General features: G+C 43.4%; 3 protein-coding genes across 3 annotated transcripts; 1 reads left to right on the top strand and 2 right to left on the bottom strand.

Annotated features, from left to right (window-relative positions):
* Nucleotides 1-5,794: 5,794 nt before the first annotated feature.
* rassf9 (Ras association domain family member 9) lies at nt 5,795-15,252 on the bottom strand. Its single transcript, XM_079270170.1, has 2 exons — nt 15,121-15,252; nt 5,795-8,207 (listed from the first exon to the last, which is right to left on the bottom strand). The coding sequence occupies exons 1-2, from the start codon at nt 15,165-15,167 to the stop codon at nt 6,941-6,943; spliced, it is 1,314 nt and encodes a 437-aa protein (XP_079126296.1). The 5' UTR covers nt 15,168-15,252; the 3' UTR covers nt 5,795-6,940.
* A 2,289-nt stretch (nt 15,253-17,541) lies between these two features.
* nts (neurotensin) lies at nt 17,542-22,468 on the top strand (the record flags this gene model as incomplete). Its single annotated transcript, XM_079279032.1, has 4 exons — nt 17,542-17,602; nt 18,584-18,645; nt 20,980-21,174; nt 22,325-22,468. 4 exons carry the CDS (start codon nt 17,542-17,544, stop codon nt 22,466-22,468), a joined length of 462 nt encoding a protein of 153 aa, XP_079135158.1.
* A 22,635-nt stretch (nt 22,469-45,103) lies between these two features.
* mgat4c (mgat4 family member C) lies at nt 45,104-140,923 on the bottom strand (the record flags this gene model as incomplete). Its single annotated transcript, XM_079271674.1, has 5 exons — nt 140,813-140,923; nt 97,073-97,143; nt 48,404-48,555; nt 47,638-47,785; nt 45,104-46,260 (listed from the first exon to the last, which is right to left on the bottom strand). Exons 2-5 carry the CDS (start codon nt 97,095-97,097, stop codon nt 45,104-45,106), a joined length of 1,482 nt encoding a protein of 493 aa, XP_079127800.1. The 5' UTR covers nt 97,098-97,143; nt 140,813-140,923.
* Nucleotides 140,924-144,179: the final 3,256 nt, after the last annotated feature.

Here is a 144,179-nt window from a genome sequence, read left to right as displayed (position 1 = left end):
TACTTGTTGGCCCGGGTCTGCAGCCAACTTACTTGGCATCTTTCACATTCCTCCCACAGGGCTGTAACCGCTGCCCTGAACGCCCCTTTTTGACAGGAAACATGGCAGGAAGCCACGACCCATGAGTGCACAGGAGCGACTGGAAAGAGACCCCAGCCCACCAGGCAAGGGCCGGGCCCTGCTCACTCATACAGTACGTCCAGGGCCACAGGAATGCAGCTCCCTTTGTGTCAGAGTCAACAAAACCTCAATCGCTGCTGTAAATCCAATGCAGCCTCCCTGCCTGTCAAGATAAAGAGACAGAGAAGCAGAGAGTCTGCAAAACAAAACAGATTATCTGCACTGGAACGCGCTTTGAAATTTAGATGAATTCGAGCACATTGAATCTCTGAGAAATTAACTTCAGACAATATTGCATCTTTATGATAAACAGGACTATGTTAAAAATACATACCAGCTTATGATTGACAGTGGAGAAACTTTGGCTGCAGTCAGAGTAACAGGAAACAAGGTTGCTGAGCTTTTTCTGTGCGGACTTTTACGCCTTTTTAGAATACAGAGAAGGTGACAACTGAGCCGAGTGTGCTTTCAGTTAACATGGCAACGCGCAATGAAAGACACAGCGGCTGCGGCTTGCAAAAAGGTACGTGTGTGTGTGTGTGTGTATATTTCCACTTGTGCATGCACTGGACTGCCTGTGTGTGTGTGTGTGTGTGTGTGTGTGTGTACACTACGATACAGTAGGGGCAGGATCGTTGGGTGCGACAATGACAGGACCCCTCCAAGGAAATTAGCTCAGAATCATATTAATCTCACAAACAGACCGGGGTCTTCAAAGTGCCAGCTCTGGAGGGGAAGTGTGTCTAGATTAGTGCTTTCATCTGGCCTCGACATGGCACCGGAAACAAAAGAGCCTCTTGCCCACCATCAAAGGCACAACAGATCCAAGAACAGAGGCGGTTGGCCGTCAGTAGTCTGCCACTTCAAACCGCCTGCGAGCCGAGCTTTTTCTTCAAAGTCTCCTTTCTCCTGAGAGATGCCATGACGGAAATATCCCAATGTCGCTGCGCTCAAGATGTTTTTCATGACCGAGTTGCTGTTGAGATGTTTTCTTTTACTGCATCGTATTCCTACAATATGAAAAGTGTGTTTCGGAGGAACATAGCAGATATGCAGGAGAAGACCAAAAACTCCAACAGGGCTGAAATGTGCAGAAAACAGTCAATTCTGCCTTAAATATCCCTCAACACATGCTGAACTCTCCTGAAGAACATTTGGTTTGGAGACAAATGTTGACGTAAAATCAGAATTGAAAAAATATAATTTTCTTTAAAGTTTGTTCACCATCAATTTCCCATATTCGATGCAATGCACATCGTTTACTTCATCCTTCATCCCAGATGCATCTGGAAGGCAATTCATGATTTTATTTGCCTTTTATAGGATCTGGTTTTAAATGTTCGTCCAGCAGACAGACCAGACTTAATGCATTGATTCTATGAGTTCAAATTACCAAATGATGCTATGATATAAAACCAACGCTAATTGGATGAAAACTAGAGTGGACTCCTCACAGCAGCTTTCATACGAGGAATTCATTTGAGAGGAGAAGAGGCAGTTCATTCGTTTGTATTCCCTGTTGAGATGAAAATCACATTTCCACCAGAATTTACATCATGGAAGCAGCCAGGCACCACGGACAACACAAAATCATTCATTTCATTTATGACCATGGCTTTTATGATGCATGTAAGGCAGCTCAATGTCTGCCTTAAATAGTGAGAGTGACCTTTAAAGGGCAACGAGGCTAAATAGTGAACCTATAAACTCTGAGGGGACGGTGCCATCGATTGGAATTTAGTATGAGACGAGTCCATATGACTGAAGTTTTACGATGGTCTTTAAGATAGTTCACATCATAACATTTTTATGAATCTGAGCTCATGGAGATGGCCTTTATTAATTCAGTGTGACGTTTTTTTTATTAAAAAAACTTCCATTTAAAGGTAGCATCAAAACATGTGGTGGAGCGAGGGCTTCATTGTAAAGTATTCTTCTCTATTATTTTAGCAATCATGAATGATGATAATAACATTTAATATAATATTATCTAGCCAGGGGAACGAAGGCTCTGCCCAGGCTTTCCGATGAAATGACGATCCCATACAACTCTTGATTACGGCTTCTCAGCACGTGATTAACGTTAAAAACGCTACAAAACGACTTTATGTTAAGACAACAAAACTCTTGGGTTAGTTTCAGTAAAACATAAATCATCAATGTTTGGCTTGAAATGAACTAGTTTTCTGACCGTCCACCACCATGACCGTGGCCTGCTTGGACCTCTGCTATCTTATTTGTGATACTTCAAAAGCAAACGTAATCCACGACAAAACACGTTTCCCTCAAAGCAAAATTCCCGATGAAGTTTTGTGGTATGGAACCATCACTTTCTGTTCGGTTCTGTTTGTCTCAAACTGATGATTTTATGGATTTATACATATAAAAAGATATTCAGCCTGTGCATGAGTATCTTTCCTTGCTTTGTTCCCAGTCCGTCTGTCTTTGTCTGAGCGGCGACACGCGTCTCCACCTCTCGTAATGAAAGGCTGCATCAGAGAACACCTGCAGCAAAGCAAACAGCCACAGCTCTTAATGAAGAGGACGATGAACATCCATGCCAAAATAAAGTGTTCGTCAGGGGGAGAGGTGGGGCGAGGATTTGAAGTGTGTGTGTGTGTGTGCGTGTGTGTGTGTGCGTGCACAGAAAGCATTTCTGAATTAATTTGATTTGGTGAACACATAATATGTACAATAATGTAAGAAACCACACAACCCAGATCATATTTCCAAAATGTCCCGTCTTTAAAAGAGCAGTCAGCTGGTTTCCCACCATCTGCAGTACAACACACACACCTACACACACCGACACACACACACACCTACACACCTACACACACACACACACACCTACACACACACCTACACACACACACACACACACACACACACACACACTCCTCTGTTTGCTCTCTTGTCGCTGCCTGGCAGCAGGGACAGTTTGTTGCTCTTGGGCTCTTTTATCAGATGATTCATGCCTCTTGGATGGGATGCCACTCTAACTGTACTTTGATTGAGGCAATTCAACCTGAGGCCCTTGAACTACTTTGACAAGTCCTGATTCGTCCAAGTTGAACGCAAATGTGACTGAGATTTGGCTGCAGAGCCTCTGCAGGAACATCATTTCATGTCACTTCATGCTTTTTATTTTTGGCCCTCAATGCACAGTCAACTAATTAATTCTGAGTTTCGTAAATGTGGAGAGATGAAGGCGGCATGGATTGATGCAGCAAGGATTGGAAAGATTGATTTATGCTTCTGGCATGAATCGCACAGAATCAAATAAAGTTTAGTGAGAGGCGTGTTTTGGGAACAGATGCAGAGCAGGATTTTGGCACATGCAAGACGTGATGTATGTTTCTCATAAAAAAACAGAAACGGTGAAGACAGAAAAGTGTTTGCTTCTTGGGAAGCGCCTGACTCCTCCGCAAGCCGCTGAAACTGTTTGGAAACAGTCTGGACGACAGCAGCACAGTCGCTGTCCTGTCTCACCGGCAACCATGAACTCAAACACTTTCACCAGACGCTCTGCAGCTGTTATGAATCCTATCAATGTCTTCAATAAATAATGGATCTTTCTTCACTGATCGTAGCTTGCAAATTGTTTTTCAAATGTTATTTGTTGATCTAAATATTTATAGTATTGAAATACTGGAGACTTTATTCAGAGTGAAGGTTTCTAGTCACTGATGGTGAGAGACGGCTGAAGGTCTGATGGGACGTGGACATGAGCAGATTATGAGACAATGGGCCTCTGGGCATCATTTAATTCACTTTTATTTTGCAAAAGGCCCCCCCCCCCAAATATGAGCCATACGCACAGACTTTAGAATTGTTTAGCCTCTTCTGTTGTTGTTTTGTGTCACTTTGTAATAGTTTTGCCCTTTGTTGTAGTCATTTTGAGTCTCTTTGTCGTTGCTTTATATCGCCTTGTAGCCATTTAGTGTCTCTTTGAGGTTGTTTTGCCCCTTTTCATAGTTGTTGAGTCTCCTTGTGGTCTCATTTTGTCTCTTTGCAGTCGTTTTGAATATCTTCCTGGTTGGTTCATGTCTCTTTCTACCTATATACGTTTTGCACATACACTTGGGCATCGGGAGTGCCTACCAACCTGCAAAACATGAAATAAGACCCAGATAGTTTATTGAGAAATACATTTGCAAAGGTGCACCATATATTTCTTGCAAGCCAATCACAGCAATTTGGGCTTTTTCTTTGAGGGGTGCTTAAAGAGACAGACGCTAAAACGGAGCGTGTCAGACAGAGAGTGAATCAGGTCTATTCAGACAGACGGCATGAGAAAATGAATGTGTTTTGAACTTTAAAGCATGTGAACATGGTCTGATGGGAACCCGAAATACAAGTATGAACCTGAACATGAGCACGATGAGTCCCCTTTAAAAACTCAGCTTTTCATCGTCAGCACTGAAACCGCAGCTGATAACAAATGATGGTTTACTCAAGCTGGCCAGTCATCGTAGCTGGGAGGGCTGAGCACAGACAGGTTCACAGTCATCCTAATTGCCATTTTGGTCAGTGTAATTATTGTTGTCGGCAAACGCGCGTGCGAGTTGGAAAGTCTTTGAGTTGCTGAACTGCGGCAGAGAGAGGAGGTAAACATTACCTGAACCTGCAGGAAGTGAAGTCACACTGCAGCGGGGCAACACCAGTATGAACCGTTCATCAATTTGGACACGAAGCATGTTTGAAAAAAGTTTTCATTTAAAAGCCAGACTAACACTGTACTGGTGGAGAACGTTATTCTCCTGTTGTAGCGTGAGTAGTTTCTGAAGCGTTTACATTCTACCAAGGACGGGAACGATACACCGTGTGCTTTGTTGAACTTCTTTTGGTGCCTTGCCAGCAACTAATATGAGAAACAGTGCAGGGAGGTCCTGCATCGGTTCATTATGTATTTATGTATGTATGCTGTTTGAGAACGGCAGGTGCCTCAACATGTCTGTCAATAAAATAATGAGGTGAGCCGAGTGTGTTACTGGGTTTGAAGGCCTCCCTTGAACAACAGACTCAAGTTATTCAACATTCCTTTCCTTTAACATTTCCACCAACTCAAGACGGGTTGGATTTGCATGAGAATAACATCCAACATAATGCCTTTTTTATTCCAGCTTGGTGCGTACCTGTTGGCGAAACATGCTAGAAGTACCATTTAAAAAACCCTGTTCCATCAACAAGTGAGGCACCGGTGCAAGAGTGTTCACATTGTAAGATCTCCGGCCTTTCATGCTTGGTGGAGTCACTTAGTGGCTTGAAGCGGTGAAGGGTGATGGGGGGGGGTTGTGTGAAATAGATATCCTCTGCTTCTCCAGCAGCCAGCCCCGCTCTGCCCCGAGTACAAAGTGTTGGTCTGTCAGCAGGGCCTGGACGAGAGGAGAGTGCTCGCTGTTGTCTGTGCTTGCCTGCATGGCGACCATCTCTGACTGATTATATGCTGCAGTGACGGGGAGGGCGCTCTGCGCTAGCTGTGTCATTGCTCTCTGGTGACTCTGTGCTTTGAGGAATCTATCAGATTCAGCCACTTTCTCCTTGTGGTTTTACCATTAACACCTTCTGATGTCGCAGCACTATTTGCTACGATGTGTTCGCCGTTAAATCATCACTGCTTTGCACAAACTGACTGATTGCTCTCAGTGGCATTTACAGTGTTAGTGTTTATTATGAAAGTTCAAATGTACATTTTATTTGATCACAGTTTTTGTTTTGAAGCATGATTCACACATATGGAGCTCAGATTGTTTTGTGTTGTTTTGGCCCCGAACATGATGTGTTGGATGGAGATTATTGCATCAGAGAGAAAACAGTCATGATAAAATCTCATCCGTAAAATACGATTACATGATAAATAAATGTTTTTTTTAAAGTTATTTTATCAAATTGTTTTTACAAATTGTGCCTGTGTCATAAGAACAATCACTTACAGAGGAGTGCAGCAGCATATTTACAGTGTAGAGGAATGTTACATTTTGAACAAATCTTAAACTTTACATCCAAAACAGTTAACTATCTGTTTTAATATAAAACAACTTTGTTAATAGATTTAAGTGCAGCTTCATAAATAGCTTGAGAACTTAGAAGGGAAGAGAAGCATACATTCACCATGATTAATAAATCAAACAAACAAAAACACTTTGAAGTAACTAAGCCTGGTACACCTTAGACATGGTTGTGCTGAGGAAATAGTCTTTAGGAAAAAATGTGCACTTAAAAGTGTCCGTACACAGTGATGGCCGAGTTGATGTACACATAGCTCCAGCTCTGCGCCTTGTATGTATTCGCATTACAGCTGAGTCACAGACCTCAGCGTCTGTTTACATTTTCAGAACATTTGCAGCTTTTTTTGAAGGTATTCAAAATATTCCTCAAATATTTTTTGGTCCATCTGGATAAAAAAAATGTACTTGTTCACAGACCAACTCATTATTCATATTACAAAACCAATCATTTCTGTTATTGGTGTGCTGATTATTTATATTTCAGAGTCTTTGGTGACATCCTTTTATTGTTTTCTACCAGTATAACATCTTAAGATATTCACTAACATATTCTATATCATATTTGGATAAAGAAGCTGAAACCACAGAATTTTTTTTTTGTGCTTTAAAAAAATCCTGAAATAAGTTTTGCATTATCACATTCATTGCTGTCAATAAACGTATCGTTTCAGTTCTAATAAATGACCTTCGTCTGTGGTAGAATATTGCCAGGATTCAGGTCTGTGACTCGGCTGTAATGACGGCACTTCACGGGCACAAACTGGGTCTCGTGCACCCAGAACAATAAATTGCAGGGTCATCCGGGTTGTTCAAACGTCTGTGTCCAGCGGGGGAGGGAAGTCGAGACACGGTGACAGCGAGTCCTGACTGTGTGTGGAGCTAATGCCGGTGTCTGAGTCTGTGTCTGTCACGTCTAGAGGCGACAGGCTGTGTTTGAGTTTCACTGTCTGTGAGACGCTGCACTGAGTGTCGCTCTGCGGATGGACAGTACTGGACTCCTCTTCTTGTCCTCCGTCCCCGATTTGCAGTGAGCTCAGCTGGGCAGCCAGCTGCCAGCACTCCTGATCCTTGGAGACCAGCGTAGCTTCGTAGTGCTTCAGCTGCTTGTCTATTTCTGCGGCTTGGTTGTGAAGGGACACGCCAGTGAAGAGGCTGTGTTTCACCTCATCCTGCAGCCTCTCCAGTTCAGCGGCGCAGAGCGATTTGTCCGTCTCCGATGGGATCCAGGAAGCAGCCGCGGCTACTTCCTGTTCGCCATCCTTATATTGGCTCTGAGGGAAGTTGTCCCTCCTCAGCTCAGCGTCAATGTCCCGGGACAGCTTGAGGATGAGCTCCTGGTGCCTCTGAACCTGCAGCTCGAGCTGTTCGACTCCGTCGCTGGTGTAGAGGTACTCCTGCAGCTGCTCGTCGCTGTGCGCCCCCAAACTCTGACCACAAGCCTGAGCCAGTGAACTCTCACGCTCCGCTTCTCTCTGCACTTGCAGCTCAAACTGCTCGATGTCCAAATCCAGCTCCCTCGTGCGTTGGATCTGCTCCCGGATGGTGTGGTCCTGGTTGAGGATAAGTTGCACCATCCGGTCGATCTCGTCGGCACTGAGGGAGCTCTTGCTCTCCTTGTGGAGCTTTTCAAGCTTCCGGAAAGCTTTCTTTACCATGCGCTTTTGCCTCTCCACCGGCAGAGGCTGGGAGTACTGAGCACGACCGTGCTCCCATCGCTTTGGCTTGACCCCCATGGACTTTCCACCCTTCTTGGCGGACTGAGGCACAAAATCGCAGGTTTTGACCAGAGTAAACTGGATAGAGGGCCTCTGGTCACCCCAGGCATGCCAGAGTCTCAGGATTCTGGTGAGAGGAGGCAAGGCTCTCTCAAAACCCTTCCACCGCTCAACGAGACAGAAGTCTTTGGCCTTCCCGTGCAAGAGGCGCTTGCTCTCTGGGATTGACTTGTGGTCATCCAGTAACGCCTGAATCATATCTGCACATGTTGTGTGCTTCGTTACTCCACAGACAACCTTGTCCTCGTTGCAGACCGCAACCTGAATCTCCTTTCCTTCCACAGGCTCGGCATCTTTTGTCCTAGGAAAGGGAGAGAAACACAAAGCTCATACAGCAATTGTGGCTTGGGGATGAAACATTGGAAGTCCTAACACCTCAACAGATAGTCACAACACACAGAAGTCATCAACTTAAACAATGAAAATGTTTTAAAGTACTTTTAAAAAATATATTTCGTTGGTTTTTTAAAATCACGTTGGCGACGTGGGTCCCCGAGTGGTGGTGCTGGTTTATGTGGAAGATGGACTCTGCCACTCATGCTTTAAAAGTCCTTTCACTTTTCTTTCTGTTCTTAAATAGACCCTATGTTGGTGGTTTTCCATTAGGTCCATGAAGAAAACTACATTTGCTCATTTGGTGCTCCCTGGCTTGATTCTATTAGACTGTTAGTCATTGTCTTTCTCATCACTGATGATCACTTAATGGTTCAGGAGCTATTTAACCCCAAGGCCCTCATTACCTTTTTGTCTGGACCGTAAAGCTTGCTCAAAAATGGACCTCTGACGGGCCGATGATATCAATTTTTTACATGCTTAATGGCCCACCGGTAATATCCAGGACCTAATATCCAGTCGATAAGTGATAAGCACCGGCAATGCAGACATCCACAACGCGAACATGTAATCAAATAAGAAGTACGTAGATAACTTTGCCAGACATTTCAATTTGATTTCAAGATAAAGAACGATGCATCATGTTATTGTTAATATGAAAGAAACGTTTGCTATATTCTGCAATTCATTTGATGTATTAGACGTACTGTAGCTGACTCTGTCAAAGCCTACTCTGAAGGCAAGAAAAGAAGCGACATATACCGTAATACTCCTGTAATTGCGTACCGTTCAATCTCAAAGAAACCGGAGAAGGATGATCTATATAATATCACGAGGAGACAAAAACTGGAGCTCCTCCTCTGACAGGGAACTTTAAACTGGTTGCAAAACCGCAGGCCAACATTCCTCCACCTCCCAAAATCAAACGTGCAACACTTTAAACCTTCTAACCCTAACAGCAATAAATCTGAATCACGTGCTTGTAATTCTGGTTAATGTCACGTTTCATCTGCAGTCCACAAAAGGGATTTCAGACAGCAAACTGACATCAGTGAGGGAGTTGAGCTGCAGCGCATCAAGACGCTGTTTATGTTATCTGACAGAAGCCAGAATTTTGTTTCAGTAACAGTTTTTTCAAAAGTCAATGTGAGGAATTTTAACTGGTTATGAAACACTCTAACACGATCTAAGACTGATGCCTGTGCATGAACTACACAAGCGAGAGAATTGGCTCTTGCAAAACTGAAATGAACTGAAGTTATTCATTCTCACAATAATTGCTGATAGTTTTCTGTCAATCAGCTAATTGTTTGCGCTCCAGTGAAATGACCTCCACGGGGCGTCCAGCAGCCATCAGTCCGCCACAGACGCCATCGCTTTTGTCCACAAGGGCCGCAACACAAAACTAAAGTTCCTCGTGGCAGCTTTAACCTCTTCAAGCTGTTTTTTATTTAAGCTTGCATTCAAGGATTCGTGCACACAATAGCCTTATCTGTGGAACATTTACAAAACATGAACACTATAGGAGGTGTTCCGCCTGGCTATCAAATGTTTGGTGTTATTCTTCACCTCGGTATGTAGACGTGATTTCACATCTGACCCTTGCATCATGTAACGGCTGTGTGTTTATCTGAAGAGAGAACCGTGGCTCACTGCAGCCTCCATTAACCACTGATCGTCACGAGGGAGGGTGGCCAAAAATACACATCCTCTGAAGATGCTACAGATACAACCCGCCTGCACGCCAACACAAGCAAGTGAGATGTATTAAGAAATACTCAAGCGGGAGAAGTTGAATGCTGCATTATCTCACAGTTTGCTGATTTCACTGTCTGATACCACTGTGTTTTGGTTCCCACACGGCACGAAAACACACAACTGGGGCATTGTGTAAACCGGCGGTGAATAAGGTCTCAGGAATGCGATGCGTACGCGACAATGCAACAGGCTGGTTAATGGTTACGGAGACCCTTGGAGAAAAACGAGGCAAAGCAAATACCTGAGCTGTGCGCAAGCCAAACAAATTCAACATGCCTCAAGCAATCAAAGACAACCACCACGGCGACTTTGACCTCAGAGCTTCAAACCACCACCAAGAAACCCGGCAAACGCTACTGCAGATCACTGAAGGCCACACCTGTACAATATAATGCAACACATAATGTTTGACTGCACAAATATGGAATATTATAAGCTGAGCAGTCTCAGAAATTCAAAACATATTGAAACTATGGTCATATCTGAGCTCATGTACAACGTGTTTTGATGTTTTACTGCAAAACCTCCTGAAAAAGTCACAAGATAAAACTGAGGGGTCGAATGATGATGAACAGGGTAAGAAAAGAGGAAAAGCAAAATGCTAGTTTAGGTATAATAAAGTAAAAAGAATTCTTTATAAATCATGGTGAATAATAGATTAAACTGCACAGTGATGTACAGTCTGAAGTATTTAGACTTAGTACCACCTTTACCGATACGCAACATCCCACACAGAAGCTGTGATGGGGGGTCGGATGTAGAAAGATTTGTCTTAAGGTGTCAAAAAGTTTTTGCGACTGTGCTGCACTGCAATACATGGATGGGAGGATGGATCAAAGAATGAAAGAGACAAAAGGGAGGGAAGACGGGAGAGAGAAGGAAAACCAGTGAAACGTACAAACATCTTTACATCCCCGGAGAAGTACAAACACCAACACTGTCCCACACATGTGTCTGTATAGTCATATCTGAACATACAGCTGAATAAACGCGCTCCACGGACAATTAGGATATTTCAGAGAGGGTGACCCAAGCCCTCAGCTGTGCAGGAAGAGGGTACAGCAAGGCGGGGAAACACCTGTATTTGTCCTGGGCCACAATCACCAACGCTCACACAACATCCTGCCACCACAGTTCAATGGACAGAGGGAGAAATGGACTCAACTCCACGCTAATGGGACGAAAGTGTTGACATATCTGCAAATCCAGTCCTGGAATAATACTTTTCATGGATAGCAGTGTTAAAAAAATCAACTTCATGTCCAAGTAGAAATATTTAAACATTTCTGAGAGGCTGAGCTGCTTTGGAGCTATAATGTCAAAGATTGGAATAATCTTCAATGGTAAGAACAAGTAAGCTAAGTGGCTAACTGCTAAGTGGCACGAATAAACTTCAATGGAACAAACGGACGTACATTTTCACCAACAGATTTCTGATCATTGACGTTTTGCAGCTTTTTCTGGAAAATGTAATTTTCAGTAGTAACTGAAGGATGGGGCAAGCGACAACAGCTGCCTGTGATAGACTGAGACACACTCCGGTCAAGAATACCCAACCTGTTGCTCATTTGTCTGTTAAGAACCTCGACACCTCCTTAACGGAGCAATGATTCACAGAACTGGCACCAAGACAGGAGTTTCTAAAGAGTCACCGGAATATTTTGTCCCTTTTGAGCTGTTTGTAGGTTGAAAGTCAGACTACAAAACTTTATCAGTCAAGAATCAAATCATTGTCAAACCTTTTGATGAGATTGGCGTAATAAGTCTCTGAGCTTGCCCTAACCAGCATTAGCGTCTGCTCTCCCTAATCAACATTAGGGAGCTCCCTAACCCGCCCTGGTCAACTCCCTGCCAGGACAAACACCAATACCACACGCACCATTGGGCTGATCGCATCGCAGCTAATACGTTCATCAGGGCTGTCACTTTGATATTCATAGTTTGGGATTAGAATGTGGTTCCAGATGCCACACAGGAGGGTGGCCATCACAGGTCACAGCTTTGGGGGGATAACTCACAAAGCTAACACGGATGTTGTGACGAACTTGTGATTGGAAATACGTCAATAGATGTTGGACTCATGATGATTAATATAAATATTTCATTGTAAAATACTGTCATGCGGATGGATGCTGTGAAGTGAATAACACGACGGGTTAAACCTCAACATTTCACACTCGAGTGAACCCAAGAAACCTGAGCAGACCTGCTTAACCTCAGTTTGAACTTACAAGCTGAGAGACTGAGTGAGACATCAGAGGTGCGGGAGAAAACCACATTTCAATTCTATGAATTTGTTTTAGCGCTCCGTCATGGTGGCAGGGCTCTCTCTCTTCCATTGTCATGCTCATAATGACAACGTTGTAGAGATGAACAATTCTCTCTGTGTAATAAATTAGCAAGCTACAAGTTACCACAGAGGACTGCATGCTGCTCGAACAAGTCACAACAAATGACAGAATTATAGCTTTCCAGTGTCTTCTCAGATCAATGGTAATGTGATACGGTGAGGCATTTATTTCCAGTAGAGCTAAGCTGTTGTAGCATATTTACCCTGTAGCCATTGCTGTCAACAGGTTCTGACTTTCTTGCAATGGAATAAACATTTCAATTAGTCTGGTGTTGGTGAATTTATAGGTTTGCTCCGACTGAAATAGTAAATTATAAGTGAAGTAAAACCTGTTAATCTTAAATAATTATTCTGGAAACTCTATTACGAGAGCTCACCATGGAGCCCACTGTCACTAACTGCACTTCCTGCACTTGGGATAAAGAAAAAAGCGATTTTAGAGGGAAGCTCTACAATATGTGTTCGAAGGATAAAGGAGCTCAAATTGATTCAGCAGTGAAAACAGGTTAAAAAGATTAAGACAGAAGCTCAAAGACGAGTGTAAGAGTGAACCACCTGGAGACCGAGACAGAAGAGATGCAATTAAGGAACAACACTGCTCCTGTTTTTTACATCATTATTCTCTTTTCAATGAAAAACATGTTCAAATGTTTGATCATTTTTGTGCAGGAATCCGTGTCAAACAAAGACATTTCCTTCAGTCTGTAGAATATGATGTACAGGTCGGAACGTATCTTTTTGTATTTTGTAACACACGTCGCCTTAAACAAATGTTGCACCTCCTGCCAGTTGAAAATTGTCATATTGCCATAGTGATAAAACTTTGATATCTCGGATAGCGAAGGTGTTTTCTGTGTCTGTTTATTATAACGGAGAACACGAAACACAGTCAGATAACGGACGAGAGACGCTTCCGCTCTCTCTTATCTGAAAGAGGATGAGGGATCGGCGAGGAAATAACATCATTTTTCTATCTGCATATGTTGATCTCTGGGATGACTCCCACTCTGATAGGCATCTGTGCGCAGAGACACAACACACCCTTCGCTTCCCTTCCTCTGTGACACCACCCACCCTCTCTAAGCACCACATTTATTCTGAAGATAGAACCGACTGCGACTCCACGTGCAATTCTTCTGCAAACATCCAGCCCAGAGCGAGTAAAAGCGAGTCTCTGAATTCAAGCGTTTGACATATCTATAGATCTGAACACTTGAGGTAATTATAGGTGCTGTGGTGGTAATTACTACACAACATGAAGAACATAAGACGACCACTGTATCCACAGGAGACGGCCTCAGTCAGACTGTTGTGAAGTTATCAAAGCTCTGTGATGTGAAAATGCATCCACTCTGCTGCGGCTGCCACAAGATTTATTTCCCAGTAATTTAGCATAAAAGCCTGTTTTTATTTCTGAACTCAATCCAAAGCCTTTTCCTGCTGAGTTCGGTGGTAATGAGTCTTATTAAGTAAAGCTAATGAAAGCAGTTCTTTACACACAGTTAAAAGCCTTCCTGATCCTGGTCTTGGCAACATGAATCCCGTCTGATTGGCTCGTGACCTATACCTCAAAAAGAGAAACTCTTGTTCACCAACTCTGCACCATAAAACGTCTGCAGTCAAGAGTCCAAATAGAATTTGTGCACCAATAACGGCGGGCAGCTTGTGGCTCAGAAAATCTCATTTTCCCACCTTCTTGAAAAGCTGAGGCTGGAGCTCAGCTGCAGCCATGGGGCACATCAAAAGGCCACGATAGCCACTCGGGCCAATTGCTGAAAGAAATGATACGAGCGCTGATGACAGGATCTCCCTCGACCTGAAGTTAGGATGTTCTTTGACTCTGGTGTCCCGGATGAAACGCGTATTAAATTTAAAAAAAAATCTTTGAGAACAATGTTATTTATTGTGGTGGCGTTCTGTTGGGGATGCACCTATTTGACTTTGTCGGTCCCGATACAGATACCTAGGTTTTGGGTATCAGCCAATACAGCGTACCGATCAGATAGATATAAATATTATCTTAAAATAAACTTGGTAAAAAATCTTCAAAATTAACATTAATTACAATTCAAGCGTAAACCTTCTAAATACAGCAACAAATTGTTCAAAACTTAAACGTGAATTACATTTCCAGTATTTAATGTGTATAGTAAAGACACATAGAATTGGACTGAATTGAATAGATTGGTCACCAGTGCTCCATCCAGCTGGTGGAGTCAGTATTGGTCTGATATTGGTATTTCTGCATCCTACAAACTGAATCATGCTCAATCCCACTGAGGTCATTCTTCAATGAACACACTGTTGGCGGGCCTGCTCTGTCTACACCCCCTCCCACCACCACATGGGCCCCAGTGCAACTGTCCTGCCTGCACCGGTCCTATTCACACCCCTGGTTAGAAAACAAATAAAGAGCCCGATAACCTAACATCCCTTTAGATCGTGTCCCTGTGGTTGTTTGTTGTGTTTTAATGGTGCATTGGTTTTACTCTGAGGTGTATTGTATGCCCTACAGTCTCACCATGTTGCTCTAATACTTGATTGCATTTGGACTGTAGCCAGCGGTATCCGGCTCAAATAACTTGGATGTAAAAAGAAAACTGCTTTCTAAAACTTGAGTCTACTTTGCCCCTCGTGCAGCTCACCCATATATCCGGTGCGTAATTCTCCCTTCATAATGATCGAACTCGGAGAAAACAAAACACACACACACACACGCGCGCGCGCGCAATAGCTTTCCCGTCAAGAAACGTCCCTCTCCTCATCAAATTACCTGTTTTTCTGTCGAGCTTTCAGGAAGTTTTTTCCAAACGGAGCCATGAGTCGGGAGCGCGAGGGGGAAATAAAGACCAGCAATTCCGAAATGCGTTACAGCCCCAGCATGGCAGGACGGCAGACACTTTGCGGAGTGTTTGGGGAAAAGTTGAAGGGTGTTCCGACTGCAGCGACTCTGTCCGCCCCATCCGAGACGCGGAGGGAGGTGTTTCCCACACTGCGCTGACACGCACTGGCGTATGTCTGCGCACTTCCCTTATGCAGAAAGTGCAGAAAATCCATCGGAATATGATGCACATTTTGGACACTCTTACAACTAAAAATGCTCTTGAAAGGACCATATGCACAAATATTCGAATAAAAAACACAGATTTTACATATTATTCATTACAGTGAACCCACTTCTGCACTTTTATTGTTTTGGTTTGTTAGGTTGATCTACATATCTTTCTAAAAGTCGAATGAAGAGGCAAAAGCAAGTCATGTGGAACATGATGCGTCTCAGTGAGCTGCAGGACAGCAGAGGGCTGAGAGTAAGTGGCTCTCTCTGGTGGATTCAAACGATAAAAGATGAAATTCAGACATGAGAGGAATGCAGCCTGCTTTTACTCCAGTCTGGCTGTTCTCTGTGCTCGAAATATCTTTGGTACAACACGCATGTTTTGAAGCAGCTCCAACTGGGATATTTTCTCCACATTTAAAGGACTCCCTGTGGGACCAATGAGTGTGAAACGTTTGATTTGAGAGAATGTGCTGACATGCCTACACTTACTTGGTGGCTTTAAATCAAAGTGGATTTGTTTTTGTGATAGTGTACCACATTAATAATACAGTGTGACAGCCAAAAACTGTTGTTTAATAAATAAACAGTAAAGCGAGGAACTGACTTATGTCCTGGCAAAGTATACTGCTAGTATTTAATGTATAACATTTATGTGATTTATTTTGTGTGCATATGAAGTCCACACTAAAGCACCGGGAACCTGACAGAAGATAGAGTAGCATGTGGGGAAGTCTCTGATGTGATATTACTGTATGTAGACATTGCATGAACTTAGTCTCTTATAACATTTATATATAAACAAATCCAATCCTGTAACAGGAGAGGATCTAAAATCGATCCTTGTGGGACTCCGTAGTAAGTTCCTAAACATATTACGATATTTGTAAACTGATGATTCAGGGATGAAGCCAGCATTGCATGGACGGCAGTTTTACTTTTATTCGTTTGTGTTTTTGTTCAGGAGCTGCCCACATTCCTCTTCTTTCTTTATTTGCAATATTTAAGAGTGAAATCCTCCCATGTGGTGCATGGAGCAGATCAAATTATGCAAATTCAATATCTAGCAATGTTGAATTGGAACAATAAAAAAAACACTTGAAATTATTATTTTTTGAACTGCTGTTTCAGCTCAAATATTTACTTTGAACTTCTTAACAACATGGACGTTAACAACATGGAAGGTGTCCTTTATTTTAAAGTCCTCAGAAAAAAAACATCTCCTATTTTATGACCACTAAGCAAAATCATAAGCTGTGATCAAATATTATTGTGGTGAGATTTCTCAAATGAAGGTGTATTTCAAAAGAAACTTTATTTAAGAGGGCCACTAACATATTACGTCTGTCAAGGATCATTGTCATAAAAACGTGTTAAAGAAGTATAGGCAGTGCATTATTTCTACTGAGAGGGTTTCATATGGACAATTCAACTTTCAAATCACAATATATTTCCAGATATATATAACTGGCTACTTATTGCTCTGATATATGTCTTAGGTTGGCTCTCATTTGCTTTGGAAGTCTAGACAATCCCCTGCTGCTTTGAAATGACACATGATTTGTAAAATAGAAAAAGATGTGGTGGAGCCAGGCTTCTCCAAATGGACACAAAAGAGTGAATCTTTGTCGCGCATCCTCCCACATCGCCCCTGCATCCCGTCCCTGGGAGACGAGAGCAAAACAAACCTCAGACTGTGTGCACACATCAGCTGAAACAACCAAATCCCTCAAAGCTTGACGCAAAATAAAACCCAACGCAACAACATTCGCCTTGTGATGCCAAAGTGACGTCTGATGAAACAATGACACAGGAGAGGAGAGACTGATGGGTGGATGAAGGGGGCGGAGATGAGGAGAGAGAGGACCGATCCTCTGACATCACATGTGGCTCTTATAAACTGGGGGGGAATGGAGCCCACTGCACTTCACAACCAAACAGAAAACGGCGAGGGAAGCCTGTTGGGAGCTGGAAGAGAAGAAGAGGAAGCAGCAGCATCACTACAACATCCCCTCTCCAGCCTCTTTAGCCATCTGTGTCTGACCTTTAACCTTATGGACTAGATTCCTCAGGTGAATTCTTCAGTGTGGGATCCCTTTTTTTTTTCTTCGTTTAGTTCTTGTTTGTTTTCTCATCAAGATGCAGGCACACTTGGCGTGCATGCTCCTCCTCTGTTTCACGTGTGGTGGACTTTGTACAGGTGAGCACCCCATCCTGTTATGATTTCATGATGAATCATTGACTTCTTCCATGAATAGGGGAGAAAACGACGACACTCAAGCAAAGTGTAAACGAGTCTTTGCCTCTTGCATAACTTCCTGTGTGCAACAGGTGCAGTATTGAAAAACTGCATTCTCTAAATCATGGAAATATTTATATTTCTTTTCACGTGAAAGCTTGTTCATAGCATTAGGGCTGTCTGACTTTGGGTTTTCTGGATTAAATGCTGAAATACTCCGGCTGCTCAATGATTCATTCTGAAGGTCGTTACTCCTTATTTCTGGTCCCACAATTTATTTAAAAAAATGACTTCAGGAGGCTAATAACTTTGAAACCTTAGTAAATTGATTGCAGTAGAAATGTTTATTTTATTTGTCTCATTCTCTTCACAAGTTGTGATTTATTGATTCTGAATTTTTATAAAACCATTTAGAACCCATTTCAACCCACGTTTATACACAAAAGAAGCTCCAAATGAACCACAGCAGAGCAAACCGTTCATTGGATGACATTTAAAAAAAATGTATTTCATGTTGGAAAAAAAAAAGATATATATAGTTTATTAAATTAAATACAGGCTATTAAGAATCACTGTTGGAAGATGGAAACACTTCAATTGAATCATCAAAGTCAATAACAGATGTTGGATGAACAAAGCTTCATTAATGTGGGTTTAAGGCTTCACTCAGCGCAAACTGGGGGCTCCGTAAATCAACAGGCGTCAATCAAACGAGAAGAATGTGGTTCGTCTTCACATTGTGCTTGAGATGCAAATGTTGCAAACTCCTCCAGCTCACGAGGAAGACGAAACAGTCTGAATGATAATCGACAAATTGATAACGAGCACGCTATACTCCCGTGTCTCCTCGACATTCACGAGTCAGCAGTCACACGGGCTTCATTACACTCTTGATTAGATTTGGTTGAAGGTTATGTTACAGTTTCTCTTTGTGACCGACAGACGTCGACCAGGATCAGCGAGCGCTGGAAGAGGAGCTACTCGGCAGTCTCTTCACTTCTCAGGTACAGGGGTCCCTCTTTGTCTTTCTAAGCTACAACCCACCAGGTCAGCTAGTGACCCAACACACAGGCTGCCCAGGTGGTCTTGGTGCTTCAGCCTCACCTGTTGGCTGTGCTCATGGGAGATAAATCATTTACTGTAAGAGGCTTCAGGGACTAACTTGGCTTTTAGACCGACCTTGTTTTGATTGGAAATTAAAAGACATATAATCAACGCACTCCAACTGCTGCACTTGTTGGGCATGTCCTTTGAGATGAACAGATGAGCTGGGGGGAGTTGTTGAGTTGGAACTTAATGCTGTTTAACACACACATCTGGTGGCGTGAACTCGTCGATGGAGAGAGTGGAACCAGTGGAGACGGATGGCGAGAGCGTAATGAGATTCAGATGGAGCTGACGGCATCCGCCACCATAAGGACACACAACCGCGGTGCTCGTATACGCTGACGTGACGGTGACAAATCAGCCGCGTGATTCATTGCTGCTGGAGGTTGCTCAGAGAGAGGGCGATGATTGAAATAATAACCAGCCGGGTGACGGAGTGCTCAAGGAGCTGGAGAGTGCACACTCTCCATCTTAACTGTAGCCTTCACATTAGGGCTGGGCGGTGTGGGGAAAATCAATAAGCGCGATATTTTGGACCAAATACCTCGATATAGCGACGATATTAGAGTTGACTCTTGGTGCCTTCAAGGACTATTTAAACACGGATGTGGATATAATGACGAAAAGCAAATCCTAGAACAGCTAGAACACCTGTGCCAAATTAAGATACCCAAAATGTAAGACAATATCTGGCCTCATAACGCGATATCGATGTGATCATTTCTTCAGCCGAGAGCTAAATTGATCGATGCCCACTGTCATTTTGATCTGATTCAATGCAGGAGATAGACTTCCTCTCTTATTCCACAGCCAGGGCTCATCTATCAGTCTGGCCCATTTTGACATTGGCCCTTGTGCTCCCTACTCACTCACAACATTTGAATGTAGATAGAGCTTTTCAGGTGCATTTAAAGTGTCAGAAGAGTGAAGTATGTCACTGACAGAAAATCCAGCCGTGACAATTGAGAGAAAAGGCTGATTTGTTGATAATAATTGGTCTGCTGGGGATTGTTAGGATATTAGATCCCTGCATTCGCTTGTAATCCCAAATCCCAAAGTTATTAATTACATCAAGGGAGAAGATCCTGATCAGCTCCACCAGAAACCTTCCTCCATGTGACCTTTCATTTCAAACCACCGCTGAGCCCACTCATGTAGCTCATTCAAAGCGAAGTGAAAATGCATGAATGATTTGTAAATGTCAGTGGCAGCTTATGTGCCGTCCCTGGTGCGTTGTTCATTCAACGTCTCTCTAAAGCGTTGATTGCATGTCTTCCCCCGCCGGGCAAAAAACACAGACACCTGCGTTTCATCTCTTGGCTCCTGTCTTTACAACATCAGAGGGGACTCTGTTCCTCGGGATGTTCATGAACAACGCAAAGTCTCAGAGGGCTTGTGGCCATCTAAACAATTTCCCCTCGCGCCTTTAATCTCTCCATCATCCTGAGTGACACCCAGGGGGTCTCTGGCCCTCGACACGCATACGAGGCCCCGGGAGCCTCCACCGCCTTAAAGCACTAAAGCTGGATCACAACAGAACAGGCTGCAGCTGGACGAGGTTAGACGTGACTGGCGTACCACTCTGGGTGTCTGGCGCCTGAGAATGTTTGAGAAACAGCACACGCATATATCTTAACATGTGGCAGACATCGTCAGCGAGAAGTAAGAGCCTCGCATGCGTCCTCGGCGCCTCTTAAAGGGAACTGCCAAAGCGTTTACTGCTTCAAGTGTAAAAATACAGCCGTGGAAATTGCTTGCGTGTGGGAAAAAACCTCCCAAACAGCAATCAGACGACAGCACTTCAGTGGAACAAATGGAATGCATCGAGGTGGTTTAGCAGCTCACTAAGGAAGGCTGACAAAATAAATCTTCAGTCGTATCATTTCTATCTATTTGTTACCAAACATGACGACAACAATAAGATGTTAACAGATCATAGCGGGGCTGTTGGATTCGATTCAATTTAATTGTATAAGTGTTGTCGTTATTGTGTTCACCCCATTTTTGCCTGGATCTAATGGTCAATATAGCACATTCATGACAGAAAGAGTTGAATATTGAATAGAAAAAGGCAAATAGATGCTGAAATAATAATAAAACATCATCATGGTGTAATATCAGGTTGTTTAGCAACGACGATCGAATTAATTACCATGATTTGAATTTGGAAAAAAACAACAATCACTTCCTGTATTCAATTCGAAACCTCCTCCCGTGTTCCTTCTTTGCAGATGAAACAGAATAAGCAGAGTGCCCCCTACTGGCGTGTGTCGCTGGTCAACCTGTGCAGGATGGTGAACAGCCTGCGGCAGCAGGAGGAGGAGGAGGAGGAGGAGGGCGAGCTGAGGGAGGGGAGCCTCCAGCTGCACGAGGAGCTGTTCAACCTGCAAATCATCTGCCGAGCGCTGCAGAGCCGGGGGGAGAGGGTGAGACACACACACACACACACACACACACACACACACACACACACACACACACACACACACTGGTGGAAGTACTCGTCCATTACTTTGAAGATGTGTGTATGATTGTGTTTTTTTGTAAGTCGTATTGTCCTGCTGCCGTACAAAGACCTTCAATACTACGGTGGAAATAAGTTGTCTTCTGACCAACCTCATTATTTTTGATACTACTACTTGAGCAAAAGTACAGATTTTAGCAGTTCAATATCATAAAGTACAATAAGTTGAAGTTCCGAGGTTTGTGTCATATATTGGGGATGACACACATCTTTGATCTGATTGGTTTGATAATTAATTAAGTGCTGCTCTATCAATAACCACCATATGGTATTCATAACTGTTTTGAAAGTGTATTATCTCCTTCAACCTTTAATCGTATGTAAAGTTTTAAATGTTAAGCATTCTTAGCCGCTAGTCAGCTGTTTCCTTCAGCGCAATGCTCTGAGTGAATATGAGTTCTCTCTGGTAAAGAAGTAGCAGTGTGTATAATTATCGAGGCCTTTTATTGTGAAAGGTAGAAACAGAGGAATCCAGCGAGCGCTGCTTTTGTCAAGGTTGGAAGGAGTCGGGAAGTTCTGCAGACGAGATGCAGTGCAAAGAGTTTTCACTTCCACCCAATTGGTTGATGCCAATTCATGTCGTTTTTTTTTGCAGCGTAATATTTTCATTCTGTTGTCATCTGAAAGTATTCACAACAAAAACAACAGTTCGGAAAAAATGTATTGACCATGAATTAATCATACAGAAAAAACTCTCCCCCGCTGTGTAAAGGAAAGGCCTTCACTCTAAACACCTCAAACACATGCACACAAAGGCCCATCCACCCTCACTCCCAGTAAACACTCAATCACCCTCCCTCCCACTCTCTCACCCTCCCTCCCTGTCCGACATCATTTTCCTCACACAACAGCCTCTCTCGCCCTTGTTTTTCAAATCTTAACACGGCGACTGCAGATTAGCAGCTGCTTTGCCATGCATGGACGCCCAGAGGAGCAGGCCTCGTCTAATCACAGCTACGCCGGCGTAGCCTCCCATTATGCTGCCACTCGGCAACAAAACATGTGTTCGCCTGACACTCACCCTCGTCTTTCTCTCTCTGCCCCTTAAACAGCTACTCCGTGACTCTCAAGAATATTTAGAGGAGACCAGAGACACTCCGCTGAAACGAAAATCACCCTACATCCTGAAGAGGCAAGCGGCGCGCACCACCAAGTCCCGGAGGCCGTACATCTTGAAACGGAGTACAATCTACTGACAACCATCCCAGAGGTGACGTCTAAGAGGACCAGACAACGTACTCTCTGTGAAGATGTGATTGTGGGCTTTTTTCTCTCTTCTTGTAGCCGCAATGTTTGTTTTTCCTTCTTTTCCCGTTGTTGTTTTGAACCACTCAGACCCTTCGGTTGTACGTCCAGCATTGAGGCCCGCCTGTATTCTGCTCCTGTCAAGTATAAGTCCTGAAAATAAAATCCTGAGCATCAAGCAAAACGTGTATTTCTGAGAAACTATATTTCTTTACTCTATTTCTTCACTGCACTCTGAGTCTATTTAGTTTCAAGACAAACGATTAAAGGATTCATGATACAAAACCAGTGTGATGTGACTGTCTTTTCTTTTATATGACAGTTCACCACTTTGGCCTAAACCAACCTGCTACGAGAAACATTTAGCTCGGTCTCCTAAAAAGGAACTGCATTGTCAGGAATACATGCAATCAAAGTCCCAGGAAGTCTTAGCAGGGAGGGGCTCGGGACGGATAGACGTGTCAAACATGCAACTTTCATCCAGGACACCAATGTGTGAAACTGAAAGTCACGTGCTTATTTAAACCCAAAACATATTTTACTAAACCTAACCAGCTAGTTGTGTTTCCTCAACCTAAACGTAGTTGAAAATGCAGTTCCGAAAGCGGCAAAAAGCGCCCAGAGCGGTTAAAACACTGTAATGTTGATACACACATATGCAGATATGCGGATATGAAACTTATTGGTTCAGAAACGTCCAGACTCTGTGGTTTGCTGATACGTGCAATGCCACCATTTTATTCGGGCGAGTAGGTTGAATATTTCTAGAGCGCCATATGCGTATTCATCCGCTGCTGGAAATAGTCCCCAATAAATGCTGTATTTTCATAAAAGATTGCTAAAGACTTTCTATATGAACGAGATTATTGAAGAGCAGACAGATGCTCTCAATCTGTTCATGCAAATTAATGCAAAAAACATTTCTGATGTTGAAATTCAGCACGTGCCACCTTTTAATTTCAGCACAGTACGCGTTGGATCGGCGTGTGCTCTTATTAGCATCTGATGTGCTGAACATTTTTCAAACGAGGCACTTGGACTTCAGCAGATAAAACAGACTTTGACTGTGGCGAGTCTTGGCCTTGATAAATGTCAGTTTCATCTTCAGTTTCTGAATCAAAGCGCTTGGGTGTCCTTTGAAACTCGGCTCCTAACCCTGACAGTTAAGAGTTATATCAATTATAGAATTGATCACGATGAAATATCACTTTTATTATCACTCAAATTGCTTTGACACTACATGTCATTATTCACCCATTCATACACTGATGGGAGGGGCCACCTGCCCATCAGGACGAGCTAATCATTCACACACCACAGGCACAGCTTGTGGGAGCAAATTGGGGTTCAGTGTCTTGCCCAAGGACACATCGACATGGACGAGCAGAGCCGGGGATCGAACCACCGAACAGAGTTAAATTTCCTCTCAACAAATACTGCCACGGTTCCTCATAGTCAGACACTTGTGACTGAACGCTACAGCTTCAGTTGGCTCGGGTTGAACTCGCATGTGTCAAGTTGTTCCTGTGTAGCAGGAAAAAGGCAGATTTTCCACAAGTAAAATAAATGGCGGATGCAGCCTTTCATGTCAGTGACCACCAACAGTGTACGTGCCCATCACAGGCAGCGGATGGCAGTGTTGTTCAACTAGTCAGCCTGGTTTACAGCGAGAATATGTCAGATACACAAGCATCCCTTCAGCCAGAAGAACGGCTTATTGAAAAGAACAGAATCTCCTCAAATAACAGCAGTAAAGCAGAAGTCTGTTGTTTTCATCGGTCCAATGCCATTACAAATAATCTGGTAATGACACTGTGACAAGACTGAAAAAACATCCAAATGCTCTCTGTCGTTTTCTTCTTCAGCAGATATCCAAAAAAATAGAATTTTGAACCTTTCTTGAGCCAATATTCAGATTGCTAGTATTGAAATGTATGTAAATTAGCACATATATGATGATCTTTAGAAAAACATATTTGTCTTAATGTCAGTAATCAACTTGGGAAGTTTCATGGTGATATCTCGTTAAAGTTCAATACATTTTGACCCTATTCATCTGTTGATTACATGAGTTCTGGGAACATTACGCATCCACATAAGATCATGCAGCAAAACACGAATTCACAAAGATTACAACGACAGCAATGATCTGTCTGCTCAAAGATTTCCCCTTCACAGCTCACAGTTAATTACCCAGAGGCACCACAGTGAATTTAGTAATATTTAATAAAATAACTTAAAAAGCCTTCAAAAGTCTAAAATTCTCCCCTAAATACAATGAAACTTGGCAGACTCTGATTGCACAATTTCACTCTCTGTCCAGGGAGTGACTTTGCCTTTTCTCACCTTCAAATGAAAACCAACACTGCGCCTCCAATAAAAGCACTGAATCGCAGTCGGGACCCCAGATCCCCACGGCCCCAGAATGCTCCTGCATGTCTCCTGAATGCTCATAAAGGTGTGTTTGTGTTTAAACGATCAATTGTCCTGCCATGTGGTGAAATACGACTTCAATAACAGTTCAACATTAGAGAAGGGGACATTTTCTGAGAACCCTGACTTCTCCTTTCGCTTCCTTTTCTTTAACGCGTGTGAGCTGTGCACCAGCAGGTGGCAGTGCAGTGCAACAACAGACTTGGGTATAATTACAAGAATATGTTCTGACCTTAACTCTGACAGACGATGCAGGATTCCTATTGTTATCTACAACTGCTTCATTTCAATCACATTCTGCACCCATATTTCCTGCTAAAAAGTGACAGTGTGAGGCCTCAGGCTATCTCGGATGAGTTACAATGTCAAGGAGAGGTGCAGTAACTTTGCTTTGGATCGGGCCCAGAGCTTAGAGCTGAGAAACGGAGCTCCAGACACTTAAATGTGATTGTAGCAGGCAGAAACACGGTTATAATGACAAACTCTACCTGGAAACTATAGGCTGGACCCACACGGCAGCTTGTGCTCATGAATTACCACAGTTCTGTTTACAGCTATGCTTGTCAATGCAGTTGAAGTCTGTTCGTTAATGAATTAATTAACTTGGAGTCTTCAGCTGTCACAATACTGAACCCTGATTGGACAGCAGCTGCTCTAATTCTGAAACAAATCTACAGAGTTTCTGATGAAATACACTCTGAAAGGGTTCAAATTGTGAGACGAAAAAAACACGGATGTCACGGTGGTACTGACCTGTCAATCACTGTGTAGCCCCGCCCTAAAGCATCCCCTGCTTTATGGTCCGTTTGACTCTAAATGGACCACAATGTACTAAATGAACATCATGCTGTATTGAAGAAGACTTGAAACTAGAGATTGAGACATAAACTCATGTTTACAATGTTTACTGAGGGAATAAATCAAGAGAGAAGTAGAGTCATTTTCTCATAGACTTCTATACAACCAGACTTCTTTTTGCGACCAGGAGAGTCACCCCCTGCTGGCCATTAGAAAGAATGCAAGTTTAAGGCACAACCGCATTGCCTTCGCTTTTCAGAACCGGAGGTTGCCGCCGGGCTCGGAGATATATAGGCAAGAAATAGGCCATGGAGTTCCTTATAAGTGATAATATGTAAGAAAATACGGATTGGATGTTTGGCTTCCTTTTTCTCCATCGTTAAATAGTCTAAGATTTAAATACACTGTCTACATTGAGTTCCAATAACTAATTATTCATATAAAATGAACTAGAAGAGTGTATTCGTAGCTATTTACTTGTTGAGCACTTTAACACTTTACCTTTGCAGAATATCTACCAAACATAAACAACGTAAACAACTCGCAGGAATGCAATTCATCATTATCTCCGCATCACAGCAGATCTGTCAGTTTTTTGCAAATTTGCATGCCGCCTCAGCAGATGTCTATCAGCATAACGATGCTTGTGACCCTGAAAACATTCCGGCTTAGCACGCCTCCCACACCCACAGGACAAACTGCACCCTGCGTGAATTAATTCAACTCCATTAAAAACCTCCATCGACATCTGCCGCCGCAGCGATGCTCGGGCCTGCTTGTCTTGGCCTTTCTCCAGCCGGACGCCTCTTCAATTTAACTCCAATTTGGAGTTGGTGGATGTTGGCTGACAGTTTGGAACTTTACGGTGGGATACTGATGAGCGTCTTCACTCCTGCGAAGGGAAAGTCATTCTCTCATCTGGACAGCATTGCAAATTGCGCAAAAAAAGTCAGTCGGATCAAGATAATGGCTTGTGAAGGAATGAGATTCGCTCCCTTTTGTGAGAAATCTGATTGCGTGGGTGGGACGGTGGCATAATAAGTGCGACCTTGTGGCAGACCCCAGCTGAAAAAGTAATTAGGCCTCACATATGGGCAGAATTTCTGAAGCCTTCAGCGATGGCGGTGAAGGGAAAAAGCCATGTCGGAGCTGTTTATTGTCACAGGTATGGCTGCCAAAGTCAGTTGTGGATCGTGGTCCTCTGGTTACGAAGAGTTTAGATAGCAGAGACAAATCACAACAAAAAAGACTGTTCACTCAAAGTGCTTTCATTCCAAAATGAGTCAGAGCCAGTGTTTGCCATCTGAACAACTGATTTTCAATCTGAGATACCTCTGAATCTAACACCGTCTCCTCAAAATGACTTCCTTTCCTGCATTCTCCAAAACGATTTGGTTAACTTCAGTGAAATAACGTGACACCACTTGGCCCCAAAATTGCTACGCAGTCATGTTATCAGACATTAAAGTCCCAGTGAAGCGTCTTTAGCGTCCTTACTGCGAGCATCCCACGTGAAACGGATATTTGAGCGGCGTACAGTTACAAGAGGGATTTAAGTCAAATCTGAAAACTGGGCCCTGTCATAATGTAGCATGACACGGAGCTACAGGCCTGTGGCTCCTTCACACACCTCCTGTAACAGCTGCGCATTGATTGATAGATGGATGTCACAAAGTTATTGGTTTAAATTGGTTTGCTTACATAAGCACAAGTCATATTCTGTAGAAAAGGTGATTGGATTTTGATATAGAAATACAAAGAAATTGATCTTTTGGTCATTTTTTTTGCATATATTGTTAGATAAGTGCATAATACGACCAGGGATGTGATCCAAAAGGCATTTCATTGTGACTTTAATATTGGACCATGCACAACAGAAGCCCTGTGAAAAGGTTGCCTTTCTCCCTCCTCCCTCCGCCCTGTTCTTCAAAACATTCATTTGGTATCTGAGTAATTATGAATCAGTTCATTTGATACATTAAGAATGAAGGTGTATAAATGACCCAGGCTTGTTTCATTTGTTTGTTTTACAGGTTTGTTGCCTGGAGCGCTCAGCGGCTCAGCGGCTCGATGGAGGAGAATGTGAACAGGTTTGCCTCGTTCTGTCATTTTAGCAGTGAGGGTCTGGACACCGCTAAGGTGGAGGGAGATGTGGTTCTGCAGTAAAACACATTTTATAATACTTGCTGTGCTCATTGGTGGATCGGCCCATCCATCGGTCGAGATGCAGCAGTAACGTAGATATCTTGTATTAATGGTATGTTCTGTGTGATTTGCATGCTTGCTCGGTTTAGCTCCCCCTACACTGACCTGGACAGTTGGTGTGTTCCAGTTAGTTGAGGCTAAGAAAGTCGAATGCCAAGAGAGGGTGAAAAGGCAGCTTGGTGTAAGGCTGCTGCTTACACACTACCGTTGTCAGGCATTCACAGTCGTCAATACATCTTCTTGATTATTTGTCTTGAGTTAATTGAACAAAATGTCTGCTTTGTTTCTTTGGTAATGGTCAATATTGAAACACTGATGATGCCGTCTGAAGACAAAAGACTTGGTCGAGGAAACACATTAAGCTTTGTGTAAATCATCGACTCCTCTTCTTCTTCTAGTTTCACACCATGACACCTTGTCATATATTATTTTTCATTTATTCTCGTATATACTTTTACTGGCGGAAGTTATGCATGCTGTGCACGGTCAAACACACACATTTAAATAAAATCAATCCCCAGAACAGAAATGTGTTTTTGTTTCATTTTATGACATTTTAGAGTCCAATGTTTTTGCAGAGGGAATTTGAGATATCTCTTCTTTTTATCACTCCATAAATCAGAAAATACTGTCAACAGCCTTAAAAGAATCGATTTTCGCCTCGTTTTTCAGATAAAATGTTTTCTAAATCAGGCTAGGAATGAAATATGAACAAACCCCTCTGAAAAAAACCTTCGGAATATAAATGGAAATTAAACTGTAAAGTTTGGTGGATGCAAGTGCTGCTGAAGTGGAGGTTTCAGGCTCAGAGTCTGAGGAAAGGCTTTATCGACAGGTAGTTGTGTGTCGTCGGCGTATAGAAATGGAACTGAATTTTAATTCACGTCCGTAACTTAAATAACTAAGAAAACAGTTTTTTTCAAGCCAAGCCATGATGCTGTACGTAACCTAACCAAGTAGTTTTATTGCGGTTTTGTTTGGTTTCAGTTTACAACGTAAAACGGTCAGTGAGAACGCAGTGAAGCTGTCTGGAGCGTTGTTTTGTGAGAGACAGGGTTGGGCCTTTCATCAAAGTACCCTCCTTCACCCCTCTGCAATGCTTTCACTGAGAACCCAATGGTATTGATTGGAAACACAACTGATGCGTCGATGGTTAACGTGTCACAGACATAATTCAGAAACAGCCTTGAGATGCTGGAGGAACGAACCGGCATTATGTGACAGAGGGAACAACAAGCCCTGTTATGGAACTGCTGGCTCTCCAGTGCAGTTGGTCAGATCTCATCTGCGTCTATTTGAAGCTGCTGACAAAACATGAACACACACGCGAAACACATGATTGAATGGCTCTGCCTGTACAAGCAAGCTGTGCATCCACGCCTCCGTTGTTCGTGGAGAGAGGCATATAGAGCGAGGCTGATTCCCACGGACGGATCTCTCGGTGGCATTCCCTGATATTATAAACAGGCTTCATGAAGAAGACGAGCATCAGTCATTGTTGCGAGGGGTGGAGAGACAAGCAGTCGGTGCGGCGGGCTGATTGTGTCTCTTCGCCTGCCTCTGATAATTAAAATGACTCAACCTCCCCCTGTTCCAGTCACAGTGGTGGCATCGCAAAGGCAGCAGCAGAGCTGTTATTACTTGTCCTTCAGCTGAAAGGATCGTGTTGGCCAGTGAGCTGAGGGCTTTTGTTCTGACAGCTGAAAAATCTGGTGCCCAGCCTGGGTAGTTTTCAGCAATGCACCCTGGGAAATGAGTTATCTAAGCAGCGTATGCAAGAAACCCTGACATTAATCTTTAATTAAGGCCTTTACAATTTTGGACGACATGCCCGGCAGTATGAGAGTTACTGTAGAGGATAGATACGAGCAGCGGGGAGGGCTAGGCAACACATTATATCTCGTGGTGAGCTCATTTTGTCTCCTCAAAGTCAAGGAACCATTGATCTGCAAAGACGTTGCCTCGCTTTTCCTTTCAGCCGTTTGGATCAGGAGACACACTGTGAGGTAAGCTTGGCATGGAGATGCTCCTGTGTTTGTCTTTTCCTGTCCCTCGAGGTGTTGAGGCTAAAATCTCCTCACAATGAAAATGTAGCCGGCTAGCCCACGTGGAATGATAGCTTTTCAGACACACGGCGCTAAAAACATTACCGAAACTGATTCACAATTATAAGGAATTTAATTCCACTGATGTAAGTACACTTACAGTAATACATTGGAGTACACACTCCTATGACATATTAAAACAATAAAACCCCATTTGCAAAAAACTCTACTCAGCTCCTCAGGGTTTAACACGTCTGTCCTCTGCGAGCATCCAGGTGAGAGAGAAAAAGGCTTCAAATTAAACCTCCCACATTTGTTCGAAACCCCTCCTCCTCCGTTTATCCCGATTCCTATTGGCTAACTTCCAGGAGTGTATTCTACTGTCTGCCCCTGTGTTTACTATCACATTCAATGACTGTCAGTTACGTTTTAATCCCATCTATAATAATCCTTCAAAATGAAAGTTTATACTTCTGCAACTTGGCAGAAGTTTCATGCTTCTGCATGTTTGTTTATCTTAATTATGCATCCTCGAAACCCTTATGATTATGACTAACTATGAATTATTAATTATGAATTATTAAACACTTTTATTATATCTACTAACTACAGTTTTTTACTCAAATTTCTTACAATTCCCCCCTAACTCACAGTTCACTGTGAGTTAGCTACTCAAATGTAGTTAGTTATGCAAATGTCCCTGGAGACCTTACCCCTACTCAATCCAGGGAGAGGCTCCCTATCTATCTAAACAGAGGCAAACAATTCATGCACACAGATATCATTTCAAGTATTTCTGTTCAGTTCGTTTCAAAATTGAGTCCGTAAAAAGAAGACAAAAAAAAGGAAAATTTAATCCGTAAAAAAGGGAAAAATTGAGTCCGTAAAAGGAAGACAAAAAAGGAAAATTTAAAAAGGGAAAGATAGAATCCGTAACAAAGGAAAAGATCGACTGCGTTGAAAATCACTGCCTTCTATGTCTTGGGGCTGGCAGGATCAGGATACAGCCTGTAGGCTAGAGAACACATACTGAGAAGCCTTGACTGTTCTTTTACACCTGTCAAAATTACATTTCTTAATCTTTACACCCTAAAATCCCATTATAACCCATTAAACAAAAATAAAATCTCAAATTACTCATCCAGAACAATCAGTCTATTTCCCAAATTTCCAATATCTCACCGGATGTGTTAGAAGTCCATCTGGGCCTTTATCAGGTCCTTCAGGATCTCCGAGAGGATGGTCAGGAACCGCTTGTGAAGTTCCGCTATGGCACCGCTGGTGGCCTCATCTAGACTGTGGCCATCAGAAGCGCCAATTCGTCCTCATCCTCGTCACATAACTGGTTGCCTGGACTGGTGTCTGGCTCATCGGTGAAGCAATAAACCCCTGTAGAGGTCCACGGATGCAAGGGAACCCCCATCCACAGACAACTAGGCGGTCTATGATGACAGCACACAGAATAATTACGATTGCCAAAAATGTATGTTTTCACTGGCCAAGCATACTTCCCAACCAGTCGGTGAACGGATTCGTGACACCAGAGTTGTCTGCTAGCTCTTGGCTGAGTGCTGTCAGTCCCTCCAGAGCCCTGGTCACCGATCCATCAGGAGCTGTGTTATTTGGAATGAAAGTACAGCACGCAGACCCAAACATCTGGCACACGCCACTTTTCTCTGCTAAATCATATCTAATGCCATTCTGTTCTGCAAGGTCATAAAACTAGTCTTCGCCAGCTGTGCATGCAGTCCTGATATGGCGTCACTGGTGAAGTTTACTAAACGCTGTAGGTTATAGTAAATGTAGTTGATCCAATCGACATTTTTATTAATCATCACCCTCTGAGAGAAAACAGATTCTAAATCTGCTGCTATTTGATTTCTGGCTTGAAAGTCATTAGACACCCCCCTTGGCAGTCTTATGACATCTTATGTACACTTGGTCATCAAAGGCTCCCTTCGGGCCACCGGCATCTCTTTTGGATCTTCTGTTAGCATGTGGGCGTGGAGAGATGAGTTCTCCATAAGTTGCATCAGTGACAGGCAAGATATGGAATGACAATATAAGTTGCACCAACGCACCTGTCCAATCTTTAGGCAGGATTGGATGTATGGTTCTTCCTCCACACCATCACCATAAATCAGCTCTAGGTGCTGTCTGTCTTAACACACTGTTATATAGATAGTCGCTAGCATTGTGACTGTTGCTACAATTTGCAATAATTTGCAATACTACTACCTACATTGGGCCCCATAGCTGTATCTGAGACTATACAATCAAATGGACCCTCTGTAACCTCGAACAGAGGTGGGGTATTATATTCTACAGGTGGGTGATCCCAGTGCAGCCTCTGACAAGTGTGATGGAGGGGCAAAGTGTCATCAGTAAACAGAGTTAAAATACAACTAAATTCAGGACTTATGAGTCTGAATCTTGAAGGAACTGGTGTTGCTAGGGGTTGCTCGGTCCTGAACACACAATACAATCTGTACTACTGACTCTTAAAGGATTACATCTACCCACCCCCTTTGTACACATCACAGGCATAATATGATAACAGCTTCCCATACTTATGTGTGGCAGGCCCACACTCGTCAGTTATGATGCACAAGGTTTTGGACATCCATCCGTAGGTGTGTTCATACTTGGGACTGGAAACTACTTCACAGAAGTCGAACTGGACCGTTGATGTTGTACCTTCTTTGAACATAAGAGTGAGAGTTACATTTTCATGAGTGTCGTCAGAGAAGCCTCTCTACGTGGTCTAAGATCGGTTTGATTAGCTACTGAGGCTAAATGTCGAATCCTGATGTAGTCATGCATGTGTTCTGGTTCCTGTCTGTGGTTAATTCCACATACTAAGAGGTAAACTACTGAACTCAGGAATAAAATAATTACAGACTTCCATAACCCACTGAACCTAGAGTCTCCTACTGGACGCCCTCGCTTAAACTGTGGGGAAAACGTCATCTTCAGTACTGTCTAACCCCTCTTTTGAGGTGTCTTTGGCTTCAAATTTTCCTGTCTGATGTTCACTCCTGTCTCTGCGAGTGTCACACTCGTTACCTTCGCTGCTGCACAGTGAGTGAGGTGGTGTCAAGTAGCTCCAGTTTTACCTTTCACCTTTACTGCATGTGAGGTTGCCAATACTACCTCCCATGGACCGGTCCACCTTGGTTCACTCCACTTGCGTTTGTGGACTTTTATCCACACCAGACTGCCTGGTGACACGTCAGCCTGCTTCCTTTCGTCAGCTGCTGCTTCTGCGTTTGTCACCTGAGGAAACAACACTCGGCTCATGTTAGTTAGAGCTCCCGTATATTTCTCAATTTCTAGAGTTAGCAAGTCTAGTTGTGGTTTATCATGACGTTATTAAATCTCAAAAATTGTGAGTAGCACCTTTACTGAAAACTATTCTAAATGTGGATCTACAAAAAATGTTTGACACCTTACCATAAATGTTTGACACCTTACCATATCCCCCCTTCACCTCGATATCTCTGCTGTAAGGGATCACATGGCAACCATCTATGTACCTTGGCTATACATTGAACCTCCCCATGGTCCTGGTGACAGCATGGGCATCTGTTGATGTCTCATGGGAGGAGGTCCAGCTGGACCTGGTCGTAGGTACTGCTGATGTTGTGGTGGGAACGGAGCATGTTGTGGTGCTGCACTGATCTGTCTTCCTCTCCTTTTATGTGGGCAATCCCTCACCCAATGACCCTCTCTCCCACATACGTAGCACTTCCCTCTACCTACAGGTCTTTCATAACCTCCTCTGTAGTTACCTCTCCCTCTGTTAGATGCGCGTGCACGTCCTCTGCCTCTGTAATGTGGTGGAGGTTGGTAGTACACCACTGTGTGGGCTGGTACTGCTGGATTTGGTTGGTATGAGGTCGGGGGTGCAGCTGGATATTGGGGCTGTTGTGGGGCCTGAGCCTTGGCTACGGCCATCTGTTTCTTGGCCAGATGTTTTCTAGTTATTTCTCTGTCGGCCGCCGCTATTTGAAGTTTCAGCAGCCGCCGCGTCATTCTCTCCAGATCTTCCTGTCCTCTTGTCTCCTCAGTTAGATGTCTCTGGTTGTAGTGAGTTAGGTGTTCCCTCCACATGGCATCTTCCATGTTGCTCAAGCCTACCACTCCTCCCAGCGCTGTCTGTACTGGTAGGGGCAGGCCCTTCTGCACAGTGTCTCGCCATACTACAGTGGTGGCTTCATTGCCGTCATGTCTCCCCCCTGTGGCCTCATGCCACTCTTCTTCAGCTCTTTTTAGATACCGATGCAGCTCTTCTTCTGGTTTTAGCTTCAATCCACTGAGGGAAGTCATGTTTGGCTTCGTGGGCCAGATGCTTCTCATAGTTTCCCAGTAGATTCCTCGGAAGTTGTCGAATGGGGTCTGGTCCACTCTGCGGGCCGTTCCCGTTCCTGCTTCTAGGGCATTTAACTTTATTGTCCCCTCTGTGCGGATAATCATGGCCCGTATGTCTCCCAGTGCCAATTTATCCGCTGCCGTGAGTTTTTCAAAGAGACGGATCCAAGGGCTGGCTCCTCCTCCCAGCGGTGGCAGTGTCTTCTCCAGTGTGTCCATGTCTCGATGTCCCCATGGCACATACTCCGCTTGTCCGTTGTATTTCACCAGCAAGGGGTACTGTTGGGTCTGGGCTAATGGTGGCATCTCACCTTTTACAGGATAAAGACGTTCTCGACAGCGTTCTGGTGCCTTCCTTTTCCTGTTGAACCGTCTGGGAAGTGGACAACCTCCGGCTGCTCCACTTACCTCTTCTCTTCTGTCCTCATCAGTGTCGTCAAGGGTGTCATCATCACTTGTGGCTGCTCTCTGTCTGTTTCTGGGTTTTGGGAACACATAACCGTCTGTCTTATACTCACCACTCCCCATCTTCCACTCCCGTTTTATCTTTTTTCCTCTGCACCCCATTTGACCTGCTTCGTCCTGGCAGCCCCCTGGAGTCTCCACGTCCATGTCCCCCCTTTATTCTGTACACAGGTGCCCGGAACTGCGTTGTTCCTGTAGTCAGTAAAGTGAGTCCGAGTGTGGAATCTCCCCCCTTGACAACTCAGATTGTGGGGGAACAGAGAAACAGAGACAGCAGCAGTATATTTTGTCCAATAAATGCTCTAAATGTGCTGTGCAGTGAATCAGCCTGCATGTGACATTCTAAACACTTTAGCATAATAGTTAACGTAACTTGCTGTAACTTTCTAAATCCTTCAATCGCATGTGTTATGTGGGTGTGCGTGGTGTTTGTCTAGTTTCTAATGTGTGTGTTAAATGTACACACTTGTCATTGAAGTCAAAGTCAACTCACCCTCTGTGCTGTATGGTGTGTGGCCGCTGACTCCAAAACTGGGATCCGCTGCTCCACTTCCCAGATCTGGACCCACTCAACCACGCACCTTGACTAAAACCAACACAAAACTGCCAAAAGTTCAGCAGTAAATGTTAGCATACGTCTGTAGTGTAAGAGAGGTCAACGATCTCTCAAATATGTTGCGCCGTCCGTGTCAAAATTGATTCTTAGGAACTATGTAAAATAGTAAGTGTACCAAAATTAGTCAATACTGGATATGTGAAGGAATCTCGAATCCAAAATTGAAGCTAGAATTCCGAAATCAAACTCAACATCTAAATCAGAATCACAATCCAGTTCCAAATCAGAATTCGAAAGGTTTAAAATTGGAAGTAAAATGAAATTAAAAAACAATGAATAATTAATCAATTAAATATTAAATTCAACTTTAAAATCAATAACTGTGTTCAAAGATATTCAATCAGAAATACCAATGCAAGTCAAACTGTTGAACTGCACTTACACTCTGGTCTGCACAATAATGAGTCACAATTAAGTTCAAGAATTGAAGAACAACTGAAACCATTAATCTTTGTTAAAATGCTGAATTAAAACCAAAGTCAACGACTAAAGTTATAATGCTTAATTAAAACTAAGGTCAGGATATAAGCTCACAGCTCTTAGACAATGAATCTCTGAAAAATTCAGATTCTAAACACTTCTTTACGGTTACCTGCAGTTACTCCTTCTTCTGTTTAATTGTTTTTAAATCTCCTTTTCTTTTGCCTTATGTTTTGATGCTTTTAATGGTTTTATGTGAAGCACTTTGAAATGTGCTTATACAAATAAACTTGCCTTGCCGTCTGCGCCAAACCGGAAGTTGTTCTGCGCCGAACCGGAAGTTGTCCTGAAACCGGCTTTTTGTAACAGATATGCTAACGACAAAAACGGAGCTTCTAATAAAGCATACGCACACACAAGTATCACCAAAATCCCACACTTTAATTCCACTCATACGCCTTCTGTCTCCTCTCTCAATCCACCGGTTATTTTCTTTTATAAATACTTTTATTTTACATACAGAGTACCGCAAAACCGGAGCTACACGTAGCTAGCGTTAGCTCCTCACGGCGGCTACAGATCATGTAATGTTATACCTCATTTTAAACGTATTTCCACGCTGCTAAAACACAGACTAGACACACGTATTATTGGACTTAATGTCCGTTTTTTTAGTAACCTTAAATCCTCTGGTTTAACCAGACCCTACGATCGTCGTATAACGCTACAACCTTTCACCCAGTGTGTTCTCACAATCGTATCTCCCCACAACGCTATCGCCAACACGGCAACCACGCACATGACAAGACACAATTGTTACCGGACTTATTTATCTTTTACCCACCCGAACGTCCTTTAATATCTTGCATTCAAAAGCCTCCCAGCACCCCGCGGCAATCTTACCTTTTGCAGACTCGATTCCCGGCAGCAGTGCCTGGCTGCTTCCAAAGCTACCGAAGCTGTCCTGGCTCACCAGCTCCTTCTTGTCAGTGTCTTTATTCCATTTTGAACCACACCATCCAAAACTCAAACTCTAGGTAAGGCCGGCGAGGTAATCCGCGGACATCGGGCTCTTACCTATACCGAGCAGTGTTGGTCCGCCACTCCCAAAGAACACGCAGTTCGGCCTATCAGGGCTGCCGCCCATCAACGCTTATCGATTCAACGCTCCCAGTCCTCGCAGCTTACCAAACGCTCTGAATCTCAGTATTCACTGAACTAGTCCTCTCTGCTCACCATGCTAGTATACTTCAGACTGCAAATCATAGCTTACCTCAGTGGAACGAGGCCTCCTCCGGGGAACGTCCTCACCGGCACCTCAGAGCTAGCTGTTAGCAACGCTAGCCAAAGACACTTCCTCTAAAGTTCCTACAAAACTAACTCACAGATTTCATGAAACGGCTCTGCCTACCGATATGATGGGCCCAGGAAGTGTGTTTGACCAGTGCAGCCTTCAGCCCACGCAGCGAGGCCGGTAAGGAAGTCTCCATCTGGGGTGCCAAATTTGTTGAGGCTAAAATCTCCTCACAATGAAAATGTAGCCGGCTAGCCCACGTGGAATGATAGCTTTTCAGACACACGGCGCTAAAAACATTACCGAAACTGATTCACAATTATAAGGAATTTAATTCCACTGATGTAAGTACACTTACAGTAATACATTGGAGTACACACTCCTATGACATATTAAAACAATAAAACCCCATTTGCAAAAAACTCTACTCAGCTCCTCAGGGTTTAACACGTCTGTCCTCTGCGAGCATCCAGGTGAGAGAGAAAAAGGCTTCAAATTAAACCTCCCACATTTGTTCGAAACCCCTCCTCCTCCGTTTATCCCGATTCCTATTGGCTAACTTCCAGGAGTGTATTCTACTGTCTGCCCCTGTGTTTACTATCACATTCAATGACTGTCAGTTACGTTTTAAACCCATCTATAATAATCCTTCAAAATGAAAGTTTATACTTCTGCAACTTGGCAGAAGTTTCATGCTTCTGCATGTTTGTTTATCTTAATTATGCATCCTCGAAACCCTTATGATTATGACTAACTATGAATTATTAATTATGAATTATTAAACACTTTTATTATATCTACTAACTACAGTTTTTTACTCAAATTTCTTACAGAGGTAACGGCACTGAAACATGTGCGGCGAGGCCGCTCTGCTTCCTACGCGATGATCCAGATTGCTATACATCCCACGGGTTCTGATGGGAGGATGTCTTCTGACAACTGTTTGCTTGAATACATCAAGGTGACAGCTTTTGTTTCACACATTGTTCGGTAATTGGTTGTGGATCTGTTGTCGAAAGAGCCAAGTGATACACCTGCTGGTAGAAGCAGCGTGAAGCTGAAGCTTCTCTTGTGTCGAGACGGCTGCTGCCTTTGTGATGTTCCACAAAAAAAAACCCAAGACACAACCTGTTTCATTCAAGCTGAAGATTTCACATGAAAAAAGACAAGTCTCCTATGAAACAAAATGGGACTCGGGTAATTGTTTTGATGACTCCTTTCCCCTGTTCCCAGTGAGAGGAAGGCTTCGCAAAGCTGAGGGTGGAGGTTTAGGGAAGAAGGGACTGAGCAAAAGTGGAAGCACGTCTCCCTGTGGCAAGATTTGTTCGCTGGCAAGAATGAGAGACAGATGGGAGGCTGGTGGTGGGGTAGCAGGAGGGGTTGGGAGGGGGGGGGGGTGTTGGGGTCACACCTTTTTGAGGCAAAGCAATTGGGAGCGATTAAACCCTGATTCGCCGTAGGGACTATCCACGACGAGGAAGGAGCTGGCTCCAGCAGCGCCTGCAGCACTGTTCCTTTTATCTCCAGTCCTCGTGAAGACCCTGTAAATGCCATGGGAGCAGTTAAAGTACAGCACGCCGTGTTCTGCTGGGCCGGTTCACTGTTAATGTTCAGCATCGCCACAGCAGATGAAAGGAATTTCTTAGATTGTCTGCACCACTGGAACGGATCATCTGGGCCACATGAGCGCGGCTTAACCCGCGTGATTAAAGTCGTGACCTACGCAGTTATACCTCGCCCCTCGTACCCCGTGGAGCGGCTCAATCCTCCGTTCTGCACATGTGCAGATGACACTTTTACATACCTCTGATTTTCCACCGCCCGATAAAACAAATAATGATTGAACGCTAACGTGCTTTCATCCTCACCCTTGGACGTTTTCATTCCAGATTTGGCAGATAAGAATATATCATTTTCCTCGGCCACCATGAAGCTGCTTCAATAGCCAGCGGCACCGGTTGGCTCGGGCCCTCGTGGTATCCTCTGTAACTGGCTGATCATCAGCCCGAGAGCACCTGGACCCCGAGAGGCCCCTCCATCACCGGAAGACACACAATCATCAGTTCCTTGCGAGGTTATTAGGAGTCATTCATCACCTGCTTCATGTTTCCCTGCCCTCAGCTTCAATACTTTAAAATCCCTGTTTACGTCTGTTCATTGCACTTCTTTTCAGCTCTTTTTTAATCTCCCCACGTCCATTTCCCCAGCTTTGCCTCACCTCAGCGGATGCACCTAGCTCATGTTCGTCTGTGCTGCCGGGGAAATGAACCGTGTAGCACACAAAATACGCGAATTAAAAGCTGTTGACCGGCTTTGATGCTACACTGGTGTGTCATTGTTCTTTTGCTGCACACGTTGCCGCTGCGTCCTTCCAGACGGACAGCAAATGTGAGGCGGAATAGAAATCCCACCACAGAGGCGGATTCCCAGAGGCACGAGGGCAGGACGGATCCACACAACCCACATCAGCCTGGTGATCATGTGGCGTTTGGCCCCTGTGTAGGTACATGCTGGCAGCACCATGGCAACCACAGCAATTGATTGGCTGACGTCCCCCACTGTGCACAGTGCAGGTCTTATTATGTAGGATATTGGTTTTTATACCTGCTACCCAAGCCTCTCCATAGCCTGCATTAGCTGTGGTTTCTCAGGTGCCCGGCCGTCGTGTACGCTTACCTTCTATTTGGTTCTGGATGACTTTGAAGGACGGGGAGACGGGGAGACGGGGAGACGGGGAGAGGTGGGGACGACTGTGACAAAGCGCTCAAGGTCTCTTAAATGGTGTGGCAACTGTGAAAGCCTGAAGGTGTTGAATTTGACTCCAAAAGTAGTTTTTATCAAACCTGTCATAAAACCTTTGATAACTGTGACTCTGTTTACAGATCCTATTATCCATCTGAACCTTTACTCAGTGTTTACAAATTCATTTCTCGTCCTGTTTTTTTTGTGTTTCTTTAATACACTCACATTGTTGTGAATTGCAAATGTGCCAAATGCTCTTTATTTAACACCCAGTTTGTAATTAGCACAGCACTCTGAACGGCCGATCTGTTCAATGAACAATTATAATACGCTCCTCTACGAGTTGAAAGATTCTCTAAATATCCTGGCTCCCCGAGACGTCTAACAGCAAGAATTAAATTGTTTATTTTAGTTTGGGGAAATGTTAAAGGTTAGAATAACTAAAGTACCATTGGGAGTGACTGTTGTCAGCGTGTTTCCATTTAATTCTTTGCAAATAAAACTAATAAATATAACATTTTAAGCCAAGTTTTCACCCCTATACCCTTTTGACTGGCTTCTTCTGTGGTCAGTACTAGCTCCGTGTGACATTTATGTATTTGGTAGTTTATTCTTGACACTTGTGAATCTAACACAGTACATTAAATGGCCAGAGAGTGATCGTGGATGCGATTTATATTGATCAATAAAGTTTCACTGGGCGTGTTGGAGGTGGGGGAGGATGAATCAAAGAAACACAGGACTTTCACCCAGGAGAGCGCTGCCTATGTCTCTTGTGAAACCAAAAGGAACCTTGTTACGATTGTTACTTAAGGGCAGTAGTTTCACCCACAGGACTGCTGTTGGTGTTCCACGTGAAGCCAAGTTAAACTCCTAAAACTGACGCTAGAAGCTGACTTGGACCGTCACAGTGTGGAGCGTATCACGGACCAAGTGGCGGTATTTGACGAGTAAAAATGTGTTGGTCTATTTAAACAGGCAATACAAAATACAGTCATTTGCATTGGTTTAAACTACTCGATCAACTGCACTCCTCCAGAATGATCGTTTGGCTGTTGTCCTCGTCAGCCATGTTCCCAGGTGTCTGACAGGCTTTATAGAAGGAAATGTATCGACAAATACACAAAGAACATGTTGCTATAAACAGTACAGTATCCCCCCCAAGCACCATCCCCACACCTTCATTAAGTAGTAAAAAAAAAGAAGCAAAAAGCATATGAATATTGAAATGAATAATGTATGGCTTTTGCTTTTGGCTATAGCAAGATGTGAAGGACGACATTCTCGATTCAGGGTCATGTAAGGTCATGTCCTCGAGGTATTCAAACCGATATTCAGGTTACACTGCGCACACGTATCCAATGCTCAGCGCCCTGTGGAGCTCTCTCCTACACAGCTCTGTCTTAGCAGTCAATGCACCACAAACTTGGCATCCATTTGTTTAATCTAATTTCAATACAGTACAACATTTGAAATGATACGTGTAAAAAAATATATGTCATCTTACAATACAGTACCATTTAGAGAACGATGGAAAGTTAAAACGGACACAGAAACAACATCTTAACACACTCGCTCCACTTAACAATATACAGCACATGGGAGCCCCGGACCTGTTGTAAGGTGGTGCCGGGAGGCATCTACGTACAAACCCAGGACAATTTCATTAGCAGAAGCTGAACAATAATTCATAGATCCCGACGTATAAAAGGAGTTTCTTTATCCACTGAAAAATTCTTTAGTTCATGCACTTTGTACATGCTCCACTGGAAGACAGCTCACATCTGAAATAACTCAGGACCCACACATCGTATTCACATTCATCACTTGCTCGGAGCTTTGGGGGATCGGACCCTCACAAGCAATATAATGAAACAAACTTAGACAGTTACCTTCCTGCAAGTGATTCACAAACGTCTGCCCCTTTTTTCCATCACAGAGATTGTAATTCTTGACAAATGGACATGGAAAATGGCCATTTATTTGCTGTAAGTACTAAACAAGAGGAACAAAAACCATCCTTTAGTATTCAGTGAAATGTACAGTGTAACTGATCCTGCGCACGCTGTTCACTCGAGGCGCCAGTATGGATTGTGGTTTGCCAAACAGGCTGCCAATAGCAAAGAATGCTGTGCTCAGTAGTTTGTCTGACATCCAGTTGAGGAATTTATGCGGCTTTTGTTGTTATCCCCAAGATGTAAATCTGTTCATAAATCTGCAGCCAGCAGCTCGTTTTGGCCGGCGTCTTATTTCAAATATAGATCAGACAGCAATCTCTCCCCCAGAAATAACAGCCACACAACACGATTGGTCTACTTGGGAGCGCGAGGCGTACCAAAGCCGTCCATTACACTTGTAAAACAGCTAACTGCCCTGCGGTGATGTGTTTGTACGGTCATGTGTTTGTAGCTCATCAGCGGGTATAATACCGGGCTGAATTGGCACCGCGGCGTGCGTCTCAAAGAATGGATGCACGGCACAATTGTAGATTGTGTTTCCGAGGATCATCCATTCAAACGAGAGCCCCACCCCGCCGCCCGATCCATGCAGGTCACGGAATCATTCACCAAAATGAATAGCGACTTTCCAAGGGAAATGCTGAGGAAAAACAATGAGCTACATTGTGGTGGTGGTGGGGCATTCTAATTTCATTTCAGATAGCACATGGGGGATTTGCTGAGGAAGGATTTCGAGGTGCCGGTACAAGCCAATCTGCGAAAGGCCTTGATCTGCGACACTGAACAAGACCTTGAGGGAAAACACGGAACAGGTGGCTATCGCAACAGCTGAACAAAGCGTTACGGAACTGTCGCAGCATGCTTCATGACAATCTGCTTCAACCTCGTGTTCCCAAAGAACGTGGGCGTTATGTAAACATTTACCTCTTCATTGCATTGTTGAGGGATTCCTTGACGCCGTTTCGATGTAGAAACTAATCGGTCACTGAACATTGCCCACCGACAGGTCAGAATTACACCAACATAGAAAGTGACAAGGTTGTTTTCAAAGCACGGCTCTGAATTGCTCCGAGCAGCACGGCGATCATCAGTTAATGTGTGCAGTGTTATTTCTCGCAAATGTTTGCTGTTCAACAACACGAGGCAAGGTGGGGAATTTGAAAAGGGATACATCAAAGGAAAAGCCGAGCAAGTTTCCCCAAAGCAGCGGCAGACTGCATGAAGCGAGAGCAAAGATCACAGGGAGGCAACCATGTAGGAGCAGAAACATCGGAGTTGTGTGAGAGCGCGATATTGGGGGAGAAAGAGCGAATTGAGATTCTACAGCTTCAGGGGAGATGTTGTTTTGCTGGTGTAGAGCGTGAGGCAAACACAGACCAATTTACGGGGGGAAAATTGTGCTGTGGTGGAAAAAAAGAAAGAGAGACCTCAGAGCAGACCTGGCCCATTCTTCACTGTGCAATCTAATCTCAGCTCCTAGAGAAGATGGGTGAAAACAAACATTGTTCTCCTGACGGAACATACTGTAACGGCGGCAGTCGAGGAGCTCAGCCCAGTCACACGCTTGCCTCAAACGGGGAGATGATTAAATCGGGAAAGACAATTTGAGACTGCCAAAAGTTAGCAGTGACACGATGAATATTCACGGCAACGATGCCCTCTGACACTCTCCTGCTGAGTCTTCAATGAGGGAAATAGTTAAGAGAGAAATCCCAGTGCTAAGCTTTTGTTAGATAGCTTTAAATGGACGGTATTTTCAAGGAGAACCTGTTTCTAAAAAAATATTTACGACACCTCTTAATAACTATCCTTTTCCCACATTCATCGATTATAAATGGTTCATAATATTTAGAGGAGCAACGGTGGTCAATTATAATAAAATTAACAAATCAGTAATGGTACTGCACGGCGGATACTGATGTTCAATCTACCCAGTCGCCAGAAAAAATAGTTGCCATTGTACATTTCTGCAAAGCACGGGAAGTGTTGAATGTCAAAGTTTTTGAGCCAAAAATATGTTTCATTAATACGTTTCATATCAACCTCGAACACACCTGCAGAAACGCACAACGACACATTGTTGACGTTGTGAAACGATTGGTTAAGAATCGAAAGATATGTCAGAATAATAGCCTAACAACATAACTTAACAACTGCTACAACTTAACTGGCATAAATAAATAAATCTTTGGCGGACATTCTTACGTAACAACAAGCGTAAAGTCAACGGTTACCTTTGGTTTCACATAAGACACGAACAGCGGTGTCCTGGGTGAAAGTCCAGTGTTTCTTTAAACTATCTTTGTTGCTTGTTATAACTTTCAATAACGGCTCGATTTGTTACGTCACTTCCTCTGACTGAATGCAAAAAAACGTCCACGCTCAACGCATCCATTGTTTGCAGGAACTCACCATGCAATATACTTTTCCTGGCAACTGTGCTGGTTTAATGCAATGAAACGTGGTTCATGGTTACACTCTACACCGGCCAAAACTCTCTAAATGCATCACTTCAATTATATTTAGCTTGGAACCATTTAAGTATAAGGCTGGTGTGATTCTATGTTTGTTAAAGTCAACAAATCCCATGAAAAGACACAAACCCTAAAATGTGTTGTTCCCTCTCTGAGTAGTGTTTGACTTCACCTGTCTGTGGATCTCAGCCCCGAGCCCATTCACTTCTTCTGAAACGTAAATTTAATGAAGTAGCATGTCACCCAATGAATTTGAATGGCTCACTGACTGCAACAGTTTTTGGACAACAACGGAGGTCTCTGGCAAAAAGGACGAAAACATATCGGACTTTGGATACAATACTTGTAAGTGGGATCAATTCATTGTTGGTTTTGGTCTTTTCGTAGGATTTGAACATCGATAATGTTGTAAAACAACACCATAACATGATTACATCTGTACAATATCACTAAAGGTTGGTCAAACACAACACTGCGATATCACCCAGCTATCAAGATCTGAAATAAATAAAGGAACATTGAAGAAAACATACCTTCATGAATAGTTTGAGGTCAGCTGAACAGTCCTTAACGATGACTGTGAAGATGCTCCACTAAGTTTACAACTTGCAGGTATAAAAAACTATAGACTGATTTGGCAATCAAAATGAGCATCAATAAATACATATAAAATGAATAAATAAACCGACAAATACATAGATTATTAAATAATAACAATAAAAACCTTTGCCTCTGAGACATACTAAGAGTCTTTGTGCGTAGTCCTTATTGGCTGGGGGGTTGTGTAGTCCATAAACTTATACTTCTAATGATGAGCCACTCTTTCTGACTGGCTGTTACCACAATGCGAACACACTCAATGTCAAAGGCAATTTTGTGGTCTACATCTTGCACCTCAATGTTGCCATTTTTAAACTCCCCTAATGTGATATAAGAGGAACACTGTTTCCCTTTTTTAGTCCCAACTAGTTTCTCTCCGACCTCCAGAGCTCCGTGGTGAAGAATGTCATTCTGTCGGTCGTCGGAACCAGTAGCAATCTTAATTTTACTAATTTTGGTAGATTTGTTAAATACTATGACAAAGAAGTCTCCTGTTGAAGGAGGCTTCCCCCAGAAATACTCATCGACGGTGCTGTACGCCTTGGTGGCGTCGTAGTTTTCAAAGACGTTGATGTTTGTGTACATGCTGGCGGGAGGGTTGTCAGGAATGTCGATGGAGTCTTCCTCGAAGTCGTCGTCCTTCAGCTTGTTCTCGGCTCCTTTGTAAGAGGAGTAGTAGCCCATGTGCTGGAACAGCGAGGGCTTGAAGCGGATCACGTCCTTCTGGGCCAGCAGACCCCTGAAGTGGATGAGGAGCCAGTCGCAGGGCATTTCCTGGTAGAACATGAGGAGGAAATGAGCCAGACGCGGCAGGTCCCTGGAGTGGTACAGCTTCCCGATGTAGCCCAGTTTGGAGAACTCCAGCATCACCCAGTAGGAACCTTCCCTGGAGGTGATCACCTTCTTCAGCGCCGTCAGGAAGTTCCTGGAGCAGCGCACGTCGTCCTCGAGCATCATGTAGAAGTGAGAGAGGTTCGTGCAGAAGTTGAGGAGGAAAGCGTAGTCCACGTTCTGCTTGGAGCGGAACCGGACCCGGTCCTCCGGGTCGTTGTAGTTCCTTTTCAGCCCGTCCAGAGACGGATAGTACTCCTCTGGGGCCTGGATCACCAGGAGGCGTCCGGCTATGATGTGGTGGGCAAACTTCCTGGTGATTTCCTGCACCAGGTTCTCACACCAGGCCAGGTCAAAGTCTGCCAGGTGGACCACGACCACGATCTCTTTGAGCTCCTCGTAACTGGACTGATCAAAGATGGACTTGATCGTCTCCAGGAGGTAGTTCCCTCTTTTTCTTTTGACTGACGACAGTCCAATGGTGAGATACTCTGTGAAGAAAAATTTGCATTTCATGAAAGCATGATATAAACCGAATTCTGTCAAATGACCAATTTTAAGTTTATCGTATGGACATACAATGTAGTTCTGGAGAAGATAAATCATTTGAAACTCAGCTAAAATAAACTTTAGCTGTAATTTAAGCAAAAATGTTAATTCTTGACTTTGGAAATAGTAGTTTGAGAGAATAATCTTAACTCAGGTTCCCCTTTGTCACTGTTTCCACTGCTTTCAACCTAATTTGAACATAAACACAACATTTATTTGGCATTGTATGTTTCTGCAAACAAAGGATACGGTGAATGACAAACTCACAATGACATGGGGTCAGTGTGAAACATTTAGGTTTTAGCACCAATGCTGCTTGGTTGAGGTTTGTGTTCAAATGTGTCTTCAACAAACATAACAGTTGAGGTGGCATAAAGAAATAACAACAGCCTTTGGTGGACTCTCTTACATAACTCTCGTCATCGTTACCTAACAAGCGGCGTGTCCTGGGTGAATGTCCTGAGTTTGTTTGACCCATTGATTCATACTTAGTGGACTTTCTCGCTTGATATACTGGTTATTATACAGTCGTGTCTAGATTGTCGTGTTTACAAAAACTCGTTGAAGACCTATTGAACATAAACCAATAAAGGTCAATGCCGAAACTTAACTATTTTGTGAGAGTTTTGCTAATTGTTGGGTACCATCTAGAAACAACGTTGTTATAAAATGTAACTTTCAATAACTTGCGCTGCGCATCCCTCTTTGTATTCCATCACTTGATCTGACCAATTACAAAAATGTTGACGTGCAGAAACAAACAATACCAACATTTTTCCCCGGCCACTGGGCTGCACAGTCTTTATCAGCTGATCTCCCCAACGTACTTGACCACCTGTTATCAAGTAACCAAAATCCAATCCAGCCACGCCCACCCACTCATGAGTCAGACCGTGAGATGTAGTTGTAACGTCGAGAGGAAGCTAGTATCGTATTTTTAAGACGTTTTCCAATGAGGAATTAAATGCAAAATGCTTCACAGATTCATAAGCAGTGATTCATTTCTGTAAATAGTCCTGGAAAACATTTAACGGATAAGAGCGTAAATTAAAGCTTTTTGCTCATTGTAAGGACAACATCCTGTTTGGTGACTAAACCAAGGTGTACTCGAGAGGAGTGCTTATTCATTTTGAGGCAAAAAGGTCTCAATGGAGCAGTTGCATTTTATTGCTGCGCTTTCAATCCCCACGTCGCAGATTTTTAAATTTCAGCTCTTATTCTCAGCTCATGCTCACAACCACTGTATGACTTACTGTAACTCCCCCAAGCGCATGAAAACAGTGGATGTAAATTTATCTTTAAACAAACATTAAACTTACTCTTGCGGTTCAGCGGGGTACCAGCGAGATTACGATACGTGACGTTAATGGTTCCAGAGGAATTACTCAGGTCTCTGAATGTGTGAACGTATCGCTCTGCGCTCGAAGGGTGGACTGATGTTTCCCTGAGCTGCCTTTTATCTCCTTCCTGGAACACAACATGAAAAACACAACATAACTTTGCCTTATGAACAAAGGAGAAAAAACAAAACATGTACAAGCTGTTATAACTACTGCAGAGAAGGGACAGGGAAGCCATCAGGCATATTTCAATTTCTACAGTGAACAACTCAAACTTGTCTCGAACATCCTGTAGAAACTTGAGACAATATGTGTTTTGACGTGGCGGAGCTAACCCTTAACTCTTAGAGACAAAGGGAACCTTAATGCCGCTACGGGCAGTTTGCATCGCCCAGCAAATGGAGCTGAGAAAAGCACCGGAGAGCCGGAGATGCGAACGTTCTCTTAATAATTGAAATAACAAACACAGATAATGTCCTGTGATCACTGAGTTTTGATGGCACCATGAATAAGAAATAAACGATGATTTCAACTTGGGTCCATGTTATAAAAAATTCAAACATGTTTCCTTTAAAACAAGCAATTATAAAAGGGACAAGTGCAAGAACACATCCGGTTTCAAAGGCATATTTGGTCAAATGTGTTTGTTCAGACTTTAAGAAGGAATACAAATACTAAGTGATTACTTCAGCTGAGATTCTAATTGGGGAAATGCTAAGAACATGCGCGACTCAAATGTACTAACCAGCACGTAGCCATCTTCAATGTAGAGGTTCAGGAAGAGGAGGAAGGTGATGAGGAAGCCGAGGACGGGAATAGTAGAGCGTTTCCGCAGACACCTCATCTTGTCCAGGGATTTCCACACCAGCCTCATGCTGTACAGGCTCTCACTGGGATCTGCACGAGAAGCACACGAGAAACAGTTTGAGTGTTGGACGCCGCATGCCAAATAAAGTATCAACAGATTGTGAGGGAATTTATTTTAGGGCCACATGGCCATGTATGACGCGATTATCTTCCACTAGCATCATCATTATTTATCAACAGACTTCTAATTATGTGTGATGGAGTTGATATGCAGCCCAGTATCAGGGCAGTTTGTGAAATAGTCACCAAATGCAATCTATTGGTTCGTAGGGACACTTTCTTGTCCCTCAGGACGAAAATAATGCCAATGGAAAGTTAATTAGGAGCCTCATTCAAATACGGACACACACATTCAATGCATCCATAAGACTAAGCAACACTCAGAGCATGTTAATATAATATCCAAAAAAGACGTAATAGAATACAAACTACCTCTAAGCTCAGTTCAATGACCACACACACATCGATCAGCCGCACCGGGAGTCGGCCAGTCAATAGCTCTTTGTGCATTCTTGAAAACTAAATTTAACATATCCATCCACTGCGGCCTTTTCTGTGCAGGTTTCTACCCAGTGTGATTTAATCATCAGTATTATTACGTTTAGCAGTCTTTGTCCTGCTTACATAGTAAACGCATCACAAAGTACTTTCGTTGTGAACTGGTCGATGGCTGCAATTTCATATAGGCAGTAAATATACATTTAAAGGAAGTATTTAAGCTTTGTGTCTGTATGTGAAATACATTTTTACATTTTACATGTGAAAACAAATAAAAAATGTGTTGAAATATTTTCAATTCATATAAAATCAGATGTAGTTATAACATGTTTTAGTTCATATCAAGATCACGATTATTCATTGATTTGGTTGAAAACATGCATTTATGAAGGAAATTTCGGTGAATAAAGTAAAATGCATCAATCTGGTGCACTTTTAAGAGGCTCGATTAATGAAGAATGTTGTGCTCTAAACAATTTAATCATAAACACCTTGTTTATCTCTGGAAAATAACATTTTATTAATTCGTCCAGCTCTATATGGAGCACATATGAAGCGGATATTCTCCACATCAAACATGAGAACCTGATACAATGCTACCAGCGAGAGGCAACATTTGTCTATTCAAGCGTTTCGCCCACAATATTCAATGATATCTGTAACAATAATCTCTGTCTTTGTGATCTACTGAGTTAGCAATGTGATTGACAGGTTACCAGAACCATATACGGCGTCTCTACGTCACTCCTCCGCATTCCAAATATGGTAACTTCCATTCATTTGTTGCAAAAATAAACAAAAGAAAATGGCGACAGCCATAATCCAAATTGGCAATGGCCAAATCGCCGAACTTGAGGCTTCAAAACGGCAATCCACAAACCAATGGGTGATATCTACATCCACTTATAATACACAGTCTGACTTCCACCCAGAAGGCCGCTGTTCATGTCCTATGAAACCCAACAAACAATGACTTCTTTTAACATTGTTTGGTTACGTGACTTTACCAATTCCAGCAAAAAAAAAGCATCATTAATTTACACAACAAAAGGACTTATTTTAATTCAAACCACAATCTTCTCCCGAGCCCAACCAAGTAGCTTTGTAGCGTAAGTAAACTTAAAAACTAAGTAACCCTACTTTGCTGGTGTATTTTGAAAAGAGGTTATGCATGTAATCAGCGGAAATCCACAATCCCTGAGTCCTAGAGCGTCACAGTTTGAAGCACAGGGCCACTGACTGAACGTCGGTATTTGATGAGTTGTGTCAAAAAGAGTTGAGATCCCAGGAGAGCAGCCTTAAGTGAGGAATATATGGTAGGCCTGTAAATTAGGTTAAAGGGACACAAAGCGTAAAATTAAGAGTTAAAAGATGAAATCTAATAATCATTTTAAAGCAAGCATGTATTACATAACTAATGTAAAGTGATTTTAACAAATCAACCTGATGAGAAAAATAATTAGTGTAACTGAGAAGAGTGCTGTCTGTGTGTGTGTCGAAAGTACGGAGAAAGAGGACGTAAGCAGGGTGTTGGCTTCAAGGGATGGGGAAATAACGGCCGTTGAGAGGAGAAGGCACAAAGCATAATAATGAGGAAGGATGAGATCAATAATTATTTTATAAGCAAGCGTGTGCGAAATAAAGCGATTGACAACTGTAACTGTGATTATAACTGTAACTGTGATTATGATAACCAATCTGAGTTAGAAATGTGTGTGTGTGAGAAAAGGGGAAGTGAAGAAGCAGAGACGTTAGGATTGCAAAATCAGGCCTACGGGAGGCAAGGTGATTTCCACACATCCACAGCATAAGCACACACATAATGATGAAGAATGGATCAGGTGCTGAGTGAGAAAGGGGGGGGGGGGGGGGGTCAAGATAACCCAAAGGCATTATGAAAGAAGTGACCCGCTAACAGCCAGGGGGATAACGTCGTAAGAGCCATTCTAGTGCTCCACCTGAGAAGACCCTGGACTTCGCTCGACAGACGCATCGGTGGACTTCGTCTCTGCTCAAGTAAATTTCTCAAGTGCATTCATTTTGCTTAAGTAGTAAATGTTCCTCGTGATAGTAAAAAGTTAAATCTATTGTATGTCTAACAACTGAGTTCTGAATGGTTATCCTAGTGACCTGTCCACTTAACAATCCCTTACGGTTTTAGATGTAATCCTAGCCGTTAAAACCAAACCTGGCAATTTACCAAGAGCACGGATCCAAAAGAGGAAGCTGCCACAACTGACGCGACAGGTAGGAGCGCCCGGGGCCAGGGTGGCCCCTCGGCCGAGTGCGCATTTACCGGAGGAAGCAGGGTAGACGTCATGAGTAACGGTAGTTAGCAGAGCCAGTCTCCAGTAAATTGCAGAGTTCTGCTGGAGAAAGCTGAGTGCAGCATGATGATGAGAGGCATCATTCGAGCCACTTTGGAGGAACCTCAGCTGATGGCTACAAGTACAAGAGTCCTCCTGACACGTCGGCTCAGGTAACTCTTGCCTCCCGGTGCCTGCCTCATTACCTTTGGTGCGAACTCAGCAGCAGCTCTTTCCTTTTGAACAAACACAAGCCATGTTGAGACGCCTGACCTACAAAAAACTAAATGCTGTTCTGTCGCAAGATCCAGTGGGAGAGCTTCAATTGAACAGCTTATCTGCAACGAGTTAGACGGGAGTTGATCGCTCAGATTGGAGTTTTGGCGTCTATCCTGATGATACAAGACAAAGCATCGGCGCCTTTCTTATTTCAATAATTCAGGAGGTGCTCAGAGCAGGAAGTGGATGAGATGCTCATCCTGCCAAAGGAAGCAGGGAAGCATGCTCGCTTCTACCTACCCCAGACTTAAGAAAAACTAAAAACATCATCATCCCTATCTCCAGTCTACTGTATACTCTTAGGTATATATAGACATATGGATGATGGTATGGATTCACTGAGAGCTGAGAGCATCCATTAATAAGACAGAGGCACGCATGTGTTGTGTTCAGTCTTGTGGCATGAATGCAGAGCGGAGCTGCAGCAGTGAAATGGACTAAGTGTGTTTTAATGGGTGTGTCATCCTGGCAGTCACACACTCCCTCAGTTGTCCCCAGCACCATTTCAGTACACGGCACACTTCCAGCAGGCCGGGGCTGTTAAATATCCATTATACACTGTGTGTGTGAACTGGACCAAATAAACCACAACACTGCCTCTCCTCTCTCGCTCGTACCCAGCAGCGCGCCGTGCACTTAACTCGTATCAGCTGTCTGTCCCGAACTCCTCTTGATACCGTGTTCTCGGTGAGAAGGTTAAATCGCGTTAGATTGACATAAAGGGCAACAACGCTGTGACAAAAGCAGTGTGCTCTAGCCGCAAGGGCCTTAAAAAGTAATTGCACTTCATTCTCGTCTCTAAATGTTCAATTCGATCAAGATTCCTCAAACCTTGCATTTTGTAAATTCAGTATTCTCTGCTTTTTGTTGTCATTTTTTATGTAACAACAGACGCTAGCAGCCAGAATTCCTTCTGATTATTACTACGGTTGCTCTTTGAAGAGATGAGATGGAAAGTACGCCCAGAAAGAGTAAAAAAAACCCTCGAAGGCAACTATCGACTGTTATATCACACCATGAAGAGTGCCTTGGGGTTTGGAAATGGCTCTCAGCTGGAAATCTTCTGCCCACCAATCCTTGATGTCACAGCAAGCTGAGGGTTATTATGTTGCTGTGCAAAAGGATGAGTGCACAAGGGACTGAAAAGGAGAAACAAGGGAAGAGGAAGATGACGTGAAGATCTCTGTATAGACTAGTAGCACAAAGACAATGAGAAATGAATTTCTTAATGTTTTTCACAACATGTAAAAGACAATTAGCTGCATAAAATTCAGGGGCATATTTACAACTAATGATTATTATCATCAATCTACAAATTATAGATTTTTTTTGTCAAATCATTCCAAGATCCCAGAGCCCCAAGTAAGCGTCTTCAAACTGCTTGTTTTGCCTGATATATTTGATTTAACATTATGAAAAATAACTGAACTGCACCCCATTTTGAAAATGTTATAAGCCAATTGAATGGGCATTATCAGTGGTTAGCATCACTACCGTTCTAATGCTGCAGTCGGGCCAATATGAAACCTACCACATTGTGAAAGTGAAGCATAACAACAAAAGTTCTTGGTCAGGGTTCAAGAAAAGATGGTTTGGGCTGAAAGTAACAGAAATATGGTAAAATAAGTCAACGTTGATTTTTGATTTCACACAAGACACGGAAAGTGGTTACCTGGGTGAGGGTTCTGTGTTTGTTTGACCCATCCAACCCAACTTCCTCCCTACGTGGACACGTCACTCTTCCTGACTTCCTCCTTTGCTCCCGTCAATTACTCTGGCCACTAGAGGTCGACGCCTTACATCTTCGGCTTGTTCTTTTGTCAGTGATCAACCATGTGGATGGATGAAAAAGCCTTCTGAACCAACAAGTAGACATAGCCCCATTTCAACCCGTATCTATGAGGTCAATATAGGCTGATATCGCCCATTCAATCGGTTGATAACAATCAAAGTGGGTGGCAAAATTCCACATTTGATAATAAATAACAAATGAATCATGCAAACGTTTCAATACTAGACAGAGTACAGGATATCTTATAAGGTAGGACCTAGGTGGTATACCTTTTCCTAGCAATATTCCATTTTTTCCAGGTTCCAGGCAAAACGTACCTTGGCAAGCTATCCCTGGATTCATCCTCAATGTCTTCCATGCTTCTCTGGCAGCCCGTATGACGTGACTGATCCAGGAATTGTCTTCTTTCCCCCTGCTGCACCCCCCCCCCCCCCCCTCTAATGGTGAAATCTGACAGAGGCAGACTTCAAATGGAAAACAAGGAGCTCCCCAATGAGGAGAAGGCAATTGTGGTCTGGCCTGATATGCAACCAAATGCCATGAATTCTATATCACACCAAAAGGAAAAAGCAAAGCAATACAAAACAAAAGGCCGACCATTCCCTCGCCATTCGTAATGGCTTGATTGCTGCTGAGTGGAAGCCATCCTCCTGCATGCCAACGATACTATTTTTTTTTTTCGAGTGCTGTGAAAGGGGAGCGAAGAGCAAGAGTGAATGGGGGCAAAAAAAAAAAGGTAAGGACTGAGCAGAGCGGCACTAACATGCCACAAACATGAGCCAAGTTGCACAGTAATTTCACATCCCACCTTCCTAAGCTTGTCCCTTTTAAGAGATATTTCCACAAAAGTGAAACCACAATGTGAGGATGCCTCGGAGAACACGTGGCTCAGCTCAGGAGTAACACCTGCAAACCTGAATAGATTGCTTTTTACAAAAAAAGAAAATGTGTAGAATATCAGCATAATGAATTAATTCCTTTGAATGCCGGCTGGGAACTGAGAGGGAGAACAATGAAGATAACATTTGAAAATAAAATGTTCTCGTGTGGGAGTACACACAACATTGAGTTCTTCTATGTGTTATTCGGAAATCAAAATAACCTCAACAAACACTTTTCTTGCCTACTTCAATAAACTCTCAACTCTCCATTTAGGCCACGCCCCCTCTAAAATGTGAAGCTGCGTTCCTGTAATGGGAAAAAGAACCTAGATGGGAAACTCATTGTGAATAAGAAAATGGGAAAAGATTCATAAAATGGGAAGCAGAAAGCAAGTCCACCTCATTTCATCTTATCTGTTTTACATTACTTCCCCCGGCTATCCTGCACCTTGCAGATATACAGCTCTGCACAAATAATCAATTAAGCCTGCAGATTTGCGGGGATTCAGCAGTTGCTTTGTGTCAGGCCTTTAGCCACTTTCAATGGATTTTCTTTCTCCATAAAAAGCCGAGGGTAACAAAGGCTTTTGTTGACAACAAAATTGTGGCGCAGGGTGGAATAATGAAATGGCTGTTTTATCATGAAATGGCTGTTTTGTTAATAATTCAAATTGGTCAAACAGTTTACCAATTACTACATCTTTAGACGGTTTCGCCAAGGACCCAAAACAGATGTACGACAGCAGCGTCACCCTCTCCATGCCTTCCCCACGGACATGCTGTCTTCCCCCTCCCACCACCACCAACCGCCACCGTCACCACCGTGGCCCTCGAGGGAGGAAACAAGCAGTCCAGTGACAGCGGCACTTCCAGCTGCTCTCCCATAAGGTACCCGTGTGCAAGACAAGCCTTGGAGCGCAAAGAAAAAAACACCCACATGGTCTCTGATACAAGAATATTTCGAAGCACCGGCAAACAGCCTTTTCTCGATTATGTGTGCTTGCCTTTTTTTTTTTTTAAAGCTGACACAGCACCTTGTTCTCGTTCCAGGATGTGTTGGAGACGTCAACAAAGCTCTTCCAATTCATCAGCTCTAAGCTCCCCCCCCCTCCTTTCCTAGAGCAGGAGCGGCACAGGTGGTGGAAACTGGAGTAGGTTCTCATGAAACGCCGAGCGTGTGCCAATCCCATTGATGCTACCTTCAGAGCAATCAAGCATCAAAACACTTGGAACAAAAGGCTGCGGACCCTTTCACTACCGCAGCACGCACGCCCAGATCATCCAGTCTGTTTTCGTAATTGAAATGTGATTGTTAAGAGGATTGGTCCAAACATTTGATTTCTACTTTCTTGGCTGGAGAGGAAAAGCTCTAGTATCATTTATAGCTCTGTGTCCTTAACGCTGTCCGGGACATGAAAAAGAGGGGTTGCATTTATCATGATACACAAATGGAGTGCATGGAAGAAGTGAATGTCAACATACACGGCACTTGCTTCATCACGGAGAACTGCTGATAAAAGGCTCCGAGGATGTGGTCACGACCAAAGCTTTCAGAGTGACGCCTTGATGTTTACGTGTTAAAGTCAGAGGGAAATGCGAACGCTTTTCGCCGCTCCCGCCGCGGTGAGCATGAGGACGGGAGGCGTGAGAAACGATTCACATGTGGCCGAGCCTCTCCGCGGCCCCTCTCAGCAGTTAGCACTTTGACCCAGATTAGCGCTCTGCCAGTGGTGCACTTGGGAGGGATGGCGATGGAGGACTGCAATGCTGCCGGCTTATTTCCACTAGAAAACACACTTGACACGTGAGCAGTGCACATGGAGACAGAAAGGATTGCACGGAATCGGTTCCTAGTTTCCGATTCCATGGCGTTCCGTGCCGATATGGAGCAGTGGTGGGTAGACAAAAGTAAAAGCAGTTATTTAGTCAAAAAAAGAGGTAAAAAATCATCAAAATAACTACTTGAGTAAGAGCGAGAAGTTTTTAGTAAAAAGATTATGCGTAACGTAAAAAAAAAGTATTTAATCTGATGTGGATACGACTGGAATTATTTCAGTTATACAAGTGAACGTACACACGTATGTATTTGACAATGTGTCACATATACACCAGACAGATCAATAAATATAACAATACTAATCCAGGTCTCTCACATGAGGACAATAAGATTCGAGAAGCGGACAAATCATCCTGAACACGTCTCCACCAGACGACTCATTCAGGCTGATTAGGAGGAAATGCTGTGACGTTTCATTGTTAAATTCTATTAAATACAGATGCGTTCACGCCTTTGACCTGAGGAAGACCATCTGTGGCTGATCATCATATCAGTGAAGTCCACATCAAATAAGAGTTTCTTTTTTTCCATGTGCATAATTTGGTCTTTTCTGTCTCTATTGATCAGGATACACCGATAGAGCATGACTCGTTAATTGCACGTACACGTGTTTGAATATTTACGTTATGACAGAAAGCAGGAGTCGTAGTTTTGAAACATGATATATACTATGTGTATATTTTATCAAACTTTTACGCGTTTACCCAACAGACACACTTGCTGTCTGCATGGTTCTCTGATGTGATGTCACCGACTTCAGACCAGCGTTCACGACCGGAGCATGCTGCACTGCACACTGTTAATGTTTCTCTAAATATTAGCAGCTACTTGTAACTTCGGGGGCCGTAGGCTACACATTTAAGAACACGCTGAAAAGGACGGCCATCCTGCTTTCATCCTCTCCTGCTGGAGCTTCAGTCACGCTGCTTTGAGCAGAGAGTCATGTGGACACGAGGCTGCGGCAGAAGAACCAGCTAGTCTCACGTGGCAGGACCTCCACAGCGCGGAGGGGAGCAGCTGACCACCTGCCTCTTCATGGATCATGTATGCATTCAATCATAAATGAAGACAGAAAGCAAGTTGAATGTATCCATGTGAAACAGAGAAAAGACTGATCTAAAAACCATGCTTCATTAAAACTACTCTGACAAGTTATGCTTTTATGCAAATAACCACTGTAATAATAAAGTAAAAGGATAACATTTCAAACACTCACGTTTTTTCCCCACTGACTTCAGGATGGTTGAAATCATTTCTCGGTATAGTTAGTGAGTATACGTTCGTCACCCTGTATGTACTCTTTTGCCGTCCAACAATGTATCATGCATCGATAAAGAATTGGATTGGGAAGACCAATCAATAATGGCATTACGGTAGTTTTGATGAAAGAAGAATCGCTAATGGGTTTGGTATCGATACATTCGTATCAGTTCGCATCCTAGCAGACACAAGCATGTGGTCTTCACCTTATCCTCAGCCCTTATGGGAGGCTGTGAAGATGCAGCCGGTGCTATAAATAATTACTTCCATCTGAGACACAAGATGCTGAGTGTTTGAATATTGTGTTGTACTCTCTGGGGCAAAGATGTTCAATTAGTTCTTTGTTGCATCACATTCGGCTAATAGTGTGTCTCCCCGACTTCAAACTCCCTGACCGTCCTCTGCGCCTGACGTCATGTGTCATAAACATATGCTGCTGCTCTCCTGGGGCCATTTTCTACATTAAAAGCACAGACCCACTTACAATTAGCAGACAACAGCCTGTCATGTCTTCTCCATTAAAAAAAACTAAAATGGACAGTGGCTACGGGCGTGAGAGAGGATGAAAAAAGGGGGGAAAAGGCCATTGAAGAACAGGTTAGAAAGAAATCCCCTGTCCTCTCTCTCTCTGTGTCTCCATTTGTGAGACAGGAAAAAGGAAGAGGAGACTTGGCTCTGCCTTAAAAGCACTTAAAAAGCCAAGGTCACCTCCTGGTCAAATCTGTGAAATGAGAAAATGGCTGAAGGGGCAAGAGGCCGGTGGCAGATAACATGAGAATGCACTATCTCGTCCCTACACATTTAGTGCAGGGGAGGACGGGGCACTGGCAGGCCTTTCAAAAAGGCTCCGTGTTGAAATGAGGACTGGAGACACAATGAGATGGCCCAGTTTCACCCAGTATGACAGCGCATACATTCAAGGGCTCTTAGGGAATGAGATGGGTGGTCAGCCAAAGAGCTGAACGTGAGCTCACCCAACTGGGTTTTGCATTAAATCACAGCGGCTGAAAGTACTCAGGTGAATGTAAAGCTGCAGCCCCCATTTAAGTAAAAGTGCATCACCAATTATTTGAGTAATATGTCATTAAATAAACATCTATCTCCTTTAGGTGAAAATCAGAGTCAAATGTAAATTTATGTCATATGGTGGCAGTTTTTCAACGCGGTCCATTGACACTGGATTATCTCATAATTTGTATGTGATATACACCACCCTCACTACCTCTATTCAAATAATAGGCTTGCAGCTGTGACTCATATGCTGGTGTCGGGGCCGTTCACTCAACAGCCAGGAATTTTGTGCAGCTGACAAATTCACAATTTTAAAGCTTTTGACGATGAAATAATCTAAATCTTTCTTTTTCTGTCTGCTACCTCAGGTTTATGATGCCTTTCCATCATTTCTATTTGACAATTTGTGAGCTTTTTGCAGGTTGAATACGTTATAAATGTTTTTTCTTTGCATGAATGAATTTGGCTTGGGGCGTGAGACCCTATAAAAGGTGCACGAGTCTCACGTTCAATGTGTGAACGTTGGCAGCCTTGCACTTAGTGTCTTAGTGTTATGTACTTCAAAATGATTCTGCTGGGCATATAATAAAGGATGCAAACACTGAAGCTAGCAACACAACTGACAAGGAAAGTTAGTTTTCTTCGGAGGTGGTGGTGCCCAAAACCAAGGTAAAAGGAGAGTGCACATTGACTAGAACCCTAACTTATGGGATGGTAATGTCAGCTTGTGTCGGCTAAATGTGTAAGCTGCTACCATGTTAGCCGGTGCAGCTTGTCTGTTAGCTGGTTTCAGCTGGACTCAATGGATTTCACCATAGTTTTAAACTCGTTCAGGGTCACTGTGGTTTGAAGTTTACGATCACAGCTTTCTTTCCCAATTCAGCTCGGAACAAAAAGTCGTGAGAACAGAGAGTGCAATTATTAGATTTAAAATCATGATGATAAAAAAGCAACCCTCTGTGATCTTCTGAAATTCTATTTAAAACGGGAAAAAAAAACTTCCACCAAGCTGCATTACGGAGTTTGAACCTTACATTGGAATCATAGTACCGTTTACAATTTAAATCAAGAAATCCGTACTCTTTAAAGTTTTATACTTCAAAAGCAACCTTCACAATCCCAGAGATCACACGTTCTTTCCTCCCGAACGCAGGAGAACGATCAACAAGCAGAAAATGAGATGTAGAGCATGATACCTCAGAGGACAAGCCCGTGTTCCCTGCCGGCCTCACCAGCCTTGAACAGCGGAGTTCTTCTTCCATTGACACTGGATTATGGCTCTTTGCTGAGACATTGACTACCTTTCCCAGCGCTAAACTGATGGGAGAATATCTTATATCCCTGCATCCTCGGAAGTCTCCCAAGTCCCCAGCATGAATATTTGATGAGATATGTGTGGGACGGCCAATCACTAAAAGACGTTTATCTCCAATACCCCTGACTGGGCAGCTCTCGCTGAGCTTCTCCTTTGGTCATCAAAAACAAACATTTCATGGATGAAAAGGCCCTTTCACAGGAACATTGATACCGCTGTGATGTATGTTTGGAATATTAGCTCGGCTACATGCTGGGAATGCACGAGGATTCAAAATGTGACACAAACGTGACATACATTCTTTACAATCTTACATTTACACTTTCCACTACCACAACTATGCCTTTCAATTTTTTTATTGTTAAAACGTTTCACGTTCCAATAGCCGTACACTATGTGGACATAACTCATTTTAACGTTATCAACTTACTGAACAATGTATCGACATGACTTCGATCATTTTGACGTGATCGAATTGTTGTACGATATTTGCACATGACCTGGATTTTGTTGCGTGACTTTCCCGCATACTAAGACTCTCACAAACACACTATAAAATGGGAAAGATTTCAACTTAAAGCCCCTCCCCCTTCCTGGTGCCGTCTATTCCACACAGCGACAGCAAACTGACCAGTCAGCAAGTTTGGACAAATGAGTCCAAATGGACTTGGTTTCGAAGCCTTACCTCACAGCTCTGTGTGGGAACATTTTGTTGCAACACAAAGTGGCAATCTAACTTAATATCTAATATGTAACTTTGCACTTTTTGTTAAAAAAGGTCCTCAACTTTAAGAAAATAATTGGCAGGATATACTGTACTCTCTAAACTCATGTGCCAAATGTTTATTATTTAATATTGGTTATGCAAAACACTGTGGCATTTGGGATGACAGAAATGAGCTCCCAGGTCCTCATAGAAAGGCTCTTGCAATTCCGCACCCTTTTAATGATGCTGCAATTGAGCAATTTCTTCACCGTAATTCAACTATTACAGTTCCTTCTCTTCCATCGCCGACTAATGAGATTGAAAAAGGATCAAAACTGTTGCATTTCTGCTCCAAAACGCAGCGACTTTCGAAGGCACCTGTTCGAGAGCATGGAATCGTTGAGTTACTGTTCTATGTATTACAGTCATTTTATGCTGTGGGGCAAGAGAAGTATTTTTATGACACCTCTAACCTTGTTAAGCTGCTCAATAGCCAACAGTACCGCAGTACACTGGGCCAAGCACCAGCTGCCTTATGGGATTCTGATTAGTTTTATAGTTACACAATAACATAGAAGCTTTCAGTCAGTGTCTATACAGCTCTTTTCTGTGACTTGTATTTGAAGCTGTGTTGGCAGTTTTCATTGCTGATCAGATGGAACAAAATGAGGCATCGAACCAACTTTAATACAATTACACTTTAATTAACGAGTGTTTTACTGTTCTGTGGCATTTATGCTCAGAGCTAAGGACTAAGAATGTCCCCACAAAGATGACATTGGCTAATTTCCCAGGTCTGATTCCTCCTTTCTGTCCTCCGGAAAATCAATTAGAATCAGGTTTGAGGGCAAACTTTTTCTGCACGAATTAAAGGGTGGAACATTCTACTGTGTAATGCCTGCTATATACGCAGTGTGTGAACATGTTAATTAGTGCAGTACAGTTAAAGCTATGGCAGGATATGTATTTTAGAAACCTTTTTTTGTTATGTTGGTTAAAATACTCGAAACAGCCCGACAGCAGTAAAAAAAAATCAAATGCTCTGAAAATAATAAACAAAAGAAAATATGTTATCTGTGGCTTTCACAGGCATGTAATAAGCCCGTCCAATAATTATATTGGGCCAGAATCTACCTCTCAATTGACTTGCTAGTATACTCATGGGTGGAGTATACTAGCAAGTATACTGGGCGGCCCGGGGCTCTGGCAGGGGCCGCCCTGGCCTTCACCTACAAAATGTCACACAAAGAGACACGTACCAATCAGGAAGAGACTCAAAATAGCCACAAAGAAACATGAAACAACTACAAAGAGACACAGAATGACTACAAAGAGACACAGAATGACTAAAAAGAGACAGAATGACTACTGAGACTCAAAATGTCAAAGAGATTCACCACAGAGAGACATAACAAACAACACAAGTCTGTGCTTCTTATTCCTATGTAGGAGAGCAGGTGGGGCCTGTTGCATGTCTGTGCCCAATGAGGGCCCCATTGTCTCATAATACGACCATGCGTGCACTCATTTAGCATCACCATATTCGTCTACAAGCTGCTAGCTTGACGGCTGTGAGTGCTAACAATAGCCATGTTCGTTGTTTACATTCATGAAAACATTTTTTGGGGGAGTGGCTTTGGAGGGAGGCCTGAGGAGTGTGTGGCAGATTGCACACATGGCCCGCTATTTAGGGACTTTCGTGCTGCTAGCTACGTTCATGCACTGCGCTGGGTTTTGGATTGGATATTTTCAAAATGTTGCCGACCCCGGCTATAAATGTCGACATGCTTATAAATGCTCGTCTTTGAAAACAAAAAACCCTCCACTCGTGCTTTTCTTCTACTGATGATAGATCCTGCTCAGGTTAATGAAGGATCTATCGCCTCTTGTTTTTGGATGTGTAGCCGAAGGGACTGTTTCTTTTGATTAGCGGTTGTCTGCGATTGAGGTGGATCTGTGGCTGTCAGTTTGAGATGCTGACAGAGGATGCCCTTTGCCTTTGAAGAAGTACTTCATCTTGCCTCAGGTAACAGAGTCCATAACTTGGCAAAAAGGAAAAACTTTTTGTTTGGTTCCCAGCCTCGGGCAGGCTTTCAACCGAGCTTTCATCCTCTGATGTTGAAATATACACATTACACATACAAAATAGTACGTCAAAGAAAAAAAAGAGAATCATCTCTACTCATTTCATGAAAGTGCAACTCGACCACTCTATCAGGAGAGTATGCTGCACATTTCCTCCTGCCTTTTGAAATAGCAAATCAGAAACCAGTAAAAGCTTGTCTGTGTGCATTATTAATGCCACTAGAGTAAAAAAGAGGTAGCCAAGAGGATGCCTTGCATCCAAATCCTCACCTGGCAGCATGGGCAATAAAACACATACATCCTGTTCACCGTTTTAAATCTGCACGTTTGAATAATAAATACTTCTTAAAAACATACTTCTTAAAAACAGGTCAGACCTAATACTCATTCATTTTTAAGGTTTCAACAAATTAACTGCAATAGTCGTGTTTCCACGAGCAGGTCTCCAAATGTATTCTGCAGACAAAGCCGTTCTCTTTCACCTCTAGAGCAGAGGCTCCTGTGTTTATTATTCAGCACGAGTCGGCACAGCCCGGCTCCACATTTGGCTCATTTCCGAACAATTTCCAAGCTTCCTGTAAAATGAATATGCATTGCCTTTGCAGTGAATCCATTTGCAAGACAGAATGATAATGAAGAGAAAGTGCTTTAAAAAAACAAAACAACCAACCCAATTAATCTGGTGTAAAACGGCTGCTCAATGCTTCTAATGAGATGCCATTTTAATAAGCGGGTATGTTGTACAACAAAGACATTTGGTAAACATTATTGTTCATTTGTTTGATGAAATGCAGGCAGTGGAACGGATTGGATTTCGTGAGAAATAGAAACATGTTTGATATGAAGAAAATGTGCCGTGCGGTACAACAGAGGTCATTGTTACACATATGCACAGGGAGAATGGGCTTCCGTGTGTATTTTGCTGTCAGGAGTTTATACAAAGCGGCATTCACATTGAACAGTGTCTGATTGAAGACAACCTTGAGCACTGAGCAATCTCCGGTGTACAACAATGAATATTACAATCACTCCAGAAAATATAGTTTGTCTCCATAGGAGCAAGCTGCTCTAAGATTGACACAAATTTAGATGGAAAATATTCATGGGAACCTCATAAACATGAGCTCAGTGCAGGCACAAACCTGATGTCTTTTCCATTGCGCCACACAAATACACCTTTTCGCAGCTGCTGCATGGACACGTTGAAAGCAGAAACAGAATGTGGTTGGAGCCAGGCTGTGCCAAAGCTCAGTGAAAAGTGCTGGGAGATGGATCAAATTTGAGGTGTAATCGGTAGCTTGTAAACAATACTGCTTTCAGGAAAAATAAAAATAAAACATCAACTTGTTATCGACTCAAAGTCTGCCGACTGGATCTCCGCCTGGTTGCGCCTTGATGTTTACTTATTCATCAAGGTGGAGAGGGGCCATTCTTTCTCAAACTCCAGGTCCTTTTCCTGCTGTCGGACAAGAGGGACAGACCCGATAAAAGATGCATGGTGACCAGTGAGTTGAGCTCAAAAATCTCCGAGCTTTGGCAATGCCCTCGTCAAATATTCACGACCCCTACTGCGTGCCCAGTGTTTGCCGCCGCGTTAATGTAGCCTTTTCAACCCATGTGCATGTGCGCTCGTTGTTTGGCAGTGTAGGTGCTGCATCCTCATCTGCCATGCAGAAAGTAAAGGGAGGATAGGAGGATGGGTGGAAGGTATAAGAGGCCATCTGAGTTGTCTACACATTCTTGAAGGTTACCCCAGAAAAAAGGAGAAGTGAGGCGAAGACCTCATCGGGTGTTGCTGGGTGGTTCGGCGGTCCGTGTTGTGCTGTCTGACCTGGACTCTCTGCACGCGACTTGGTATTCAGGGAAACACTCGCAGCGTTAGAGGTAATAAGAGTGTACGGGGCAAACTGTGCACTGACATGAATTGATGGAGACCAAAGGGTCTCGAGTTTTCATGCAGCCCAGTTGCCAAAACAAATGTTGGCATTGCACGTTTCTGCAAACCACGAGATACGCTGAATGTCGAGGTTTCTGAACCGAAAATAAGTTCCATACCAGTCTGGTATCAAGCTTGCAGAAAGGCACAATGCCACATGGCTGACATGATTAGCTTCAGGCATCAAAAGTACTTGGTTAGGTTCAGGTAAAACATGAGTTGTGTTCAAATCGCAATGTAACACGAACAGCTGTCCCCTGGGTGAAAGTCCTGTGTTTATTTGACCCATCCACCACCTTTGTCACCCAACTTTAATGGACTTCCTTGCTTGTTATAGTTCGTTATTACACAATGTAACTTTCAATAATGGTCATTGGATATACTGCGTCATTTGCTGTGACTGAATGCAATATTCACATATCCTTGGTTTGCAGAGACGTACGATGGGGCGGGTTTGGGTTGGTCTAAAAGCGAAACGGGTTTGTGATCCCATAGAATCCACGACCAGCTGGTAAAACTGCTTTGCTGTCTTCGACACGCAGAGGGTGATTGAGTTCATACTGGGAACAAGTCAAGTGTCATTGTGTCCAACTGTCAGCGTGTGAAGCACTGTCAGATTCAAAACTGTTTAATTTTTTGCATCTTGCTAAGGCAAGGCAAGGCAAGTTTATTTGTGTAGCACATTTCAACAACAAGGTAATTCAAAGTGCTTCAGATAAAACCATTAAAAGCATCAAAACACAAGGCAAAAGAAAAGGAGATTTCAAAAACAATTAAAAAACTGTGTAAGAAATAAAATGCGATGTAGACCGGGAAACTTAAAGGGAACTCATTATGCTCATTTTCAGGTTCATACTTGTATTTTGGGTTTCACATGTTTAGTTGCTTTCATGTTCAAAAAACACGTTATTTTTCTCATAGCTACTGTCTGTCTGAATAGAACTGTACCCTCTGTCTGAAACGCTTTAGTGTCTTAGTCTCTTTAAGACCCCCCTCTAGCTAAAGTGTCTCGACTGACACTGATTTTCTGAAAAATGTATTACCCAAAATGTGTTCCTACAATTGAAATGTACAAGTAGTAAAAAAGAAATACAAAACAAACAAAATAATATCCAAGATGGGACAGAAGCCGTTAGAAAATTCTATAAAGTTTCAGTTGCACAAAAAGCAGCAGCAGCTCTGTTTTTAAAGGATATACAGTAAATACCTGTAATGTGTCATATGGAGAGGCTACACATGAATGTCAGAATGGAAAAGTGCCCTCAGTACAAAGCAAACTGTATATATCTATACATCTATAAATAGTTTGCTTTGTACTGAAGGCATCTTTTCCATTCTGTCACTGATTGTCACAGAAACAGTGATTCATCCTTGGCTCTTTGCCATCATTGTGATATATTTATATTTGGTTTTTAAGAGAGTCAAAGCGTTCCAGTCCAGCTAATAAGCCATCAAAGAGGTCTAAAAATATCCAGTAAGCCTCCTCTCTCTGCTCCATGGCTCAAAAGGAAATATGACAAATGGCAGTCAAATCTCTCTGTAACCGCTTTAAGTAGCTTTCACACTGACACTTTGCATCAACCTACAGTCAAATCACTGTAGTCACTTCCTGGATCTCCTAAATCTGTGACCGCATGTCACTCTCTCTGGCCATCGGGCTGTTGTTTTTAGTGGCCGCTGGACTTGACTGCCCATAAAAAGATCTTTGTACAATGTGCAGTGATGCTAAACGTGCGCGGCGTGTCATTGAGAGTCCTTTCACACTTTCTCCCCCCGCAGTGCTCATTTTCTCACCTTGTTTTATTCTCGGCTTCAGATTGGAGATGCATGGCCGATTATTGCCTTGTGTTCAGGAAGAGTGACAATGGGCGCTGAGCCATGGGCCCGCTCGCGCGTCTCCCTGGCTGTGAAATACACCGCCAACGAGCGACGCGACTGGCGGCGCAGTTCAGCCCGTGATGGATGTTCATGGAAGGCTCTGGTACATTCCAGATTCATAACGCCCCGGCAAGAAGATGCAAGCAAATTAAGTTTGAACGCAACATCGACAGCATGAGGATGGAGGAGAACGAACAACAATGACAATAAATGCATACTAAACATTGTCCTTTGCCGTTTCAGCTGACCTACCAGAGCTGAAATGAGGCTTTACTGTAGTTTTCAAAAAGCCATTTCCATTATTATGCCCCACTTATCAAACTGGGACAGAGTATCTCTCCTCGCACTTTGCGGTCACCACTCCTGTGAAATCATAAAGCAGAAAATCACCATCCATTTGACATTTTTTGCTGGGGAAATAGTGGCGATAACTCTTGACTGAGTTGGCATTTAGAAGTTGGACATTTGGCGCCCGGGGGACGGGACGGCGACGGCGGGGTGACAGTCGAGAGGGAGCAGAGAACAAGTTTTCCTCTTGTGGGAAGGATCTGCTCCATCAGTCACAGCTGCTGTTTCGGCTGGCCCCGGTGGGCGCAGACGTTCGGTGAAACCCCTACAACACCGCACGGCGGGGAGTTTCTCAAAATAGAACGCAATAATATGCATGGTGGGCTCCTCAAGGAGGAAATGGAACGCACCATATGGGAGCCGGAGCACGCAAAATATTGAAACATTGCTTTGGACACACTTGTCTGATGCTGCTGATAGCTTTCATTGTTGACTCTGACAGCCGCAAAGCAGGGATTTCTTTCAATACATCCGACACGGTTATACACATACAGCTCTGTGAAGGGTTGGGCCGGATGACAGGAAATGATGCGTCTTCCACATCTTCCCATTACAATTCAAAAAAAGATCTAAAATCTTTCAGCTTTAGAATAAATCTTCCCTCTTGTATTTTTGTGTTAGCTCAGCTCTTGTGAGAGCAGCTCATTCGATCAGTCAGACGTTACACATCCTCAGCTTGTAATTCTAAAGAGTGAAAAAATGGCTCGAGATGAATAGCAACAGAAAGAGCCAGCAGCGAATCACAGAGCAGGCCTGACTTTTAAACATGAGTGTTTGAGGAGAAACTTAACTTGCTTCATTGTTTTACCTGTAATCAGAGGTAATTAAATGGAAGTCTGTTTACCATAATCCAATGCCTGGTGGACGTGATTCATAAGCCAATAAACTGTACTGTGAACAAGGGTTATAAATGTCACAATTCAATTAATTATTAGCAGAAACGGTGGAAGTAAAAGACCTACACTTCATCACTGGTAGTGAGTTATTTGTGCTACTTCGAGGGGTTGCAAGAAACTGCATTAGTGCAACAAAAAATTATCATTTACATTTATTTTTAATCACTGAATAATTTGAGCTTTTCTGGACTTCTGTTTGGTTCGGGTCAAACAAACTCAGGTCCGTTTGCCCGGTTGGTGCGGTTCGTATGGGCCTGTGTGAAAGCAGTCCTTATGTGGACCAAACAACTGAAGTGAGAGCGCTGTGAGAGCTTTGTGTGGCGTGAAAGCAAGCGGACCAACCGCAGGACTTTGATTTAAGCATGATTTCAAAAAGCTAAACTGCGAACAAATCCATCTGCTGAGTGAAAGAAAATCTGTTCAGGAAGTGACCTTATAAATGATCTGTATCAGGCCATGTATATATCCCGTTCATGCAAATCAGCTGATTAATAGGACAAAAGCTGTTAAACCTGCTGTGCATGATCCCACAGTAATAAGCCCTGAAGAACAACTGCAGGCTACAAGACGGCTCAGGCGTCTTTTGTACGAATGTGTCTCAACCTGTTAGTCATTATTCATAACATGCGGTCGATTTGCAGTGTAATAATACTAAAAACACAGCTTATAATCAGGTCTTCCTTTGTGAGCTTTATGACATCAGGGAACATAAAAATACACATCAGAATAGCTGCATACATTTCTGTCGTAGTTGGGCAAATTTGGTTCAAACCAATGGTGGACAAATTATACATTTCAGTTGTGGTCTGTGTTTTACAGACCAGGAGCAGTAATCATGAGGTGATACGACTTTTGCCGATCGTCATCCTGCATCATCAGGGCCCGCATGGGGAAATGGTGACTGAACCAGCGACTTAAACCTCCAACCTCTACCCCAAGAAACAAACCCTAATGCGGATACTTGCAAACAGTTTACACTTAACACCAATCTACGCAGGTTTTAACGAGCAGGATAGTGTTTGTCAGCCCAACCCTCGTGCTATTAATAGCCACAGTCTGATTTATGTCGTTCTACACTGAGGTAACCGAATTATTTAGTCTTGTTCCCTTTGACATCTGATGTAAATCATTCTCTATTTTGTGCACTCTCCCCCCTTCACAGACATCAAATTAGATTAACATGTGCTTTGGGTTGGCTAAAGAAACGGACATTGATCCACTTAACCCTGTCCAGGCAGCCCCCCACCCCCACTCGTACCCCGTCAAACCTCTCCTTCCAGTAAATCATCATGAACCAAACCTCAATGTGGTTGAGAGAGAAATTAGCCAACCCCAGCTTAGCGGGCAGAAAAAACAAGACAATAGTTTTCCTCTGCGATGTGTATGAATTACAGTCTTGCCAACAGAGCGGCAGACTGTTCAATTAAAAGGTGGGTTCACCCCCCGCAGGCGGGCAGCGCGGCAACGATCCAATCCGGAGGAGAGCTGGCTGCTTAATATGGCCCGTCACGTCTGAGCTCCCTTATCTCTGGGTAATGCCGCTCAACGCCAAAGGGGCCTCGCAGCCAACTCATTCCAATTGATTTAGAGAGCGCAGGGAGCCCGCCCCCTTTTGACAAAAGGGAAATACCAACCTGGTTGAAGTGCACAGGTGGCAGAGAGGTGGCTTTCATCCAGCCCACATGCCTTAAACTGCCGGCATCGCTGACTGCTGACATTTAGCCAAGACAACAATGTGACCAGCGGGGCTCCATTCAGAGCTAAAGGTCAAAAGCTGGACTTGGGCCCACACGAGCCAGGGGGGAGCGAAACCAACTGCGAATGCTACTTGTTAAATGTTGAGGCTAGTTAAGCAATTAAGATCTTTGTTCTCCCACTTTACCACTGCGGTACCGACGCAGAGGCGGGCCCAGGGGAGGCCACAGCTGATGAGGCAATCTCTAGATGAAAGGCGAGAATGTAAAAAAAATAGCTCATGAATCACGATGCGTTCGCTCAGATGCCTCGTCACACCGGTCGTTGGATTCAAACCTTTTTACTCAAACCCGGATGACATTTACATTCTGTGTTTTTATGACATGTTTACGAGGAGGCTGTTTCACTGCTGAGCAGCAGAGCTCTCGGAACCTTGAACTGCACCCGCGGGCGCTGTCAGCCATGAATAAACCATTGCGACGCAATCGCGATGAAAGAGTCGGCGTCTCCCGCTCATCGATGCACAGGGTCTTGGCGCTCTTTCTGTTGAGCCAGTGTCCCGGGCATCGACTGCCGGGTTGTAATTCTCTCAAGAGATTGGAGCTGACAATCTTCGGCTTGCCAGACACAAAATCCTGTTTATCTGTCCAGGCGAGCGGCTGAGGCCCACCATTCTCTCCCAGCTCTGCCTGTAAGCTCTCTGGTGCAGACAAAGTCGTAGACAACATGAAGACAGACAGACAGGCCTAATGGCAAAAAAAAAACACGTCTGTGCTATCAACACTCCTGACACCGAGAAGTTCGCTCGGTCGTAGCTTACCCGGGAACCGCCGAGGCTCAAACTCAGAAGACCAGATATGACTTTCATGTTCTTTTGAAAGTGCTCGAGGTTAACTCCGACTTTCTTTGTCTATAAAGAAATCGTGGTGCTCAAAACTTCAAACTGCATCCTAAGAAAGTTTTTGGGTGTCTTCCCACTATCTCAGACCCACCGTCTTGCAAATGAGGACTGCTTCCTTTTTCACCCTTATCGGACCTGTGGAAGGGGTGCTTGCAGCGTTTAGAAGCTCTGAAGAATCAAACATGTTGACAAAAGAAAAATAAATAATTATGGAGACTACTTCAGAGATCAGTGTTTGCGGTGGAGTGGCTTACACGCAGCTTGTTCATGTAAGAAGGACTCAAGACACAGGGATTACAGAGCATGAAACATGGCCGAAGAGGACCAATGCGTAACTCCGAGAGAGAGAGAGAGAGCAGCTGTGGCAGGCTTTGTGAGCCAAGGTGCCGGTGGAGAGTGAGAGGGGAGTGTTGATGGGCTTGCTGGGTGGAAAGGAGTGATGTGAGGCTAAGGTCGGGCAGATGGTGGCCGTTAATGAGGGTGTAGAGGTGTGGGGAGGAGGGGAGTCGTGCTGTTTTTTGGGCTGCAAAGACTCAGCGCTGAGTTCAGGGCGGGGGAGACTGCGAGAGAAGAAAAAGTGTGGGAGGTAGAGGGAAGAATGGACCCTGTGATGAGGGTGAGCCCGGTAGCTCTGTGCAACCTTTAACAAGCACACCCGTCATCCAACGACGTCTGCTCTCGGATGCACCGGCCAGTCACCGCATGTGAGAAATATTTCAGCATTCACTCTCTTGAAATTCCTCCAGCTCCTTTGGGTTCACTCACTCCTGAAATCTTTTTCTTTTTTGCCTTGACCTTGCCTTCATTAGTGGGTTGACATTAATACATAATTGATAAGAAACAAATGAGTCTATGCTAATAAAGCGTGGCGAAGAGAGTGCACATTTTGTGGTTTTGGGTCCGGTTTAGGGGGGAAAACACATCGTCTTTCCTGTTCATATAATTTGGGGTAAAATACAGCTGAATTGTGCTATCAGGAACAGCCAAATATGAGTAAGAACAGTAGATAGAGACCACAATGAGAGGAGCATTAATATGCTTGAAGACATGGTTCAAGGTGGTTGCATTCTAGGTTTCCACTATGAAAACAGTCAAAATATAGTCCTCAGAAGCATTTTGCCACACCACTATCGTCTAATCACTGGATATCTAAAGCCCGTAGCAAGCTAGCCTAAAATATGTAGGCACGAGGGGAAAACAAGTCAGAAAATCAAATAAAGTAATGAAAGGATGTGTCCTAATCCGGTTTAGATGTCACAATTTGAGTTGGCAGAAAGACGTGTGCTTTAGCAATTTCACATTAACATTCTGATGGGATTTCCTATTGGTGCTGACAGCGCTCAGTGCTAATTCTTTAAGAAAGACATATGAGCATTACGTTTGTGAACGAGGAAATGTGTGCTTTATTAAGTCCCACTCCTCCCACCCCTCTTTCTGCCTCATTTGGTGGCGATGACAGTTGACAAGCCCCGCTGATTTTTTTCATTAGCAGCTCATACCGTCACCGATGCGTTGGCGGTACACAGGAAATGAGCACTCATATCAATATTCCAGAGGACATCTCGTACACAATGCATCTCACGTCGACGCGGACTCTGCCACGTTGCCCCCAAGCGGGTGAGCTATTGATCAGCCTTCATTATCATTATCGATCTACAAGCAGGAGGGGGGATCAACAGCAACCACTACTTAAATTTGTACATTCATATCAAAAATCCGAGTTCCCACACTCGCAAGAGACGGAGTGAGCTGCCAAAGACCGTCGGCAAGATTGGACGTTTTCATCATCTGACGCGTTTCATCACCTCTTCCATGATCTCACTGGAGAATCACCTTATCGCCACATAAAATATAATCATCAGACTCATCAATGCGCTGCTTGATTTGGTTTTTCCTTCAGGTAAGTGTAAGGGAGAGTTAACAGGATTGTTGATCTTCATTTATGACACGGCATCTGATATACAGGCTTGCGCCTGGGGCTTCAGAGTCAATGCCAGTATCAGTTTAAAACCTTTCATTAAGGTAGGTATAACACTTCAGTGGCCACCTTATTTTCCCCTTCATCTCCGAGGCTGGAATAAAGCACAGGCAAAAGCCTCGGCTCCATGTGGGGATGAAATCTATTCTCTATTAATGCACTGGTGTTGCTTGAGGGCCGTCAAGCTAAAGGTAATGGCATTGCCTGTGATAGATTTATGGCTGAGCTGCTCCATGTTCCATGAGGGACATAACGGGCTGGGAATTGTCCAGATTGTCGGAGTCACAACTAAAATGACAAATGACCCACCGGTGACGAATCAACAACGTCACTTACAATGTCATTCGAATGACTAACTGTGCTCTAATGGCAGTTGACGCATTATATATTTACACAATGCTGCGCGAATGGACGGGCTGTTCAGTTGGCTGTCAAAGCATCAGAATGATTGTAAGGAAGACAATACCTGGCAGTGCGGAGCCGCTTTGGGTGACTCGGAAACGTCTCATGATGGCAACAGGATGGCACTCGGCGGGCAGCGGAACAGCTGGTTCACAGTCCCAACAGGTAAGCCTTACATCCTCCATGTGGACCATGTGAGAGACCTTGGTCACCCTGACTACTCCTCAGTCGGTCATCCATTTGTTCTCTCCTTCTTGCCAACCCAGACGGTGAGACCATTCTGTGCCAATTACTCAATACCCGCGACTGAAGCAAGTTGGCATTGTTTCAGCGGAGAGCTAAGCTAATAGGGCACTAAAATGGGCCCACATTTCCATCTTTTATAGGGCATAAGACCGTCTATTAAAACGGGACATGGCTCCTCTAGGACCTAACTTTTGTCATCACATACTAAATAATAATTGGTTTACCAAAGGTTAATTGCTCAATAGATACTTGGCCATTGGAATTTAATTATGCTGTTAAACGCCTCAGTTGTAGCCCATGCTATTGCAATAGCTCATTTAACTTGGAATGAATGGAAAACTGCTTGGATCCCAGATGGCTACTAAAAGTTGCTACCTGTTGCTTAGAGTCTGGTCAGACTTGACATCGTGTGTACCAGTGGCTGATTCTCTAAATAACAATTAGAGTTTGCTGAGATGAAAAGTCTCAGAGCACGAACTATCTTTCATTTATTAACCAAGCACTTTCACTTTCGTTCTCCTTCCCTCCCTTATCCTTCTGTTTGTTGAGTATTAGGTGTTTAACATTGAACTGCACGCGCCAAAAGACAAAAAGGTAGAAGAGATACTGACATATTCATCCGAATATGTTTCCAACTGATGGAGCATTGCCAATGGAACAATTTCAAGGCAGGCCCTGTCAGGAATACAACCTAATGGAGGCCTTATATTTCATGAGGACAACATCCATTCCTGCTATCGGCTGATTTCAAAGTGAAATCAATCCCGAAAGCTGTGCCTTCGGTGTATGAATGGGTATGAATGGGTGAATGACATGTAGTGTTGAAGTGCTTTGAGTGGTCGGAAGACAAGAAAGGCGCTGTACAAGTACAAGTCCATTTACTATATATATCGACCAAGTCCTGATTACAGATGTGTTGGAGATTGAAATTGTGATGCGGCATCATATTTAAAGTTAATGTTAAATTTAATTATAATTTAGAAGAAAATAAAAAAATGACACTCATCAAAAAAGTTGCGTACCCCTGGTATAGACTGAAGGACGGAACACCCAGGAACATAAAGCCTTCGGCCAGTGCTGTCACCAGCACGGAGGCATAACAAGCACTACAGCAATGCATAATCCTCTCTATTCAATTGTCATTTTGGGCTTAAACAATCATTTCTTTCACATTGAGGCTGTGGCATGATCTGACTAGAGTGCCTCTGAGTGCAAGTTGCCACCAGCACTGATGGTTATTTCTTCATGCTGCTGCTGCTGATGTATTCCGCTCTAAGTGACACTCGTCAAGATACATCCTTTGTTCTCTGCGCTGTATTGCTTGTGGTGTTTCAAAAGATAAAAGCAATTTCCACAGTGGTATCAGCGCAGTCTGACATGCAAGAGCGACAACAGTTTTCATTCTGCTATATCCCTCTCTGTATTACTCTCAAGGTTTCCCTTTTAAAGAAACCTCCACCAAGCATGCCGTGAAGCCAAGACTTCTGTCTACGTACCCTCAAACATGTTGTCGAGGCAAAACATCCTCCCCCCCCACCGCCCCCGAGGCCATGCACATGATTGGAGCCGGTGAAATTAGATTAACCGTCAGAGTCCCACTGTGTTTGTTGTGAGAGTTCCTGCTGCCAAACGTTTGACAAGAATGTCACGCGGAAAAAATAAAAAGACACTCCTGCATAGCTGCCAGCCCTGGCATCTGACCCCTCGGCACGTCCGAGCAGCTACAAGTGCTTTCCATCTCCTCTGACTGCTCAACCTGTCAATCTGCCTATTGAAAGGTTTCCCCCTTTCCCCAGGAAAAGCTCATTTTCCCTTCCCCTTGGCCCAGTCAGTAAGTGTCACTTCAGTTTAGATTTCACCGCCTCCCTGCAGCCCTGCACTAAATCTCCCGTGGAGGGATTTTTCTGTCTGCTGCTGTGGACCTGCTGTCCAATTAAAACTGTAGGGGTCAGGGGACTCAGAAACAACTTGCTGCTTACCGAGTCGCTGGGCCTCTGTCCTCCATCGACACACGGCAGAGAAAAGCGACTTTAAAATGTGTACTTAAAGCAAACATGCTGTTCAGAAAATAACATCAGGAGCTGAAAAACCAAAGGGCTTGGATCCCTGATCAGTCACGTGGACAGATTTTCATGGTGTGTTCACTCGATCGATTTTTTTTCTTCTCCATTTTAAATGCCCAGAATCCTGTTAGGCCTCTGGTCCGCCAACATCACGGAGGGGTTTGGGTCTTAGTAGAGCCTGGTGCTTGATTGCAGGTCTCTCCTTACTGTGAGAGTAAGGGAAGACCGGTTCTGCCACAGAGATTTCCTCAAATACCTCTGGATTAGGAATTCACAGAAGCCGCTGCCTCTGCAACACGAATCAATTCTAGCTTTGCTCTCCATGTCGATATCCTGCTCGCTGCTCTCTTTTATTCAGGTTTTCCCATCATCCACTCTTTTAGCTATCTTACGTTTGCTTTTTTTGACTTTTACTTTTAAAGGTGGGATTATTAAGAGGTTAGTTCCATGGGACTATGTATTGTGTCTGTTCAACAAGCATCCCCTCAATCATCTTTAGCCGGAAGTGTCATATTTTACATTCCTTGTCCTGTAAACAATTAAAAGAAGAATGTCCCTCAAGGCTTTTGAATACCCCAGTATGCCTCCCGCCCATCTCACGACAATTTGTTGGTGTTTTGGATTTTCTCAGCCTTCGCATCAGTTGACATGTTACCAGTGTCAGCCAGCGGGAGCGCGTTATTGCAGCAGAGAAATTGCCCGAGGCAACATATTAAAACAGGGTCACAGGCCAGCTTTCCCATGGGGCGAGCTGTCAAATTTAGTTTTTGATGTAACAAGTACGTTGAAATGAGGGGGAAATGTATGCTACCCAGAATGAGAAATGATTGTTTGGATTCTGGCTGCACTCATAAATTAACTCCATTGACCTCTGAAAAAAAGAACCCAATAATTTGGATTATGTTTGTGCACAGAGTGAAGTAGAGATTCATGGTTTGGGAAATTCAACATATGAATTGATTAGATGACAGTGTTTTGTTTTTGAACAAATTCTGTACACAGACCACTTGAGTCATGAAGATAAGTGTTAATTGTGGCTCACACTTTGCAAGCTTCTCCATTTGTTTTTTCATTACAGTCCATCATTTATTGGACAGTAGCAGCCCGGTCTTTTTTCTACCGGATTATTATTTCAATTTACGTCCGTATCTGAAATTACGACGTTTTACTAAACCTAACCAAGTAGTGTTGTTGTGTTTTTTGTTTCGTAATTCTGGAGAAAATGTTTCAGTCACAACTAGTGGTGTAACGGATCATGTATCGATCCGTGATTGATGCTGTAGACACTGGCTGTTTTTTTCTTTCAATATTGATCAAAGGAAGAGGGCATCAACATACCTCATGTGCACTTAAACTGAACAGACTTGAGTATTCTTGAATGTTGTATTCAGTGTGGCTTTGTAGCACAAAGGCAGTAAAACTGCCTGTGCCAAAGCACACTGTCTATAATCCATCAGGTTTAATCATAATAATAATCTTTATCCAGAAAGTTTGCAGCGTTTCTCCTCACTCATCGTTGCCAACACCTTTGCAAAAAATAAATCAAAATGGCAGCCTGATCGGGAATCGCGTGCTATCTATTTTCTAGAGAGTTTAGCACAGCGGTTTCCCCAAAAATCCCGAAAATCGGAGCAAAATTTCTCCATTCCCTTGAATGGGGTTTTGGCGTGAAGAGAGTTAAAAAAACACTTACATTTGGGCCCATATTGACTCGCCGTACATTAATGTAGAAAAATGATTCAAAGTTTAAAACGTAGACAAAAGGCTGCACTTTATTGAGCCAAATGGACATTTTGATAGCTAGCACAGTTTTCATGAAGTCGCAGATTAAGTTTCAGGTACATTTTGGCTCCGTTTCTGATTTTATAATGGGTGTGTATTGCACGGAATGTTCAGCGCTTGAGTGAGGGCATAACTGTCAGAGTGGAGCGGAGCAGGAAAATATTCTGTGATTTATACGAAGAAATTGCTCCAGCTCCCACAATTTTTACTTTTTTTTATTAGAATGTGTACACTGCACTCTGGTCCTGCCTTGTATGAATATGTGGTTACTTGTAAGTGGGTTGGGTGTAGTTATGCATGATACATTGATAATACATTTTAAAAAACATTCTTTCAGTCTTTCATTGATTCATTTCCTGTTGCAATGGTAATAAAACAAGTCAATACAACCATTGACCAATAACTAGATAATGCAGATAAACCGACTGGGTATTCGCAATAACTGCAAATCCCTCACTTCGAGTCTCACTGCGTCAAAGAAGTCAGGATTTTCAACATCTCTTAATAATGTACCGTGTTCCCCCTCTGGCTGCCATTTACCTCCACAAAATACAGACCGCAGTAATTGGCGCACCATATTTGTGTGGCTGTATTGGGAGTGACGCTGGTGCAAAAAGAGTAGTCCGGAGGAGCCCTGAAAAGGGCGGATGTGCCTGCAATTAAATGGCGGAATGTAGCTATCAACCCCATAATCACAAAATTGTCCTCAACAAAGGCAGCCGGTGCTTTTTTGTCATTTCCTGTAGGTTATGAGTAGCCGAGTAGAAAATTGCCTGGCACCAGCTCCCAGTTACGTACCTGCCTCAGTATCACCTCTGCCCGATCATTTTGTTTGCTGATACCAATTTCTGGGCCTCTGACTCGCCAGGTTTTCATCACATTTTCTGGATGGTAGCTTTTATCACAATGACGCTAATCACTCCTACTTCCTCATGCTGCAGACGTGGCATGACAGGTGGGGGATCTCAAAATGGATACGAGTTATGAGTTTGGAGATTAGTTTTGACTTGGTACCTTTATTTTTCGTAAAAAAAAGCTGCACAATATCTCAAATAATTCAGGACTTCAAAAACACTGTAGATGTTATCAAAAAGGGTTTAATATAACTTGAAACTGACTTGGCAAAGGGGAGAGTGTCTGCACCCCAGCAGACGAGTCGACCGTTAACCTTTGTCAAAGGACGAGATTCCCTCGACAAGAAGAACAGAACAATGGGCACACACTCTGTCCCGAATGCTTTGTCTCACGGATACCTAATGCACCGCTTTGCTGGAAAGAGGCCAGATACGAAAGCTCAGCCAGGATCACTGAAGCCGGTCTCCGCTGACTCTACCCTCATTGTTGGACGCCTCGCTCCCTGGGAGCTGCACGTTATCAGTGATCATCAAAGGCACTGTCAGGGAAGTGTGGAACTGGCACAGGCTGTCCGAGATGCTAGACACATCCAAATGAGACAGGCTTATTAATTCTTCAAAAGCCACACGGCTTCTTTTTTCCCCGAGACTCATTTTGGTACATTTAAGGATGATAAAAGCACAGGCGGGGAGCTCTCCCCGCTTCTTCTCGCACGTCGTACTTTTTCTCTCTCACACATGCATCATGCATAATGCAGGCACATGCATTCAGTTGATGTCAAGAAGATATTAGTCATTGCTTTAAAATAGCTGCCATGTTTCCAAGTCTTTTGTAGGAATGGAAATGAAGGACATTTCAGGGACAAAAAAAAACTCTGAGTTTTGATTTGCAGCTACTGCTTTCTGCATGCATAGACATCTATTTCATGGCTGAGCTTTCTTCTTTCTTTCTGCTGTCAGCGGCCAAATAGTGGAGTCAGACAAACCCTCACACCGTATGTCAAATGGTCAGGTGCTAGACATGTGCACGTGTGTCCAGTAAAAGTGCACGTGTGTCCAGTAAAATCATTCCCAGAAACAGAAAGTTTAAAAAGGACAAAACGTTACTGTTGCAGAGCTTCTCCCGACGTGGGTTATGCAGCTACGAAGTCGTCATGAGAGGGAGACAAAGTCTTTAATTCTGCAAAATGAAGCAACCAATTTCTCCACAGTCGATGTAAGAACCGTTTCGCTGAGGGAAAATGGAATCTCTGACGATGAGAGCTGTCTTAATGGGAGGGAACAGAGGAGGACAAAGCTTTGGAATTCATTACAACTATTGTTTTTTTTGCATTTCCTCTCTATTGCTGCACATTGGATTATATGGGGAACATCAAACGCTTTAATTATCTTAATTACTCCTACATTTGCAAGCAGGGAAGCTCCTTGAAACCAAAGGAAAATGCGAGTGTTTCTGTGTCGTTAAAATCCACATCATTTGAATGTTATATGAGAACCTCAATTGGCGAATTCATGGTTATCAAGGGGCCTCCTTCATTACAATTCAAGAGGCTCCTTCATGGTGGCCATGTTTTCACAAAATGAATGTGATTGTCTCCCCCCCAACTCAGTGTAATAACCAATTGCACAGACCAGCTGATCATCCTCACCCCACCCACACACCCGACATTAATATGACACGTTTCTCTTTTGTTTGTAGCTCAAAGTGAAATATGAGAAGTAATTCCTCTTCACTTGTGACACTGATACATCGGTGTGCAATACGTGGCCCATCACGGATTCAGTGAAATCCACACCAATGAATCCATATTAATCTGATTATGGCAATACTTTCATGATACCAATTGGAATTTGAATTGTTTCTTTTTCCATCACAACTTGGCCAAACCATTTTGTATAAAACTTAAAGATTAAAGCAGATCAGAACCAGGCAGGACCAAAACCAGTAAAGCATGCATCTATGCTACTTCATGCAACATAGACTTGAGGTAGTTGCATGCTTTTTCTTTTGGAATACGACAAAGGGAAACTGATGATCAATGGTAATTTTTGTTTTGAGGAAACCTGGTTCACACATCTGTTGCTTTCACTTGAATTATTTCACGTATCAAGTGGAGGCGAAAGCACTCATGGCTCCCGTCTTGTGATGACTGTGATACTGTGAAGCAACAAAAAACAAGCGTGTGTTAAAATCTATTTTGAAAATGGATCACTTCTCACAAAAAATGTGTTTTTTTCAGTGTTGGCGTTGCCATTTACACGATGGTGAGACTGCCAGCAGATTTATTTTCTGGAATGTCCAGGGCCTGAAATTATTTTAAGACTTCACAGAGGAGACCACTGTTCGTGTCCAGTGTGAAAGCAAGTCAATGTTGACTTATTTTACCGTACTTTTCCAACATAACTTTCACACTTAACATTACATAACAAACGTGCCTATTGAACGTACAAAAAATAGTTCTTTACCCAAATCACAATCTTTTCCAACTGCGTCTGTTACCTTAACGTCACCAAGTAGTTTTGTTGCGTAAGAAAACCTAAAAACTAGCAAGGTAGCATGTTAATGCGAAACAGCAAGGACCGGAAAAACAACATTTTCAGCTGGTGTTTAGTTGCTCTTTGTTCATTTCAGTTGATATTGTATCAAAAAAATTTCTCGGATTTGTTCAGTGCAGAGAGCGATGGTCGCTCACTATAGTGTGATTTTAGCGTTGTAGGTCACAGAATGCACTTTGCCCCCGAGCTGAGTCAGACTGAGGCAGAATTTGGCAATCTTGGTGAATCAAGGTGTTGAGTAATTGCAGCAGGGACAGAATCCATGGCGTATGGAGTAAAATGACCAACATGTTTTGGTGTTTGTTTACACAAAAAGCACCAAAAGATTATTCATGCTAACCCAACTAAAGTTATCCACAGTTTTATTGAATATGAATACGGTTGGATATTTTGCATGCATTTACATTCAAACGGGGGGAAAAGAAGCCACTGCTAACAGGTCGATGAACAGGGGACAGCCTTAGCGAGTGCCACGCCCTCTTGTCTCTGGAGCGCGTTGGATAATGTGGTGGGGTCGGCCCTGAGGTCGCAGGGGCTCTTACCGCAGGGACAGATGACGCTTGTGCAGGCCGACTCTTTCGGGCACGAAGCCCAGCTGACGTGTTCGGCGGAGCTAAGCCAGCAGCGTCTGCCAGGGGGTTAGAGGTTAGCGTAAGCCGCTCTGGGCCACCGCAGCCCACTGACTCTGAACAGCAGGGTCAGCTGTGGGACCCCTCTGCTAGGTAAAGCTCTGGAACAAAAAAACATACCAACGACGCAACCATGACGAGAAGATGAGGGGGAAAAAAATGTGTATATATATATTAAAAAAAAACCTTTTCCACGAGGATTACGGTTGCTTCCAAGTCACACAGCTTAAACACACGAGTAGATTTTCAAAAGCACAATGCGGTTGAGTACTTAATGTGGCCAATGCCATGGTTTGTCTCTGAGAATTGTTTTTCAAGAAGGCATCAGATGCTACTCAGGGGTGCGTGACGACCTATTTCACGAATGAACGCTTTGCTTGTTAGAATATTTTGAAATCAAACGAACACACTCTTAGTTTTTCTGGTTTCATCACTTGAAAGATGTGAGAATGTAACACAGCACACGCGAGCCGAAGAAACACAGCAAACCACATATGCTTTTTTAATCAAGGCTGTTCATTTACACACGTTTGTGGTGCCCAGGCACTTAACATCCCATGATTGCCGTAGCAGAGACGCATGCCAATATGTATTTTCATATCCACGTAGTGACTGGGAAAAAGGCATTATGAAATCTAGACCAAACACATGTTTGCCGACATATTAATGAAGTCCCGGTCGCCAGGAGAGACGGCGCCGCGACACAGATACATCTCCTTAGCCCCGAGCGTGCTAACAGCACTGTCAATTTCTCTCCACCGAGTCCCTCAAGGCTGCTGGTACAAAAGACACTTAACTTTGAGGAGCAGGGGGGCGGGAGGGGGGGTTAGATGGTGGTGGGCTCCTCCCTCAACGGCACCTCACCGTCACAAAAAAGATAATTGTCTCCTCCTTACCCAGAGAGGTGGGCGTATTCCCCTGACCTATGCCGGGGACTCTTCCCCTCTCCCGTGCAGCCCGAGATGTCACAGTGGTTTGCCATAATTACTTTTGCTGATAGAGGTGAGAGAGGACATTTGCATCAGATGAGGCTCGCAGCGGTTTTCGGGTTTCCCCACTCGCCATATGCGGCACTTAATGTCACCGCAATCTCTAAAGGTTAGCACCGGCGGCAGCCTCCGTATATCGCGGCGACTAGCTGACTCAGTGGTTTGGAAATGGGTTTGACATTGAGTTCAGGTAAACGCAGGGAAACACACACACACACACACACACACACACACACAGAGGAACACACCTTGGAAGAGGGATGTGGTGCATCTTCACTCAGATGTTGTACTTCTTCACTGAGAGTGAACAAGATTGTCAAGGTCAGGCTGTGATTTCTTAACACAGCACCTCTCGCTTTAGAAAGGCGTTGAGCTGGAGAGGTAAACATATTGAGTGTGTACTCCGTGCACCTTCTGTTGTCAGAGGAAGTGTTCACCTTACAGCATCCGCTGCCGGCTGCTGTCATTTGCCTGAAGGTTTTTCTTCAGACAAACCAGTGGAGAAGTGTAAAAAATATACCGAATAGGTATCACCATGAAACTCCTCCAGTTGATTACTTCCATAAAGACAATATATATTTTCTATTTCTGAAAATGTATATTTAAATATACAAATGTGGTATTATCTAATGCTACCTTGTGGTGAATTGAGGAGAAATCTATGGAAGCAAATGGACAAAGTAGTAAAATAAACACCTAAATATGTATTTTAGATGTTTCATTTACAGAGTCTAAAAGAAGACCATGTGAGAGCATATTACCACACCTGAGTCAGTGGAGGGTAAAACAAGCGCTCCTGTCTGGAAAAGGAACCGCCCCTCCTCAGGTGCAATGACTTCCACTCAACGAGAGGCTATATAATGCTGCTTTCCTCCCGGTGTTCTCCCTTTTTCTGACCTAGGACAATGAAGTCTGTGTTCGGGGAGTTACTTTACTCCTTTTAGTGCTTTGATTTACCTTATTATCGCACAATAAATGTGTAGATTGGTTAAGAACGCTCCCTTTGCAGAGCTAAACACACACACACAACCAAAGAACTAGCAAGAGCTCTGCCTCTAAAAATACAAAGCTCTCTGCATAAATGAAACCCGCTGAAAGCCTCTTCTACCGTGCTCATATTAAGTCAAGTCCAGCATTTTCTAATATAGATGTTAAAGTAAAAGAACTGTGTTAACATGTTTGCTTTCAAAATGGGAACCAAAAAAGTGCATTTTAGGCAGATTTAAAAGGCTCTCACCAGCATTTTATTTTGAATTTCAGTCTCAAACAAATTATTTATTATTCAATATACACTCCGATATACACATTAGCAGAGCACATCATTCACTAGTGTTAGCATGTCTATGCTACGCTAGCTACTGAAGGAAAACTGAATGTACAAACATGCTGCTTTAGCTTTTTAATGATTGTAGCAGTGAACAAAGATCTACCCAGATCTACAGGAGTTTTTCTTTAATTCCGTCGTCTGTCTCGATCTCCAGGTGATGTGGTGGTTCACTTTCATCCTGGATCTATCCCTCAAACATCTAACTGTAGACCGTTCGGTCTGCTTCTCTCCGAAATCGCTATTTCGTTGTTCCAAAAATTTGATAACATTTCTACAGGGAGTGCAGTTAGTGACAGTGTGGGCTCCATGGTAGCAACGTGGGGGCGGGGCTTAGCGTAAGGTCAACTGGGCTGTTTTAGCTGATTTCCAAATGACACATTGATTTGCTCACAGTTGCATAAGTTCACAGTGGAACAACGCGTTCACCAATGACATGTAACCACAATGCATCTCACACTCCTCCCCCCTTTTCTGCAGCATGAAATAAAGACAAAACCGCCTCAAAACTGCTTGTATCAAAAGTTGAAAGAAAGCACTCTGCAATCTGGATAAGTCCTTGGACTCACTTAACACTGATGTGTTCAGTCAAGAAAGCCCACATCTCTCTGTCTTTGTGCCATCATCTATATTCCTCCCAATCTCCCTCTCTGAGAGAACGATTCCGCCTTTAGTTTCTAAATCCCACACCTCCCAGAGCATAGCGTCTGTTCATCACACTTTCTACATTCTCTTCTATTTTTTGTTTTGTTTCTGGGATTCTGGTGACATTTTCAAAGTGCCAGATCCTTGCCTTGAGACATTGTGCATGCGCCCACACCTCTCCGCCCCCAAAACACAGACACACACAGACACACACACACACACACACACACACACACACACACACACACACACACACACACACACACACACACACAGCAGATACACTCTCTCCTCGCCTGGAGCCAGGCCCCTCTGTGCTCCTCTACCTCAGTGAAGCTGGAGCTTGGCATAGAGAGGAGGCTCTGGTGGATTCTGTGCTCCGCCTGCCAATGCTGCTCTTTTGATCTGCAGCCAGCTGATGACAGATCTACATTGAGCTCATATTCTTCTCTCTTTTGCTCTGCTTCTCGTCTCCTCTTCCGTGACACCGGGGCAAAAAATTGTTACTGCAGAGTCCACGGGCATTGGTGGGAATCGGCATCCCGTGGGGTCGGGCTCCGCGAGTCTCTTCTCACACCAAATCGAGAGAAATGTAGAATGCTGAGTGGGTTTCCGACTTGCAGATAAATGCCATGTGGGTGTGAGCCAAAGACAGTGCCATATCAACAAATCCAGGGGGAAGCTGTGTGCACATCTCTGATGTGTACCTCCCACTTTTGAAGGAATAATACAACCTTTAACATGTGCACACATAGAGATATTACATTTTTATGTTAGTGATGTAGGGCTCAGTACCCACCTGCCTTAAGTGTTCTCTTCTACTTCTGTTGTAGTTTTGAATTTCTTAAAATGACATTACATAGCTTCATCATAAGAAAAGAACATCTCCTAGTTGAGAAAAGTAAATATATGGTAGCATGCTGATACCCAACGGCAATCAGGGGGTTCCCCCAACTAGTGCTCTTGCACAAACTCAATATGCAATGTACAAGATGCATTGATTCAAGCCAAGGCAACTCGGCTATAAACGCTTTACACACATCACCAAGGGTAATATGGTTAACAGTAAGGCCACTCACACATCTACGCAGCATCCGTGCAGCAGAATCCACAGAGCACTCTCCATCTCTCTTTACTTTGACACACGTGCGCATAAGCAAATTTTCACCTCACGCAGGTCCATCACAATTCAGTCACAGCAAAAACACGGGCTAGAGATTGAAAATATTCTATTTTACCTTTGAAAGAAAAGAACGGACGCCGAGTCTGCTTTCTCTTTGACATATATCCCAGACTGGTGTTTGGATTGGAGTGTCAACAAGGGATGTGATGGACAATAATTGCTTTGTGTGAATGTTGGATGTGGGTGATGAGTTTAAATAAAAGCCCTCGCTCTCTGGCTCTGAGTGACTGACCTCTAAAAACAGACTTTAAGGGTTCATGTGTCGCACTGACGGGAGACAACATTTCATAACTCTTCTTGTGTTTGCCGTTATGAGGTCCATAAAAAATCTGCCAACCCACAGAGAGTGTTGTAAACCAGGCTTCCCCCCTTGGTACAGTTGAAAATTTAATTAGAAAATGTGTATTTTTGCTGTGACTGAACTTGTATGAATGCCCCGGCAAAAAGCAAAGAGATCCGTCAAGGTGAAACCATTTTAGATGATGGAAGAAAATGCTTTAACTACTCAAAATACTCACAAAATATGTATGGAACAACAGATACTCTGTTCATAACCTCAACAGAAATACACAGTGTTCTAACCGACCGGTAGTACCGTAATGTTTACATTATGACGCATTGATGAAAATGATGAGTGCAGGGAGAAGAGCATGGTACGCATGGCCAACAGCTGCTGATGAACGAGGAGTGACGGCGGTGATGGAGTCTCACCATGACAAAAACACAACCAGCTGTTATTTCTAAAGGGGCGCGTCTGCTTATTACTGCGATATCCAGCAGGAATAGCTCGCCATCGCACCATTGAGCATGGCGGGGTGGCTTTGTGCCAATCGGTGAGAACGCTGTTTCTATTTTAAGATTTCGACGTCTTTTCTTTTTCCTGATGCTGTCATTGAGAGTGTCATTTTAAAAAGGAGGGGAAACAGCTCGTAGCATTTGGTTGGATCTCTCCCAGTTGTTTGTCATTGCAGAGCTGTCCTTTGATTCCGTGGGGCAATGCTTGTGTGTGGGCTGTAAATTGGCAATCAGCCTGTCACATTACCATTGAAATGGTCACTGTAAAGCTCCTGCGAGGAGGTCATGGCCTGTCTCAGTGGAGGAGAGTACGCTATTGTGTAAAACTCATAAAGACCATTCAGTTTTTCTGTTTTTGTCAGAGCACACTCACAAAACACCTCCAGTTTTCAGCTGCATTCGTTGGTTTAATCCGTCTCAATGCAGCACAGACATAGATATTTAATGTTTTGTTTTGTTGGTTTTTGCAACAATACCCTCAGTCTCCCCAGACACCGGCGCGAAGGAGGAAAGAGCGTATCAGGATACACGCGAGAGACAGTGAAAATGAGACAGGACCAATGTGAGAGTAAACTTGAGAGTCAGAGTGCATGTGGGCATGAGAGGGGGAGAGAACGATGGCAGCTCAGATATACCCAACGTACATCACGGCTGTCAGGAGCCGGCATATATTATCACTGCATCTGTTGTGAGATAGCGGACAAATGTCAGCTCGGATAAACGCGCGCCTTCCTTTGATGCCTTCTATGGTGGTGGTGCTTCACAATTCAATTCATGCTCGATTAGGAAAATGTCAAAGCTGTTGTATGGAAATGACTAATATGACTCCAATTAACTGCCTCCACTGATACGGTTTACTCTTGAGTTTGGATCGGACTCACTGCGTATAAAATGTGTGAGTTGTGACCAGAATTTTAGTTTAAAACATAGCTAGCCGCTGCCCGTCCTGTATAATACCACGAGTAGCTCGGGAAGCAATGGCGGGTCACTGAAGGCTTCCAGTCTGCTCTCGGTGCAACATGAGACGACCAAGACGTAGAGCCAGACGGCATGTCAAGCACGTCGAAGGTACGATACTATTTTTCCCGGAGGAGGGCGGACAACGGCTCTGGGAGTCGGGCCTTCAGTTAGCGGTTAGCTATAGCAACTATCATTCAGCCAGCGCAAACCCCAGCACCAGGAGTCACAGCGGGCCGGGTCCAACCTGCACAACGGCTGCAACAGAACCTTTCCAGATCCAGTGGTGACTTGGGACAGTTCCACTCCTGGCACTGGGGTTTGCACTGACAGCGCCAATAACCGGAGGTCTGTCTCAGAGAGCTATTTGCTGCCTATTTGTTTGGAGCATGTGGCTAGATACGACACGTTGCAGCTCTTTTAAGAGCGGAAGTTTTACAAAAAAATCATCAGCAGAGTTCCTTTATGGGGGCAAAACAAACGAGTCAAAATGTAGAACAACCTGTATTATGGGGCTGATCAATATGGTTCAAATGAATATCCCAACATTAGTCCCAGTATGGTTCTCATATGTATCTGTACAGTAGTACGATTTGGCAGAGTATGCAAGATCCTATCTCCACCAGTACTCGCTCCACCGCCATCTGCTCCCTTAAATTGGATAAAAATACTTAAAACAGTTATAATCTTTGAGCCAATATTGTTACTATATTGCTGCAAAGGACTCAAACAGACATTCATCTGATGATCACTATGATCATTACAATTCAATGAATTGGCAAACGTGTTACTTCTTGCTCTTGCCAACAAATCAACTTTGACATGTGATATTGGTGAGTTCATAATGCACAGCTGCAGTCATAAGCCATGCGTCACAGTTAGACCTTCTAACCCACTAACCAACAATCAGAGAGGCAGGCTGAGCAAGTGACACAATGCAGCATGTTGAAAAAGAGTCGGGACACAATATGCTGCTGTTTTGTGGTCTTAATGTAGAGGCCCCGCTGGGTTTCCCATCTCACCTAAAGAGGAAGTCTTTTCTTTTCCTCCCCACCTTGTTCCAGCACTTTCACATCATTTGTCTTTGGAGAAAAGAGCTCAAAATAAACAGCGTCAGCTGGATATGCTGCCCTGCACAGAGGAGCAATGCGGCTGTCAATACGGCTGCAGCTTTACAATTGTTGTGCTTGGCGACTGCTGTCTGTATCACGCAAGTGTGAAAAGCAATAACACCACCAAAGTGCAACTGTTGACGGTCAATATTGTCTCTCCCTGATAAACCCTCTGGGCAGGAGCGTTCCTTCGTCTAGCCAACACAAACACAGCTTTGCTGTTTCAATCTGTCAGTGTGTGAATATGGAACCAGAAAGAAACAAATAATTATATATATATGTATATATATATGTATATAAACCCTTGTCTTGTCACTCTGCATTCTCAGCTTCACAGAGGAATCATCCCAATAAGTGTAAGGATTGCATGAGATAAAGCCTTGCTTTGTCAGAGTCAACAGGGTTAAAAGCAACCCCCTGATAAAAGCTAATTAGTCTTCATGGCTGCAGAGTTGCGACTTTGATTCGCTTTACCTTTTCTAATGTCACTCCTCTGCAGGAGAACATTGCACGGAAAGAACAATCAGAGGCAGCCACTCTGGACTAGACAGCAAAGTATAATTTAGCACAATAACACATTTTTCGGATGCAGAAAAAGACAGAGAGATTACCTTGTAAAAGTCAGATGTGTTTGTGGGAGAAAGTCTGCAGGTTGACCATGAACACCTCAGCTGTATCTGGGAGACAAAGAGACCAGATATGCCAAGGTTACTTCACAGCTGTGCGGCTGGTTTTCAGTGCAACATGTGATGATCACACATTTGCAGCACCTGACCGACACGCACGCATCGATCCGCCAATGATTTCCCACGTAGCTCATGTTGATGCAGGCGCGGGAAACTTGAGATTCACAAAGTTTTGCACGCACGCTAAGTCACACACACGCCGCACTCGTACACACACCTCCAGGTGCACACAAACACACAAGTCAACAAGCCTCCAATTCCCAGAGCGGCTGTAGGCTCTGCAGACTCCGCTACCCCTGTGGCTTACTGGTGAAGATGAATCTCCAGAGCCCCCCCTAAGGAAAACAGCGCTTTGCCAGGAGATGTCCAGGAACGTTAACTGTCGTCGTGTCTCTCGCTCTCTCTCTCTCTCTCTCACAGACACTGAGGCTGTGATGGGGGAGGCGCGGCGCTCCCACACTGAGGCAGCGTAATTGGCTAGAGATGATGGGCCATAAACATACATCACAGGGGCGGCGGAGCGCCAAGCAGACAGCTAACTAAGGCTCTCTTTCTCCATGCGTGGCCCTTGTTTGCACGCACACGCGAGGCCTCGCCGTCTACCCCTTTCCCTGGATATTCATGCTCTTTGAACACATGGGCCGGGCTCACCATTAATATAACAGGGAGAGAGGCTGCCGCTCCCTTCATTCAATTTATCACCATATAAAAACTATATATTCTGCGCGGGACGTTTTCACCATTTCCTTGGCATCATGACCATAACCCGGAGGATGCTCTCCTCTGCCATTATCGTCCACTGATATATAAAAGGCGCTACCCATTTAAAATGCATCATCACCATAACGGATAGGATGCCCTCTCTCTCACCATCACTACCACCACACAGCGGCCGATAATAGGCTATCCGTTTCCCGCGGCGCTATCGCCGCGGTGCAGCCGTCCCTTCCCATTACCATAACACTTCTGTCACAATAAGCAGGGAGAGCCTTCCAGTCATGACCACAGCTCTCCGAGAGGAGGTCAGTCGTGTCGTCAGACTGCTCTCTCACACGCTGGTAATTGGGAGAAATAAGGCTGGGGCGAGGAAACGGCAGTGGAGCTTCCCTTTTTCTTCCTCGCTGGTTTTGCCGTGCGCGGCAGCATTTTGTTGTATTTTTCTACTGTGATCCAGTCGTGCCGCTGAGCCGTTTGCCGCGTTTAAAAAAGACAGCAAAATTCGATTGCAGCTCTTTGCGCCGTCTCATGACGCCTTATCGTAGCAGATTTCTCCTCAGGCACAAGCAAGCCCTATTCTTCATTCTGTAATACCGTGACATGAAATGAGGGATTTCATCAATAACATCCACTTTATTCATCTAATCCTCTTTTTTTTCTGGGTTTTCCAGATTTAGTTTGACAGGTCTTGCGTGACCGCTATATTTGTTGTTCTCCTCAGGACAAGCGCCAACCTGAAGACCCCTTCACTCTCTCGCAGCAGACTGGAACTTCGACGGGGAGATTGAAACCAATGGCAGGGAGCGGAAGGGACAAGAGGACGGGTGGAGTCCAGGCAATTCGCTCATTATTCAGGAAGACACTCGAGGCCACAGGAAATAGCACACTTCATTTAATTTCTTGTCGAACTCAGGCCGGCTTAATGGCGTGTTCACAGCGAGTGGTGAGACAAAGGCCGGGTCCCGAGACGTGGAAGGAGTGCTGATCAAGACGGAGGCCGTCATCGCGGTGGTGGAGGCCACCCCAGCATCCTCCTCGTAGGTAGACCACCTGAGCCGCGAAAGCAAGCGGCAAATAAACATGTCTCATCTCTCACAGAGCGAGTGTACTGCATGGGGCTCGCTCTCAAAGGGGAAAATGAAATATGGCCTCAATTATTCTCAAAGTGTAGAGAGGCACAGATGTTCCTATTGTTCCTCCCGTTCCACATCCTCCTAAACACTCCCCCATTATCGCCTTCATTACCGGCGCCATCAATACGGTAGGCGGCTGCCAGAAAGCCTGGATGTATCCACAACTCATCATGCAAACACCAATTAATCATCCGCGCGGCAATTACACACCTTTCCGCCATACCACTCCATTGATTTTCAGCACAGTGCTGCTTTCTCCCTCTTTCATTTGCACAACGACAAACTCCGCATGACTTCTCTCTGCGCGGCCTGCAGCTCGCCGTGGCCTCAATCTCCTCCTGCTCTATATATCCGCTGGACTGGAACCGTGTTGTGATCAGAGCTATGATGGGGCAGGTGCCTTTTTTTGTTTTTTTTGGAGTGCAGGCTTCACGTCAGCGAAGATGCCTCATCCCGTTACATTGCTACGTCGAGCCAAGGCAGCGGGCCGCGGCGTCAGACATCCTCTTTTGTTTCGACTCCTAATTGGGGTAATTTATTGTCCTAACACGCGGAGCAGCTGTGGCTTTACAGCGTAGCGGAAATTAAATCCAGATGCCGGGATGACAAGACGGTGGCTGAACGTGACTTGGGGACCAATGGCTAATATTAACTGCGGGGATGAATGTGACAAGCTGTGATGAGAGATCTCTTCTCGTCCCATCGCCGTCCCACTGATGTTGAAAATATGCAATTTTGATGAGGTTTCATGAAAACAGTCACGGCCGGATCTCAGACAGACGCTGCTCATCATTTCTAGTAATGGATGCAATTATCTGCCAGATTAAACATTGAAACAAAAATCAGCGGAGACACCTGACGGCCTCGTGCTAGGACCCTCGGCTGAAACGCAAATCCGCAATCAAGCCACAGGACTCTAGTTCTAGTTCCCCTGAAGTTTCTCCCAACAAAATGGTTCTGACAGAGGATACGTGAATATGAGCGGAAGGTCTGGGGAATATGGGGAGCAGCGGAAAAAAATCCAGGTCGCTGTGAAGATTTCTCCAGGGCCACGCCAACCCCGCCATACTGTGCTTGGCCCCGCCTGCCTCTTCAGTCCAGGCCCTTTTAGACGAAGAGCCCCGGGGACTGACACAAATGTGAGTAACATGGAGAAATGGAGGCAGCGCGAGGTCACCGCTCACTGGAGAAAACGTAGATACACAGCGACTCTTTTGGCTTCAAAATTCAAAGGGGAAAAAGAGAGGGAGTAATGAGGCGACCCTGGCCAGGCTCTCGTCTTCTTCTTCTTTTTGTTCATTTGTCTTCCGTGTGAAGTTTTAATGAAGTGGTTGTCCGCTCTGCCACTATTTACTCTAATGGAGGGTGTTTGTTGATGTAATGCGCACAAGTTAAACATCTTAATGACTTATATATTGTTCTATATTCTTTATCTCGGAGCACGGACGTGCTGCTCTGAACCAACAGTAGGAGTCTATTCGATTTGAATTCACTTAGTGCTGTAATGTGGCGCAACTTTACTTTTATTCACATGAATCGCAGTATTTATTACACTATTCATTTTGTCTATACATCTCACCTTTGATAGGTTAATATATGTACAGAGGAAGTAAGCTACACCTTTGCTCTGTGCTTAAAGTTACGACGAGAAACTTGAATTTTGTGCTGATTTTGGTGGTCCTCATGGACAAAAGTGCTTCCGAGCAGCAGAATCCCTACAGAAAGCCTCTCATTATACTACAGCAGGTTCTGCCAGTCTGCCCTGCGCAGTCCTGATTCTGGTTCTCTCGTGGCCCCTTCCCTCCAGCTGGCCCAGCAACACGGCCTGTTTTCACAAGCATGGTGTTGGTGTCGGCTCGCAGCGGGGACCGGCAGAGCAGCAAGGCGAAGCTCTCCCACAGAACCTCCGATTGCAGGTCAAAGGCGGCAGCAAAGCCAGATCTGTATCCGTCCACTGCGGGCTGGTCGCTGCCGGAGGCCCCGCCGGAGGCCCCGCCGGAGGCCCCGCTGAAAGAGTTTCTGGTGAACCCGAGTGGTTTTGTGTGGAAATGGACCTGGTGGCACTGATGAATTGAGAATAGCTTTGTAGAAATAGACAATCTTAGCCTAGTCTTTAAATCGTGTTGACCAAATTGACAGGTTTTGGGTACGATTTTGAAACAAAGAACATGGACGACAGAGTTTTACCGATCCTGTATTTATTCACTATCACAATTTCAAGAAATAGACTGAGCCATGCTCACAATTCCGTAAGCTAAATAAACAGATAATCAAAAACCTTTGATAACGACATAAACAACAACATATACCCAATGTGAACTCCAAGTGCCCCTCTCTGTTTCAAATGCAGACTTGACCTGGACCCTGACTGTGAGCAGTGATGACCTTTTGTCTTTTTTCAAGTCCGATTACATAAAAACTATCCAAGAACGTGCAACTCTTGAGTGTTAGAGAACATACTCAAGACAGCGCTAATGTGATACATTACTTTCTGCTAGTCCTGTGACACAGGATCTTCATCCTATATATGTGGAGGAGGTAAAGAAATATGAAAAGAGGATTGGATGGGACGGCGGTTGGGTCGTATTCATGCTTGGCACCTCCCTTGAACGAACCCTGAACTTGGGATCAAACATGGACATGTACATCTCTGTAGCACCTTAGTCGCTTCCGGCACGGAGCCCTTTTGAATCCCATTACTTCCCCTCAGCGTACAACTGACTTCAAACCCTGAAGAAGGTACAAAATACCCGTTTGCTGTAGCCCTGACAACGGTGGCTCTGCAACCTCCCCTTCCCGGTCCGAGAGTCGAACTCCGCTCGAGGGCAAAGAGCCGTAAGCAGTCCGACTGGATGGCAGGAAACCTCTGTGCTTTATGAGGATAAAGAGCTCTGACCCAATTAGCTTTCTTTGTTAAATAATACTCCACTGGCCCTCAATTAAACTCCCACCCCCCCACACACACACACATACACACACACACACACGCTTCCCCTCCTCCCCCATTGTGTTTTTACAGTATAACGTGATTACAGATTTAATTAGCTGAGGACCTTGCTTCAGGGAGACTCCTAAATCCATATTGATGTTTCTGCAGGGTTCAGCGATAGAGGCCTCGGCTCTATGGTGACTTCCGTACGAGAGTAGGGGGTGGGGGGGGGGGCTGCAGAAAAGTGAAATGCAAAAGATGATTTGCAAGTTTTCCCAGCTCTTGTTTACTTTCTTTCCCCTGAGGCTAATCACTCTGTTGCAGGATGATGCTGAAAATGATGCGGAGAGAGCAAAGAGCCGATCAATGCTGAGCCTCGGATGTAAACAGGCCTTCTGTCAACGAAGCAGCTTTTCTGGTTTTGACATATTTGTTACGCTTTGAAAAAAACAAGACTGGACTGCAAGATTAAGTCTTTTTGTGACACAGCTTGAATCTCTGGGCCTGTCTTGGTTTCAGGGCTGGACGGTAACATGTTTCTCTAAATTATTCGACGTTAATGATGATACATTTGAGATTTTTTTCAATTCAGTTATTTTTTAATCGCTACATACAAAAACACAATGATAGCCAACCTGGTAGCCTACTCCGACACCTTGTGGCAGTCTTGGCAGCAAGTGTCACGTTTAAACCCGTGTCTGTTTTTTCTTTTTTATTCCATCTGACTTGATATATTTTTGATGTTATTGCTGATTTTGAACACTGTGGAAATCTGAGTCGGACCGCAGTGACAACAAGCCCACTTGTATTCAAGATGCTTGTCCTTCGCCTTGCTGTACTGTATGTCTATGTTCTTTCACATACTCTCATACATCGCCTTGCTGTGAAACCAATTTCCCTTCGGGGACAACAATTTGAAAGCTGAAATGACTCGTCAGGTCTTGACAGCCCCTCTTCTCTCTCCTTCTGTATGAATTCATGTCCCCTTAACGCACATTACTGACTGCTTCTTGAGTCTTTGTGCTTTCTCGCCTCACAGCTTTCCGTGGTTATATCTGGAGCGTGGCCTTGCCTCCTGCCGTGGTCCTGCCACCCACTGCTACCATCATTATTTTTAGTAGACACATTGCTATTGCCGATGCCATTACTGCTTTTGTTATCATTGTTATTCGACTATATCTATGTAGGGTTCTGTCCCTAAGGAGAATACTTTTAAAACTGTAAATTGGGCATTATCATTATCATCAGTAAATGTATAGTGTCATAATTATTGCCATATTTGTCTGATGACAAAACGTGAAAGATGTGAAGATATGGATTATGATAGTGTTTAAAAGCAGAAATTGTTCAAAAATGGTCATGTTTTGGTGTCGTGGAATTCTTTCTTGAGCCGCCATCATATGCACCCGTGTTCAAATGTCAACGAGGACAAATCCACACTAGAAGAGGCAGAGATACCAGCAGTAATACAGCAGACTACCGGGAACATTGCATTCTCAGTAAGGCAGCCTCAGTAGAACACCCCCTCTATTGTTGATGCTATCACCATAACATTCTCTGAAACATGAAATCCAGCTGGGCACATTAAGCCCAGCAGAGTTCTCTGAGGGACGCTGATCGGCATACTGGGAAATGTGGGAAGTCACGTTCAGCAATCCGACATTCCATTCGTTTCATATTTAGAATGAGTGTTCCCATTATAACAGGAGGAGAAGGATCTTAAAGAGCGTATTGGCATGAAAGCCTTCAACAGAACGGTAATAAATGCTCAAATGAAAGCTTTTCAGCCAACATGTTCTTGTGAATATGCCTTTATTTTTTACATTTCTCGTTCTTTAACATCCCATTCTCTTTGGTTTGAAAGTGTGAAAGAAATGTGCAGCGAGCCGTGGGGTTTCTCCTTTAATCATGACTGTACTGAGCATACAGTACGGTGCTAAAAGCTCGAGGAGCTGTGAGGTAACGCGCTGGAGCCAGGGAGGAAATGGAAATGAGGATGGAGAGCATGGAGGTGTCAGAGCGGCTCGTCAAACTCTCTGCACGTACGATAAATATTTCACTCCTGACACACAGCAGCTTGCCAGCCCAAACTGCACCACCGGAGACGGACAAACACAAAGAAACAGAGACAAATAGATATTGTAGACAGATAGATGCGTAGCTGGATAGTGAGGTAGATAGATAGGGAGATAGGTAGCTGGATAGATCACCCGCCCCCCTCTTCACCCCACATGGACACCTGTCTCAGGCTTCATCTCACGGCCCTGGATTTCACGAGGCAGGGCGTGACAGGAAGAGCTCTCCACAGCTGACAGCGACGCTTTCCAGCACCGACAGGGTCTGTCTGAGAGCTCGCCCACATCACACCAGCATGTCACTCCCAGGACAGACCGACAGAGAAGATGTGACGCAAAGTGTGCACCGGGTAGAGAAACTGCAAAGCTAAGAAGATGACTCTACAGCCATGACTTGGCTACATGCTAATACACGTACAATGACCAGACGCTGATGTTTAGCTGGTATAATGCTTACTATGTTCACGTTCTTAGTTATTAAAATCAACTTTTGTTAATTAGCACTCAATACAGCGTAGAACTGATGGAAATGTTAGTTTTGTAGGCATTTGTTTTGGAACTTTGACGAGATCATGGCGCTAGGTGAAACGTTAACAGATCAACGAAGTTATTACAATTCACCCTGAGGTGAGCTTGAACGTCTGTACCAAATTTCACAGCAATCCATCCAATCGTTGAGGAGTTTCCCTCGAAACTACAAATTCAACCTCCTGGTTGCCCTGAAGGAAACGAAGGGAGATCAACAGTAGGACTCATAAATGTCACAAAAAGAAGAGAAATTATGTACTTTTTCATTCAGCAGTGGAGATATGAACCTGGATAAGTGGAAATGTTGACCTGCAGGTGGCACTTCAGAAGCCATTCACCACAGTAACAAGGGTTCCTCCTCTGGACGTGTTGGGTATCAGTCAGTCTTTCATGGTAATTCAAAAGTTGTTGAAATGTTTCACTAGGGAACTAAACATTTCAACCTCATGGTGGTGATGAATGAAAGTCAGTGGGCTTCATCCTTCTGGGGCCCGAATTTCATGGGAATCCATTCAATTGTTGAGATATTTTAGACTGACCAACAGACAACATTGGCATCCCTTGAGCCACTTTTTAGATGCCTGCCAAACAATGCTTGGTGACACTGGTGCTGGTAAAGTATACAAAGTTCTCCATCCCAGAAAAAAAAGGTACACATGTGACTAGGAGCTGGTGTAAATCCTCCATTCACACAAACGCACAACAATTTATTCTGCTCAGTGAAAGAAACTACTGAGATAATCACGCTCCGGTAATCGGATAACTCCACTTCTCCAAGGAAGCAACCTGGAAGCAAATACTGTACCTATTTCATCATTACAGGCAGCGTGTTTTGTAGCAGCAAAAAAAAAAGTACCCTTTCGAACATATTGCCATGATTACTTATTACAAAACATGTTTGAAACAAAGTCGGCGAACACTGAGCCGAGAAAATGCTTCTCTCTTTTTGGGAATGTGATCCTTACGGATCGCCACAACGCGGCGATTCATTTCTAGCTTCAGACGGAGCTCTGGGAATTCAATTTTCCCCTTGGGGAACTTTATTTGTTTATGTTTAAGATATACAACGGGCTTCCTTTTTAGAGGTTCTGTACTGTATGTTCTCTCCGCCTCCAACGGCACATATGGGGGACATAAAAATGCAACACCATGCGGTCGACCGTCTGAGGCAATAAATAGATGGTTTCACTTCGGCGGCTTCATGTTAAGTGCTCTACGTTATGATCCAGAGATTTCCACGTTGCACTGATCAATATGTCTGCATCGGATGAGCTGAAGTTTACAGGGGCAGCGTTGGGAGAAGGACCACTAAAGCGGTAAATCAGACCAGAAGCACTTACTTCCACTGCGCATCCTATGGGCCATTATCGGTGGGTGTGCTCACACATCAAAGTGGCAGGGGTCTTCCAGGCTAAAACGGAATAAGAAACAAAGGACCATTAAATCACAGTGAGAGACTCCACTGAGAAAAACACACATGTGGACATGCACACACACTTAAACACTGCAGTACGAGAGAAAGATAGAGAAAGATAGAGAGAGAAAAGGACGAGAGGGAGAAAGGGAGCGCGACATTGATTTTCCCCCCTCTGAAGTGCCAGTTCATCATTCTGAGAGACACACGATCGATCCTCCGCCTTTAGTTTGTTTGTAATGTTGGGGGCTCAAAACTGTTCACAAAGATAGATCCTCTTATATGCCACTTGCCTCCAAGATGAAGAATGGAGGGATCAAAGGATGTGTGGAGATGGCATAATTTTGCTAGGTGCTCCTCCACTGAGTCGGTTTCTCTGGCCCTGTTCAATAAGGGAGCTTTGGTGTCGGGGGAATCCAGTCAACTGACTGTTCGTAACAATACAGGTCTTGCCATAAGTCACCTTTTTTGTTTTGTATTCCAAAACATTGTTGCACAAGTCTTACGTGTCAAGTGGATCTGTATTGGTAGATTTTAAGGAAAGTTTTATTTTAACTGTGCTGCACGGGGGGGAGTGTCTCAGTCCTCCGAGATAATCTTGCAAACTCGTTTTACTTTAGTTCACGAAAACTATGAGTAAATATGTTTATCACCCTTTTTTTTCTCCTCATGAATAAGAAGAGACGGTGACGAGACTGTAGCAACATTGAAAAATAAACAACTACAAACTCACTTTATTTCCGTTCATCCATGTCTGTCCAAAATCACTTTTATCCTATTTGACATTTGTGTGAAATTGTCGTCATTAGCATATGAATTCTTGAGTTATGGCCCAAAACGTGTTTTGTGAGGTCTCAGCGACCTTTGAACACTAAATTCTAATCAGTTGACCTTTCAGTCCAGGCGTTCATTTGTACCAAAATTGAAGAAATTCTCACGATCATGAGAATGGCTCCGACCTTTGAACACCAAATTTAAATCCGTTCATCCTTGCAAGTGGATGTTTGTGTTGGTTCAGCAGGATGAGGTTCACTAAATAGTATGAAAACAAGGACATCTGACACAGGAATAAGACGAAACAAAGAAAAAGCCAATGAAATGAACGTCACACCAACATTAGATCATTGGTCCTTCTTCTTCTCTTCCATAACCTTACGAACATCACATTACAGAACTTCTGCTCATTGAAGTTCATCCTTCAAGCATTTACCTCCTGCTGCCATTTGGCACTGGAGGCAATCTGCTAAATTGCAAATGCAGTTTTAACTCAAAACCTCTAATGCCCTCAAAAAGCTCTTTACTGGCTGCAAAAAAACAGAACAAATTCAAGCAAATAATCTTCTATGTGGTGCTGCAAAATCTCAAAAGCATGCAATCAAGTGGAGCTATACTTATTTATTTATTTGCCATAGTAGTCTTCTTGAGTTGTTTATGTTCCTCGACCTGCTGGTCAAGGATGTTGGTGATAAACGTTTGATCAAACTTTCAAAGAAAAAAGACCTCAAACTACAAGAATCATCGAAAAAAATAAAAGGTTTCAATAATAACTGAAGACTTTTTTAAATATTTAAAAGCAGGCCAGTTTCCACTGTGACCACCACAGCTTCCAGGGAAATTCTCAGCAACCACCCACATACAGCCCCCCCCCCCCACGACTGAACATTCAGTGCAACTGAAAGCTATCACCTCACAATACCTTCATAGGTGCCAAGAGAAAACACGATGGTATCTCTCCACCACAGCATACAATACAGCGACTCCAGGAAAACATCCCTCAACCAGGGTCCACTGAACCATCAAGCAGACGCCCACTCACGCTCACAAGACGGCGCTCCGAAGAAAACCTTTTTTTTCCCATTTGTACTGTTCACTCCTGCTCACATTCGAAATGAAGTTGTTTTTTTTGGGTGTTGTAATGAATTTCTTATCACCATGCCCACACATGCCCACTTTTCATCAGGCTGAAATTAAAATGAAATACATCAAATAGGCCACCTTACAATATAAAAAATGTATAAATGGGCAATTTTATTAAATGATGATTAGAACCTTGAATGTTTCAGAATCAAAAGCTCAAATACATCACACATCAGCCTGGAAGGTTCAATTATTTCTATACACCACAAAGTCACCCACTCAGCAAACACTGTAGCATTCAGCATGCTAATGTTTCTGTCTGAGCAAGTGCTTTTGCTTGGCATTTAATGCTAAACACACACATTACTTTCACTGATGTTTCACTGCTGTTAAGTTATAAAACAGTCGAATGTTTGTTAGCCCGACAAACATCCCACCTACAGAAATGCCAAATGTTATATTAGTTATTGTATTATTATTAACTTTTATATAAATCCTCATAGCCTACAGAGATGGCCCAAAAGAGTTCATTATTGAGGACTGTTCTCTTATCAAGGGCACAGAACTCAACTAATACTAATGAGGAAAGGTTCAAGCCTTCAAATGTCTTGTCATTTGAATGACAATTTATGATGTATATTTTAGTTGGTCGGGATTTTTTGAAGCAGCCACAATGCAGGAAAAACTTAGAACTCTGTTACTTTCGAAAAAAGAAACCCATCGGTATCAGAATCAGCAGCTGTAAGCCCTACGTAGTGGTTGACTACCACTATGTATTTAAAGCCTCTAACCAAACACTACAGCAGCCGATTTAATCCTGATCTGCACACACTCAACTAGAGTTGGGTGACTAATCAATCATGGTGCGTAGTGATTGGTTGCAACATAAGCCTGCAGATTCTAGGGATTTAGTGGCACATGCTTGAGAGCTACTGTGTAAACCGACGAAAACAAATCCATCTGCTGGAATCTTCTGTGCAATATTTCTGTTCTGTGTTTCTTATCTAGATGCGGCATGCAGGTTAACATCAAGTCAACATATCGTAAAAAACTATAAGCTGCAATTTAAAAGCTGGTGTCTCTCTCAACAGAAGCGTCCAAAGTGGGTACGAAAAGGTGAAAATGGGCTCATCAGAAAACTTCAATAATATACCCATAAAAGGATTATCTGTCAAACACAGAGGCGAAGTGCCCTGAGGATATTGAGGCAAATGGTTCTGACACTTTCACCGTACAGTACTGAGCCTCCGTCCTCATCAGTGGGATGACTGACAGCCTCAACACTCTGGGTGCAGGTCATCCATGTGAACTCAGTGCCGCATCCTCCAGATGCTCTCGCCATACTTGCTGCCTACAGGCAGTCTATCTGCGGTACTTCTTCATTTCTGTACTCCCCAGGTTTTTAAAATGTCATTTATGTCTAATGGCCGTGCTCATTAGCTGCGTCTGAAAAACACACTCTGGTCATTACCAGCTGCATTTGCAGTCGGGCCTCATGCCGAATTCTCTTGTTTGAGTCATCCGTCACAGCCCCGTTCTTTGGCAGTTGGCACCAGAAATGGCGCAAAGCTCAAATCTTCTAATTATCTGCAACTATCTCCATCTGCTTACATTGCGAGTGCATGTCTTTTGACTAGGCTGCTTTATCAGTGTAGTGAGAAACCTAATCTGAAACAACATCCATCATGTTGAGGCTGCCAAGGCCACTTGGGGGACTCCACAGGCAGTAGCGCGCTAAGAATTGTACTTTACCTCGGTGCGATCCTCTTGTGTATGTGCAAAGTGGGAGAAGGGAGGGTTGTGCTTGACTGGGACTGCGTTTGAGACAATAGCATTCAAGTCTCTTTCATTATTCACCTGTACCACTGTCAGATATGGACAGTTGTTCCAAGGTGCTGGGGGAAAATGTCCAAAGACACCCCTTCAGAGTCAAGAAGATCAAGAGTTCATTCAAGAAGGAAGAGATCCACTTTTTTCACTGTCAAGACAACTTGGAAGAGAAGCACAGCTTGCTATTTCTACCATAATACTGCAAAACAAATACCTGCTTTGGAATCACAGCACTACACTTCTTCTTTTTTTCTCGATTTTACATAGTTCTTTAGGGGAGCTTTGTGTGGGTGTGCAACAGCCTGTCCAAGTAAGAAATAGAGAGAGAGGGAGAGTGGGTGGTGGAGCATGCCGGCTATCCGTTGTCAACTGTTCAGTGCCATTTAATGGCCTGTAAAGCCCTTTGCTTGAGAAAGAACAGGCAATTAGCATACTGAGTGGATTACAAGATTGCTCTGACTCCTGGATTAATGTGTGCACTTAATCTTCTCTTTGCTAAGCGATTCTTGGATATACAGCCATTCAAGGGGAACAAATGTCCCCACCTTCCAAAACACAACATGAGAAAGGATTTCTTCATGATGGCATCAAACCCAAAGTACAGTCACTGACAGTCATTGTTTGCTGAATTGGTCGATGGTCAACACATTTAGAAAAAAACTTAATTAATTTCAGACGACCCTGTTCATGAATGTCAATATACCAACATTGGCATGCAAGAGGGGCGATGCTCTAAACCTCAACGAAGCATGTTGGTACCCTAATGGGCCACTCCTTTGCTTAGTTTTGCCCCGATATCGCATCAGAGGGGAACCTAAGCGGTGATTCAGAATAAAAACAGCAGGTGGCTGTGATGTTCAAGGTACAGGCGAGACAATGAAATCGGATCCAGGAAGTCCAGTTGAGAGTAACATATTTTGTTTAGAGGTGCCAAATCTGTTGCCATCAGGGTGGCGAGTACTTCATCTTTTATGGTGACGATCACAACGCATTATAAAGTATTCTACCAGGAATGTGCGGCCATTGCAGCACCTTGCTGGATGATGTCGCATTCAACCTGCTGCTTCAACTTTTTTGCCGTACGACCTTGTGTTGTCCGGAGGCCCCGATGTTACCGAAAGTTGCCATTGCTGGTCTGGCGAGAGAGGGCTGCGGTTAAAGTCAGTCAGAACCACTTTATGGTATATTTGACTCTAAATGGACCGTAATTTACGAAATGAACATGTTGTATTGAAGAAGACTTGGAACTAGAGATTGAGACCATAAACTCATGTTTACTGAGGTACTGAGGTACTGAAGGGGTCCATTTCTCATAGACATTGATACAATCGGACTCTTTGGAACGAGAGAAGCCCCTGATGGCCTTTAGAAAGAATGCAAGCTTAAGGCACTTCTGCATTGGCTTCCCTTTTCAGAGTCGGAGGTTGCCGCCTGGTCCGAACAGGGCATAAGCGGCCCAAGTTCCCCCTAAGTGCTCTTTGTTTTGGCCCAAAGTGAGTGTCCCAAGGTCTCCCTTTTGGGACCCTATCAGTGTTTTCTATTGGAGTTGGGCCACCTCGCCTTAAACAAAAATCTTGCCATCATAAAAATGTTATCATTTTTTTTTTATTTTAAATTTTTTTTTAAATGTTATCTTTTTATAAAACATAATTCAGTAGGGAAAAGGAGCAGAACTAAAAAATGTCATAGCAAATGTTCAATCAACATACTTGGAATCTTTAATTTTGTGTCCTTGAACATGAATGTCAAACATTTGCCAAGTCCCTGATGCACAACTATGCCACAGAGCACACCATCTCCTTGATTGCTATCCTCTTCCTATCTGTACTCTATATGATAAACTTGGGGCTGCACTCCATATCTCCAGAAAGTCGGGCTCCGTCTGCTATCGTCCCTGAATCACGATACCTATTCGCTGGCTTTGATATGATCTTTAATCCACGGCTTTGCACTACTATTGCTCAGTGCCAAGACAGGGTGTCTTAAAACAGCAACCTCAGCTTCATACGACCCACATTCGGCCACAACATGTAAACGCAAGGCTGTGCACACTGTGGCAGATGAAATAGTGTCAGAATATCAGATATTTACTGGAAAATACTTCTTAACGCTTCCAAATACCGATGCTTACTTCTAATATCTTGCAGGTGGTACCATATGCCAAGGAACCATCATGTTGAAAAAAAGCATAGGACAGCTTGTTTACTTTGCAGAACTTCTGTGAAAATAGGTTCGGGAGCAATAACAGAATGCATCGCTCCCTTGCTCTGAATATCAACACAGATTACCATTTTTGCAGCAATTCTCAGATAAAAGGCTTTCAAGATGCGCTCCTCAAAAACAAAATGATGATGCCGATTCACTGCATTGTGTCAAAAGGGAACAGATGGTTGAGGCATACCTTCGCGGCCCATTGAGATGAGTGCTCAATGTTCGAAAAGCCCGACCGGCATGCCTAAGCCACAGTGGGCTGCAGATCGAGCTTCACTCCCGAGTCATTTTTGGTGGCTAAAAGCTGTAGAAACAAAGTGAGAGGAGAAAGAAGGCATGGATCCCTGGACACATTAAGAATGCGTTTTCTCCTTAGAAATCAATAATGTCTCATTGCCTTGAAGATGGCCAGGAATGCCATCGCTTTCAATTTATTCATTCATTCTTCTCAATGAACACACTGCAGTGATTCACATCCCTCCTTCTCCCTCCTGGTCAATCTCCTGGGAGGTCCTTTTAACTTGTTAAGATCTCTTCTCTGCTCCTTTAACAATGGCATTTGTCTGAAAAATAAGTGCACAGAGCGAGCCCTGCAGTCTGTGCTGGATTGCATCACAAGCAATGAGCTTGGACATGTTTATTTTCTCCTCATCGGGCCATGATTTGATCTGCTGCACTGCATGACCATCTTTTCCATGCACAACCCTGAGTTTATGAAAGCACCCAGTTGAGATGACGAATCATTTCAACCCACCCACCGTCCTCTGACTTCCCCCAAACCTGCTTGTGTTTACCTCCCAGGAGCCCTGTGAGCAGGGTTCAAAGCAGCACCTATAGAGTGGTCTCGCTGACGTCACGATCTCCTTAGTTACGAGGTCTGTCCGCCATGTTGGAGTACATACAGATCCTACATGGCGGCGAGTAAACAAGGAAGTGCGGCGAAAATACCATACTTTGAATCACTGGATAGTGTATCAAAGGTTCGCTACCTGGCCAAATTGAAGGTTATTGGTACTTTGGATCCCTATACGATGAGTGCAGATCGTTTCAGTGCCGATCCTACTTATCTTCCATCTGTAAACTACGCCAACATCTACACGTATCTCGTGAACACCCCCAGTCCTTACACCAAAGACGAGTTGGAGTGCTACAAAGGGCTCAACGCTGATAATCAGTTTGTCAGTGGATGGGTCCGAGACGTCAAAGCAACGGTCGTCGAGAATTCTCATCTCGTCATTGGAAGAGTAAATATATACAGATCTGGTCCGATATTTAGCAATATTCAATGTTTACTCAGCGCAAACAGACACGTGTGTTTGTGTACATTGTACATGCATGTCATTGTGTGCGTGTGTGTAGGAATTCACTTTCAACTAACCCCTAACTTCATCCCCCCCCCCCCCACACACACATATATATATATGATCTGACGTTAAACTCATATCAAGCAATGCTGAGGCTGCATCTGTGTGTTTCGCCTGTTGTACACGCTCGACACGTCTCTGGCACCGACTGCTGTCACGGGCCGATGAAGCTTCGGTAACCTTCTCATGTCCAAGTTTTAGAGACGGAGACCAGTCTGGATTATCGGCATCTTGGAGAGTAGCGGGTTTACCTGAAACAGTTTGTAATAAACATTGAAATAGAATTTTACCGAAGTAGTCTTATCGGATTCATTTATATTTCCTTTATTAAATACTGTTCACAAACGAATTTGTAAATAAAATCACGTACCACTTATAAAGTGATCCGCACATACTCTAGTGTACGCCAAATTCCATTCCTTTATATCTCGAGAGAAATGCGTGACAGCCATTTCTCGCGACGTCGCTTGGATAGCTCCTTCGTGTCATTTCCTTGATGTGTAATGACCGCTGGCAAACGAAAGAATGATTTCTTGTCTATCAGCTCTGCTGCCACAACCAAAGACAGCACAAAAGTTCACCATGATCGATAGGTTATGCGACTCAGTCGTGCATGCCAGTGGCTTTGTGTGTACTCCAACATGGCCGACAGCTAAAACTGTGACGTCACACGAGATCGCTCTATAGGAGTCCTAAAACCCGGGACTGGATCAGCATTTTTGCACCTCCGGTTCCCTCGTCTCAAAGTCAAAGGGTTGTTTGAAAAAGTTTTTGGTTAGATGCCTGAAATAAGGTCTGTGGTTAACACTTTCTTAAGAGATTTTAACGTTTTGTTCTAAGACATAAAATAGGTCAGTAAATACCCCTCTTGGAAGCTTTTATGTGTCTTCAAAAGGGGCGGTTGCTAAGAAGTGGCTAAATGAGACTACTATGATCACGTCTTTATAGCCTTGTTGTCTACCCTAGTTTCAAGTTTGTTTATAGCTCAACGTTCTGTCTGTGGCATTCACGCTTCTGACATCATAAAGGTGGTGATCATCTGTGAAGCCACAGAGCTTATTTTCTGCAATAATTCAAAATCCAATTGAAAATTCTCATTGGGTCTTCGTCGACGGGACCAGTGCGATGCTAACGTTCGAGGTTGGCCCACAAAAATACGTCCTCTCTGCAGCACTCCAGTGCACAACAGAGGCTCAACATACCTATTCACTTCTCTTAATGATCAAAGTTAGCCATAGACGTGGAGGCTCTCAGACAGCTGCCACCAGTCGCTGATCTCTCTCCACAGAGTGAATGGAGGACATGAAACATGCTCAGACATCAGACAGCTGAGAGGTTAGCAACATTAGGGAATGAATGGATGTTTGACGGGCCTTTTTAATACAGCTGACTGGTTCTTCCGTCTGCTTCATCTGTTAGTTTGTGCACTTGGAAAGTAAAGATTCTTTAATAAATTTAATAAATCCTACAATTTTCTGATGACCAACACATCTGCCTTTCAGAACTTGACAGAAGGTACATGTATTACAAAGATGCATGTATGACTCCTACCGTCGCTTAAGAGAGTGTGTGTGTGTGTGAGCGCACGCTCAAATTGCTTCTGCTGAGCGTAACAATAAAACACGGCTCAATGTGAAGCCCTCGCTCAGCAACTTTAATGCTGGCTCCGCGAACAAAGGGGTCAGAGCTTACAGCAATTTTTGTTCTCTCCACATCAATATATGACGCTTCACTGGGGGCAATGAGAACCTGCCCAGAGTTATAACAGGGATCTGTGTGTACGCACTCTCCGTGCACATAAGACACCTTGCGACCCTCCAACAATGTCGGGGTGCGAAACAGAGAGGCCTTGATGGCTCTATTCTGTATTCCCTCGCAAAACCACTGAAGTCAGCTCTGGTTCATTACAGCTAATGTACCATCTGCTTCCCGGGGCGATTCCTCATTAAATATGGAGCAGATAAATAACATATCTCACGTCTGCAGCACTGAACCTAACTGTGACCAGTGCTGGTGGAGGGGGGTGGACTGTGACAGGCCTGACAGCTTCTTCTTTATGCGAGACTGTGCAACATGGTGAAAAATGCAAGGGGAAGTTCTTTAACAGATTGCGGCTCGAGACGGTCTTTTGTAGTCGGATATTTTGGATCCGCTGTAAAGATGTTCCGGGGAGCTTGTCACAGTTTCCCTCGCAGCCACGAGTCAATACGTCCTCTAAGTATCAAGCTTTACTTTAACATTATTTGCAGATCTTTATTATCATAATGTAAAGATGAGATCTTGTGAAATCAAGTCGTCTCCAGACAGGAGACTTTTCAACGGATCTACATTAATAGATGCTTGTGTTAAGGCGAGACACCGGAGGCCAAAACAGGAGGTTTGTTTTGCTGCCTTAACATGCTCTCTTTTAGACGAGTGGGAAGAAAACATCACAAATACACATTTCGGTGTTTGTTTTACTACTTTGTCTATTTGCGTCTGCAGATTTCTCCTGAATGCACCTAAAAATAGCATGAGAAAATGCCTTATTTACATATTCACACGTTTAAAAAAAACTTGAAATACAAAAAGTAATTGTCTTAATGTGAGTAATCAACTGAGGAAATTTCATGGCGAAATATATTAGTTAAATGTCCTACCCTATCACCTGTAGAGTCTCCCCATAAACAGCAATGAGGAGGTGGAGGCTTGGTCAGCAGACTTCATTGCATTATTAAATGCTCCATATAGTCACTAAGAATTGTAGCAGATCACTAGTTCTGAGGGTCCGAGGTAACACGCTCGGCAACTTTTATAAACCCGCCAGTAATGCAAAGTAATCTCTTTTGTTTATATATTTCCCCAGATAATTCAATTCTCCATTACTGCCACCGTGTATTACAAGGAGGACATATGTGCGTGGGTGTGTAAGTGTGTGAGCACCAAAGCAAAATAAATAGCTACTCCCTTGATGCTGATAATTTTAGCAAGCCACTCAGTAGGGGGCGCTTTATATAAGCACCTATTTACCGTCCAGCACCACATGTAGCTGACTGTTTATTCCAAGACAAGCGGTGAAAATGTTTTCTTTTTCTTTTGGTCATCATTACATTTTTCAGATATTGCAGGAGAAACAGCTGCAGTTAATCACAACTCTCACTCTGACTCCTCTCTTTTAAAGCTGTGGATAAATAATTCAACAAGAACTGCCTGAGAAAACAAAGGTTTTAAATATACACTGGACTGCAGTGGTCTGGTTCTTTTGCGAGACAGAAACACTTTGTTTAGGTTCAGTCCCTCAGCACAACCACTACGGAGCTGAGAAATGGGTCTTTCATCTACTTTGAGGGGTGTGCAGGTGCTACTGGCTGTATGTGTCGCTGCAACTTTGTTTGTTCCACCAGCCCAATCAGTTATTTTTACAACTGGAGACATTTAGAATAGGGCTGACTTTACTATCAATCATATTCCTGCAATTTCATTTTATTGTCTTATTTTGGCTACTGTGCATATGTCATTTCAACATGGCTTCTTTTCTCACCCCGAGAACAAATGTTACAACATAACTTCTGCTTTGTTACATTAAAGCAGTGGGAAACAAACGGGTCATCATATATCCAAGATGAATTGTGTTCATATGTTCACCACATCAACCCGCAGGGTGAGGGTTAATACCAAGTATATTGTGTACTTGAAAACTACCATCCAGCAAGTTTCACATTATGTGTTATCGGAAAAATGCAATTTCCAGTGCAGTATTTACACTAATCATGTCATCTCCACATAAATCTTTGCGATTGATTCTCAAGATTTAGTTGAGACCAGAATCTTCGGAAATAATTACCGTCGAGGTGCTTTTGAGCAAAGTCGTTAAACCACTAAAGCTGCTGCAGTGTAGCAGCAACTGCTTCGCTATGACCTCCTTTGCCCTGAAGCTTGAAAAGGAAATTATTTCTCAGCCTGCCTTCGTCGTTAAATACAAGCTAAAACAGGGAGTTCAGTTGCCTGCTATAATGCACAGGAGGAATAGTCGTGCCTCAGCATAAAACAGGCTCCTTATTGCACTGAAAGGGTTGTCAGTCTATGACGGCACACTGTGCTGAGTTTCTAACCAAATTCAGTTTGTGCTCCACCGTACAGTATGTAATCGAATTGATCGGTAATGAGGTCGACTTTTAGCCCTGCACGTTTCTGCCTGAGTTTGGCTCATTATAAGCCAAGCAGCAAAAATAGCTCATAAACAGCAGAGCTGCCTTCACTTTATTTTGACTCCAGCTTTGATTTGAGGGACATTTCACTGGAAATCTCATGTTGAAGGACGACGTCATCCACAACATGACCACTTGTTTGTCCTGCGTTGTGCCTGAACGAGCTAGAAGAGCTCATTGAATGTGTTTCTTGGGAGGGTCGAGCTCGTGCATGTTTCACCGCCGCGCCTATTCGTGCACGCAGAGCAGAAACGCCGACTCGTGAGGATTCTTTTCCGCTCACAGATACAGTTCTGTGCGCTCGCATCACGTGCACGCACCTATTATTTTACGTGCAGTTTTTGAGACTAGTTTGCATGCACATCAATTAAATGGCAATGCAAATGTTGAATGTCAGGCTCTCAACAGTGCTCATTCGATTAGTATGAAGAAAGAAAAGCAATATGAGAACTAAGGCATGAAATAGTGCAAGTTAAAATATATAATGAAGTAAAATGTATTTGTTTGACAGTATTTAAAATAAACTTAATGTAAACAGGCACTTTGTTAACATATGCTATGGCATTTAATTCTCTCTCTCTCTCTCTCTATATATATATATATATATATATATATATATATATATATATATAGAGAGAGAGAGAGAGAGAGAGAGAGAGAGATAATTAAATGCCATAGCATCCAAACAGAATAGGTGCAGAGGCGGAACATTTCCCATTCTCACGGATAAGTAGGGCGGCTGCGCAAGTATGAGCCTGTTTTTACGGATAGTTTTAAATAGCTGATTTTAACAAAGACGTGTTGCACGCTGGATACATGACTTGGATCGTACTGCACGGAATGTGTGGGAGTTTGTAAATGGATGTTTTTTTTAATATAGTTTTGCTGTTGTTGAACGCGGCCCCCCCATTAACTTCAACTCATTCAAGACTTTTCTCCGTTTTATGATTTGTTGACCGTGGAGGCATGAGAGAAAAACTATTTTTTTTTTCAAGAATTAGGGTTAAGGTAAAACGGGGCGAGTCATTGTTGTACAAATGTTAATTGTGAGGGTGAGGTGTGCCTTGAATGCAGACTATGTCTAGAAAGTGTTTCAGTGTCTGGACAAGCTCTCGTGTTTTCACGCAGAAAGCACACGTCACACGTAAATTCTGCCGAGCAGCTGTCCAGATGTTTCTTCTCCGAGGCTTTTCCTCTCCGCGATGCCAAAGAGAATACTTTGAGGTGAAAAGAGCATCCCGGAGGTTTTTTTCTTCCTCTTTCTTCCCTCCACTGCTGGACACTTTGGAGAACTCTTTGCAGATGGACGCACGCTGCGCAGTCTCCTCATGACGAAACACCACAGGCTGCATTTGGGGTGGCACACTGTACAGGCAGGAGGCTTTACTTAAAGCTCAAACAGCAAAGGCTGCTGAAGTCAGCTTCTGGCACGATGAGACAAAGCTGACAACTCGTTATACATGGGGCTGTTCGCTACCCGTGCCTTGCCACTATCTCCATATCTGCCTTTGTCTCTCTGACTTACAGCGTGCCGCATTTTCTGCCCAGATTGTCGATGTAATTCTCTGGAGCAACGCTAAGAATTTCATGAATATTTTGATGAATGAATATAGTGTTTTGAAGGCTGGTGCCTTAAGAAAAAGACTGCATTTAAAAAAAAAATGATGAGCCTCCTTAATGTTTTGCTGATTTATGATCTAAAAAGTCATGTGTTGCCATATTCCAGCTTTGTTGTGACTTTCAAACGCCTATGCAGCCGTGACGACCCTTTGGCCCGCCAGCGGCTCCGGAGCTGGGTGACCCTAATTACAGTGTTGGCTTTTCTGCCAAACCATCTCATTGGAAACCAGCCACAGCTTTTGGTGACCCCAGTGGAAAGCAATTTAATGCTTGGCTGCTCAGAGGACAAAATATATGCAGCACAAGAAATCCCTTAGATAAATTAGAGCGGGCGAACGGACTCTGTAAGAGTCTTATCTGAGGCCCGATGAGCCACCTGTCACCTTTACAAGTGACATGAAACCAGAACGTGGCAGGAAACAGTCCAATTCTGTCACCGAGCAGCAGGTAATACGTTTCCTGTGGTGGGAAACTGCTGGGAGAAGAGCGGTGCACCTGAAGTCCATTTTCTACGTTTGAGTAGCAAGGTGGAGAACTGTACAGCGAAGTCAAGTCCCAACATACAACTGAATATTAACTGAAATATGACAAGGTATTCAAACTTGACAAGTCTCTCTGCAAGTAAGGGCCCCAAAGTTAGGTTAAGGAGAGACAACCTATCTTAGTTTGTATTGTGTTGTTAGTGGTGTACTTTATTTGCAGAACTTTTTGGTCGTCAAAAGTGACTGCCTTTGGGGCCCCTTAAGGGCCTGGGGCCTAAAGGCAGTTGCTCATTGTGTCCATTTGGTAAGCCAGCCTTGTATGTTCTGAGATTGAAAGAATTAGCAAATATATTTTACAGTCAATTTCTCATTTCTTCCTCAAATTATTCCACGATTCCAAATCTGACAATATTCTAAAGTTGCTCCGAGTCAGGTAAACGGCATATTCCCAATTAGGCCTCATTCCGAATGGAGCATCTTTCTGATTAAGACACGTGGGACATGCCGTTATTATTTGGGTTTCAGGGGCATTTCTTGGATACAGTGCATTGAAAATACAGCACACAAACCATCCAGCCAGTTAGACAATTCCGTTTTGCTTACATTTTAGTACTCTTTTTGTTTTTAATATAATTTAAAAACGCAACTTATTCTTGTTTTTGCATTGATAACTAAAGAAAATCCTACTCCTTGGGAACAGTAGGACGTCTATGCGGCACGAATATTCCTGCAATTTTCAATTCCGAGATAGAAAAGGGAGCTCAAAAAGTCCCTGCAGCATCGAAAAACACGATGTGAGTTAAGCTGCCTGTGTGTTGTGTTGACAGAGTTAATGCATGTTATTCCTCTGTAATGAGTACTGAAGTGGAGAAGAAATGTCCTTTTGAAGTACACTATGCAAGGGGGGTTGAGGTGCAAATCAGCCTGGGTTGAGAGGTGCTTGGCTTGAGCTAAGACCACGATGACCTTTAGATTGAAACAATGTCCTGGGGAGTCAAACCCATGAAGCACAGTAACTGTACTGGAGAGAGCCCGGCACAGAGAATCCATCTCCTTAGATTAGCCGACAGCAAACAGGCCACCGACTGAAGCCTGCCTCACTGAAGTGACGCCTTGAAGCAGCCTCGACGATGCAATCCCACTTGCCCTCCGTAGATCGGAGGTGTGCCTCCTTGGGCCCCTTTTTAAACACAAAAACCAGCCAGGGTGGCGCGGAGAGGAAATTGGAAAAGACAAGAGTGAACCGACAATTACACGGTAGAATACCGTTTTTCTTTTATGCTCTGAACCAAACTGACATTCCCGTCATATCAGATTTGCAGTTGCAGGCTATTATAAACACAAACCATTTTAAGTGATGACTAAAATCAGTCCCGTTACAAAGACACCTGTCTGCTGTATTATTATTTCTTTCCAAATAATTATGACATGAATTTTGTGGCAAAGCATTTTCCTTTTTTTGTTTGTATGTCTGTAACTTGGCTGCTGTCTTTTCTGGTGAACACGAGGACAACATGTTCCGTATCATGTACTGTATGTGGAAGAAACTCTTGCTCGTGTTAACGAGTTACATTTAGGAGAACCGATACTTCGGTACCAAGTCGATCCGGGCTCCAGACTAATGTCCCAGTGATACATCTATGTTTTGAAATGGGCAGGAGAGCGAGCAACGTTAGCAGCACATTCCTGCTTTGTCTAACTAACTTACATTCAGTTGCATTTGTGATGCATTCAAGCTCTATTTAATAAAAATGTTTTTTTCTGTTATTGTGACATCCCTGATCTTTGAGGATGTGCATTTATGAGATAAACCATGTATTTGCTGAAACATTTTAGACAAAGGTTGTGGGAGAGTATTAACTACTACATTTGTTGCAGGTTGAGGGAACTTGTGCCCACCAGACCAGAGCTAATGTTGCTTACTTGTGCTTGCTGAGGATCAATAGCAACATGGGGATGAGCGTCGCCATATTGGATAAAGTAACAGTTGCACATCTAAATAATAAATAACCACGATCATATTATTGCTTACCATCCCAAGTTAAAATGTTCACTGAAACGCAGCCAAGGGCTTCTTTACTGGCCAAAAGTAACCACAGACTGCAGCTCCAGACACACTGCAATGGCAGCAGTGTGTCTGCAAATGATACCAAGCAATACCCCGTGCCTGTTTGTTGTAGAGCAGCCGTGGCCCGGGTTTGTCTCTGAGTGCTGAGTATATTTACCCTCCACCCAGTGCCATGCTTTGCTGCGCTCTGTGAAAGGTAGAATTCAATTACATGGTGGCCGAGGCCCTGACAAGAGCTCACTCTTGTTTCAATCACCCCACAGGTGGATATGGGGATGAGGAGGAGCGGTGCTCCAGTCGCCACACTGTGGACCGCCGGAGGGCAATGAGGCGTGAGGGGGCACTTCAGGAAGTGGCGGCAGTGGCGCGGAAAGACGTGCCGGAGCAGAAATCCTGCTCATCAAACAAGAGCATGGTGCCTAGGTCAAGTGAGGAGAACTTTGTTTCCAAACTCATAAAAAAGGCAAAGTAAAGGCCAGATAAGGATGTTGGCAACTAAATGAAAATGAGTTGGTGGGAATCTGCATGTTTTGGTCTCTGTATACACTAAATATGATGTTGAAATGGTCCGCTGCACAAAAGAACATCTGTTCCAGGGCCTCCATTCCCAAGTTGCATGTCTTCCTATTATATTGCCTTTTGTTTTGGACGATCCTATAGTCCGTGAACACGTCGGGGAACGGCGAGTCACGAGATGTGTGCACGGCAGCCATTTACGCTGATGGCCCTCTCCAAGGACCCCACCCGTGCCCGGCCCAGATCAACACACTAATAAAGCAAACACCATCAATCATCATGATTGTCACACTTTTCATTGAGTTCGTAATTTCCCTGTAAAAAACGGCTGTGGATCCACGGCTGCAGAGACAATTTAAGGCACTAATCAACCATGTTATGAGTCCACATTGATAATTAATGGGGGACCATGGCAGCGAGAGAGGGTGTCGCGGGAGGGGCGTTAACCGTGTTTGTGAAGCCTGATGTATTTCACCTTATTCCCCTTAATAACGCGTCGTGTTTGTCTGTATTCCTCGAGGCCGCGCTGTCTTCGCTGATTGAATGCTGCCTTGTCCTGGAGGAGGCCAGATCGTTTAACTGCTATTCTCTTCAGGTCCCGACGGGAGCTCCTTTTTGTCTGTCCTGTCTGCCTCATTGTGTATACAACCCGTAAATGACATTCATGAGTAAAGCCTACAGAGGGATGTCGTGATGATAACGCAAACATACCACAAGCTGCGGAGTGACAGTGAGAAATATGGCAGGGAATTAAGTCCAAGATTGCAGCGTTAAGAGGGTCATGTCTACACCGGGAGACGACTCTTTCTTCGACGCTGATGAGAAATTGTGCAGAAAAAAAAAGAAACTGTAAAAGATGGCCTAAACTTCGCTATTTATACTCCCTAATTACTACACTGTAGCCTCCAATTTGAGACCACGAGAATGACAAAATATTGGTTTAACTGCCAGACAACAAAATTGTTTATTTGCTTCTTTGTTATATTTGCAACCCTGACTCTGAAATTAAGTTCCCATAAAACTAACCTGCAGTCTCAATTGTGTTTTGAGTGAAACATATTTGCTCCTGGATTACGGTCTCAGTTTTAAACTGTAGAAAAAAGTCCCGAACCCGAACATTTGTTCTCAGCGATGTTTTGTTCTCCCTAGTTTAAATGTTCAATGTACTGTACGCCATTGAACATTGTGTACATTGAACCCACTGTACGAATTTTGCACAAAATGATGTTAGAATATTCGTTCCAACTGTTCAAAACTATTTATGACACGACACCGTGTCCCAACTGGCCACGAACGATGCAGCACGATACAGACTTTAGTTGGACTTCCTGTTTCTATTCATTCCTGTCGCTCACTTTTAAAACGCTGCAATGGATACAAGGGACGGCTGATTCGAGGAGTTGAATCGAAATGTTTTCTATATGATTTCACCAGAAAAGCCTCAATAAGGTGGCAGCTGGCTGCAGGGAGATCGTCTGAAAGTTCCCCGACTTGCTGTTGGCTGTATTGTATTTTTACTTCCAGTAAATATCACGTAATACGTAAGCTGTGTTTTCCATTTTAAAAAGAACAATTGTCGGATAGTATGTACCACCAGCCATCTTTTAAGAGGTGATATCTCCAGTCTGTTCTCGAGCGTACAGCTGATAGGTACACGGTTTGTTTGCGCGATGAAAGGTACCTTACTGTGAAGACACGGTCTCTCTCGCTCTCTCTCTCTGAGGCCGAGTTCTCCGCCATCATCACGACTATTGTTGAATTAATCCTTGTTCAGCTTGACCAAACGGTTCATTTCATTTTCGATGAATGAAAGGGGCGGTGAAATGTAGACGGGGGCGGTGAAATGTAGACGGGCGCGGTCGTGCTGATTTTTTTCACAATCGAAGAAGTTATATTTGAATGTCTTTTTTCTTTTTTGAATTCCAATATATATTCAAATTGAGAATATTCACTGACAGCCCTCATGTCCTGTTTCCCTCGGTCAATATGTTGAAATCTCTGACAGCTTATCTCCTACTCATGTTATACTCATTGAAACATACGCCCCAACATTTGAAAGCAGTTATTTTTGTCTTGTAATTTATTGATGTCTCCAAAGTGGCTCAACACATTTTTACCATTCAAACTGCATTGGAAACGTTCTCGTCTCTTCTTTCTTTTGTATTTTGAACTGCGAGGAGAGCCCTTACCTATCTCTTACCATGTTAGTTCATATCAAGAACAGGGAACATGGGGATGAACCCTCTGCTCAACATTAACAGGCTTTCTCTGTCTTAAATCATCAATTTCAGTCCAATGACTCAAGGTTGTGAAGTTCTTCGTCTTTGAGGTTTATTGGCGGTTGGCAAACAATGAATTGGTGCATTAGGATGTAGTACTTATATAAAAATGAATATCCAACCGTACCTTCATCTTGCTGAGCTCTCCAATCAGCTGCCCTCTTTCCTGCTCATTGAACAATAGATGGTACGGTCCAGCTAGCTGACGCTGCGTGAGGAGGTAAAAGTATCTATAACTAGAAGGAGTGCAGCTTGCTGCGATGCTGTGGCCGTTAGCTTGTGATTGTTTGGGGGTTTGTGCATCATTGTATCAATATTAAGTTGTTCATGTTTTCCAGCGTCAGCCTACATTACTGCCCTTTAGTTTAGAGGTGCTACACACATACACCAAACATACCGTGTGACTGGGTCAAACATGCGTCCTTGAAGATAACAGTAGAATCTGACCGAAATATCGATTGATGTCTTGTATTTGATAAACGTAAATTATTCAACAACTTAAAATATATATAGATTAATCGTCTTTGGAACACAAATGTGAGGATTTACCATTGACTGCATTTTGAACTCATATTTTATAGGCAACAATAAGTAATCAAAGCATAATCAGGAGATTAATCAACAATGAAAATAATCGCTCGTTGAAACCAAGTCGACAATATTTTCAGATTTGACAAAAGTCTTTTGATGTTATTCGGCACACACATTGCAATGCTGCTTTGCGATTACTCATGGCACTGACTTTCAGACAGCTACAATGCTGTGCCTTTAGGACAGCTTTGACTCATGTAGCTTTTGCAGAGTTATGCAGCCAAATACACACATTTCTCCCTCCCTGGAAAAAGAAAGCGGGGGAATTTTGAGGTTCATCCAGCCTGAGCAGACACAACTGGATTCCTACTCATGTTTTTTCCCTTTTGGACGAGTTTTTACCAATATCTGTGAACATGAGTATCTCTCCCAAAGCCCAGTAAGCAAGACTGTAACATGTGATGCCATCAAAAGGCATAGCCTGCAGCTCTACCACTGGCCGAGCATTTGTTTGAGCTTTTCACCGCAATTGAGGTGATTTTTTTCCTTGTTTCTTTTGCAAAAGGATTTAAACTTAAAAACATTTTGGGGTGCTATCCAGAGACTATTAGAATGCAGGGGGCGGCTCGCAGGCCAAGCATATCAATCTGCACCGTTTTACCACAGAAACCCCATCCAAGATGTGGCACGTAGAACCGAGGTCAGATTGAAAGAACCAGCAGCGTGGCTCAGTGTGGCTGCAAATGCTTTGTGCTTCATCGCTGCCGTTTAGGTTTTTTTTCCAGAGTGATTGCAAAATTCAGAGGTGCCCCCTTTTTAAAGATCATTTTCATTTTCTCTGGGACTGGCATGATTTCTTTTTACGTGAAACCATGCTGGCCTGAGTCTTTGGAAAAACATTTGGTTTCCAACAATTCAATGGCAAATGCACTCCGTTTTAGCACCCCCCTCAAACACCAGCACATTAGGGACACACACCTCTGTATACTGCCTTTCACGTTCCCTACCAATCTCCGGCCTTTCTATTCATCTAGCGGTGCTTGGCTCTAGTCAATGCATATCAGGTCTGGGCACAGGCTAATCGTGCGTCCCACAGGCTCACTAGGACTCCGGCAATCTGAGGGCACCACATTACCGCAGACATACTTTAATGTGGCGCAGCAGCCTGAATGCCATGTCCGCAGAGAGCGAGAGAAAGAGACAAAGAGAGAGAAACCACTGGCGTTTGGCCCACGGTCGGCTTTCAGCAGATTTCTGGCTCTGTGAAATCATTTTGCACCACTAATAATGTGCCTTTGCAAGCCACGATCCGTCCGAGGTCTTTTGGGATCGCCATAGGCAGCGTGTTTGCGTCGAGGACGGACCAACCTGTTTGCCAATGAATAAGTCTATGATGCTGTGGTTGAGATTCCAGCCTGACATCTACTCGGTAAAGCGTTCAATTCAGACATGACTTACACGAAAAACACAAACGTGTAGAAGCAGGAACTGCATTAAAGTTTGATGAACTCGGTCATGAAATATGAAAGCGCTGATAAAGTGGATGCTAATAGGTTGCCTATGGGTGGACCAGCCTGTAAGTGAGGTGAGCATCCCTGCTGCAGAAAAAAATACTTTATAAAAGCACGAAAGCGTTTGTGTGTGAGAAAAAAGCTGAAGCTGCTCACGACGGAACCAAACTGGATTTTAACTATTTGTACAGAATGCAACCGATGGATTAGTAAAAAGGATATTTATTATCCAATTACCCAATTAAAGAGTTTTATATTCAATAAAGTGCTCCAAATTCACACATTTTACACCAAACACGGATGCCAAACCAACAGCTGCACAAATGCACAATTCTAATTACATATTCACTTCCAAACTCCAATCATTAACATTTACTTGAGACTTAAATTGTGAGATTTCCTGAAGTAGTTCCATTTGTGCATCTACAATCAAGTACACATTGATCACATTAAATGTATGCATACATTAAACTCACTCTGAATCATTCATATATATTATATACACGTCCACTTCTTATACAGCCTTGGTTCCAATGTCATTCTCAGTTTGATATCATCGTAAATGGAATGTCTTTGGATTTTTGGCTGCATGTAGATTGGAAAAAAAAGCTATTTGAAGGCATGATGTTGGGCTCTGGGAACTTGGCAATGTGCACCGCTTTCTAACATTTTATATTCTGACAAATAACTGCATTAAATCAAAAAAAAGTAATCAAATTAAATATAATCATGAACTAAAGCCCTAGTTTCTATTGTTCCACCCTAAAGCTACTGTCGTTATGACCCCACATGCCAGAACTGTTTCAACATGGCAGCTTGATGAGAACTGGATTAGCCCTGAATGTCAATGAAATGTCGTAGAAATGAACCCGTCCATCCATCAACAGTTCCATCCATTCTCTGCACCTCTTGTGCAGGAACGCGGGGCTGTAGGCTGGAGTCCGATCATGACCTGTAGCAGGTCACACCCTGCAGGTTGGCAGCCGATCACACAACACAATCACAACAATTTAGTGTCTCGGATTCTGCGGCCAGAGGAAACGCTTATGGACAAGAAGAGCTCATGCAAAGGAAGAACCCGGCCGGCTGGTTTTAACCACTGAGTCGCCGTGGTGCCTATATTTATTCATCTTCTAGGGGGAAATAGAGTATTTGTAATCCTGTTAGGAGCATATGTTCCCATTATTTTAAGAAATCGATTCTGGTATCACAGCACCGACATTATTTACAACACTTAAACTGATTCGATCAATACCCTTTCGGGTACTTGAGCAGGAATCAAAATCGAATAGCATTAGAGTCGGGCTGACTTCAGAATAAAGGCATCACTTGGCGTCATGTCGGCGACAGCTTGGAGCGCAGTGATTGTGGGAGATGAATAACATGTTTGTGTTGCTCTTTAGAGAGTGACAAGAGAAAGGCGGAACTTGGAAAGAGGCTTTGAGTGCTAATGAGCCTTATTTTAAGACCACAACGCACTCATGAATATTTAACCAGTTTGTCTCCTTGATGATTAATTCACCATTCTGAGAGGGGGAAAAATGTCTGTGTGAAGCTGCTTCTGTACAATATTAATGTAGAATTGTTCTGCTTGATAGAAAAATAAACCTCTGCATTTTTAAGTGATTTTAAATTGATTCTATTTTGAATATCACCACAGTACCAGTGCACACATTCTCTGACGTTCTGATTGCCAAAGTAACTCGCACATCTGTAATTAGTTTCCATTGTGACAGAATGCCAGTGCAAAAAAAACAACATGCCCTTTTGAGCCGTGCTAATGTAAAATAGCATTTCATTACAAACCACGATGGATACGCAAATAAACGTTCTCCACGCGTCCTAAAGAGGACAAGCTTCAAGGTAGCGTGGAAGAGATCCTGCAAGGTGCTGTGGTCCCACGGGCTAACTTTGTTGCCAGGCAACAGCAATGGGCGCCGGCCCTCTTTTCAGGAAAACGACTTCACAAAATAAATAGAGATATAGGGAACACGCCGCGAACCCCTCGAGCAGGGTTAAGTCCCTGCAAATAACACTCGGCGGACATCGAGTCGTGTGGCTGCAGAGGCCAGAGAGTTGTTTCACGTTATGTTTAGTAATTCGACTCTTTACTCTCAGGAATGTAAAGGAACTGAGTGAGAACAGGCTAATCTGAGCCTTAATGCTGTTGAAGATGTAATTACAAATGTGTTCATTTAACAATTGTATTGTTGAACGAAAAACAGGAATTCTGTTTTTCAAAAATAATTAGAAGTCATGTTTTTAGGCTCTGTGAACACTTAAAAGATGGAGGCAATGTATGCTCCATCCTTCGTTTTCCTCCTAACGAGGACTCCTTATCAAAGCAGGCTGGCTTTATCTCATTAAAGCAGGCGAGAAAAAAAAAAAAAACAAGCTGTAGTTCCAACGGGGAATGAAACAGTTTTGCCCGTATTTGCTTTGTTATTCAGCTAGAACAGCTCTAATTAATTACTCTCATCTTCCTCACTCTATTCATTATTCTAGCTGTAAACACATTGGTCAAATGAAATGCCTCTGAGCACACCTGGCTTTTCTTATCTTTCGCGCTGTAGACGACAGGGTTTGGTTTCGGCTTTCCAGCGCGCTGCAAGCAGAGTATTAAAGAAGCCGATGCCATTGATGGGATATGGTACCTGCCGCCTCTTCCACCGATAGCTGCCTCCCAGGAAGCCTTAATGTATGAGATTTGTCAGTGTCAATTTCCCAGCTAATCTCTCCGGTCCACCTCGCTGCTGCCTCTGCCGCCCGTTCATCGTGCTGCTCTGTCTCCACCTGCTCACACTATCCCGCGTAGGACACAAAGGCAACGGGACGCCGACGGAAGGGAAATGCATCAGTGATAGCTGCTGATGCGGTGTGACCACCGCATGTGCAAACAGCAGAGTTGATGCACACCCACGCAACAATGTGCTGGATGTGCTGGCTTCATCCAAACAACGGCGCAGGGTCTGAGTTTTCACTCGTTACTGACCCTTTGTGACAAGTCGGATCATAACAATGGGTTTTAACATTGACTTTCATTGATTCACCAATAGTACCCCTAAAATACTGAGATTGTTTTGCTGAAAAAGTCTCCTGATTAACAATATGATACACTTGTGTAATTGAGCAATCAATTACAATTTTTTAAGATGATGGACATAAAACGATTATTGCGCCGCAATGTTTCTGAGTCCCAGATTTCCACATAGATCCAACCTCCTAATTTCAGTTTTCACGAGTGGGAAGCCGGTGAGGGATCAATGACTCTTCTTTAAAAAAGATTATATATCAAGTTGACTAGGAGCAGAACATTAATCCTAGTGATAATAATGTGACCTATAATATAGTGAGACATCATAAATGCATGAATAGAATACTGCAACAAGGGAATGGAGAGTGCTTTTTCCAAACTGCAGCCCAGAGAGAGAGAGAGAGAGAGAGAGAGAGAGAGAGAGAGAGAGAGAGAGAGAGAGAGAGAGAGAGAGAGAGAGAGAGAGAGAGAGAGAGAGAGAGAGCTAACCAGGTTCAGTGACATTCAACACTGGGACTCAAACAAAGGAGATAACATGCGGATCAATGGAGAAAGAAAAGCGTTTTGTTATAAATGTATTGCTCTGGCTTCTGAATAGCTAACGTGACACTTTACCAGTGTCAAACACCAACATTACTCAAGAAAAGAGTAAGTACTAGGTACTAGACTAGGATTTGGCAAGCGAAGAGGTATAATTTGCCTTAAGTTCTGCAGTGAGCAAATGCTAATTTCGGTTACATTAAGAAAGCTCACGTTCTCTGCTCATTGCCGCCGGATGCTGGCACACTGCAAAGCCTCGGCAGTAACATCACTTAATTCAAATAACTCTGTCGAAAAGTAAAAGGAGACCTTGACTTACATTAAGTTTAGACGTCAGAAGATGACATTCAAACTTTACCAACGAGAGACGACAAGTTGAAACATCCTCAGAGCTGCAGGTATTCTAGCAGGATTCTGGCTATTTTCATACTTTTTGCATCACACACGTTCTTGTTTGGCTCGTTTCCTGCTGTGTTCTATCCTGTTAGCGGAGGCCCGCTTTGCTGCTTCAGCTTGACAGGAGGTACGTGGAACACTTTTGGGAGCTCTCATATTTGAATATGATATTAAAACTGATGATTTCTTCAGTGGATTCCAAATGTGTTGACACATTCCCACCCAAATAAGCTCCCACTTCAATTGCGTGTCCATGACTTTTTCAATGTAAATATACAGACGAGTGAGGCTCGATGATATCTTGTTCAGGAGAAAATTCTGTTTAAAATCCCTGGTTGAAAGAAAGACGGGGCATTTGTGTGGGTCTTATTGTGTTGAATGGGCATTTAATCTCGTTTAGCTTTCACTTTGTCTCTGTGGCTGAACTGAATACAACCAGAATTGTGGGTTATGGAGCCAATGTGTAGCAATTAGGGGGATTTACTGGCAAAAATGGAATATAAGATGAATTAGCAAGTTTTCTTCAGTTTATTATCACCTGAAACGTTGTGTTTGCATTACCTTAAAATGAGCTCTGCTATGTTGCACCCATACACTGAATATAAGAAGTGGTCACCATGACGTCACCCCTTGGTTTGTGGGCCGCCGTTTGAAAGCTTTGAGTTTGGTGTTTTGGCCGTCGCCATCTTGGCTTTTTGCAACCAATGAACCAAATTTAACTGCAGAGTCCTGATGGAGAGAAACTATAGTTTGAGGCCATCAACTCATGTTTACAATGTTTACTGAGGTAATAAATCAAGAGAGACGTAGAGTCACTTTCTTATAGACATGGAGACTTCTTCTTGCCACTAGAAGAGTCGCCCCCTGATGGCCATTAGAGAGAATGCAGGTTTAAGACACGTCAGCTTCACTGGTCAGAACCAGAGGATGTCGCCTGGTTGCACTGCAATGTTTCTATATCAGCCCAGAACAGAAGAACCAAACACTGGCTCTGGAGAGGGCCATTCCAATCTTCATGTCAGACATCATGTTGGTTGCAACCTCACTGCTAGATGCTACCAAAGCCAAATTTGATGTGTTGTGGAATCACGGGTTTTTTGGGGAATTCTTTGCCATTACTCTTATTTCACCCGAACAGTGTCCACGGTGCGGGAAGGTGACTGATTTACATCTCTATAAAGTAAACAGAAGGTAGTAACGAATAGTTTGACATTGTGGAAAACACACTGATTTCCTTCTTTGTGGAGAGTTAAATGAGAGGACTGATGCCACTCTCTTGTCTGTTCCACAAATATCACAGTCAGCAGCCAGTAAGCTTAGCTCAGCAAAAAGGAGCAGGACACAGCTGGCCTGCCTCTGTCTTTTTGTCACAGTGAGGTTGCCAGGCAACTAGTGGAGACTCCAGAAAATCACTGTGCCCGTCCAAGAAACAGCCCGGCACACAACCCTTCATGGAAACACAACACGTTGTTTTTTGTACAGAATAAACAATTTTTATGTAATATGACAATTAGTGAGATTTACAGGTGGGAGCAAGTAGATTTACCTCCTGTTCCCAGTCTTTATAATAACTAAACTAACATATTTATACAGCAGGGGTGTGACAAACGCAATGTAGCAATAAGTTCTAGTTTTAATCATTCACAATACCACAAGTTAAGTAGTCGATACCAATTACGGGGATATTCCATGATGCTTTTCACCAAAGATTGAAACACACCATGATGTTATAATTCATCTTCACCCAATACTGATTTTTACTGGAGGAGCTTGAACGCATCATGAATGTAATTGAATGCAACGTGTGCACATTAGCAGTTAGCTCCATTATTTAGCCAAGCAGGACTGTGCTGACGTTACCAGGTCTTACCAGGTTTAGTTTTCACAGTGTTGCATTATCAGGGACATTTTCTCTGGTCCCCGGAACAACTGGCTGCCGTTAGTTCGGATTCATGGTACCTGCTGTACTGTAGAAAATGAGTACTGTCAAGTTTTCAGAATTTCGGCATCGACTTGCTTTCCAGACTCGGAACTCTGAACTCAAGAATTTTGCACTTCCTACATGTAACGGTACAATGGAATGCCACTCAAAGGAGGAGTTTGGAAGCGCACATTATGGTGAACCATCAAACAGGAGACGTGAGAGTGGTATCAATCTCCTAATCGAACTCCCGGCAAGACGGTGGAAATGTGTTTTTCCACAAAATGTTGAACCGTTCCTTTAACATTAAGTTTTGTGGTGCTATTAAACAAGACAGCCCCAGTTTGACTGCCAGCAGCAAAAAGCAGCATATATACTGGATCAGTGACAAGACGGTGCTGAGAAAGAGATAAAGCGTGTGTGTGTGTGTGTTGCATTCTTTCATTCTCACCTTGGCATTAATAATGTATCTGGCTGCATCCCATTAAGACCAGCAGGGACTTGGGCTTCATATGTCCAGGCTCACTGCAGTGTGTCAGCTACCAAACACAAAAAGAACACCGGCATTCAAAAACGTACTCATTTTAGGGATGACACTTAAAATATCTCAATTCTGTTTTTTGTTTGATCCATCAACGCAAATGAGCTGCTGAGTATGCAGTTCCTCTCAAGTACTAAATATGTAAGTTGGTGTTTGCATTGTGATATTCTTCACTGTTGGTTTTCTCCAGAAATGCTATTTCTTTCCTGCTGTGTTCATGGGTGGGAAACCGGTGAGGGATCATTGCACCAATGACTTACAAGGCATTGATCAAGTGTTCATTCATTTTTCAATTACAACTTTCAGCACAAGACATCAACTCTGGCAAAAAAAAGGGATGAATCGATATAACTCGATACTATATTTCTGAAGGAGAAAAGGCACATTTTTAGTGATTGGTTCCATCCGATGTTGATGCTGTCAATGCCCATTTTGGCAGCAGGAGACTAGAGCTGAGAGAGAACAGAAGTTGTTCATTCAGGGATCCAAACAATAATCATTCTTTTTAATGAATCGGTGCAAATTGTGATGAAGAAAGGAAACCCAATGAGCTGTCATGACATGTCAAATATTACAATGAATACGGTGTTGGAATGTCTGACTGCAATTGTCTCCATTTAAATATGAAATAAAATAAAATTCCTGAATCACCCAGCAGGTTAACATCTGCAGCATCCTAACGGTTGAATGCTGTGGAGGAACTGGCCTTTCTCTCCGTTCTCTGGCTCGTACCGCCTGCCTACTTATGTTTGAGTGTCGGGAGGTCATGCTTTACAATAAAATCCGGCACCATCTCTGTGCTTGATTGTTGAACGTTGCACTAAGATGAGGCTTTGATGGCCGTTTCTCTCATCTTCCTATTCCCATACGTGGGTTATTAAAGCCCAGCGCTGTGCATAAAATCTGACCTGCCCATCTGATCCATTCAGCTGAGCACAAATTGTGATTAAAGTACCTTCAATTCATCAGCTGCTCATTTAGAATGTACAGAATGTCCCTTTTTAGAAATGCATGGCTGTGATGTGTCCAAAAATGCCTTAAAATCCTTTCAGAAGAGTGACACCCCGCCGACGTGTTTTATGCCATCATTTTAAAATCTCCCACGTACGAATTTATTCCCCACTAAGCATAAGGCCATCAATTCGCTGCATATGACTTTACGACTCGTTCAAGGCTGTCTGGGGAGAAATGATCACGCTCGATGATGTCTTATGAGTTAAACCCACAGAACAGATGCACGCCTGATGTTGAATTCAAAGCACAATGAAATATTTCACTTCAAAGCACAGCGGCCTCTCCGGAGACAAACTGCCAAAGGTGCAGAGCAGCGTTCTGCAGAATTCTATGATTCAGAGAAATCAATTAAATGTGGATTTTAATTACATATTGTCAAAGCTGTGCTGGTGACGATTACGTGTGAATAAAAGATCTCCGACATTTGAATGTAGAATATAACAATGTCTTGTAGAAAACAAAACTCTTGCTTCCCTATTCCATGTCTGACATGCGTTTCAATTTAGTTGGAGGATTGAATTGAAATATTTTAGTTTCAGGAAAAACTCCAGCGTCTAATAAACACCACTGAATAAATGGAATAACCAGCTTCTACTGGCTCCAGGAAGGTTTCTTTCATTTTGACGATGTTAAGTTCCAACCCCACAGTGATATGTGGAAGAGCTGAGGAAGTTCATTCTCCTGCCTTCCGAAGCCAAAATTAAAGCCTCGAAGTGTCGGACTGCAACAAACCAAATGTGCGGTCGAGTGCGTATTCAAAATGATACATATCCAATTGCATGCGTCTTACTGTTGTGTTGTTATTCCTCGTTTAGTCTTCATTGTTGAGATGGTTGTAAAAACGCTGCAGCTCTGTGCTCTACGGAATCCGATAACGCTGCCGTGGGAACCATTTTAATGGGCAAAACAACTATTTTCCAGTAAAATCCTGAGCCACATCCAGACGCATGTTACAATCAGACTGGCCTGCCGTATTAAACCAAACACAGGCCAAATAGCTGACCCTGGAGACTTGATTATGCAGTTTGTGTAACCCATTACAGCAACGCTGACAGTAAAAGACATCACGGTGACAAAACTTCAGCATAATGACTCCTGAGGACGGAGGACAACGTGTAAACTGAATGTGTACGAAAGCCCCAAAACACGGCAGACAAAACAACCTGAAATCATTTCATTAGCAAGACATCTTTTTCACCCATGTATAAATGACCATCAAGCTGAGAAGAGGTCCTTTTTGCCGTTCTTTTTAAACTGGGGTGGTTATTTACTTCCAATAATAAAAAGGGAAATATCTGAAGTAGGGCCGGGACACGATTGACGTCCTTGATAACAAAGACACGTATATTTGCATAACGTGCGTCGACGCGTCACAAGAACGGCTGTGCCCCGTAAAAGCCGGCGATCCCCTGGAGGACCAGCTGCTGCTAAAAAACAAACTCACTCAAGTTCTTCTCGTGTGGAAGCATCTCAGGCGGAGACGGTTCTGTGCAAACGGCTCAGCACATCAGTCCGACTGTCTGAGAGCATCCACTGTTGTTTCAGTTATTAATCTTTCCCCACAATGATTCAAAGATGCATTTTACTATCATAACATATAACCTTGTACGTTTTAAGTCAAGCCAATGATAGTGTCTATCATTTTGAGACATTTTGTTTGTTTTTAAGACGATTGAATAAAATGTTGACATATTAATCAGTCAAGTTTTGGATATTTAATTTGGGAAAATTCATTGTTATATCTGTCAAGAATTATAATAACACATTTGGAATCATTGATAAATCGCTAGATAAATCATCTCATTGGGAATAATAACTATTAGGTGCAGCCTTACTGTAAAGGTGTTTAGGAAAACTGATTCAAATGTCTTGACGTTCCATATGTAATTCCATACTAACACTGTAAACCTCGCAGGTATTTGCATCATAAAAGGGGAAACATTAACGCAGCGTGCTTCATTCCAGTTGACTCCGAAATGGTAGAAAATATTTTCAGTGTTGTCGTGAAACACGAGTACAAATCCCCTCGCTGTTACAGCAGTCGCACTGAGACTTCTGACGTCCCAGTCATTTCCATTCTGCAGCGCGACATTTGCATTTGTTTGATTTACAGCGGCAGCATGCGATGCCTCTTTGTGCAGCAATACAGACACAAATGAATTCAAATCCATCCTTCCTTCCTGAGATTATTTATCTCCCTACTCAAGCAGTCTGAACTTGGAAAAACACCGCTTCGAGATATTCACTGCTATTCCCAGGCCCGTCGCCCACTGTACGTACAGCATGGTCTGCTGTACGCCTGTGCGTGTTTTTGTAAAGTATCAGTCTTACACAACAGCTAATAAGGAATTAGTTTGGCCTACTTTGCGGTGCAGCTGCCGAATGAATCACTGTAATGTAATGCATGCCTGTAGCTGTAACCCCACTGCTAATCCTTCTGCAGGAAATCAATTTCTCACATTGGCTCCAGCTGCCCCGAGGAAGACGAATCACAAAACTAGTCAAACCAGCGATCAGAATCAAACAGACTGGAATGCCTCGCGCGCAATCGGTAACAAGTCGCTGCCAGAATGAGAACATTTCATTCCATTCTCATCAGCCCCTTGAAAAGACAAACATCCCATAATTAGGATGATAAAGATGAGCGGAGACTAAAGGCCGACAGTGTTAACATAGCTGGAGATAATGAAAGGATTAGGGGTGATTCAATTACAAGAAGGTAATGGCATTTTGGAATGGGAATCAGGAATTCATGAGCAAATGTGATTGACGGCTGAGAAACCGGAATCTAACGGCACATGAGAGAACAGGTCCGCCGCCTGTCCAGGAGAAAAGACCGGAAAAAGTCATTTAAAAAGTGTCAGGTGTGGAAAAACCAAAAAGCAGAGAGAGCAGATCTGCAGCGAGCAGATGAACACTGACCCAATCCGACCCACTTCTCCCTGATTTATGGTTTATAGGTCCCTCAGCAGACACAGCTTTGTTCTGGGCGGTCATAAATCTCCCCCGTACCTCGGAGCCGATCAGCTGACCCTCCAATCCTGGCAGCCGCCGCCCCAACTCCCCCGCCCTCCACGCGGCCCCGTCCGCCAAGGCTGTTGCAGCCGGTGCTCTCCACACAAAGCAGAAATCACCCGAGCCCCGAGCGCTGGCAGTTAATCACAGCGAGCAGACAATGGTATGAAATAGAGCCAAGCAGGCGATCCATACAATCGCTGAAGCCCACAAACCGGGACAGCCGAGGTTTACCTGTTTGGTAACCTCTGCTGCCGGCATTGTTGAAAAGAAAAAGAAAGAAAAGTTCAATTAAGTTCTCACTGTTCGGGGAAAAAAGTAGGTGGGAGTGCGAGTTAGGGAGACTAAGTTGTGAGGATGTGAAGACGCCTCACTGACGTGAGAATAGGACACAATGATAGAATTAGTATTTAGGCATCCAGTCATGTTAGGACATCAGCCGGTGTGATGATCAGAAAACACGACAGGAAGTTGGATCGTCAAACAGGCAAGCGCTGCACAACCGCAGCCCAACTCAGCAGGCAACCTGCTGCACTGTATGTCTGAAAATTTGATATTTTGTCACGTGATCGGTGTCAGTGGCACAAAGAACAAACAATACGGCAAGAAAGATGGAAGAGGCGGGAGATGCCGAGCAAAGCGGACAAGGGAGGGGGGGAAACGGAAACGGTGTGAGATTACGGATGCAGCCGGAGAGGAGTCGGATATCCTTCCACTGAGACATCAGCCTGGATATGAACGCGTACGGAGCAGCAGTGTGCCGAGTGCAAAAAATGTGGAAGGGGCAAAGCTTTGCCTCTTTTTGTGTTCGGCAGCGCAGTCATGACAAAAAAGAAAATTAGCACACTCACCTGTCTAAAGCATGGTAACGCATCGCCGCGCTCTGTCCTTTACCAAGAGGGAGCTTCGCTGATGCTCCGCTGAAGCTCCGCACACGCCACCGGTCTAAATGATCTCTATGACTCATGCGGCAGCAGATAATTGGGTCTCAGAAAAGTGGGGAAACACTCATTGTCAAGGCAGTGAGTAGCCTGTCGATGTGGATTTCTTTTCTTTTTTTTGTCTTCCCACTCCCGCGCATGGATGTTCTTTCTCTCTCCCCCCCCTCCTCTTTCTCATTCGTCCACAGGCTCTCTCAAGAGCCTCCCTTCCTCGCACTCCCCCACTCCCAGTATCCCCCAAAGCACAACTCTCTTCGCCAAGGTGCAACTAACAGTTTCTGCGAAAAAACAAAAAGCTCTCTCATTGGTTCTTTCCACCCTGCTCTCCTCCACTTTCCCGTCTTTAAAGGGACAATGTATTCACGCTCCTCCACCCCTTCCTGCGGCTCACAGAGTGTATCATGATAAGAAGTGTTGGGCAAAACTAATTACAGTTAAGGGTCGGAGCAGCGGGACAGACCTCAATAATGCATGAGCTCAATTTATGGGGGCGAAGGCAGATGTGTACCTGAACAAACGGAGCCGGCAGAATTAGATTTTCTCGGAGACACCGCGCTGACACTGTGTTTGTGTGGGAGTCTGGGGACGCAGGTGGCCGAAATAACAGGACATTAAGTCATCCCTGACGTTTATCGATCTCTCTCACAGTGGCCGAGGAATTGTGACAACATTTTCAACAGGTTTCTGGTACAGCTCCAGGTGCGCGGCCTGTAACTGGCACAAGTCGTATACAAAAGGGACGAGTAAGCTAGTTAAATAGAGCAGAGATCTGGCCAAAACGCTCTCGTGTCAAGGTAATGTATCGCCATGAAAACACTTTAATGATAGCTATGCTTGTGTTTGGGCTGGAGAATGAGCACAATGAGTTAATTTGGGTCTTTAAAACAACCTTTCCAGGTACAGTCTGTACCTAAGAAGCAGTGTTGTAGTGCTCGAGATTGGTCTTGATCAAGACCGTAATTGCAGGGATTTCGCTCAACTGCCTGAGCGTTGTCTTATTTGCATATCAAGACATTTCTCCTGGATCACTTGTACATACACACATTTCCTGTATATGTGGCAATAACAGAGGTAAATGAGAAGTAAACTGAATCAGTTTTCTGTGGATGTTTGATGATAATGTGTATGTTTCACATCAATTCAAGGAGTGCCGTTGGTTTGCATCTTCCACATTTTCTCTAAAGTGTATCATGCAGTGTGGGACTCGCACTGGTTTTGACTCAGTCTCAACCCTTCAAAGTCTCGCTCTCAACCCTTCAAAGTCTTGGTCTTGTATCAGTCCAGCCCTGCCTTTGTCTTGACTAGGTCTTGACCTTTCAAAGTCTTTGCTCGGTCTCAGTTTGCCTTGATATTGCCCAGCTTTGGTCTTGGTCTTGACTTGGTCTTGACCCTGCAAAGTCTTTATCTTGACTCAATCTCAGTCTGCCTTGATCTTGACTTGGTCTTTCCCTGCTCTGGTATTGGTCTTGACTTGGTATAGACCCTGGTCATGACTTGGTCTCACTTTAGATGGTCTTGACTACAAAACTGACAGCTTTGATGGTTTTTAAATTTCACATAATTCCAATATGTAACCAAAGGACATTGGGAAAAGTAATTGTTGTTTGGTGTCCTGAACCTGTGATATTTTAGAGCCAAATGTTGAGACCCGACAGAATAATCTTTGATGTCATGAAGATTTATAACCAGAGGCAGCACAGCTGAATCAGCTGGACACTGACTTTATAATCTCACTGAATAGCGATGCAGAGTCCAGTTCTTGGTTCGACAGACAGGAGTGAGTTGATTCACTTCTGCAGAAGGCTTTGTCACAGTCAGTTGCATAACTGTCATTTTCAAACCGGCTGTCAAAAAGGCAGCGCATTGAGTGAGCCTCACTGCAAGACAGAGCACTATTTATAATAGATGAGACGAAACAAAAGTGATGTAACTAATTCAAACTGCTTTAAGTGTGAAGGGTTAACATCTTCTCATAGAGCAGCAGCTCTAAACCTGGGGGTCGGGACCTATTCTGGGTGGTTGCGACTTGAGAAAAGGTTATGGACCAGTGTCATAGAGCACGATCGATGAGGTCGACGAAGATATATTCGTCTTCTAGAAAAGAATTTGACTGAGAATTCTTTGCAAGTGTTTGTTCAACGTTAAGGAACATTGACAAATATTTTGTGGCTTGCATAATATTTCTCTTTCAGCCGAACAACATTGTGCATACTCTGAAGTGTAACTACAGTAAATGAAACAGTGTATGATCTATTTCTAACGTTTAAAACTTGAGCATGTAAAACACATATGTGGCACAGAAAAACAGACTGTATATAAGAAGTGGATGTAGTCACCAGGACGTCACCCATTGGTTTGGAAACTAAGATTTTAAAGCCTTAGGTTGTGTTTTTGGCCGTCGCCATCTTGTTTATTTTCGCAACCAGAAGCAACACGAGGGTGGAGCTAAGTACAACCGAACGCTGAGGGAGCCATTTGTAGGCGATAAAATGTTACAATTAACTTTGGTGCACTGGAAGCACACCGAGACAGGGTTAAAGTTAAGATGAAAACACAGACAACAACCCAGAACAGACAACACTATGGCAGCGACCTGCCAATCACAAGGTTGCCCCGCCCTAAAGCATCCCCTGCTTTATGGTCTGTTTGACTCTAAATGGACCATAATGTACTAAATGAACATCATGCTGTATTGAAGAAGACTTGAAACTAGAGATTGAGACATAAAGTCATGTTTACAATGTTTACTGAGGTAATAAATCAAGAGAGAAGTAGAGTCATTTTCTCATAGACTTCTATACAACCAGAGGAGTCGCTCCCTGGTGGACACTAGAAATAATACAAGTATAAGACACCTTCGCATTGGCTTCACTTTTCAGTGAACAGTGAAATTTTAAGTGAGTCCAAGCAACTTTTGAATTAAGAAATTGAATGCTCTTAACTTAAATAATTTAGCTTTATAGTTTAAACCAATAACCTGAAAACCTGACACCAACCAAGAGAGAGTAGCAAAGTGATTCTGTGTAACAGTTTAATCTTTCTCTCTAATACTGTGAAATGAGAATTAGACATCACAATGAGCATCACAATTATCTAAAGTGTCAAATTCTTCTATATTTAGGCAAACATCTGGAAATAGTTCCTATCTTGAGCTTTTCTCAGATACTTTCTGAGGCCCAGACATCCAATAAATCAGCAGTAGTCTCCAGACCTGTATGTGCTGTCTGAGCACCTGTGTTGCCTGAATTTCCAGTGATAAATTAATGACGACAATGAACATCTTCAGTCGCAGGTGCATCAACTCTGCTGTTTGAATTTCATCCCCAGGGCGCCTTGTACAAATGCTGACTTTTGGAGTTTGCTCTTTTGTCAATCTGAGCTTAAACTCAGCATAAAGTCGAGCAGACTTTACCGGCTCAGCGACATCCGTTAACCGTGGGAGTGTGGAGGAGTAAATATTCAGCCATTTATTGGTAATCCTGGTGCCTCCATCAGGGGGAACAATTGGAAGCAATTATTCATGAAGGTTTCATTGTTTACTGGAGTCTGTTAGAGTTTGATGTGCTGCTTTGCACGGCGCTCTGCCGTTCTACATTCACCACCTGCACATTCTGGTGGGCTTTCTATACAAATCTCAGATTATTAAAAGAATCAGTCAGCCCACAACAAAGCAAAACCTCCCTGTACAATCACAACTGTTAAAGACAAAGCGACGCTATAACTTTAAAAATCACGACTTTCCTTTCAAAACAAAAGCTTTGGAAAATATAACGCCCTCATGAAAAATAAAATAAATCAAGCACGCATCCACGCAGGCAGCCTCAGTCGCCTTCAGGTCCACATCTGCAACGTCAACCTCAGCACATCTCCTCTCGCTGATCAAAGCTGCTTCTTGCCTTCGTCAACAGCTGGCGTGCATGTTTAAAAAGGAATGGCTGTGCAGCCTACTTCAACCCGGCCTCCGCCCCGCTCTCCAAACAAACACAGCCTGCCTTTGGGCTTCATTTCACTGTCATTGATGCATATTTCATAAGGGAATTCAATGTCTTCCTTTGATTCTTTGGCACTTTGGTGCTGCTGTCTAGCAATCTATTAGCTCCCATTATCATCTCTACAGTCCTAGAGACAACAAGAAGACCCTCACAACTCTAATGCACTGTATATAACGACTCGGCCCTCCTATGCAACATATTTACAGGTATGATTAAAAAAGTACAAATAAAACTACTCTGAGTGAGAAAAAGATTTATGATTTAGTCTATGAAATATCAGAAAATAGTCCATCATGAATGATGAATTGCTTTTTAAATAGCTGATTTGTTTTTGTACGATTGACTTATTAATTATTTGACTGATTATGTCACCATTTTAAAACATGTAGCGCATGTGCCATTTCATGACTACAATCATTAAACCCCTGATTTGAAAGATAACAACAATCCGCTGGATCTGAAACGTGGTGCCGATACCGAACTTATTAAACCAAATTTAAATCGCGTCGCGTTTGCCCTGGTTAGTTCAGCTGACTTTATCCTCTGTCAGCAATGTGACTGCTCTGGACATGTGCGCGGTGTTCATCATATGTCATGACTAACGAGCTGCTTTCACACACTGTTTTGCTCGCCTACGTGTAATCGCCAAGCCGGCGCATTGAGTTCAGCAGCCTCGCTCATCATTTCTGTCGCGCATTGAAGCTGAGCATGTCCGTCGACATTCCTGGAATGGTTTCACTCTCCTTTCTGATCACACACCTTTTGTGAGGCAGGCGTCTCAAAAGAAGAGTTCAGAATAGGTAGGGATGCAGGAAACGGCCTCGTGCAGCTGTTTTTCATTTTTTTTCTTCTCCACTCGATTTTTTGAGATTTTGTGATTCTTTTTGAAATATTCGGTTAGAAGTGGTTTATAGCTTAAGGGGAGAAACCCAAGGTGAATAGGGTGAAAATTGTACTCAATGATATTGCCATGAAACTTCCCCAGATGATTGCTCTTACTCCACTATCTGCTGGATCAGGAACCAGGCGCCAATACTGTGTTTCCACTTTTAGCTTGAGTCACAGCAGACCGCTGTGAGCGCCGCAAAAATCACTGTCCTCACATTTCTTTCCATTAAAATGATCCCAATAGGTTCCACATAGTTTGGAATACAGATTTATAAAAGCAGATATCTCATTATCCATATCAGCAGAGAAATTGTATTTCAGTGGTAAATATTATGCCGCGCATATTGATTTAGTTTTATGTGCCAAGATGTTGAGGTCTTTTTCTCTGAAGCTTTCATTCAACAACAATACAATGGAGATGAAAGTATACATGTTTGTGCTACTCAAAGCTTAAAAAAACCTCATTGACAACCACTTTCACTTGAGCTATTTCTGTACTCGAAAGTATTTTAAATGTAAAATGTCACAGTCGTGTCATTGTATTGGGTTGGAAGCAGAAATCTCAAAACCTCAGCTCATAAAACCAAAAGTGTCTCTGAGTAGATGCCACTCTGACTTGTAAAGAATGTTTTGTGTGTCTTGATCGTTGAATGTATTCCACACTGAAAAGATAAAACCTCTCAGTCTTTGTGGATCTGAACGGCTCTTCTTGGCTACTAATGGGCGGAAATTCACATTATGCTCAATGAGCAGCGGAGGGCGAGACACTGAGGGAAAATGACCATAGAGACGGAAGATGAGGCAGGCAAAGCACACTTCAGTGAGTGTCAGATCATTCCACTTCAGAACACAAGACTTAATGTTGCCATTCAGGCAACTTTCCCCCCGTTGTGCACAGCAGTTTTGCTGAGCTGGTTGTTCTTATTTGAACCCTTTTATCGCTCAGCGCTGTAACAGTTTACTCTCTTTCTGTCTCCGAGTGGAAGGTTTGCAGTTGAGTTTTATGAGTTCATCTTGTTGATCGGGTTACTGTGGTGTCATCTATATCGGGGGTTCTCCACCTTTTGTAACTTAAGGCCCACTGGTGATTGAATTCGGAGGACCACCTTCACAAATACATGACTGGATTTACCGCAGACCAGTCGTGATGCCGTTTACACCCAAGTCCGTCCAAAATGTCATCGCTTCCTCATTTTCCCCTGTTTGACATTTGTGTGAAATGGTCATGATGAGCATTTGAATTCTTGAGTTATGGCCATAAAACGTGTTTTGTGAGGTCACAGTGACCTTTCACCACCAAATTCTATTTAGTTCAACCTTGAGTGCAAATGGACGTTTGTACCAAATTTGAAGAAAGTTGCTCCTGAGATATCGCGCTCACGAGAATGGGACGGACATGAGGTCGGAGTAAACTTGACCTTTTTACCTATTTCAATCTGAATATTCTTAGAAATGCTCTTTGATAGGGTGTACTTGCATTATTATGCTATCACAATTATATCAGTGGCTTAAAATAGTCTGAAAATACAATAGTATTGTTTATAGAAATCATCATTGGGACACTATTGTCCAACAAAACTATCTAAATAGGTCATTTTACTTAGAAATCATCATTGGGACACTATTGTCCAACAAAACTATCTAAATAGGTCATTTTACTTAGGATAGGTTGGTTAAACACTTAATGTTTTTACTTGAGTGTATTTTTGTGTGTTGGACTTAAAATTCGTAGAGAAAAATGAATTCAAATTCTTCGTGGCATTTATAAAATACAGCACACTTGGACTACAGCTTTAATAACAGACAGACATAAAGGTGATACAAGCAGTCAGCGGAGAATCACTCTAAATCATACACTGGCAGAACAATCAGCTTAACTCATAATGACAAACTTGTTGACTTCACTGGCAGTATGTTGAGTAGTTGTCTTTGGCTTTAGTCCAGCTACAATGCGAGCGACTCTGTGATTAATGAGTCGACGTATGAGCGGCCAACAATCTGCTGTCTGACAGCTGAACTAAACCTCCACAAGGCAGGAGGTTCACACAAACATGAGGCACTGGACGGGAGTTCAAACTCCTCTCTTTCTGCTATCGGCATAAAGAATCCCCCCCCCCCCCCCGAAAAAAATATCATGAATGTGGTTTTGAACCCCTCTCAAAGGAAGTCAAAATGAGGAGCCAAATCAAACACTGGGGGTAAAAGGGAATTGTTAAAGCACTGATGAATCACGAGAGGAAGTGCAGTGGATTTGAAATACCTCCAACAGCGACAGTTCCATCTGTTGTTACAGTGGGCCTGCTTTTATTTTAATGGCCAAAATGCTCAGAAAATGTAGTTCTAAAGTTCAAATCCACAAAGCGTTGCTACTGATGCTATAAGGCCATTTCGTATTACATTAAAGGGGACATATCGTAATCATTTTCCGGTTAATGCTTGTATTTTGGATTTCTACTAAAACATGTTTGAATATTTTAATGTTCCAAAAACACATTATTTTTCTTATACTGTCTGTCTGAATAGACCTGTATTCAAGCTCTGTCTGAAACGCTCTGTTTTAGCGCCTGTCTCTTTAAGACCCTCTCCGAAAAAAAGCAGAGTCTGCTCTGATTGGCTTACGCAAAGAAATATGGCGCACCTCTGCAAAGGTAGTTCTCAAGCCGTGGGTGTAGACACTAGGATGAGGGGTGGTATATTCCCATGAAACTGCATTTGACATACGAAGTGGAGCCAAATCTGAATGGCTTGTTGAATCACATGTTTTCTGATCGATGGAAGGCACTTCAGATATCCAAATGTATGTGCACAAGAACTGGAAAAGTCCTCTTTAAAGTCATATAAAAGGTTATCTTCTTTAAGCATTGAGCTAAATTATCTCTTCAACAAGACGGCTGTTCTTTAAAAAAAGAATAATAATCTATGACTATGAATCATAGATTAGATAGAACAAACTCTGCTTCATCAATGCAAAATGACTCCAGATTAGTGTAATCAGCCATCACATCCCTGATCCCAGGCCAAACTTCTACGAATTACAAATGATGTATCTGCATGGATGCCAACAATCAAGAAATACCTTTTACTGCTACCCTTGTTTTAATCAACAAAGAAGTATCAAATGTTCAAGGTCTACACATAAGCAGCAGGACAATTATCTAATGCCGATGACATAAGAAATACATCAAATCATAATGAAATCATAACATCTGCATGTTTAGCTCCCCCCTGGTGAGTTCAGCTGACTTCATGTTCCGTCAGTAATGTGACTGATCTGGACATGTGCAGGGTGTGTTTTTTATTTTATTTTTTGAATGCATCATGGCTCACAAGCTGCTTTCACATGTTGTTCTGATCGGACACTTGTAATTGCCATGCCAGCGCATTCAGCTCTGCAGCCTCTCTCATCATTTCTGTCGGATAGCCGTTACTCTCCTCCCCATCACACACCTCTTTTTCTCCTTTATAATGTTTCAGAATTGAGGGGGGTGCAGAAAAACACCCTCATGAATGACAAATTAGTGATGTAGAAATAACCCACAATATCAGTTTTTGTTTTTCTAAGTTATTGCAATATTCAGACGGAGGTGGTTATACCTCCTGTCTACCTCTGGATGTGCATGAGGTGGAGGAGGTCGCGTCAAATCCTCCTGAAATGACCGCAGACAGCAGAAGAGAGAAGAAGAAGTTTGGTAGATATAATTTGAAGAGTGAACGCTCAGAGTAGGCTGATTACGAGGAAGCGTGAGGAGGGATTAATGAAGCGTATAGAGCTGAGCTTCATTTGTGAAACGTCAAAAACAAACGAGGAAATACGATTCACTCAAAAGGTAATTCACGACACAGTTTCATTGTATGGGAAGTTTAATTTGGTACCAGGCTGGTAGTTCAGCCCCTAATAGTAATTAACTATTATATATGAAAATAATTATATTTATTCATTCACCCGGACTCGCCACTAGTTACTACTAAGGTAGAAACTAGTCTTCCTGGGGTTTGTACAAAACACTACATCACAGTGCAAAAACAAATATGCAGGTAAATGGAAAAACAAGGAAACAACCATCAAAACCAATAAATCATCAAAAAACAAACTACTAATGACAATAACAATAACATAGCATAGTACCCACGCCTCAATTTAGCTCAAACAAAAAGCCCAATTAACTAACGGTAAACAGCTGCCGATATTCAAACAAAAGCAATCCAGTTCCTGATCAATGATCATCGTGATATATTTGAAGAGAGGCTGGTTTTCTGTGACGTCATCTATTTTGTGTAATTCATTCTTCTTCCAACAAAAACAACCTCTTGATGCATGCGTAGTATTAAAGTTACAGCCATTACTGCTATATAACAATGTAACAGTTAAAGTTGCAGCAAAGTATCAAACAGTTTGTGTAAATAACACTACAAATGTTTGTTAACTTTAATAATGCTGTAAAGCCTTTTTACCACTCTATCGCTGAACTTTACATTCGCCTCTCCAGCACTAACAAACAACACACGGTGTAGAAAGCTTCAGAAGGTATCCACCGAGAGTCTTGCTGCCCTTTAGCCCAAAGTGAATGTATCTGCGGGGGTTGACGGAGTTGTTGGCAGCTATTAGAGGTCGACTACAGTTTTATGTCACTTACGGTATTAGACCGTGAATTTTAAATGGCTTGGTGAAGTGAAAATGGAGGTCAAATTGGAAGTAAATTAACCTTTCGGCAGAATCGGCAACACATTATTGTCCCACTGTTGGATGCTCAGGATCACGTCATCAAAGGTTATAAAAGTACCTTTGCAAACATCCACAACAGATGCCGGCGTTCAAGGTGAACTCGATTCTAAAACACGCCGGGTGCCTGATTCTGTCTTCCAGAAGCAGATGTTGAGCATATGGGAGTGAATATTATACCCAAAGCCGGAGACCCCTCGTCTCCTCCCTCTCCCTTAATAAACATGATATTCAAACTTTGCCCGATGCTCACTGAACCAGCTAAGTGTTTGACGGCTACATCAATGCATATCCCAGTGTATGAATATACAGTTTGGATTCATGCCTGGAGTGTTTTACGCTTCTTCTTCTTCTTCTTCTGAGAAACTTGACATCGCCCTCAGTACGGTCAGACGTTGGTGACCCATAACACCTCAAATAATCAACGTGGCAAGACGCTGAGGGGCAAGAGCGCGGTCAAGAGGCAGGATTGACAATTATTTTTGGCATTTGTCTAACCCTTTCGCGGGTAAAAATCAAGCGAGCGGCTGCGCTGACTACCTGAGCGGAAGCTGTTGCAATCATCATTGTCTCTGGGCGGTCAAAAGTTCATCTTACACCGTGAGGAATGTTTTCTTGTGTTCAATTTGAATCTTCATTTCAAATGTTTCCTACAAACAACTGACTGGCATCTGTTGATGGCGAGGTATTGGACCTCATGCAAGAACATTTTAGTTTTTCTTATCTTAACTTTTCACTTTTTTTCGTTTGGTGGGCTTGTACCAGGAGGCAACCACTGGTTCAGCCGAGTGACGCCAATGCAGACGTGTTAAAAAGAAGTCTGACACAAACGAAACACAACAGTGAGTTTCCCACAGTACAGAGATAGTTGTACTGACGTGTGTACCTCTTCAATCTGTCAGGCAAAATGAATTCATTCCAATTAACAGCGGTTTTGCAGAGTGCCGCGGTAACAAGCTGAGACTCGTGGAGGGAGACTTGCCCCTCGGTGACCCCTAATGAGCCAGCAGCCTCCTGCCGGAGGAAGCCCGAGCCGCTGCGCTTGTAATGAGCTGCTGCTTTTGCTACAGGCCTTTAAGATGAGCCATGGAGCTGTCATACGCACAGCAGAGTACGAGCCGCTCCGGACCACCATACCATTCTTTGCCAACTTTAAGGGACAATGTGTGCCTTTGGTGACGCGTTGCTGTTACAATTCAGCGTTCATGCGGGGAAATCATTTATTTTTATATGTTTTCATATTGTAGATATCGCAATTTAGACAGAAGTGGTTTACAGTTAAGCTCTACAATTATGTTTTGTATTGCAAGTTTTATGACGTTGTATGTTTAAATATGCAAATGATGTATCATCTTATCAAATATGTGCTAATTTGCATACATTTCCAGAACAGAACTCTGAGCATTGGAAAAACTTTTGGCTGTAATATGTCAACAAAATGAAACAAGAATTTTGAACTCTGCTTTATCCAGACGGGATTTTGGATATCTCTTTAAATCAGAATCAGAAAAGACTGCCAACAGCCATAAAAAAAATCTAATTACTCCATGTTTTTAGGAATAAAATGTTGTCTGGATCTGGATGAACAAACCCCTCTGTAGAAACCTTCAGAGTATAGAGAGGAATGAAAGTGTGGTGTATGTAAGAGCTGCTGAAGTGGAGATTTCTGGATCAGAGTCTGAGAACAAACTCAAGCGAGAGAACGTCCTTTAAAGATGTGTTTTGTAAAATAATAGACATGACATACATACACAAGACACTACAGGTGTATAGGGTTAAAATGAATTAATAGCCATGAAACATCAGATCAGATATGATGCTATTTTTTCTAACAGCTGCACTTGTGATATTCACTGAACTGGAGTCAGCCAGCGACTGAGAACGTGCCCTCCATGCAAGTTATGTTTGTGGGGTACATGCTGTTTAAACTTACTGTGGAGTAAGTTTCTATCTTAATGGAATGCTTCTTCAACGAAACATGTACTCATGTAGTCTGATAAAAGAGAGAGAGGACGCTCATAAGGTCTGACAGACCTTATGAGCACCTCGGTGACACACACCGCGGTGCCGGATGAGAACCAGGAGCGCGCGCGTGCTGAGTACAGCTATCGGTCTCAACCACGTGGCCTCCTTACCTGCGAGTCCTTCGGCAACCGTCACCTCGGCTCACCGACGACTACATCACAGGATCAGCGCATCGGCACTCACCTCCACGCTGCAGGAGGAGAAGGGGGAGTCCAAACCCAAACGCAGGTGTCAGCGGGGGATACGTGAAGAAGTGGGCTGCTTTCTGTCCGTTTGTCTCCCGCCGGTTGGATTGATTCGGACACCGGCTCCGGGGAGATCCGCGATCTCGATCGACGGAGCAAAGGCACCGCTGGAAATGTCTGCAGCGGCTGATGCACGATTTGTTTCCCCGCAGACGGTACCGCGCGACTGTTGATGCTGCGCTCCGGTCTTCTCTCTCTCTCTCGCTCTCTCTCTCTCTCTCTCTCTCTCTCTCTCTCTCTCTCTCTCTCTCTCTCTCTCTCTCTCTCTCTCTCTCTCGCTCTCTCTGTCTCTGTCTCTGTCTCCCTCTCCCTCTCCTCTCTGCTCCTACCGGCAGCGGACGGGCAGGAGGGCGGTGCGAGCGGGTGCGTGCGCTCCAGCGGTGCATGCGTGTGTGCGGATAAGGCCGCCTCAAAGGCTGCAAACCCGCAAAACCCAGGGGCGCCGATAACATTTTAGGAGAACCCGAGCCCCCCCCCCCCCCCCCCCCTAACTGAAGGACTAAACTAAAGGAAGAGAATAATAGCTTAGACACCCTGTAGATGTTGCACATGTCTCTGGGTCTGCAGGAAGTCACCGACACATTCTATAAAGTTGGAAGATTGCTGCCCAAACTTTTCATGTAAAAAAAAAATCAATCCAGACCTAATAGAGGTCTGGAGGACTTATTAGAGGTTTCATCCCTCAGAGCCTTCAAAGGCTGTTGTTGCCTCTCGGAGGGGAGAGATAACAAGGAGAGTGACATTCAACCAGCCTTCATTTGGCAGAGACCTCTCCAAGACCCTAGAACCCCCCCCCCCCCCCCCCCAATTAGGAAGCTCCTTCCACGGCCATTTTTCTTTTCGTTCTTATTTTCTATCCTCAGAAAGAGATTTTCTATCTTAATGAGACCACCTGTTTCTGCTGAATAAAAGACAACATACAAAAAAGGTGAAAATGTAACTTTAAGGTTCCTGTTTTATGCATCTTTATACGCCACCATTGTAAATGTCACCTAATTTATTTTACTTCCATAGTCAGTCTACTTTGCAGATAAAATATTATATCAACAAAACTTAACAAAAATCTTATAAAACACAATCAATTGTTATGAATGAGGGGCTCCAACATGTACACAAGCATGCTTATTTAGCTAGAATCTGACACAGTGGCACCATTAACAAGCATGAAGAACCACGATATAGAAATGGCCAATTACACTGATGTTCTTGTTTACTTTATGAAGGTCATATAGAGGCATCAGTATTTAATTGAGATTGTTTAACAACCAGTTAAAAGGTCCTTACTGTGGCTTTAACATCCAGGGGGTAGAAACTGGTTTCCGTGTCCAGAAAAGCATCAAAGGCGTTACCACAGACTTAAGACCCCATAAATTGCACTTCAATATTGTAACAATGAAAATCAAGACATTAAATCAGCGAAGAAATATGCGGTGTCTGTTTCTAATCACAAGTCTCCACGGTGGACCCATTAAGTCAAGCTTATTAGAACATTTCAGGGGAAGTGACATCGCACCAACGAGCGCAGTCACACAGAGAGGACGGTGTGCATACCAGCTCCTGCTCCAGTGGAGGTCATATCTGGGCTAAGCTGTTTATATGCATATTCATATCCTAATCACAAATACCCCAGCATACATAATTAAGCTGAATACTGTGGTAATATTATGAAAAGAGAACTCGGTGTGACCACAGAAGAAATACCATTGAATAGGATACCCTGGGTAACACGAGCCTGCCCCAGCACATCATCATGATGGGGGCTTATACCAGATGGGGAATGGTGTTTTCATGCCCCACATGGAAATGTTGAGCCTCCTGAATACTATTGGGATGTAAATGTGCATAAAAATGCTGTCATTATTATACCCAGCAGTGCATCATTGTTGAAGTGAACGTTTATTTTCGGCACCGGCGGAAAACAAAGCGAGCCGGGCTTTGTTGCCCATTAAATGTAGTTTTATAAATCCTATCAGGGCTGCCAGTGGTACAGAAGTTGAGGTTGATGACGGTACAGGCCTGAATATTTGGGCTTTTCAGAGATGGAGTTCATATATTCCTAATCCTGCTCATTCCCAGTAGACGTCTGGTGGAGGACGAGGTATTCACTCCAGAACTGCACTCGAGTGCAGTTTGGTGCTCTGAGCGGAGCTATTTTCATGTATTTTAACTCCACTTCATATCAAAAGTGCATGGTGTGCTTTTATATGCATCTGATGAATTGCTACTTGCTTTGTAGAGCATGGGGTTTTAGATAAACTAAGATACGATCTTTATTGATCCCACAGCAGCAAAGATGAAGGGAAAAACAGATGCACAACAGAAGTAAACCTGGGACATGTGAGCATGATGAAATAGAAGCAGAGGAACTTTCTACACCCTGTACGTGTAACATATTAAACGTGACATTTAATATGTTGTTTTTTACCATACAGGTAAATGTAGCAATAATCTAACATTATTGAAAAACAAGTTGTTTTACTTATTTTATCAAGTGTGTTTTATTTACCTGTAAAGCACTATGGGATGCATTTCTGATATGAAAGATGCTTATTCATGATCTATTTATTTTGGACAGCGCTGTCTTTTGGAACCATATCTGGCTCCATAGCTGCTGAATGCTTCAATTAGTTCACCAGCAAGTCTCCTGACTTGTGTCTGCTTTAGGCAGTGTACAGGGGGTTTCATCAGAGGTTTGTACCTGAAGCCATGTTGCCAGCCACGACGGAAAACAACGCCGATGAGATCCGGAGTGAAGACCGTAAGTCTGTGTGTCATAAAAACCAAACTAATGAGCTGAAGATCACTGTAAAGCTCTGCAGAGCTGAGGAAGACGCTGGAGGTTGCAGCTATTGATAGAACATATAATGACACTGTGTCCTGATATATAACTGACTCGGTGAAGGAATCGCCATGATGAGAAAGAATTTCTCAGGACACCTCATCGTTTATGAACACTTAGTGAAATTAGGAATACAGGGTGATTACTTTTGAGTGTTTTTCTGATCTAAAATCGGACCTGTGTTCAGAAAAGCATCAAAGGCGTTTGCAGTCTGGCTGTGCACTAAACCTCATTCTCCTTCCCTGAGGTGTGTAAAACCATCTCTCTCTGCTTAGTTTGGTACCGGAATTATCTCAGGTCAGGAGAGAGCTCCGGGGCTGGAGAGGGCTTAGGATAAGTCAGAGTGACAATTAGCGGAGTGACACATCTTGACACGTCAGACTTCCAAACAGCCACTGATGAATCACAGGAGCCCGTCCAGAAATAGCCGTTCCAGCCCCGGCAACAGAACAGCCCAACGCCTGTG

This window comes from Melanostigma gelatinosum (genome assembly GCF_949748355.1).
Source record: "Melanostigma gelatinosum genome assembly, chromosome: 1".
In the NCBI taxonomy this organism is placed as follows: Eukaryota; Metazoa; Chordata; class Actinopteri; order Perciformes; family Zoarcidae; genus Melanostigma; species Melanostigma gelatinosum.
This window is presented reverse-complemented; position numbering and strand designations above follow the sequence as displayed.

Bases quoted from the DNA above. Each gene is read 5' to 3' on its own strand.
- rassf9 (XM_079270170.1), bottom strand. From the start codon at position 15,167: ATGGCTCCGTTTGGAAAAAACTTCCTGAAAGCTCGACAGAAAAACAG. The intron at 8,208-15,120 runs GTAATTTGATGA...TCCCTTTCCTAG, and splicing joins AAAGCTCGACAGAAAAACAG to GACAAAAGATGCCGAGCCTG.